The 105762-nt window shown below is 45.1% G+C and overlaps 1 protein-coding gene across 2 annotated transcripts; it reads left to right on the plus strand.

The window, feature by feature from the left end:
• Positions 1-1046: 1046 nt before the first annotated feature.
• Positions 1047-76683, plus strand: LHFPL3 (LHFPL tetraspan subfamily member 3). Of its 2 annotated transcripts, XM_040343495.1 has the most exons (4): positions 1047-1613; positions 36134-36370; positions 65680-65707; positions 76418-76683. In XM_040343495.1, the coding sequence occupies exons 1-3, from the start codon at positions 1190-1192 to the stop codon at positions 65694-65696; spliced, it is 678 nt and encodes a 225-aa protein (XP_040199429.1). In that variant the 5' UTR covers positions 1047-1189; the 3' UTR covers positions 65697-65707; positions 76418-76683. The 2 variants fall into 2 exon arrangements, with proteins under 2 accessions (XP_040199429.1, XP_040199430.1); XM_040343496.1 differs by lacking the exon at positions 65680-65707.
• Positions 76684-105762: the final 29079 nt, after the last annotated feature.

The following is a 105762-nucleotide window of genomic DNA, read 5'->3' on the forward strand; positions in this document are numbered from 1 at the left end:
GACTTTTCCAGAGCCTCTCCAAGCCTATGGAACTCCTTACCCCAAACTATCCGTCTATCTCCTTCTCTATTAGCTTTTAGAGGATCCCTGAAAACCCTCCTCTTCAGAGAAGCCTATCCTACCCACATCTAACAACTGTATTTTAATTTTGTCCATCTGATCACCCCCCACATCTACTACCCTCTGTTCCACTTGACCCTCCCTTCTAGATTGTAAGCTCTAACGAGCAGGGCCCTCTGATCCTTCCTGTATTGAATTGTATTGTAACTATAATGTCTTCCCTGATGTTGTAAAGCGCTGCGTAAACTGTTGGTGCTATATAAATCCTGTATAATAATAATAATAATAATAATAATAATAACACATTTGTTGTCGGACAATTTGAGAGCATGCACAGCAAACATTTGTTGTCGGAAATTCCGACAACTGTCCGATGGAGCATACAGACGGTCAGATTATCCGACAATACACTTCCATCGGACAATTGTTGTTGAAATATCCGATCGTGTGTATACGGGCCATGAAGGTATAGGAATGCACCCAGCGAGAGCACAAGAGGAATCTTTTTGGGTGTGGAGCATTGCATTATTTTCATTTTGGTGCTTTTGCAGTGATGCTATTTTTTGGCTGTGCAACAAATTGCATCGCAAAACATGAAATGCGTGGCACAACTCGCGTTACCTGTGTTGTGTCGCACGTTCAGAAAATGCGAGGTGTGAACGGAGCCTGACTAATTTTTGATTTTAAAGGGAATCAAACAATCCTCTGATTGGTGGAATCGTTTGATTGGCGCTGATGCTGAGGAGTGATGCCAAGTGTGGTTTGGACAGTTTATTGATGTATTTCTTTGCACAGGGTGATTTGTGATGGTTGTTGGCACATTTATGTTATATGTATAGGAGTATTTCTGTAATCGCTATGAACAGAAGGAGCTTTTTCTATATTTGATAAGAGCAATACAAGTGTATAATTGTGATGCATTGGTTTCCCGACCCCTTCTGCCCAGTAGGGACTTTCTATGTGCACACATGACTTTAATGCTAAGCGATGCATAGAGCAGCCTCAGCCGTCGAGGAGGAGCGATGAGCAGGCACGTCTACAGGGATCCGGGGATGCCAGGCTCCATCTAAGCTGGGCAGTGTTGTCGCTGTGATTTGTCCTGTCCTGTCCTGCCTCTCCGGGTGCTGGGATGCCAGACCCCGGCTTAATGATGTTATCTCCCCAGGAGGCCGCCAAGATCTACCACGCCAATTATATCCGAAATTCCAGGGCCATAGGGGTGCTGTGGGCAATCTTCACCATATGCTTCGCCATCGTCAACATTGTATGTTTCATCCAACCTTACTGGATAGGGGACGGGGTGGACACCCCCCAGGCGGGCTACTTCGGACTCTTCCATTATTGTATTGGCAGCGGCTTCTCCAAAGAGCTCACCTGTACCGGCAGCTTCACCGATTTCTCCTCCATCCCCTCCGGAGCCTTCAAAGCCGCCTCGTTCTTCATTGGCCTGTCCATGACACTCATCATCTCCTGCATCGTGTCCTTCGTTCTCTTCTTCTTCTGTAACACGGCCACTGTGTACAAGATCTGTGCCTGGATGCAGCTCTCCTCCGGTGAGTCCATCAGCCCTGCCATCACCAGCATTGCCAGTTTGCCATTATCAGCCCTGCCATCACCAGCATTGCCAATTTGCTATTATCAGCCCTGCCATCATTAGCCCTGCCATCACCAGCCCTGCCATCACCAGCCCTTCCATCATCACCACCGCTGCCATCATCAGCACCATACCAATGGACAGCTCCTAACTCTACACTGAGGTCTACATGTCCTCTGATAGGCCAGACAGTGACAGCTCCTGACATCACACTGGGGTCTTCATGTCCTCTGATAGGCCAGACAGTGACAGATCCTGACATCACACTGGGGTCTACATGTCCTCTGATAGGCCAGACATTGACAGCTCCTTAATCCACAGTGGGGTCTACATGTCCTCTGATCGGCCAGATAGTGACAACTCCTGACTCTACACTGGGGTCTGCATGTCCTCTGATAGGCCAGACAGTGACAACTCCTGACATCACACTGGGGTCTACATGTCCTCTGATAGGCCAGACAGTGACAACTCCTGACATCACACTGGGGTCTACATGTCCTCTGATAGGCCAGACAGTGACAACTCCTGACATCACACTGGGGTCTACATGTCCTCTGACAGGCCAGACATTGACAACTCCTTAATCCACACTGGGGTCTACATGTCCTCTGATAGGCCAGACATTGACAACGCCTGACTACACTGGGGGTCTACATGTCCTCTGATAGGCCAGACATTGACAACTCCTTAATCCACACTGGGGTCTACATGTCCTCTGATAGGCCAGACATTGACAACGCCTGACTACACTGGGGGTCTACATGTCCTCTGATAGGCCAGACATTGACAACTCCTGACTACACTGGGGGTCTACATGTCCTCTGATAGGCTAGACAGTAACAGCTCCTGACATCACACTGGGGGTCTACATGTCCTCTGATAGGCCAGACAGTGACAACTCCTGACATCACACTGAGGTCTACATGTCCTCTGACAGGCCAGACATTGACAGTTCCTTAATCCACACTGAGGTCTACATGTCCTCTGATAGGCCAGACACTGACAGCTCCAGACATCACACTGAGGGTCTACATGTCCTCTCATAGGCCATAGATTAACAGCTCCAGACACTACATATCCTCTGATAGGCTAGACAGTGACAGCTCCTGACTCTACACAGGGGTCTACATGTCCTCTCATAGGCCAGACAGTGATAGCTTCTGACTCCACACTGGGGGTTTACATGTCCTCTCATAGGCCACACATTGACAGCTCTGGGATTTACATGTCTTCTGATAGGCCAGACACTGACAGCTCCTGACTTTACACTGGGGGTCTACATGTCCTCTGATTGGCCAGACACTGACAGCTCCTGACTGTACAATGGGGGTCTACATGTCCCCTCATAAGCCAGACAGTGACAGCTCCTGACTCGACACTGGGGGTCTACATGTTCTCTCATAGACCAGACAGTGACAGCTTTTGACTCTACACGTCCTCTGATATGCCAGACAGTGACAGCGCCTGACTCTACACTGGGGTCTACATGTCCTCTCATAGGCCAGCTATTGACAGCTCCTTACGCCACACTGGGGGTCCACATGTCCTCTGATAGGCCAGACAGTGACAGTTACTGACTTTACACTGGTGGTCTACATGTACTCTTATAGGCCACACATTTACAGCTCCTGACACCACACTGGCGTTGTTTACATGTCCTCTCATAGGCCACACGTTGACAGCTCTGGGGTCTACATGTCCTCTGATAGGCCAGACAGTGACAACTCCTGACATCACACTGGGGTCTACATGTCCTCTGATAGGCCAGACAGTGACAACTCCTGACATCACACTGGGGTCTGCATGTCCTCTGATAGGCCAGACAGTGACAACTCCTGACATCACACTGGGGTCTACATGTCCTCTGACAGGCCAGACATCGACAACTCCTTAATCCACACTGGGGTCTACATGTCCTCTGATAGGCCAGACATTGACAACGCCTGACTACACTGGGGGTCTACATGTCCTCTGATAGGCCAGACATTGACAACTCCTTAATCCACACTGGGGTCTACATGTCCTCTGATAGGCCAGACATTGTCAACGCCTGACTACACTGGGGGTCTACATGTCCTCTGATAGGCCAGACATTGACAACTCCTGACTACACTGGGGGTCTACATGTCCTCTGATAGGCTAGACAGTAACAGCTCCTGACATCACACTGGGGGTCTACATGTCCTCTGATAGGCCAGACAGTGACAACTCCTGACATCACACTGGGGTCTACATGTCCTCTGACAGGCCAGACATTGACAGTTCCTTAATCCACACTGAGGTCTACATGTCCTCTGATAGGCCAGACACTGACAGCTCCAGACATCACACTGAGGGTCTACATGTCCTCTCATAGGCCATAGATTAACAGCTCCAGACACTACATATCCTCTGATAGGCTAGACAGTGACAGCTCCTGACTCTACACAGGGGTCTACATGTCCTCTCATAGGCCAGACAGTGATAGCTTCTGACTCCACACTGGGGGTCTACATGTCCTCTCATAGGCCAGACAGTGATAGCTTCTGACTCCACACTGGGGGTTTACATGTCCTCTCATAGGCCACACATTGACAGCTCTGGGATTTACATGTCTTCTGATAGGCCAGACACTGACAGCTCCTGACTTTACACTGGGGGTCTACATGTCCTCTGATTGGCCAGACACTGACAGCTCCTGACTGTACAATGGGGGTCTACATGTCCCCTCATAAGCCAGACAGTGACAGCTCCTGACTCGACACTGGGGGTCTACATGTTCTCTCATAGACCAGACAGTGACAGCTTTTGACTCTACACGTCCTCTGATATGCCAGACAGTGACAGCGCCTGACTCTACACTGGGGTCTACATGTCCTCTCATAGGCCAGCTATTGACAGCTCCTTACGCCACACTGGGGGTCCACATGTCCTCTGATAGGCCAGACAGTGACAGTTACTGACTTTACACTGGTGGTCTACATGTACTCTTATAGGCCACACATTTACAGCTCCTGACACCACACTGGCGTTGTTTACATGTCCTCTCATAGGCCACACGTTGACAGCTCTGGGGTCTACACATCCTCTCATAGGCCAGACACTGACAGCTCCTGACTCTACACTAGGATCTACATTTCCTCTGATAGGCCAGACACTGACAGCTCCTGACATCACACTGGGGTCTACATGTCCTTTGACAGGCCAGACAGTGACAACTTCTGATCTACACTGGGGTGTACATGTCCTCTGATAGGCCAGACAGTGACAACTCCTGACTCTACACTGGGGTGTACATGTCCTCGCTTAGGCCAGACGACATTGACCGCTCTTGACTCCACACTGGGGTCTACATGTCCTCTCATAGGCCAGACATTTAAAGCTCTTGACTACACATTGGGGGTCTACATGTCCCCCCGATAGGCCACACATTGACAGCTTCTGACACTGCACTGGGGGTCTACATGTTCTATGATAGGCCACATGTTGACAGCTCCTGACAGACATTGACAACTGCTGATACTGCACTGGGGGTCTATATGTCTTGTGATAGGCCACATATTGACAGCTCCTGACACCACACTGGGGGGTCTACAAGACTTCTGATAGGCCAGACATTGACAGCTCCTGACTTCACAATGGGGGTCTACATGTCCTCTGATAGGCCATACATTGACAGCTCCTGACTCCACACTGGGGGTCTACATGTCCTCTGATAGGCCAGACATTGACAGCTCCTCACTCTGCACTGGGGATCTACATGTCCTCTGATAGGCCACACATTGACAGCTCCTGACTCTGCACTGGGGGTCTACATGTCCTCTGATAGGCCACACATTGACAGCTCCTGACTCTACACTGGGCTCTACATGTCCTCTCATAGGCCAGACATTGACAGCTCCTGACGCCACACTGGGGGATCCACATGTCCTCTAAAAGGCCAGAAAGTGACAGTTTCTGACTTTACACTGGGGTCTACATGTTTAGTTCACTACATGTTAGTTCACTACCATGCATATGCACGAGAGTCACAGCCGCGGCACAGCTCTATCTTTGAACGCCATGCCATCCATTGAAAGTGGAGTGACGCCATCGGCGGCCAGTTATTGAAATATCACCTAAATGGTGCACATTTAGGAGATTTTAATTTTACATACAGGTAAGCTTTATTATTAACTACCACTTTAAACCAAGTATGGCTTTTTTGCATAGTTGCATCGGTCAATCTTGGACGAAGGTCGAAGGTAACATCACAATCTTCACCTAATCAAATCAGAGAGTGTATTGTATTCATGAAAAAAATTGCAGGTCATTCTGTCAATGGCACAGGACTTTAACCACTTGCTTAATGGGCACATATGCCCCCTTCCTGCCCAGGCAAAATTTCAGCTTTCGGCACTGTGACGCTTTGAATAACAATTGCGCGGTCGTGCAACTTGGTTCCCAAACAAAATTTACGTCCTTTTTTCCCCACAAATAGAGCTTTCTTTTGGTGGTAGTTGATCACCTGTGCGGTTTTTATTTTTTGCGCTATAAACAAAAATAGAGCGACAATTTTGAAAAAAAAAAAATATATGTTTTACTTTTTGCTATAATAAATATCCCATTTAAAAAAAATGGTAAAAAAATCGCAATAAGCGTATAGTAATTGGTTTGCGCAAACTTTATAACGCCTACAAAATAGGGGATAGAATTATTACTTTTTTTTAAATTATTTTTTATTTTTACCAGTAATGGCGGTGATCTGCGATTTTTGCCACGACTGCGATATTATGGCGGACACATCGCACACTTTTGACACATTTTTGGGACCATTCCCCTTTTTTTTACAGCAAACAGTGCTATAAATATGCACTGATTACTGTATAAATGTGACTGTCAGGGAAGGGGTTAACACTAGGGGGCGGGGAAGGGGTTCAATGTGTACTCTGGGAGTGATTCTTACTGTGGGGGGAGGATACTGACTGGGGGAGGTGACCGATGGTTGTCCCTATGTACAAGGGACACACCATCTGTCTCCTCTCCCTAACAGGACGTGGATCTCTGTGTTTACACACAGAGATCCACGTCCCTGGCTCTGTGACTGCCGATCGCTGGTGCTTGGCGGACATCGTGGCCACCAGGCACGCGCATCGGCACCTGTGTGACGCAGTGGCGCTCGACTGGAGGCCGTATATAGACGGCCTCCCGGCAGATTAGAACCACCTTGCGGCCATAAATAGACAGCCGCCGGGTGGCTAGTGGTTAAAGATAGCAGCTAACACTTTAGTAGCAATGACTACTACAGTGATTTATAGCTTCCATAGAGATCCCAAAGGTATGACACATACATACATATGTGGGGTTTGCAGGCAGTACGGCCGCGCTGCCCCATTGATTTCAATGGGCAGGGGCGCTATAGGAGAGGTATTTTCACCGCTCCTACCGCGCCCCAAAGATTCGGCTGGCAGGACTTTTTTTACCGTCCTGCCAGTGCAACGCTCCAGTGTGAAAGCCCTCGGGCTTTCACACTGAATAGAAAGGAGCGGCTCTTTCAGGGCGCTGTACAAGCACTATTTTTAGCGCAATAGCACCTGCAAAGCGCCTCAGTGTGAAAGCAGCCTAACACCTGTAGTGGGGTATAGTATGAATAGTAATGATAACAAATACTTTGAGCCCCCATTCACACCTGAGCATTTTGAAGTGCGTTTTTCTATGCCTGGCTGCCCTGTGCCTGTTTACAATTTAATGCTCAGTAGCTTGTAGCGCGACACTCCAAGCTCAAAGAAGAACTCCCGCCTCAGGTGTGAATACAGGCTAAAAGTTCGTAATTAGGCATTTATGGCAACAATAAGGCTTTTTTGGAACTTCGAAACAATGTAATAGATTTTTCCAGGTCTTGGTACATAAATAGTTAAATTAGTATCAAAGGTTGCAAGTTTAAACTAGTACATTGACATGAACCAGGGAATCATTACCCAGTACATTTTTAGACCATATTTGTTCCCAAGCACATACATTTTTAAATCTGCAATGCTGCTGGCTCCAGGTTCTGAAGTGAAGATTCTTTGAACATCTTTTTGGGGAGTGCACGCCCAGAGAACCAGGTCACAGAGGAGGACAGCATGGTCTTTGAAAGCTGTCTGGAGAAAGAAGTAGGATGGAGTAGGGGAGTGGTCTGCTATGGGGCTTTGTGTTTGTGTTGAGGGACACACTGTAGTAGCACACAGTGCACATTCAGCTCTAGTCCCAACCAGGAACACACACACAAGGGTGGCCCCATAGGACCCTGCAAAGATAAGGTGGCCCCTGCAAAACCAAAAAGCAGGGACAATGCTCAGACCACCAGCTGATTCTGCAGTAAACTAAAACCTCGAGGGCCTTTTCACATGATATGCGTTGGACCCGCACATAGACAGGACAACCTGCCTTAAGTCTTATTAGTACATTTCAAACTACCTTAGTGTCTGCTAACAAAAATTAGAACATGCTGCATTATTACACAGTGCGGCGAGTTGCAACACACAACCTCGCATTGCAACATGAAATGTCGACACAACACACCACACCTATACAATCACCTCATAAAAAGCATAACAGCCACCTGCTGGTGTGAATAGATGCTTAAAGCGTAATTAAATACAAAACCAAAAATTCTAAATATTGCAGCTTATTAGTCTTTAGTCTTTAGTGGTAGCTGATTTTTTTGTTCCTGTCTTTTTCTGTTTTATTTTCACCTGGCGACCCTGCCACACAATTCCCATCCTAGGGTGACAACACTCATATATGCCACTGTATCTTCACAGGAGAAGTGTTTTGCTACCCTAGACTGCTTACCTGGTGTAGACTATAAACTAAGGTGACCAGATTTTTTAAATGAAATCCGGGGACATATTTTTTCTTTACTAGTATTGGCGGCAATCAGCGACTCTCTGCCTGCCGCCTCACAGCCTCTCAAGTCTTACTCTTCGGGCCCCGGCTACTACTGGATGGGGAGCGGAGGAAGGTCACTCCACCAGGGAAGGCAAGGAGATAGGCAGGTAGGTGGCCAGGATTTGAGCCAAGGCAGAAGAACATGCGAGAGAAGCTGAATGGGCATGCGCCCGAAACTGAAGAAATATTCCCTCCGCTCCGACCAGCACATGATCATCAGAAAGGGGCACAGATAATGGGAAAAATACAACCCCCCTATGCTAGTAGGAGCGGGGGGTGTAATTCGATTTTTTTTTTTTTTTAATTCTGCACTGACTGTCTTTGAAATTGCCCCTGCCCCCTATTAAATCCAATCTGGGGACAAAACCAGGGACAGACTTGGTCCGGGGACAGTGTCCTCAATCAGGGGACTGTCCCCTGAAACTGGGGATGTCTGGTCCCTCTACTATAAACGCCACATAGGGAGAAATTGACACGCACTTCATATTTATATAGTAAAGCCATACACACTATCAGTTTTCCTGCAGGTTTTTCTCTTCGGGTTTACCAAAACCATGTAGTGCAAGGGCCTGCCTGATTGCATACAAATTGAAACTCTAAGACCCCTTTCACACTGAGGAGTTTTTCAGGCGTTCCAGCGCTAAAAATAGCGCTGCTATACCACCTGAAAAACTCCTGCTCAGCCTTCTCAATGTAAAAGCCCGAGGGCTTTGACACTGAGGCGATGCGCTGGCAGGAGAGAAAAAAAATCTCCTGCAAGCAGCATCTTTGGAGCGTTGAGAGGAGCGGTATGTATACCGCTCCTTTACCGCTCCTTCCCATTTAAAACAATGGCAAAACTGCAGAAATACCGCCCCCAATGCGCCTCTGCAGAGGCGCATTGCGGGCGGTATTAACCCTTTATCGGCCGCTAGCGGGGGTTAAAACCGCACCGCTAGCGGGCGAATCCCACGGCAAATCTGACGGTATAGCGCCGCTATTTTGAGCAGCGCTATACCACCACCGCGCCTCCCACCCCAGTGTGAAAGGGGCCTTAAAGGGGTTGTAAAGGTTCGTCTTTTATTCTCTAAATATGTTCCTTTAAGCTAGTGCATAGTTGGTTCATTCGATTTCCCTTCTAAATGTTTTTTTTCTTTATTTGAATTTCTCACTTCCTATTTCTCCTCAGTAAGCTTTCCACAATCATCCGAGCGGTGGAAAGTCATTTAGAACAGCTTACTGAACACCTTACTGAGGAGGATCAGGAAGTGATAAATTCAGACAAAGAAAACAAAGAAAAATTTTTTTAGAAGGGAAATTGAAGGAAAAGGTAAGTGAACCAACAATGCACTAGCTTAAAGGAACCTATTTAGAGAATAAAAAACGAACCTTTTACAACCCCTTTAAGGTTTGACCTCATATTAGATGGTTTTGGTAAACCCGAAGAGGAAAACCTGCAAGAAAACTGATAGGCCCGGATTTAGATAGGAGATACGACGGCGTATCTCCAGATACGCTGTCCTATCTCTGAGTGCCGGCCGTCGTATCTATGCGCCTGATTCAGAGAATCAGTTACGCATTGATTTCCCTAAGATCCGACCGGCGTAAGTGTCTTACACCGTCGTATCTTAGGCTGCATATTTACACTGGCCGCTAGGTGGCGCTTCCGTATAGTTACGCAAGGAATATGCTAATTAGGTATTTACGCCGATTCAGAAACGTACGTCCCGCCGACGCATTTTTTTACGTTGTTTACGTTAGGCTTTTTTCGGCGTATAGTTACCCCTGCTATATGAGGCGTAGCTAATGTTAAAGGGTCACTAAAGGAAATTTTTTTTTTAGCTAAATAGCTTCCTTTACCTTACTGCAGTACTGGTTTCAAGTCCTCGTTGCTCGTTTTTGCTTTGAAGTAGCTGTAATTCTGCTGTGATCTCCACACTTCCTGGTTGCCTGTTTCCTTATAACCATGGTACTGGGAGATTTTCACGGTGGTCTAAGCTATCATTACTGTGTGTCTAAAACTCCTCAGAACCAATCAGATTAATTTTAAAAACAAAACACTGCCCTGGATTTGTTGTTTTTGTTCTGTGAGTCTTCCCGACTCACCTCTCACCCGGAACTTCATGTATGTACCTTTAAAACCGAACGTGAAACTAGAGGCACATTATATGATAGATTAAATTCAATTTTTAATCATTTTTATAAGGAATCAGTTAACTTGTATGTCTCTATACCCTGTAAAAAGTCATTTCAGCAAAAAAATTTTTTTCCTTTAGTGACCCTTTAAGTATGGATGTCGTTCCCACGCCGAGTTTTGAAAATTTTACGTCGTTTGCGTAAGTCATTCGCGAATAGGGCTGGACGTCATTTACGTTCACATCGAATCCAATACGTCCTTGCGGCGTACTTTGGAGCAATGCACACTGGGAAATTTCACGGACGGCGCATGCGCCGTTCACAAAAAACGTAAAAAACGCGGGGTCATCTTAAATTTAGATAAAACACGCCCACAACATCCCCATTTGAATTAGGCAGGCTTACGCCGCCACACATACGTTACGCCGCCGTAACTAAGGGCACAAGTTCTTTCTGCATATGGAACTTGCGCCCAAAGTTACAGCGGCGTAACGTATGTGAGATACGTTACGCCCGCAGATAGATAGACGAATCTATCTGAATCCGGGCCATAGTGTGTATGGGGCTTAAGACTAATTTATTCATTGCTTTACATATTGTACATTAACGTGTGTCCCTGCCTTAAGGAGTTTGCAATCTAAGGTCCCTGTCTCACATGCATACATACACCCACTAGGGCCAATTTAGACAGGAGCCAATTAATCTACCAGCATGTTTTTGGAGTATTGCCTCGTACACATGACCGGTTTTCCAGGCAGCAAAACTGCCACGAGAGCTTTTGGCCGGGAAAAAAGAAAACATGCCGTGCCGTGTGTATGCTCCATCGCAGTTTTCCCAACAGGAAAACAGCAGGGAAAAAAAAAGAACATGTTTTCTTTTTTCCCGGTCGTGTTACTTCTTTTCCGAGGAGAAAAAACGTGCATGCTCAGAATCAAGAATGAGATGGGAGCGCTTGTTCTGGTAAAACTAGTGCTCGTAATCAAGATAGCACATTCGTCATGATGTAACGGACTGAAAAGCAGGAGCACTGAAAAGCGTGAATCGTCTCTCACCAAACTTTTACTAACACGAGGATCAGCAAAAGCAGCCATTTGAATGGATCTTCCCCTTTATAGTCCCGTCATACGTGGTGTACGTCACTGCGCTTTGGACGGGCGGTATTTGGCCTGAACGTGTGTATGCAAGGCAGGCTTGAGTGGAATCCCTTTGGGAAAAACGTTTTTTTTTTCCTGCCGAGAAAAACGGTCGTGTGTACAGGGCATATGGGAGGAAACCAAAATACCCTCAGGAAACTCACACAAGCACATGGAGAGCATGCAAACTCCATGCAGGTAGTGTCATGACCACTATTCAAACGGAGGACTACTGCAGGGCAGACGTGTTGGAAGGATGGATACTGCTGTTGTTGACATGAAGTGATTTTTTTTTTAGAGGGACATATGCAATTCCCAGTGCACTTCATACCACGAATGTGTTGGGAAACGTAAACTTATTCCATTGTCTATCTCCAGGGTCTCACTGGTTCCTCCTGCCAACCTCCAAGTCTCTGTAGAAAGCGGAAATGAGGTTAGCAAAAGGAACCAGAGAGGGCTGTGGAGGACACAAGATATTGTCAGTCACAAAATGTTGTTTTTCCAGTGGACTTCAGGTGCAAATTTTTAGCAATTGAGCGCTAAAGGGTAGTACTGGTAATATGTAAATATTACGTTTCTTTTTTACAGGTACTTGCTTGATTAATGCTTTTTTGGCCTAATTTACACTTGTGGTTGGGGACAGTAAAAACTGCATAGGCAGTCATACTGGGGTGTACACAAACCCAAGTAGCCCCCCACCCCCCTTCACACTTGGTGGGCAGTACAAGCGAATGGGACTGTTGAGCAGTGGTAAGGACTTTTAGGGGTTAAAACAGGCATGGGACAGAACGCCTCCTCACACCCTGTCATAACCGTCTGAAGAGCAATATATAGCAGAGGGCCACTACAAGTGTAAAGGAGCCCTAAATTATATGAATGGGTTGCTTTAACTAATTGCAGGATAAATTATGATTTTTTTAATCTGCTGAACAAAATGATGACGTTCCACAATGACATGACCAAATGTTATTCCAATTTAAATTATGGTATGTGACTTTGTGTTACCGTATATAATTGTTAAACCAAGATTAGAACATGTATTTAACCTGCCTTGAGAGAAATATGGGGAGTTGTTGGATGTTGTGCTAAAATGCTGCCATCAATACTTTATAAATCAATGACTTGGAAAAAGTATGAAATCAGAAAGGCCAGAGAAAAGTCAAAAGTTTATCTGAATTCTTGTTCTGGATCAGTGATTGAAATTTTTGAAGAGAGTTGGCGTGGCAGCCAGGTAGTTTTCATGTTCCTCTCATGACAGGTTTCCTCAGAAACCTCATGCCTCGTACACACGACCAGTTTTCCTGTCAGGAAAAAAAACAAAGTTTTTCCAGACGTGATTTCTCTCCAGCCTGTCTTGCATACAGACGTTCATGCCAAATCCCGCCCGACCAAAGCGCGGTGACGTACAACACGTACAACGGGACTATAAAGGGGAAGTTTCATTCAAATGGTGCCACCCTTTGGGCTGCTTTTGCTGATCCTCGTGTTAGTAAAAGTTTGGTGAGAGACAACTCGCGCTTTTCAGTCTTCGTGCCTTTCAGTCCGTTACAGCATGGCGAATGTGCTATCTCCTTTACGAACGATAGTTTTACCAGAAAGAGCGCTCCTGTCTCATACTTAATTCTGAGCATGCGCTTTTTTTTACCCCTCGGAAAAGCATACACACGAGTGGTTTTCGCAATGGGACTGCCGGGAATCATGACGGGAAAAAAGAGAGCTGGTTCTAATTTTTTTGCGGGCAGTTTTGGAGCTATGGAGCATACACGGCCGGTTTTCCCGACAAATATGGCAGTTTTCCCTTTGGGAAAACCGGTCCTGTGTACAAGGCATCAGACTCATTCATACAACAAGGTGCATCATAACAATCGTTATAATGCAGGCTAAATTAGCACATAGAAAACTCTCCGAGGCTGCATTCTCACCTGGGCATTTTGAATCATGGGCAGAATCGCCACAATTCTGCCTGCGATTTAAAAATGCTCTGCTAACATGACAAATCACACAATGCAAATTTCAGATGCTGTTAATTTTAATGGCACCTAAAAATGCAGTGCAGTTCTGCCGCAACTGTCATGTGATAAATTGCGCTGTAGTCACCGCAAACCGGATCGCATGAAGCTTGTTGCCTCAAAAAAGCTCCTGATTCTTTTTTTGTGCATCAAGCTGCACGTGACGCGGTTTGCTGTGACTGCAGCATGATTTATTGCGTGACAATTAAGGCAGAGCCGCACTGCATTTTTAGTTGCCATTAAAATGAATGGCATCTGAAATTCGTGTTGTGCGATTTGTCATTTTAGCAGAGCCCGTGAAATTGCGGGCAGAATTGCATACGATTTAAAATGCCCAAGTGTAAATGCAGCATGACTGTGTGTGTTGTGGTGCATTGTCCCACATTGTTAGTTGTGCCACAATTCACATATACATACTTGTGCTGAGGATCCCAAATCTCTCAAAGATGCTCCTACACCAGCCACAGAATCACACTGCTGGTTCACTCTTATGCCCCATACAGACGGTCGTTTTTTGTGATGAAAAAAAATGACGTTTTTGAAAACGTCATTTAAAATGATAGTGTGTGGGGAAAATGTCGTTTTATGTCTTCAGAAAAACGACCAAAAAAAAATTCGAACATGCTCGAATTTTTTGTGTCGTTTTTCAAAATGTCATTTTTTGTGTCAATGAAAATGATAGTGTGTGGGCAAAACGACGTTTTTGAACCCGCACATGCCCAGAAGCAAGTTTTGAGACGGGAGGTAAAACTACCATTCATAATGGAGTAAGCACATTCATCACGCTTTAACAGACAAAAAAGCACGAATCATCTTTTACTAACAAGTAACCAGCTAAAAGCAGCCTCAAGGCGAATAGAACTTCCCCTTTAGAGTGCCGTCACTTTGTTCATCATTTTTCAAAATGATGGTGTGTATGCTCCATCGTTTTTGAAAATGAAGTTTCAAAAATGTCGTTTTTTTTCATCACTTCAAACGTCATTTTTTTTCATCACATAAAGTGATGGTGTGTACGCGGCATTAGGCCTCCTTCACACGGGCATAATTAAGCATACACCAGTGTGAGGGTTATGCTTTGCCTGCATTTGTTATACAGGTGTTCCGCGCTCTTGCGGTCCTATTCATGTAAAATGGAATGTTGCGGCTATGTCCATAGCCGCTGCTCCCAGTTAACATCCGTGTGGGTGCAGGTGCGCGTCCCCAAATGCAGACAGTGTGAGTTCATGTTGATGTCATTGTAGTCAAACACAGAGATAAAAGGCTGTATTTGACATGTTTTGTCTGCTGTTTAAAACGCACAGTAATAGGACAAGCTGCATCCAAAATATGTAGTGCAACATAAAGCAGGTTAAACGTAGCCTCTGCACGACTTTGTATACTCTGCAATGAAAGTCAATTGGATTTTGCTGGTCTGCGCTTGAGGCACGTTCTAGATCCACGTCAAATGCGGGAAAACACATTCTCAACAAAAGCCTTGACATGCTTTTTTAAAGCAAATCTTCAAAGAAAATGGAAGGTCAGCTTTACTGCCTGTCCCTGATGCCGCGTACACACGATAATTTTTCGGCATGAAAAAAACGTTGTTTTTCAAAAATGTAATTTAAAATGATCGTGTGTGGGCTTCACATCATTTTTCAGGTTCTGAAAAACGACAAAAAAAAATTGAACATGCTGCATTTTTTAAAGTCGTTTTAAACAATGTCGTTTTTCGGGTTGTAAACAATGATCGTGTGTGGGCTAAAACGACGTAAAAAACCTGCGCATGCTCAGAAGCAAGTTATGAGACGGGAGCGCTCGTTCTGGTAAAACTACCGTTCATAATGGAGTAAGCACATTCATCACGCTGTAACAGACAAAAAAGCGCAAATCGTCTTTTACTAACACGGAATCAGCTAAAGCAGCCCAAAGGCGAATGGAACTTCCCCTTTATAGTTCCGTTGTACGTGTTGTACGTCACCGCGCTTTGCTAGATCATTTTTTAAAAACGATGGTGTGTAGGCAACATCGTTTTCATGATGAAGTTGGGAAAACTTTTTTTTTTCGACATGCTAAATAAACAATGTTTTTCTTTTCATGCTGAAAAATGATCGTGTGTACGCGGCATTACACTCCAAACAGAATTAGCTTTAAAGTAAACCCCCTAAACTTTGACAAAAAAGAAGATAAAATAGTTTTTACCACAAACCAAAAATGCTATTTAAAGTGATAAAGTATTTTTTTTCTTTAAAAATCACAAACATGGTATACTTACCTGCTCTGTGTAGTGGTTTTGCACAGAGCAGCCTCTTCTCGGGGTCCCTCGCCGGAGCTCTAGGCCCCTCCCTCCTGTTGAGTGACCCCACAAGCAGCTTGCTATGGGGGCACCCGAGCCCTGGCTCTGTGTGTCCATTCTGTCACAGAGCCGCGGCGCCCCCTCTCTCGTTGGCTAACTAACTTTGATTAACAGCATAAGGAGCCAATGGTGCCGCTGCTGTGTCTCAGCCAATCAGGAGGTAGAATCCCGGGTGACCGAGATACTCGTGCACATTGCTGGATCGAAATGGGGCTCAGGTAAGTATTAGGAGGGCTGAGGGGGGCTGCTGCACACTGAAGATTTTTTAACTTAATACATTCACTTTAATTCACTTTTAATATTCAAAGCAAACTCACCCATCCATACATGTCTCCACGTTTATTTTGTTCAGAGATCAACACACCCCTAGCATTTCTGGCTGTGGCCATCTTGAGTAAGGGCAGATGATTTATGTAGAATTTTTTTTTTTTAAATCAGATCATTTTTATTGATCACAAACACAAAAAACACACATACAATTTTTTCAATGCGCTACAAAAAAACAAGACCAATATAGTTACATAGTTAGTCAGGTTGAAAAAAGACACAAGTCCATCCAGTCCAACCACAAAAAAAATAAACAAACAAAATAAAAAACCCAGTACAATCCCATACACCCAACTCCATACCCACAGTTGATCCAGAGGAAGGCAAAAAAAAAACAGCAGAGCATGATCCAATTTGCTACAGCAGGGGAAAAAAATCCTTCCTGATCCCCCGAGAGGCAACTTTACCTAAAAATCTTAGGCCCAGATTCTCAAAGACTTACGACGGCGTATCTCCAGATACGCCGTCGTAAGTCCGAATGAGCGCCGTCGTATGTATGCGCCTGATTCATAGAATCAGTTACGCATACATTCTGCCAAGATACGAGCGGCGTAAGTCTCCTACATCGTCGTTTCTTGGGTGCATATTTACGCTGGCCGCTAGGTGTCGCTTCCGTTGATTTCCGCGTTGAATATGCAAATGAGCTAGATACGCCGATTCACGAACGTACGTGCGCCCGTCGCCTGTCGCACGTTACGCCGTTTACGTAAGACATACGCCGGCGTAAAGATAAAGCAGGTCTCTAGATGCCGCAGCCCATGCAAAGTATGGACGTCGGAACAAGCGTATCTTTTTACGTCGTTTGCGTAAGTCTTACGTGAATAGGGCTGTGCGTAAGTTGCGTTCACGTCGTAGGCAGTGTTCGACGTATCTTAGGCATTCTATCCGACGCATGCGCACTGGGAGACGTCCATGGACGGCGCATGCGCCGTTCGTTCAAAACTTAATTTACGTGGGGTCATGCTTTATTTACATAAAACACGCCCACCTCTTCACAATTTGAATTAGGCATGCTTACGCCGGCACATTTACGCTACGCCGCCGTAACTTAGGACGGCGGCGTAGCGTAAATACCATACACTACGCCCGCCCACACCTACGCCGCCCTACGTAAATCTAGGCCTTAGTACTCAGTTATATTCTGTACATTTAGGAAAGTAGCCAAGCCTTTCTTAAAGCAATCTACTGAGCTGGCCAGAACCACCTCTGGAGGGAGTCTGTTCCACATTTTCACAGCTCTTACTGTGAAGAAACCTTTCCGTATTTGGAGATGAAATCTCTTTTCCTCGAGACATAAAGAGTGCCCCATTGTCCTCAGTGTTGACCGTAAAGTGAATAACTCAACCCCAAGTTCACTATATGGACCCATTATATATTTGTACATGTGGATCATATCCCCCTAATTCTCCTCTTCTCAAGAGTGAATACATTTAGTTCATCTAATCTTTCCTCATAGCTGAGCTCCTCCATGCCTCTTATCAGTTTGGTTGCCCTTCACTGCACTTTCTCCAGTTCCCCGATATCCTTTTTGAGAACTGGTGCCCAAAATTGGACTGCATATTCCAGATGAGGTCTTACTAATGATTTGTACAGGGGAAAAATTATATCTCTCTCTCTGGAGTCCATACCTCTCTTAATACAAGAAAGGATTTGCTCGCTTTGGAAACCGCAGCTTGGCATTGCATGCCATTATTAAGCTTATGATCAACTAAAACCCCCAGATCCTTCTCCACTACGGATCCCCCCCAGTTGTACTCCCCCTAGCATGTATGATGCATGCATATTCTTAGCCCCCAAGTGCATAACTTTACATTTATCAACATTAAACCTCATCTGCCACTTAGTCGCCCATTAGACAGAGCATTGAGGTTGGCTTGTAAATTGGCAACATCCTGTAAAGACGTTATTCCACTGCATAGCTTGGTGTCATCTACAAAGACAGAAATTTTACTTTTGATCTCAGACCCAATATCATTTATAAAGATATTAAAAAGTAAGGGTCCCAGCACTGAATCTTGGGGTACACCACTGATAACCTTTGACCATTCAGAGTATGAATCATTAACACGACTCTCTGAATTCTGTCTTTCAGCCAGTTTTCTATCCATTTACAAACTGATATATCCAATCCTGTAGACTTTATCTTACACATGAGCCGTGTGTGTATCGAACACTTTTGCAAAATCCAAGTATACCACGTCCACAGCCACGCCTCTGTCCAGGGTTGTACTTACCTCTTTATAAAAGGAAATCAGGTCTGTCTGACAAATTCTGTCTTTCATGAATCCATGCTGTCTGTTGCTTAAATAGTTTTTTCCCAGCAATAGATTGGTGAGGACACATAGATATCAATGCAACGTGATCGTACGATACAACATATAATTTGTTCAATCAACTACATCCAAAGACATTTATACAATGGTACATTGAAGCAATTTTGTACGTAGTTCCCTATGCAGATCATGTGTGTCCTCCGCACGTCACTCTTTCCCCCTCTGCTCCCGACCCTATCAGGGCCATTGAGCAGAACAGGGTGCCAACCTCCCCTAAACAGCGGGGAGCGGCATAAATTAGTTACAAACATTTAACTGTTGGGTAAAACATAAAAAACATTCAGCCTCCGCAGGACCCTGTAACCACATGTTAGCCTCCCCCGGAGAAACTGTATGAGAGCAGTGGTAGTTCCTCTCCTTCTCTCTAACTCAATAGATTACTACCTAATATAACCAATTTGGACAATGTAGTTGCTGGTGTGGATCTGCCACCGAGAATTCTATTGTGGACCAGTCGCAGTGGTGCCAAGCCGGGAATGTCCAGCCAGGGATCCCATATGATCTCAAATTTCCTCAGACTACCTTGGTGTTTGTACGTGAGTTGCTCCCTAATAAGAGAATCATTTACGGATGCAATCCATTCTGTGTGTGTGGGGGCTATTGTAGACAGCCATTTTCTGGCAATAAGCTTCCTAGCCAAGAACAAAACCCTAAGAATGGCAATAAACGTGTGTGGCGTGTATAGTTCATCATCTAGCCAGCCTAATAGACAGAGTTTAGGATCAGTCTTAAGTTTAAGGTTCCATATGCTATTGATTGTGGCTATCACAGCAGCATAGTATCGTTGCAATTTCGGACATTTCCATAGCATATGTACAAGTGTCCCGTTGTCAAAAAGACAATGGGGACAGAGTGGGTCATCTCTTCTGTGCCATTTATGTAGCTTCTCAGGTGTGTGGTATGTACGGTGAATAATGAAAAGTTGGGTAAGCTTCTGAGATGAGGAAAGTGACACTTTAAGAACATTGTCCAATATTGTGTTCCACTCCTAGTCAGAAATATGCCCTATGTCGTCTCCCCAGCCAGCTCTACAATTAAAAGTCATCGCCTTAGAGACATGACAAAGAAGAGAGCTATACAAAGATGAAATTTGTCCTTTCCTGGATGACGATATAGTCAATTGTGTAAGCACCACAGGTCTAGTGAGCTCCCATGTGGAAGTCGTGGCCTGCGGCGCGATAGCGTGCCAAAGTTGTAAATATTGGAAAAACGACGTGTTAGGCAGTTCAAATTCCGCGCGCAAAGGACTGGAAGTCCCGGAGTATGCCTCCACAATATAGTTGTGGGATATAGTTTACTCCGTGCCTTGAACAATTGGAAAAGTTTTGTAATTTGTTGAGTTCTGGATAGTTACGGTTGTTCCAAATACGCAACCAGTTTGTGTACCCCGTGTATTGCAGGTGCTGTTTAGTTTTGTTCCATATCTTATCTATAAATATGAGCGTGGGGTATTGAATCCCGGTACTTAGTTCACCCCGCCTCTATACATTCCACCAGGCTATCCCCAGACAACTGCATACGTACTATGTTTCGAATAGGATCCGAGGTCTCCGGACATAGCCACCCCGTTAAGTGTTGTAGCTGATAAAATAATAAAATGGGTTCGGTATTGCTAGACCCCCCAAGTCCTTTGTCTCCTGTAAGGTTTCCAATTTAATTCTTGGGACCTGTTTCCTCCATATCAGTGCACGATAGATGGTATTGCATCTCTTAAACACATGGATAGGGATCCAGATAGGGGCATTGTGGAGCGCATATAGTATCTGAGGGTTCCAGATCATCTTGATCAAGTTGCAGCGGCCAACAACGGATAGCGGCAACTTGATCCAATTAGTTGTTTTTTCCTGAAATTTCTTAAGAATTGGTTTTATATTCAGCTTAATATTTTGGTCTAGATTAGGATGGACCATAATGCCTAGATACTTGAATTTATCTACTACTTTAATCTGATCAGCAGTCTGCGGTAGGGGTCCCAACAGTGGGTCAAGGGGTAGCAGTGTGGACTTGTCCCAGTTTATTTTAAAACCGGAGAGAGTTCCAAAAGTGTGAATCAGCCCCATGAGACTAATCAGGAAAGCAGACGTGTCGCCCAGAAACAGAAGCGCATCGTCAGCATACAGTGCCAATTTATCCTCGAGTTCTCCTCGTTTGAATCTAATTATGTCTGGGTTCCCCCTTATGGCAGCCGCCAAGGGTTCTATGGTCAGGGAAAAAAGTAGGGGAGATAGGGGACAACCTTGAATAGTTCCCCTGTGTAAATCAAAGGAAGACGAGAGGGTATTATTTATTCTAATGCAGGCTTTTGGTGCTTTATACAATAATTGAATTCAAGAAATGATACTCCCTTTCAAGTTAAACTTTTCTAGTACTCTCCATAATTATTCCCACTCCATACTATCAAATGCCTTAGCGGCATCTAAGGAAAGGATAGCTCTTTGTCCCTGGTTATCAGTGGGGATCTGCATGTTAAGATAAAGGCACGCCGTAAGTTGTTTGCAGTAGACCTGTTTGGTATGAAACGGGACTGGTCCGGGTGTACCAGTCTAGTCACCACCGCCGAGAGTCTCATGGCGATTACCTTAGTATTTAACAGTGAGATAGGGCTATATGAGTCAGGGTTGTCAGGTTCCTTCCCTGGTTTTAATATGACTACCACTACAGCCTAATACATAGATCTTGGCAGGGAATCTGAATCGAGTGCCTCTGTGAGCGTATGGAGTAGCTCCGGTAGGATCACGCCACCAAACATTTTGTACAGTTCAATTGGCCTTTCCGTCATTGCCCGGGGCCTTTGAGTTTGGGAAAGTGGCTAGTGCGACTTGTAATTCCTCAAGGGTGAGAGAAGCGTTTAAGAGTTTCCTATCTGTTTCTTGGAGTTGGGGCAGGGTGATAGAGTCCAGGAAGCGCGTCAAGTCATCTACTGGATTGGACACCTTAGAGGAGTATAAGCCCTGGTAGAAGGAGCAGAACTCCTTCAAAATAGAAGGCGTATCTGTGACAGTCAGTGTTGATGATGTTGTAATGCTGTGTATCACCTGAGGTGGCTGTTGTGATCTGGCTATTATGGCTAGCATGTGACCAGTTTTTTCCCCCTCCTCAAAATACGTCTGGGAGGTGAAACATCTCTTGTTGTCAGCTTGCTGTAAATGTATAGTGCGGTAGAGCTTTTGTGCGTCCGTCCACTGCCTCCCATGGTCGGGCGTGGGAGCCTGCAGATACAACTCCACCGCCCGTTCAGCATCCCTGGCCCACTGCCTGCTCCTAGTTTTAATAGTATTGATTTATTTTATACACATCCCCCTAATGAAGGCTTTTAGCGTGTCCCACGCCACCCCAGGCGCAGCCGATGGTTTGTTAGTGTCAAAAAAATATTGGATTTGCATCCGTATACTCTCCGTGTCAGTAAACAGCTGGAGCCAAAAGAGGTTCATTTTCCAGTGTATAGATAAGTATGTTTTATGGAAATTTAGGGAGAGCTGCACCGGGGAGTGGACGGACAGACCCCTAGCCAGGTATGTTACCACCGGATCACAGGAGAATGTTAGATCATTACCCAAAGCAAGGTCTATACGAGACAGTGTAGAGTGCGACAGTGAGTGACAGGAGAACTGGGCCTAAAGAGGAGATTTACATCTCCAAAGGTCCACCAGTCCCAGCTCAGCCACAAACCTGGCAAGAGGGGTGTACACCCTAGGGCCCTGTGGACAGAATGTTTTATGTATATCAAGGGAGGTGTCCATTGCACTGTTAAAGTCCCCCAGGACATATACTGGGAGCTGAGGGTGTTTAGCCAAGAATCTAGTTAGACATTGTAATACCGTCAGTGTAAAAGGCGGAGGTACATAAACATTAGCAATAACACAGAGCTGTGATTCCCACACCCCCACCAGAAAAATAAACCTGACCTCAGGGTCTATTAGCAAATCCTGTTTAGTGAAGGCAGCGGTTCTGGAAAACAAAATAGTGACACCCCTGGAGTATCTTAGACATAAGAAATAACTGGGTAGTATCGCTAGTAAGTTGGGATTCCTGCAGGCATATAATAGTGGGATTTTGTTGTGAAAAAAAAGTAAATAAGGCAGTCCTTTTTGTGAGGCGTGCAGTCCCCTGACATTCCAGGATAAGATTGTGTCCATCTGCTTACCCATTAAGATGAGAGGGGTGTAATGTCAGGGTTCCCTTCCACTGGGGAACTAGGCCCAACAAAGTGTACCAATGCGCCCATACCCAAAGGTTACCTGTATAATCACCGTAGTCACAAACAAGTTAGTCCAGTAAAGAGACATGCAGAGCGGAACCACATAGCACTGGTACCTGCGGATAGACAGCCCAACCAGAACTGGAAAAAAAAAATACAAAAAAGGTAAAAAAAAAAAAAACAGTCTGCAAAAAACAAACGTAGGCAAAATAGACATAACCTGAGGTAATCCCATCAGCAAACTGCCGTGGGTGCCCCGCAGGGCTATTCAAGGGGTAATAATGAGGGCTGGAACCCTGTGTCTTTAAAGTAAAAGCACAAAGGTTGCTGGTATCAAGTGAAGGGTAGCAAAGGGTGTCATCAGTGTCTCCCTTTAAAGTCCTTTAAAGGGGGTGAGCGGTAGGATTAGCGATATGCAGGGTGTCCGGCATTCTTAATCTGGTGCATGACCTCTGGCAGCTCCACGCAGTTGTCTCTCATGGCGGTCGAGCCAGTTAGCAGCCATGTTTGGGTTTTAAAAAAAATGCACTGAGCTGTCTGTCACCACGCGCAGTTTAGCTGGGTATAGCATAGAGTAGATTAAAGGGATTGCACGCATCCTTTTTTTCACGTCTGTGAATTTGGCTCTTTGTTTTTGGTATATGGATACTTTGGATCCCTGAATTGCAATGTCAGCTTTCTGTCTATCCAGACGGAGTGCAGGAGTTTCATTAGGAATGGTCTATCATGGCCCCCCCCGGTGGCGGTGGTCGGGATGGCACCTGTGAGCCCTTTCCACTGAGAAAAATGGAGCAAGGTTATTCTTTCCAAATGTCTCTGCTAGCCATGCTTCAATAAATTCAGCAGGATGTTTCCCTTCTGATTTTTCAGGCATTCCTTCTATGTGTATGTTAGACCTTCTGAGCCTGTTCTCCATATCCTCGACTCTATCCGCTGTTTCATCAGCTCTGGCGGATGTGGTGTGCAATTCTTGGGCCAGGGGGGAGGTCTCATATGCCTCAGCGGCGGCCAAACTCGGCCAATATGCTCACACCCCGGCCAGCCCCAAGATCGGGCAGCAGAATCAGCCATGGAGCTCATTCGACTCTCCAAAGCAGTGGGCCTCTCCCTGATTTTCTGCATGACCTGTCTAATATGTAATAAACCCTCCTTCATGTTCCTAATCTCAGTAGACAGTTCAGTGATATGAGAGCCATATGAGTGGACTGCATTAAGGACATCTTGCAATGAGGGCTCATCTCTTCCCACAGCAGAGGGATCAGCTATGTCAGGGGGAGGGAGAGGGGAGGAAGAAGTACTCACTGCGTTCCCTGAGGCCTCGGACGCCATTTGCGGCACATGTGCAGCCTGTGAAGTCATTGCAGGGGATTCGCTTTTTGGTGCTTTAGTGGGGCAGGATGGCTGATTCTGCTGCCCGATCTTGGGGCTGGCCGGGGTGTGAGCATATTGGCCAAGTTTGGCCGCCGCTGAGGCATATGAGACCTTCCCTGCACGTTGCTGGAGCGGGGAGCCGCCATTTCTGGCCTGCCTGTGTCTTGTTCCTCCTGCTTCTTCTTGGACATCCCTGCGGTGTAGTTGGGGCGACCGGGTGTCGCTTTAGGGGTGGCTCCACATTGGGAGCGAAGTGTCCGGTCTATGACGGCGGTATAGCGGGCTCACAGCAGGATTTAGTATAGCATGATGCAGGAGCTAGTGTGAGACACGTCCTCTCACATGAACGTCCAAGCCACGCCCCTCGATTTATGAAGAATTTACTTCTGGAATCTGTCTGCCCTTAGCGCAGGCATTCAGGAACGAGGGTGTGCTTAGCTAAGAAAACCCCTCCTCCCCTCCTAAAGACTCCTAGGATGTATAACATAATTTGCCTAGCCATAGGCATAAAAAGTAGAATGGAAAAAAATGTTTAGAACACATAAATAATATATTATACTTTTCTATCTCTTTACTATAGCAGCATAAGGATTACAAATGGCCAATGCTGTTTGTTCCACTTTAGGAACATACTAGAAGCCATTGACTTTATACTAGAAGGGTTTGCCTTTATACATTGATTAACAACCTGAAGAAGATGGAAATGTGTTAGAAAAAGATCAGTGCTGATATTCTACAAGCGTCACATTCTTCATATATCAGTTCCAGTAACAACTAATCATTTCATGTTGCTTTTTCTTGGCACTGGTTACCATCATGAACAGATTGCCATTGTCTTAGAATTCCGTTCTTACATCCATGGCTGCTAGCCTTTGCTAGTAGGCTTGTGTTTGAAATTGTATTCTGTTACAAAAGTTTGAAGATAGCTAATTAGGAGAAATGTAATATGGTAAAATGGCAGATCACTAAACCCAAAGAAGATCCTTTCTCAAAATATAATTAACCACTTGCTTACTGAGCACTTAAACCCCCCTCCTCCCCAGACCAATTTTCAGCTTTCAGCGCTGTCGCACTTTGAATGTCAAGTTCGCAGTCATGTAACACTATACCCAGATAAAATTTGTATCATTTTTTTCACACAGATAGAGCTTTCATTTGGTGGTATTTAACTGGTTGCCGACCATCCGCCGCCGTTTAACGGCGGCAGGTCGGCTCCCCTGCGCGAGAGCCTGTAGCTATACGTCGGCTCTCGCGCAGGCCACTAGGGGCGCCCCAACTCCCATGCGCGTGCCCGGCGGGCGCGATCGCCGCCGGGCACACGCGATCGCTCGTTATAGAGCTCCCACTCCTGTCAGGGAGAGAAATGCTGATCTTCTGTTCATACAATGTATGAACAGAAGATCAGTCATTTCCCCATGTCAGTCCACCCCCCCTACAGTTAGAACACACCCAGGGAACATATTTAACCCCTTCCCCGCCCCCTAGTGTTAACCCCTTCACTGCCAGTGGAATTTTTATATTAATCCAATCCATTTTTATAGCACTGATCGCTATAAAAATGCCAATGGTCCCAAAAATGTGTCAAAAGTGTCCGAAGTGTCCGCCATAATGTCGCAGTACCGGAAAAAAATCGCTGATCGCCGCCATTAGTAGTAAAAAAAAAATATTAAGAAAAATGCCATAAAAATACCCCCTATTTTGTAAACGCTATAACTTTTGCGCAAACCAATCAATAAACGCTTGTTGCGATTTTTTTTTTACGAAAAATATGTAGAAGAATACGTATCGGCCTAAACTGAGGAAAAAAAAAGTTTTTTTATATATTTTGGGGGGATATTTATTATAGCAAAAAGTAAAAACTATAAAAAAAATTCAAAATTGTCGCTCTAACCGCAGGAGTGATCAAATACCACCAAAAGAAATCTCTATTTGTGGGGAAAAAAGGACGCCAATTTTGTTTGGGAGCCACGTTGCACGACCGCGCAATTGTCAGTTAAAGCGACGCAGTGCCGAATCGCAAAAAGTGCTCTGGCCTTTGACCAGCAATATGGTCCGGGGGTTAAGTGGTTAATTACTGCTGAACAACCAAAAAAGATGGAAAATTTTGTTATAAAATTTTGCAAGCCAGTAATTTTTCTCCTTCATTGATATGCGCTGATGAGGCTGCACTGATGGGCACTTTGGGCAACTTCTGCTTTTGTTGGCTGATGTTTAGCATTGGTTTGAAGCATGCATGTTTGTACTTTGGATTTTAGTCCGATGGATTTGTGTACACATGATGATCCGAAATTTGAAAGCATGCACAGCCAACATTTGTTGTCGGAAATTCCGACAACAATTATCCGGTGGAGCATACAGACGGTCGGATTGTCCGATAAAACACATCCATCTGACCCTTGTTGTCGGAAAATCCGATCGTGTGTATGGGCCTTAACACTAACCTATCTAGCCCTGTAAAGAAGAAATTGCTATACATATTGCTTTTGAAGCCGCTCCAGTCCGGTCCCCTGCTGAGCTGTCAGCGGCAGCTTCTCTGTGGAGGCTGGTGCAGAGGACACATCCGACAATAGAAGCCCCATAGTAAGTCTATGGATGGTGTCACTTCCCATTTATCCTCTGCAGAGCTTCCGCCGCTGATAACTGGACCGGATTGGCTTGAAAAAGGGTATGTATAGCGATTTCTTCATTACAGGGCAAGGTATGTTAATCTTGGATTGTGGATGTCTGTAGATTTTTAATGATTCTAGTGTTAGGGTGGACTTCCACTTTAACCTGCCTAGCGGTATTCCCGAGTATGGCTCGGGGTGAATTTTACATATCAAAAGCGGTAACCCCGAGCCAGACTCGGGATCGCATTGCAGGATACAGGGGAAGTTACTTACTGTACCTTGTCCCTGGATCCTGCGATGTGTCATCTCGCTCGATTCACACACTGGTGACTGCCGAGTGCCACCGAGCTCCATTCCCGAATGGTGTGTTTGCACGGGGGCGGAGTTCGGTGCCAAATTCAAAAAAGTAAAAACACAGACAGTATAGATACACTATACTGTAATCTTACAGATTACAGTACAGTATCAAATAATTACACATCCCCTTTGTCCCTAGTGGTCTGCCCAGTGTCCTGCATGCCGTTATATTATAAATACTGTTCTTTCTGCCTGGAAACTGGAGAATGTCCATAGCAACCAAAAAGTGTCCGTTTATGTCAAAAGTGGTTTTAGACCAGCTATAAAACAGCGATAATAAAATTAGAATCACTTTCAGAATTGAGCGATACCGATTTGTGGGGAAACTCATTATCAAACACTGAAAGTAATGACGGCGACAATTCTGCAACTGAGCAAATTTCAGTGTTTTTGATTTGATTACATTATTGAAGAATTTTTTATATAATTACATTATTATTTGTTATAATTATTTATAGTTATTTATTGTATTATAATTTATGATTTTGTGTTTCAAACTTTATCATACCCGGGATGTCTACTTGACTCTTGTTTGGACAGATTTAAGTGAGTTATTCTTTAGGCCCCGTACAGACGAGCGGACAGTCCGATGAAAACGGTCCGCCAGACCGTTTTCATCGGACATGTCCGCTCGGAGATTTCTGTCTGATGGTTGTACACACCATCAAACAGAAATCCGCACGGACAGGATACGCTGTGACGTGGCCGCGCCATCACCGCGGCGATGACGCGGCGACGTGCGTGACCCTGGAAGGTCAATGCTTCCATGCATGCGTCTAATCACTTTGACGCATGCGAGGGCTTTCGGCCGAGCGGACATGTCCGGTAAGTCGTACAGATGACCGAACATGTCCGACGGACAGGCTTCCAGCGGACATGTTTCTTAGCATGCTAAGAAACATTTGTCCGCTGGAAACCTGTCCGATCCGCCGGAAAATTGTCCGGTCCGCGGACCAGTTTCAGCAGACATGTTCGGTCGTGTGTACGAGGCCTCAGAATTACAGGCCTACAACATAAAACGCCAAATTTCCATGCAAAATAATTGTACCGCTTTCAGCATCAAAAATCTGAAAGAATCATACCGCCAGGGAGGTTAAGGTTTACATATGCCTCTTAATACTTTAATATACGTAACACTTTAAAGGACTTAGACGTAACCCTTGATGTTAACTCCCAGGCCGTCACATGTACTTGTGCTATTTGACTTCTAAATAAAGAATTGGGTAACCGAGCACAAACACATAGCTTGTGATCCTCTGCTCAAGTTCAGGCATTTACTCCTTTAATACTTTCTTGAGGTATGAGTAACGATATAAAAGGTGGCCAAACAATTTTACTTTGGATCAAACATGATGATTATATAAATAACTCCTAATGAGCAATATATGCTGTACCTATTACTTACTGTATTTATCCTAGCTTGCCTTGAAATGCCTGTGGCTTGTAAAGAGAATAAAATGCATATTTTGAATGCATGAGATACAATTGAATCTGACACTACCATATGTGTGTTTGTGAGTAAAATAATGATGTACCATAAACCCAGGGAATGACTCCAGTTGTGACCTATTGACTTTGAAATTCCATTTAAATAATAATGTACTGCAAATTGAAATCTTGTTTTCTTGTGATTGCAAAACAGCCACTTAAAGCTCATGTACGTTTTTGCACAACAAACTACAAGCAACCCAATAAACAGATGTAAATGGGAACCATTAAAAACCATAGGATTCTTTATGTTGAGTGTTTTTTGTATGTAGGGAAATGCATGACCAAACACTTGTGAATGGGCCTAAATCATATTAATATTTTACATTTTTATATGTATCTTCCTATATTTTGGTATATACTATTATTTGTACTGACTGAACCAGTATCCATGCTTGAATGGGGAAAAGCTCATTTTTTTTGGCCCATAAAGCAAAAAGTGAAACAAGCCTTTTTCAACCAGGGTGCCTTGAGGTTTCTTCAGGGATTCCTTGGCAAAATGCCTTAAAATTGATCAAAAATGGTATACAAGCCAGCAGGTGGATCAAGCCTGTCTTTTAATTAAACAAAGCCACAGGTTTTCATTATGCACCATTACAACTTTCTAAACACTGGCCTCCTAACAACAATTGGCTTCATCAGTTTATAAGGAGGATGTCTGATGCCTCCACAGCATCCTTGTGTGACCCTCCTCTGCCCCTCTCCTCAGTACTGGGGTGACATTAGCTGACTGATGGAAGAGAATTGAGGGAGAAGAGAAACCTAGGAATACTAGTCAGTACCAGTGTGCAAAAGTGTATTTGCTTTGGAAGAACAAATCACCTCTAACATTGGGTGTCCTATGTGTCGGAGTTGATGTATTATGTAAAACTATTAGAATAGTTTTTACATTTTAAGCCTCGTACACAAGAACGATTTTCTCTGCAAGAAACAGCAAGAAAACTGCTGGCAGAGCTTTCTTGCCGAGTAAACCATGCGTTTGTACGAGGCTTTGAGGTTTCTCATCAAGAAAACTGCCCAGAATCTCGACGAGAACTTGCTCTCTATTTTCTCATCGTGAGATTCTCGACAGGGTTTTCGGCGAGTGTATACTTACCTCTCCGTGGAAACCCGCGCATGCTCGAAATGACTTTGACGCATGCGCGGTAGCTTCCAAGGCATAGTTAACGTGAATCCGGGCCATGTGTACAGGGCTTAAAGCGGTTGTAAACCCGCATATACATTTTTTTTTTTACACCTGCAAGGCAAAAGCCATAATGAGCTAGTATGCACCGCATATTAGCTCATTATGAAATACTTACCTCGGAACGAGGTGTAGGGAACTTACACATCTTGACTCGGCGTGTCTTCCGGGTATCGCCGCTCCAGCGCTGTGATTGGCTGGAGCGGCGATGTCGTCACTCCCGCGCATGCGCGCGGGTGATTTCATTCCGGCAAGGGCCGTCAAGGGCGGCCCTTCAGCCGAGGTTCCCTCCTGCGCATGCGCCGCTGCAATCAGTGGCGCATTGCAAGGGGAATATCTCCTAAACCGTACAGGTTTAGGAGATATTCTTTATACCTACAGGTAAGCCTTATTATATTCTTACCTGTAGGTAAAAGTGAAAAAGTGGGGTTTACAACCACTTTAAGAATGGGGTGCCTAAAGACTGTCCATAATTTTAAAGGGTGTCTTGACTGAAAAAAGGTTGAGAAACACTGCCCTGGTATATCTCTTTATGAACATAAAAATATTGTGAGAGTGATAAACACACGCTGATGACTCTGCTTGTGAAATACAGTAAATAGGCAGACTTTGGTCAGTATAGCAGAGTCCCTCGCTTTAGCCAATAGGGAAAAACAGCTAATGGACAGTAGCAAGCTTTTTCACTTTTCTTCCCTGCTTCTTTAATTGGAACCTAAACCTGGAAGGCTTTTCTAAGTCATAAGCTGAGTATACATGACCCGAAAGCAGGAACTGGCCGAATTTCGATATGTGTGTGCTCCACTCTGTTCAACAGAAGCCAGTCTAACGACTGACTTCTGTTGAGCCGTTCATGTTGGAAAACCAGCATTATTAGATCAGCGATTGCAGGCAGTGGCTGCAGTGCTGATTTGTGTATTCTGGAAGGGGGAAGCCCCCACTGTCAGAATACAAGACCCCTGTACCCCACAGTAGTATGGATGTGGGGATCTTGAGATTTATACATTTTTAATTTTTTTTAATTTTAATTTATAAATTTTTTGTTCAATCTGTTGATTGAACCAAAAGAAAAAACTGTGTGTGCTTTGGCCTGTTGTAATAAGCATTTCTAGTTACTATAGTACTCATTATTGCCCCCTCGGTAGGATTCTTGACCAATCCTTCCAGGCAATGCTCAGATGTGTTCTTTCATTAGCTTAACCCTTTCACGCCGAGCGTACGCATATATGCGTCCTCAGCTTCCGGGGGTTATACCGGATGATGCCCGCAGCTGCAGGCATCATCCCGGTACCGTTGTTTAGAGCCGGTGATTGGCTAAAAGCCGCTTGGTTGTTATGCGGGAGGGGACATCCCCCCTCCCGCCTCTCTGACCGGGCCTCCCGTCCCAACGGGAGACCCGATCCTCGATCCTGCAGCTCCAGTGTTCAGTCGCAGACTGAAACGAAGCCGTAAACGGCTTTGATTCAGTCTCCGCAATGTAAACACGGAGCAACGTCATGACGTCACTTCCGGGTTTCTCGGCTGCCAATGGCGCCAGATTTAAAATAAAACACAGTTTTCGGTGATCTGAATACTTTGAAGTATATAAAGAGTACCTGTCACCACCTATTACTGTCACAAGGGATGTTTACATTCCTTGTGACAGCAATAAAAGGGATCAAAATGTAAAAAAAAAAAAACAAACTCAATTTTACTATTATAAAAATAAATAAGATTTTATTTTATTTTTTTAAAGCGCTTACCTCCCCGCGAGCTCGCGCAACAAAGAAAACGCATACGGAAGTCGCGCCCACATATGAAAACGGTGTTCAAATTACACATGTGAGGTATCGCCGCGATCGTCAGAGCAAGAGCAATAATTCTAGCACTCTTCTGTAACTCTAACCTGGTAACCATAAAAAAAGTTTAAAGCGTCGCCTATGAAGATTTTTAGGTAGTGCAGTGTAAGTGTAAGTGCAGTGTACAAGAGCAGCAGCTCTCTCCACTCTGTCCCTCCTCATAGGCTCAAAAACGGTGCTCCCGCTGATGTCAAGCACAGCCAGTGAGTAGGAAACGGGGATGGGGCCAAGCCATACTCTGTGTGTCAATGAAGACATAGAGCGCGGCTCGTGAATAAGTGCCCCGTGGCCATTCGGCAGGGGGGAGGAGCAAGGAGCACCAGTGGGGGACACAAGAAGAGGAGGACTGGGGCTGCTCTGTGCAAAACAATTGCACAGAGCTGGCAAGTATAATGTATTGTTATTTTAAAAAAATGGGTTTGCAATCACTTTAAAATAAAAAATGTACTGGGAGAAAAAGGAATGCTGCTGTTGCTGACAGTTTTTAAAAATGTTATTTCTGTCTTTGGCTTACTTGTAAATCGCTAACCCAGAACAAGAATGTAGCAGGTTAGTTCATTCCACCTGATCCAAATACTGGTTTTAGGTTAGTGAGTCAGAAAATATTAAAGCCTGACAATTGTCATTTTCCAAAGGAGAGTTCAAGAATGAGCGTCTGCATTCTATCTAACAGACAAATACATCTTTTTATTTTGGTGAATGAGGCGCAATAAATTGCAGGTTGCACTAATCTCACTGTTACAAGTCGGACTATGGGGTTTATTTACTAAAGGCAAATCCACTCTGTACTACAAGTGCACTTAGAAGTGCAGTCGCTGAAAATCTGAGGGGAAGCTCTGCTGATTTTATCATCCAATCATGTGCAAGCTAAAATGTTTTTTTATTTTTATTTCCTTGCATGTCCCCCTTGGATCTACAGCGACTGCACTTCCAAGTGCACTTATAGTGCAAAGTGGATTTGCCCTTAGTAAATAACCCCCTGGTCTGTTTTTACATCACTACAATATTGTTTTCTATGTACTGTGCATTTTTCCAGACAGATAGATTGACAATTAGTATTTATTCACAAGCTGCAAAAAAAAAAAATGGTATTCCTGGAAAACTGCATACTCCATCATATATTAAAGTATCTATTTAGACTGAAGTCCTATGAGCTGCAGATGTTCAGATATGCATATATAAAGGGAAAATATTAACATTTAGACTTTCATGTATTTTCATGCGATAGCTTGCTTGTATTTTTTGCTTGCTCTTCATTTCCTCTGATCATCATTCCAATCAAGTTTGCTGTAAAACGCTGATAATACACATATTCCATGAGGCGGTAAATCTCAATCTTTCAGTGGCTTGCCGAATGAATCCAATTACCTATTTAACGTTAAGCTGTTGGTAAAGGATGCAATCAAATGCAAGCCTTGAATGACAATTTGAGAGCAAGGACCGTATTAGGTTAGGGTAGGCACTTCAAAAGATTTTCTAACTACATATATTATTTTGCAGAAATATACTTATTAGTTTTGTCCAAAAATATCAAAAATATACGTAAAACAAGATAAAGATACAGATTAAATTAAAGTGTTTTCTAGCCTAAACTTTTAGATAGGTTATAATACTTCTCTATTTTTCTCTATGCTTTTTGTGTCCCATTGAGATTTTCCCCTGCTTCCTGTACCAGAGACACAACAGGAAGTGAGTAGAAAGCTCTTCAAAGTCAAGGAATTTTTTATTTATTTTTTTACTGTTGTTACCGTGTCCCCTTTGGAAAATTTCTCCTCACCTCCTGTTTTAGAAACAACCATAATATTTAGTACTTTAGTACACTTCCTGTCCTTGTAAAGTGAGGTACCCAAGGAGACATCTTTTCTGGTGACAACTGTCTCTGAGGAGATTTTCCCAAACATTGTAAAACTTTACATCAATTCCCTATACACAATTTTTTTTTTTGGGGGGGGGGGTTATTTTCTATACGTAAAACCTTTTTTTTTTTTAATTTTCGATGCAAGGGAGGGTAAAAACTGTTTGTTTGTTTTGTTTTTTTAACATCTTTGTTCCATTACAGAGATTTCCCTTTACTTCCTGTCCCATAGCCACACAGTTAGACCCCTTTCACACTGAGGAGTTTTTCAGGTGGTTTAGCGCTAAAAATAGCGCCTAAATAGTGCCTGAAAAACTCCTGCCCTGCAGTCTCAGTGTGAAAGCCCGATGCGCTGGCCGGACCGCTCCAAAAGTCCTGCCAGCAGCATCTTTGGAGCGGTGAGAGGAGCGGTGTGTTTACCGCTCCTTCCCATTGAAAACAATAATAAAATGAAGGGTCTGCATGTATGAAAGGGGCGTTAAACTCACAAGGATAGTGTCTTATCTTATCTCCCTAACATTCTATTCTTTTCTCCCTCAGCAGTGGCAGCTCTATGAGAGTGTGCACTGCAAACTTCTGTCAGCCTTCCTCTGTAGCTGAGACAAGACATGATCAAAGCTGGAAATGTACACGCAGGACCGATCCGCCCTATAGGCTCACTATGCAAGCCGCTAAGGGCCCCGCAAAGCTCCGGAGGGCCTCCCAAATCACTAGAGGCCCTGCCTGGTGAGAAGTAATTTTTGGCCCCTCACCCCGCTTCTTAACTCGCTGGCTGCATGGGAGAAGAGGTAAAGAAGCCAGCACCCCCCGCTTCTCACTTTAATGTAAGATGTCATTTCCGACAGCAGAACATCCCCCTCCCCCTGTGGCCCCCCCCCCCATGCTTCTCAACTTTAATGTGAGATGTCATTTTCGGCAGCCCCCCGCTTCTCAACTTTAATGTGACATGTAATTTTGCTTAGGGCCCCAGGGAGGTCAGGATCTGCACTGTGTACACGTTTTAATTACAGAAAGTGACATAGTTTTAATTGTTTTTATTCATTGTCAAGAGTAGGAAAATGATTACATGGATCATGACCAGATGTAACAATATAACAAAGGTTTGTCATAGTACAGGGAGGTAGCCATGATAAAGGATACCCAAGAGACCTTGGGGTGCAGCTCACAAAATAATTGCATAGTTTATGACAGGGCTCGACAAAATCCGGGCGCCCGGTCGCAATTGCGACAATAAATAGTGACCTGGCGCCCGGGGAAACTGTTGATAACAACCTGTGCATAGGATAACATGATGGGGAGTTTATTGACTGTAGAAAAAAACGTCTGAAGCCAAAAACAGCAGCTGTAAAAATGTCCAAAAACTTTCAGTGTGTATGAGGCCTAACTGTTACTGCAACTGACAACAATACTGGGAGTTACTGGCTGGCCAATTACACCAATGCTGGGGCTTCTTTTACTTCCACTTTCAATTCCATGTGTGTTGTGGTATTCTGCAAAAAAATTAGCATGACTAAACTTTTCAGCCATTACAGCCAATCAAACACATGAAAAGTGGTGCCATTGTGCAACCCTCTGGAAGAGTCAGGAGCCGCACTTAAAGCGGTGGTTCACCCTAAAAAACAAGTCTTTACCATGAAATCCAGCATACTAGCGTGAGCTACAGTATGCCTTTATTTTTTATTTTTGCGCCGTACTCACAGTTTAATCCCGTAGTTAAGTTTCAGACTCCCCGCGGGGAGTAGGCGTTCCTATGCAGAGGGGAACATGATTGACGGCCGGCTATGGCGCGTCACGCTTCCCGAAAATAGCCGGAGTAGGACTCGGCTCTTCACGGCGCTATACGGCGCCTGCGCAGGCGCCGTGAAGAGCCAAGTTCTATTTCGGCTATTTTCAGGAAGCCTGACGCGCTATAGCCGGCCGTCAATCAGGTTTCCCTCTGCATAGGAACGCCTACTCCCCGCAGGGAGTCTGAAACGTAACTACGGGATTAAACTGCGAGTACGGCGCAAAAAAATAAAATAAAGGCATACTGTAGCTCGCGCTAGTATGCTGGATGGCATGGTAGAAATTATATTTTTTTTTTTAGGGTGAACCCCCGCTTTAAGGCCCTCTATCATTTTTAAGTTAGCCACCACTGCAATAAATTAATGTTAGAAACAGTTAAAAAAAAAGCCTGCAGGTTTACAAGCCATCAGCTTCTTAGTAATAACAGACTTTTTTGGGGGATAACATGATAATTAAGTTAAGACAAGCTGCATTTATCTTAAGTTGTCAGCTTTAACATCCATCAATCACCCATTGTGCCATTTTAGGTTAAAACGAAAACAACAAACAATGCGTTTAGAAAGGTACTAATTCTGGGAAAGAATAACATATTCAGTCTCGTTTTACATGTTTTTTTGGATATAGTATGTTAATATCGTATTATTTTTTTCCTTCCCAGCTGCCTGTCTTGTACTGGGTTGTATGATTTTTCCTGATGGCTGGGACGCAGACGAGGTTCGGAGAATGTGCGGAGAAAAGACAGACAAATACTCACTTGGTGCGTGTTCAGTGCGCTGGGCATATATTTTGGCCATCATTGGAATTTTGGACGCTCTCATCCTATCTTTCCTGGCCTTTGTACTTGGTAACAGATTAGACACATTGATGGCTGAACAACTAAAACTGGAAAGTAAAGGTAAGTTTTTTTTCCTTTACATTAAATGTCTTCAACACTTCAAATGTTACTATTATTTAACTACCATGACAAAAAAGTACATATAATCTTTAATGATTACCAATAGTATATTGGTATAGTAAACTATAGTAAACTTTATGGTTTGCCTAAACTTAGTTTAACCATTTCAGCCCGGAAATATTTGGCTGCTCAATGACCAGGCCATTTTTTGTGATTTTTCCCCCACAAATAGAGCTTTCTTTTGGTGGTATTTGATCACCTCTGCGTTTTTTTTTTTGCGCTATAAACAAAAAAAGTGCGTACATTTTGAAAAAAGCTAAATTTTTTACTTTTTGCTATAATAAATATCCCCAAAAAATAAATACAATTTTTTTTTCCTTATTTTCGGGCGATTTGTATTCTTCTACATATTTTTGGTAAAAAAAGACGCAATAAACGTATATTGATTGGTTTGCGCAAAAGTTATAGCGTCTCCAAAATAGGGGATCGTTTTATGGCATTTTTATTAATATTTTTTTTTTATTAGAAATGGCGGCAATCTGAGATTTTTATCGTAACTGCGACATTATGGCGGACACATCGGACACTTTTGACGCTATTTTGGGGCCATTGTTATTGTAATTTATACAGCTATCAGTACTATAAAAATGCACTGATTACTGTGTAAATGACACGGGCAGGGAAGGGGTTAACCACTAGGGGGCAAGGAAGGGGTTAAGTGTGTCCTAGAGAGCGATTCTAACTGTGTGGTGGCTGGGCTACATGTGACACGACATTGATCACTGCTCCCGATCACAGGGAGCAGTAGATCAGTGTCCTGTCACAAGGCAGAACAGGGAAATGCCTTGTTTACACAGGCATCCCCCTGTTCTGCAGCTCTGTGACACGATCGCGGGACACCGGCGGACATCGAGTACGTTGCTTTTCCCACAGGAGTCATTCAGCCGACGTATATCTACTGGTGGCCGTCGGCAAGTGGTTAAAGCTGAACTCCAGGCATGAAAAACATTATTTAAATATATCCCTCAGCCAGAAACAATATTGATTCACTTCATGAGCACCACTAGTGTTGGTACCATCATAGCGCTGTATAGAGCCCACCAGGTCCACCCGCTTCAGGAAAAACTACAGGGGGTCAGATACAAGACTAATCACTCTGCACAAGTTGAGAGAGCAGCAGTGACTGGGCTTTGGTACAAAAAAAACTCCTGCCCAGTAGCAAAGTCCAGGCATTTTTCCATGCAGGTCTACTGCACAGATCTGTAGGAAAATAAACTAAAGCTGGCTATAGATGGTTCGAGCCATGTATGGGCAGGCTGAATGTACCCAAGTTCAACTTGGCTACAGCCAGCCTGTTGGATTTTACATGCGATTATTGCCAGTGACTATACCTGCTAGCATATTCACTGTGTCCTCCTGGCCAGGATGGCTCCCCCTGCCGGGAGAAGGCGATATCTCAGTGGGAGGGATTTCCAATCAACACAGTCAGTCAGGAATCGAGAGATTTTCTTGTCGCAGGAAAGAAAATCGCACCATTTATGGCCAGCTTAAAGTTCAACATGACAATTGTCTTGTATTCAGCGAATATTTGCTTTGTCTGGATTCTCCGCTGACAGCTCAATGTAAAAAAAGAAAAAAAATTGGCTGAAAAATTTAAGAAAAAATGGCGTGGGGTCCCCCACAGATCAATACCAGGCCCTTCAGGTCTGGTATGGATTGGGAGGGGAACCCCATGCCAATATAAAAATCCATACCAGACCTTTATCCAAGCATGCAGGTCAGGAAAGAGAGGGGATGAGCGAGTGCTCCCCTTCTGAACCATACCAGGCCACATTCTCTCAACATGGGGGGGGTGCTTTGGGGCAGGGGAGGCTCTGCCTTCCCCCACCCCAAAGCGCCCTGTACCCATGTTGATGGGGAAATGGGACTCTTCCCCACAACTCTGGGTTATGGTTGTGGGGGGGTCTGCAGGTGGGGGGCTTATCAGCATCTGGAAGCCCCCTTTAACGGGGGGTCTCCAGATCCTTGCACCCCCCTATGTGACGTCACAGCCCCAGGATGCACTGGGGCAGATTCTGATAAGCCCCCACCACAGGCCAGGGTTGTGGGGAAGAGGCCCTTATCCTCATCAACATGGGGACAAGGTGCCCTGGGGTGGCGGAGGAGGAGCAAAGATAAAAGTTAGATTTAGGCACCCCCCGCAATAAAATGTAAGCTTTCCCAAGGCTTTATCACTTTCATAGGGATGGCAGACACTACAGCTTTCCTCATTACAACTGAAAGGGCATCAACTGATTAATAATGAATACCCCAAGGGTTTTTTTTTTTTTCCTCAACAAAGGTGGAGCTACTCTATGAGACCAAAGAGCATTTGTTAGGTCAGGTAGTGATGTATCATTCCAATGGCATTCGATTTCAATACAGTTAAGGTCAGGTGCAGTTGAGTCCTTCCACATCAAACCTGTCAAACTATGTAATTATGGATTTAGCATTGGCACAGCCATGCCAAAACAGAAAAGGACCTTCCACAAACTGTTGCCATAAACAAAACAAACAAAAAAAACCTGCAAGACAAAGCATAGCATACTAGCTCAATATGTATTACTTACCTCAGATCGAAGCCCCCGCAGTGGTCCTCGTTCACCGCTCCGGCCGGCAACATCGCTCCCGGAGTTACGTCCGGGTATCGCAGGCTCCGGCACTGTGATTGGCCGGAGACGTGGTGACGTCACTCCCACGCATGCACACGAGAGCCGCCGGTAACAGCACAGTCTAACAGATGCAACGGCACGATGTGCCATTGCTTCAGTGTGCATCTGCCGATGACTTTGGCACATGCAGATACAGAGGGATATCTCCTAAACCGTGCAGGTTTAGGAGATATCCAGCGCTCTTGGGGCACGATCTGTCACCGGCTGTGTTTGCTGGACACAGCCAATGACTGATCACTGTACCGGCCTGCTGCATGTCCCGGCCCGCAGGCTGTGGCTGCTATCTAAAGAAACAAATTGATTCACTGCACTTAAAATGTACTTAGTTGATTTAGACCCCTTTCACATGATAAGCCCGCTCGGATCCACCTGTCATTTTTTCAGGCAGATCCGAGTGGACCATCTATTGACTCCTATGGGATGTGTCTGCTGACACCCGCCTGCCATCCGATCCGCTAAATTCAGATGTATAGCGATACGTTCAGCCACCCATCTGGTAGATTGGATCAGATGAGATCTGATGAAAACGGACATGCTGTCCATTTTTTGTCCAATCTCCCCATAGGAATCAGCAGGGCTCTGACAGGCCCCTTCCTGCTCAGTGATCTGGTTGATCGTGTCGACACACCACCGACCACGCTGACGCAGGAGATGGGACTGGGTGTGGGGTGTTAGTTCACCTTTTCAATTTTTTTGAAAAGATGAAATAACCCTTTAATTACACATTATTGGCCATTACCTAATGTATGTGCAATAAATGCTGCACTCAAACTGCCTTGCACCCAAATGTCTGTTTCCAGTTCTGATCTCCAAATCCATCACTAAGTCATAGCTTGCTCAGCTGGATCCTTATTAATAATCCACTGCTCTATTCTTGCTCTGTTAACACTTCTTTATTGCTCCCCAGATGTATACGTCCATTTCATTAGCATGTCACAATCAACTGATGAAACCTTTGATTATCTGTACTGTATAAGTAAGCACCCAAGGCGTGCTGTGCTTAAAGGGTAAGGTCATCTAGCAAAGAGATTTTGCAGTCAAGTAACATAGTCTACACTGTACCCATTTGTAAGGGTGAATTTTTTCATATACTTTACCTGGATTTGGACGTTAGGTCTAGATTTCATAAACTTTTTTTTTTATTATTGGATTTAGTATTACTTATGATTAATTTACATCCATCAACTCATTTACAAGGTGCCCTGTCCCTGCTTATTTAAGAAAGTTATAAGGTCTTTCTATTATGAATTGGTTTAAGTAAGGGTTCCCTAAGACCTAAACGTTATTTCAAGTGATCCTCTGGAATAAAATGGTTAAGAAGGGCTGCTTTAGCAGTTGAACGGATTGAACTGATTGTGGTACATTAGTTGATCTTGAACTCAGGTCACTGAGTGCTTCCAAGCATGCGTCGACTTGATTCTGAGCATGCATGGATTTTTAACCGATGGTCGTGCCTACTAATCGGTTATTTATCTATCGGTTAGGTATCCATCGGTTAAATTTAAAACAAGGGAAGGGAGTCACCGCTCCAGGTGGGTCTTGTAAGCAATTTAGGAACTTCTCAGGAAACCAAGGTGCTGGCAATGCACTAGGCAAATGTGGAATTTCAAAAGGGATGGACAGCCGCACTCCAAAGGAACTTCAAAAGTTGTCTTTGTTGGTAAAAATGGACATGCTAAGCACTGAACTAGTGTGAAACGCGTCGGCTGTCCCTTTTTTTTGGCTGTATTCTGTGATGCATGTCCATTTTTACCAATAAAGGCAACTTTTGAAGTTCCTTTGGAGTGCGGCTGTCCATTCCTTTTGAAATTCTAAATTTAAAACAGGTTGGCTTTTTTTAACCGATGGTTAAATAACCTATGGGGCCCACACACGATCGGTTTTGACCGATGAAAATGGTCCATCAGACCGTTGTCCTCTGTTTAACCTATCGTGTGTACGAGGCCTTAGTGTTTAAAAAAATCACAAGTTTGAAAGCACAGTATAAAATACTGTTGTCTACAACCCCTAACCAATGGATTGGTGCTTCCCTTTGAGTGTGGATAGCTTATACATAGGGGATGATGTGAGGAGGCCAGAATCCCTTGATTCTGAAAAAAAAGGTAAAAAGGCAGTTTTTGCACAATAGACATCTTATGTGCATTAGTACATTTATATAGAGTCACCTGGGATATTGTCGAATATCTGTTTCTGAATTTGTTTTCTCTATATAGAAAAAAATTATAATCTGTTACCCATGTACTAACACACTATTCTGTGTGCATATAGGGATTATGATAAAAAAAAAAATAGAAAATAGCCCCAATAGACACAGTGATATGGATTCATCTGTCACTTTAAAAAAATGTTTCTGATATCCTCCTATATCAAGAACATTTTTTTATTTCGATACACTGCTGATCTGTGATACCATCCTGAAATAGTGTAAGACTAGTATGATAAATATGATATATTCAAGCTTACTAATATATTTTCTGAAAGCATTCTCATGGCATCTAAAAAGAAATGCAACCAAAAGTACTTTATTTCATTTTATTGACTGCATTGCACCTATGTATAAATCTGTGCCATTCTGTGAGATTTTTGGAAGCTGTATCAACTGTGAAAAATAAATTTCTTGGGCTGCTAATCATTGTGTACTAATCCTTTTTTGCAAGTAGGAACATTTATTTGGAACACCGCCACCATAAAAGCCATTCATTTGTTTCCTGTAGATAAATATTTTTTTTATATCGTTGATTGCGGCGCGCTGCTAGTGTGCTTAGTGATAGTGTGCTTTGGCGTGTGTTACGTTAAGGCAGGCCATTCATTTTCATAGGCTACTTTAAAACAACACACATTAACTTGCTTCATTTAACATTGTGTTAACGCATGGCACAGATATACATGAGGCATGAATTGTAATTAAGTTATGGGTATGTTTACAAACATTTCTAATATAATACTATATCCACTTCAGCTCCAGAAGATTGTACCCCCTTCATGACCAGGCCATTTTTTGTTATTGTGCGGTCATACCCAAACAAAATGTATATCATTTTTTTCAGTGAAACAAAATTCTCCAGCGCTTTGGTAGTTCGCCAAACCCGGGTGATGTAGTATAGTCTTAAGGCAAGGTCTAGAGTCTTGCAGCCCTCCTCAGAACAAAGGGTGTTCATATGGCTGGAGAAAGAAAAAAAAAAGGTGGGCGCACCGATCTAGTGCATTACCACTTAAAACTTTTATTAAAAATAGAATAAAAGCAATGATCCTACTCACAAAAGAAACTTGGGTAAGCGCGTTTCAAACAGCTAAGCTGGATCTCATGGCACCTGCCAGTAGAACCCCCACATTCCCACTCCCTGAGAGGTAGCCAGTTGTCCATTAGAGGGTGCATATAGGTACACTACTGTATGGTAAGAAGTTGGCATCACGGTGTCCCCACTTTGACCACCATGCTTGTACTCACTGGCTACCTCTCAGGGAGTGGGAATGTGGGAGTTCCATCCCCATGGATGGGTGGGGCCGTGTGTGAGGGGTGGGGCTTGCTGATTGATGGTCACCAGGGCTGGGGCCTCTTTGCACGCATACACACACATATTTATTCAAGGAAACACAGGAGAGAGCAACCACGGACTACCTAGGCTCTGAAGAAACGGGGTACACCCCAGAAACAAATCAGCCATCCAGATGTTTGGGGTATTGTTTGATCCTCCTTGTCATCAGGTTCTGCTGACAGGTGCTATGAGATCCAGCTTAGCTGTGGTAATGCACTAGAACATGGGTGCTCAACCTGTGGCTCTCCAGCTGTTGCGGAACTACAATTCCCATGAGGCATTGCAAGCCGCTGACAGGTACAAGCATGTCTCCCAAAGGCTGAGGCATTATGGGAATTGTAGTTTTGCAACAGCTGGAGAGCCACAGGTTGAGCACCCATGCACTAGAAGGTCGGTGCACCCTCCTTTTTTCTTTATAATTTTTTTCACACAGATAGAGCTTTCTTTTGGTGGTATTTGATCACCACTAGGTTTTTTATTTTTGCGATTATTATTGTAAAAGAGAACGAAAATGTTGGGGAAAAAAAACAATACTTTTTACTTTCTGTTATAAAACATATCCAATAAACAAATGTGGATTCTCTGATGGATTCACCCGTCTCTCTTCTCTCTTTCCTTTTTTTCTACCATATCTTTATTTCATGCTTACCTGTGGTATCGTGTTGCTATGTTTTTATTGTTTCTCTTCTCTTTGGTTAACCCAGACACTCCTGGGTATATCATTGGGAATAGGGTCCCCTATAGGGAACAGTTATAATAAACGATTGCTGAAAGAATCTTACTTATTAAAGAACTATGCCACCTGGCATAACTTGCTGAGGTTTTACCTTAGCAATGATGTATATCAGGGATCACGATTTCTTGCATACACACAACGCACTGGGTGGCTGGTAGAACGATGTTCTGCCAATATCTTAGCACTGGTTACTGTCCTGCCTTATATTCTAGTTAAAATGTGTTGGGGGGCCACATAGCAGACCCGTGTGTTGGGTCTTCATTAATCTGTATTAAGCCCCCCATTTGTTTTTTTATCTGTTTATCTGACGCACTTGGAGCAAGCGGGGATTGTTCGCTGCTCTACCAACTGTTCTTTATTGTTTTACTAAAACAAATAATAAAAACCATTGAAACAGAAATTTTGGCCAAAATGTATTCTGCTACATGTTTTTGATTAAAACAAAATTCCCAAAAAGTGTATATTGATTGCCCGCCCCCAATTTATAGTATATATATATATATATATATATATATTTACTGGAATTTTTTAAAATAATTTTTATACTACTAATGGCAGCGATCAATGACTTATTATGGGACTGCGGCGAGCAATCTAACACTGGGAGGGAACTAACTAACTGCCACTGACATCACCAGTGACACTTTCCTTTTTGTGAGTTTGAAAGGTTTTTTTTTTTTCCTATGCATACATGCACACATGGACATTTTTAGCAGTTTATCAGCAGAAAAGTTTATAGGTTGTTTTCTGAATGTCATAAAATCGTGTTCAGGAGCAGGAATTCTGACCACAAAGAACACTGGATGCTGTTAAACACTCATAAACACGCATAAACTCTATGCACACTTCAGCATTTGTTTATTTCAAAGACCAGAGTAACTTAAAATTCTGGTCAATTAAATAAATTAACTGCCAAACTGCTTTGCATGGATGAGAAACTAACAGATTGCTCCCTGTGTACAGAGCTCTGTGTTGAATGTCAACACAGAGCTCTAGGTTGTAAATGTACACAGGTGATCAGCACGTCCCAGCCAGCAGTCATTGGCTGAACTGGCTGACAGGCTCCCGCTGTGTACAATCACAGCGGGAGCCAGCTGAGGTAGCACATGCGTACGATTTGCCTACAGTGGCCACTCATCTGCAATACGATGCGAGTGAGCGGGCGCTAAGTGGATATTAAAGCTCGAAAAGCATTTTCTAGGGAGGCATATAATGGCCAAATTCACTAAAGGGTGGTATACGTTTTTGGCATGTTTTCAGACACTACATTTGTATCATATAACCTGTTTTAAATACAATACTTTTTTTTATTGTTGTTTGCATACAAAAAGGTACAAAAGATATTACATCATCGTGCATAATATAAGAAATACACAACCATACATTTTTCCCCATTTTCCCCCTATCTTGTCCTCACCTCTTTCTTTGTAACATTTTAAATAAATGAAAGATCTCTTTATTCTAAACTGTCATACCTCGCCTCCCCCCCCCACCCCACACACCCTCACCCTCCCACCCACCCTCCCATCACACCGTGAGCCAATTTTGGAAATCAATATACTTTAAGTGAATCTTCCCCATGGAGGAATGCCCGATAGCGGGTTAAGATATTTATTGAATTTGGATGACGACAGTCCTCTTTTTATATAGAGCATCTTGTTTCATCTAGCCAGGGTTTCCACATCCTCACAAACTTACTATAATTCCCTTGTCGGGTAAGTGTCACTCTCTCACTCCAAATCATTGCGTTAATAGTTTCAACCCAAGATTTAGCAGTGGGTGGTATCTGGGCCTGCCACCTCAACGCAATTAACTTCCTTGCCTGGAAGAGGCATCTCAGTACCACTTCAAGAGAGCTGGCTGGCACTCTATTTTCCTCTATGCTGCCTAACAAGCATGTCTTAGACTTAGCTTCAAGCTTAGTTTTAAAAGTTTTATTTATTTTGGCAACCACCTCCTCCCAGTATCTAAATAGCTTAGGACATTTCCACAACATGTGGATAAGATTGCCTGTCGCTCTGCACCTTGGGCATTCGTCAGTACTTCTCCACCCAAGATTGAACATTCTCCTGGGGGTATAGTATACTCTATGCAAGAGGAACAAGTGTGATACCTTCTGAGATGGGGAGATCGAAACCAATACCCTCCTACTCAAGATCGCACTCCACTGTTCCGTGGTCATTTGACCTGAGTCTTTCTCCCACCCTGTCCTGCTCTTAGTAAGGCCTGCCCTACTTATTGTTTTAGCTCCTATTCTTGAGTACAACTCGGATATCAGTCCTTTAGTTGTTTTTGAAGAGGTTATTTTCAGGAGGGTGGGAGCTGGGGACCATACAATGGGTTGTAGCCCAAACTGAGCTTGGATGGCGTGTCGGATCTGGAGATATCTGTAAAATGTTTTATTTGTTATGTTGAATTCCTGTCGCAAGTCTGCGAAGGATTTCATCTGTTCTCCATTGTACAATTGGTTTAAACGGGTTATCCCTTGTCTCTCCCATTCTTTACATCTCTCAATGTTCTTTAATTCTTTTAAGTTTTGATTGCACCAGAGAGGGGTAAAAATTGTTATTCCCTTATAGCCCATCAATACTTTTGTTGTTTGCCACACTTTAAGGCTAAGTTTTATAGTTGGACATTTATGGACAAACGAGCCCGCCTCAAGTGCCTCCACTATTGTCCTATGTAGTGCCCCAGTTAGCATCAATCTACCGGAATTACCCCCTCCCTCCAGTCCGCAGTTCGCAAGATGTTGTAACTGCGAGGCCAGAAAGTATGTTTTCGGGTGAGGTACTGCCATTCCCCCCTCTTTAGCTGGTAACTGCATGGTCTGGAGACAAATCCTGGCTTGTCCCTTCTTCCAGATTAACTCTCTGAAGAGGGATTCTATCCTTTTGAACCATTTTTGATCTATCCAAACTGGGGAGTTCTGGAGGATATAGAGTAACTGGGGCAACCATAGCATCTTTATTAAATTACATCGCCCCGCTATGGATAATGGTAGTCTACACCAGGCGTCTCTTTTATGTTCCCATTTGGATAAAAGAGGGATTAAGTTATTTTGGACAAAGTTATTAATGTCCCTCGTGATCCAAATTCCGAGATATTTCAACATAACTACTACTTTTAACTGAGGGATTCCAGGAGGTATCTGGGCGCCAAGGGGATCAATTGGCAATAGTGCTGACTTTTCCCAGTTAATGACCAACCCGGAGCTTAGCCCAAACTCGCCCACTGTTTTGATCACATTTTTTAACAAGGTTTCAACGTCTCCCAGAAAGAAGAGGACATCGTCCGCAAACAGTGCAATCTTATCCTCTATAGTCTGTCTGCGGAACCCCTGTATATCTTTAGTATTTCTAATTTTGATAGCTAGTGGTTCCATCGCCAGAGCAAACAAAAGGGGGGAAAGGGGACAGCCCTGACGCGTTCCTCTCTCTAGTTGAAAAATTTCTGAAAATTCATTATTAATTTTAATTTTTGCTTTTGGTTGATTGTATAACAACTTCACCCAACTCATAAACCTGGGGCCAAACCCGAATTTCTCTAGAGCCTTCCATAGGTAGTCCCATTCCAGGCTGTCAAAAGTCTTGGCAGCATCCAGGGCTAAAACGGCTCTAGAGCCCTCTCCCTCTGTCATATAACCTGTTTTGCTAAAAAAAATCCCACTACAATTGTGTCATAATTGGAATTTTGATTGCTGAAAATATTTTATATTATGTCAAAACACTGGGCTATTACACTCCATTCACACCTAGGCGTTTTTACGCCCGACGCCCGAAGCTATTGCAGCCTGAAATACGCTGGAGGGGTGATTTAACATTGTTGGCTATGGAGATGGTTCACATCTCCACGCCGAACGCCGAAACGCCGTACGCCTGAAGCTCAAAACAAGTCCCTGACCTTTTTTTTCAGGCGACTTCGGCCATAGCCGACAATGTGTAAATCACCCCTCCAGCGAAAACCGCTGTAAAAAACGCTGCGTTTTGTCGCGGCAAAACGCGGGACAAAACGCTGCAATGTGTCGCGGCAAATCGCGGTACAATATGCCGTGTTCAGCTGTGAATGTAGCCTTAGTAAGTCATAGGCCCAGTAGAGGTTACAATCAAGAATGGGCTTATGTGTACCTAACTAGTATTCTTTGTGGAATAGGTGGCCAGGGGTTCTTTGGCGCTTTAGGCTGGCTCCTTGCACCAATCGGAGGGTAAAACTTTATGTTTAATGGATGGGTTTCCTTACTATGGAAGATTTGATAGGAAATTCTATATGAAGTATATATAAGAGAAACACATATTTTACACTTATACTTATAACTCCTTTTTCCTCCCTAGAATCACATCAGTTTGGTGCTTTAAAAGGAGTACCACTTGCTGAACCGGGTGTCGGTTCAAGGACCTGGCGGATCCTGACTCCATGGTCACGATGATGTGGAGCCTGGACCAACTTTAGCCTGCTCTTTGCTGAAAACGGGTCACAGGAGTGAAAAATTAATTGCACCCCTGTGATCTATAGGAGCAATTCAGCCAAATGAGCTTTGGCTGTACTTCTCCTTTAAAGTGCATGTAAACCTGATTCATGAAATATGAGCTGGGCACATCTCCAGTGTTTTCCTATCTCTCTTTAAAGTCCCGTGGCTTTCTCCTGCTCTGTTCTTCTGTTAACAGCATGATAACTTCTGACAAGTTATCCGTCAGTTGTGATAAAACCAGTCTGAAATTTGTGTTGGGGAGGTTGCTATGAATAGATTAGCAGAGAGCTTGCCATGTCACAGGACAGCTATGAGTGTGCCTTTCCTCCAATCAGCTGTCTTGGCTGTATGCCCAGACTTCACTTCAGGTGCTGAACAGGAAGAGAAAATCTCTAACACCATGTGCACTTTCTAAAGAATATATAAAACTGAAGACAGCAGATATACTGTACATGTAAAACCTATGTAGGGAGTTTTGTTTCATCCTTGTGTATCATCTTAGGCTGTTCACTTCACTGGGTATATGTGAGGGTTTACATCCACTTTAAGTTAATTGCCTTTGCTTCGATTACAGGATATCGTGTGTACAGTCAAAACTAATGTTTTGAAGGTTCTTCATGGACTGTGCAGCAGAGGGTACACAGCAGAACATGCAGGGCAACCAACATTTTAAACTGTGTTGTGTTGCCTAAAGTGTATGTGCAGTATATCCAAAACATTTTTAAAGTATAACTAAAAGCAAAACTTTTACTTTTGGATGGAGGGGAGAGGGATTAGAACACTTGTCAGTTTTATTACTGTCTCTGCCACCGTTTAGTAGATTCAGCCTCTCTATTCGCCCTGTTTACTGTTATTATTGAAAGTGAAAATAAAAGAAAATCTCAAAGTTGTGAGTTGTTCCCCAGAAAAGAAATAGAGGGGAATACTATTTGTGGTGACCTGGGGGGCCCCAAGGAATTTCCTCTCTATCAGGAATCAAGTACTCACCGAGACCGAACTGCCGAGGGTGGTTCACCTTTACGACCAAGCGCGCCCGCCCACTGAGTTTTGGAACAGGTGGCGGAAGCACGAGGCAGTACCGGTGCCAGTGGAGAAGCGTTGACCGGTGACGGTTGTAGATGACAGGTGCTTCTGGGTGACTGCAGACGGAAACAGGAACAAACGATACTGAAGCCGGATAACCGGTACTGAAAGAGTCCAAGAAACAAACTGGAAAGTCCGGGGTGCAAGCCAAGGTTCGGGGAGCAGAGAAGACAGCAGATCCGGGTCACAAGCCAAGAGGTTCAAGGGCAGGAGAAACAACAACAGAGTCCAGGTCACAAGCCGAGGTCGGGGTCAGAAGAGTTCAATAGAGTGGTGAAGCAATCCGAGGTCAGGTTCCAGGTGAGAGGTGAGTCGAACGGAATTCCAACAGGAAATGGTTTCCAGAGACACAGGTTCAGGAAGTAGCTGACGATAAACCAGCAACCTGTCTACTGACAGGAGCTGGTTTAAATAGGGCGGTCACGCTGGTGATTGGCCCCGAGAGGTCACATGCGTATGCGCACACGCCTAAAGTGCCCAGTTAGCCGCCGGGAAGCCAATCTACTACGCTGGTGTGTTAAAGGAGGAAGTACAGCGCTTTGGCCCTGACAGTGCCCCCCCCCAAGGGGCGGACTCCGGACGCCTAAACTGGCCATCAACTCCGGATGCTCCTGGTGAAAAACACGAATTAGCTGAGGGGCATGCACATTTCTTGAAGGTTCCCATGAGTTGTCTTCTGGAGGGTAGCCCCTCCATTTGATCAGGTATTGGAGTTGTCTCCCCTTTTTTCTACAGCTCAAAATGGCCTCGACCTCAAACTCCTCTTCTCCATCAATCTCCACTGGTGGTGCAGGAAGAGCTGCCCTTCCCTGAAAAGGGTCGGGGATGGTAGGTTTTAGGAGGGAGGCATGAAAAACCGGGTGGATTCTATAAGAGTTGGGTAATGAAAGTTCAAAAGCTACTTCGTTGATCTTGCGTTTGATTCTAAACGGGCCAATGAATCTCGGACCTAGCTTCCGGGCAGGAACTGGTAACTTCAAATTAGCCGCGGAGAGCCAGACCTCTTCCCCAATTTCAAAAGAGGGACAGTCCTTCCTTCCCTTATCATAGAATTTCTTATAATCCTCTTGGGCTTGCTGCATTACATCCCTGAGTTTTCGAAAGTTAGACTGTAAGGTGGTTATACGTTCCTGGGCAGCTGGGACAGGTATCTCCGGGAGAGGGTCTGGCAGGAAGGCCGGGTGAAAACCGCAATTAGCCCAAAAGGGTGTTTGGTTGGTGGTAGTGTGAACAGAATTATTGTAGGCAAACTCCGCGGTGGGCAATAGAGATGACCAATCATCTTGGGAGGCAGAACAAAAACATCTGAGGTATTGTTCAAGAGTTTGGTTCGTCCTTTCCGTTTGCCCGTTGCTTTGCGGGTGGTAGGCCGATGACAAACATGTTTTGACTTCCAGGGATCTGAAAAGCTCTCTCCAAAATTTAGAGGTAAATTGGACCCCTCTGTCTGAGACAATGGTTTTGGGGACCCCGTGAAGCCTAACGATTTCTTTGAAGAAAATTTTCGCCGTTTCGGCAGCAGAAGGGGTTCCAACCATGGGTAGAAAATGTGCCATTTTAGACAGGCGATCCACGACTACCAGGATTGTCGTGAAGCCCTCCGATGGAGGTAAATCTACGATGAAATCTAGAGCAATATCAGCCCACGGACGTTCTGGAACTGGCAGAGGCTTAAGTAACCCCCAGGTCTTGGTTTTAGGACCCTTGTTGCGTTGACAGATTGCACATGAAGAAATGTAAGTTTTACAGTCTTGTTTCCATTTTGGCCACCAAAAATAACGGGAAAGTAGTTCAGAGGTCTTCCTTGCCCCAAAATGACCGGCTAACTTACGGTCGTGGAAGGTGCTCAGAACTGATTGCCTGATCTCGGTGGGAACGTAGATCCTGTCTTGAAGCCAAAATAAGCCATCGCGCTCCTTTAGTGACGATGATACTGGGTCCGAGATTTGTCTGGATGCAATTTTGATGGAATTTAACAGATCAGTTTCAGAAACCAAGAGAAAATTCCGGGAAGGCAGGATGGTACTTGGTTCCGCTGTGCAAGGAGTCTCTGGGAACATCCTGGAAAGTGCGTCCGCCTTTCCATTTTTCGAACCAGGCCTATAAGTAATATGGAAATTAAATCGTAAAAAAAAAAGAGCCCATCGAGCTTGTCTAGGTCTCAAACGTTTTGCGGAGCGCAAGTACTCGAGATTTTTATGGTCCGTAAAAATTATAATCGGGTGAATTGCTCCTTCTAACAAGTACCTCCACTCCTCGAGGGCAAATTTGATAGCGAGGAGTTCTCTGTCCCCTACGTCATAATTCTTCTCTGGAGTTGTTAGTTTCCTGGAGGCAAAGGCCACGGGATGGAGTAGGGACTTTAACCCTTGCCTTTGTGAAAGAATGGCTCCTAGGGCTGTCTCAGAGGCATCCACTTCCAAAGTAAAGGGCAACTTTGGATCAGGGTGCCGTAAGACAGGTGCTGAAGAAAAAATCTTTTTTAGTTTCTCAAAAGCTTCCTGAGCCTCCTGCGACCAGTGAAAATGGCTGCCTTGGTGGGTAAGTTTGGTGATAGGAATCACGATGGCAGAAAACCCGACAATAAATCGCCGGTAGAAATTGGCGAAGCCAATAAACCGCTGCACTGCCTTCTTATCCACTGGTGTCGGCCAGTCTAAGATGGCTTTGATCTTCTGGGGATCCATGGCGACCCCGCCGGTGGAGATGACAAAACCTAGAAACTGTATCGTCGTTCTTTCAAATTCGCATTTTTCGGCTTTCAAAAATAAATTGAGATTTTCCTAGCTTGTGACGGAAAATATTAGTTATATGAAGACAGGAGGCGAGTATCTTATGCATTATCTTCCTTTAATAATGCGCACAGCAGAAATACAACTTTTAGTGAATTTCAATAATAAAAGAACTTTTTATAAACAAACTACAAGTCCCAGCAGTCCTCTGGGTATGCCGGCCAATCACACGGCAGATCAGGTAGTATATAAGGGACTGTCTCTTTAAACACCTCCTCTTTCTTGGAGCGAAACTGGTAAGGACTTGAAACCGAAAACTTCAACTGCAACTAGTCTTCCGTCCGTCAGGAATCGGATCCGGCGAGTCGAGCAGGTATACGTCCCAACGGGGAACAACAACGGAGAACACTCCGGAAACTTCTCAGCCCGTGGCTCGTGTGTTACGTTCATCAATAACCTGGAACAACATGAGATAAACCGTGATAGGGTTGGGTCGGGTGGGAAGATACTCGCCTCCTGTCTTCATATAACTAATATTTTCCGTCACAAGCTAGGAAAATCTCAATTTATATATCAGACAGGAGGCTCATATCTTATGCAAGTTCAAAGTCATACATGGATATACATACAGTGTTAAACCTGACTAATCAAAACAATAACATAATCACAGAACTGTCATAGATACGTGGTCCTCCGGTCTAAAGTAAAATTGGCGAAAGGTGGTCTCGGAAGACCAGTCTGCCGCCATCAGAAGATCCGAAAGTGAGCCACCCGAGGTGATTACCTTGGTAGCCATGGCACCCCTTGAAGAATGGGCACCGAACAGACTGACATCAATCCCGGCCATGTCCATGGTGAATCTCACCCACCGTGCCAGCGTGGCCGAGGAAACCGGAAGATGTGGGCGTACGTAGGAAATGAGAAGTTGTGACAATGACGGAGATCGTAGCGCCGCTGTTTGTAACTCATAAGCCTGCAAGCAGCGAACCACACATAGGCGTGGGTGTGATGGGAAAGACGGATAGAAGACCGATCGTATTCTTGTTTTTGTACGACGTACAACCGAGAACTGAACGCCCCGGGGTGAAAATTGGCGCCTAGAAATGTCTAAGGCTTTGACATCAGATACTCGTTTGATGGAGATTAAACATAAAAGAACGGTAAGTTTAAAGGACAGTAGTTTTAGCGGGAGAGCGTCATTGTCCTCCCATGTAGAAAACATGTTCAATACCAATGCCACGTCCCAAGTGTTCTGATATCTGGGATGTGGTGGACGTTGGAATCTAACACCTCGTAAGAGGCGGCACACCAAGGGATGTCTACCAACCGGAAGGGAATCTACCGGGCAATGGTAAGCCGAAATGGCTGATCGATACACGTTGATGGAGCTATATGATCTCCCGGATTCAAATGAATCCGCCAGATAATTAACTACCATTGGTACAGGTGCGTGAACGGGATCAATTTGCCGTTGATCACACCAACGTACCCAGGTTCCCCAGGCTGATCGGTACGCCGATCTAGTCCCGGGGGCCCAGGCCAGGGCGAGGAGGTCCCTAGCCGTTCGTGAAAGGTCGCCACTCGAGTCTGACACCCCGAGACCAACCAAGCGAGGAGATGGAGGTCGTGACCCACTACCAGGGGATGGGGTTCCCCTGTTGGATTGGATAAGAGATGTGGAACCCGGGGAAGCAGTCTGGGGAGATCGACAGTCATTCCCAGGAGCAGGGGAAACCACGGTTGTGCTGGCCACCAAGGAGTGATCAACACGACTGAGGCCCCCAGGTTTGCCACATGTAGGAGAACCCTGAGGATCATTGAGAAGGGTGGAAACGCATAATGCGTCCCTTGTGGCCAGATCTGGCGGAGGGCGTCTATCGCCTGGGCCTCGGGATCCGGTCTCCAGCTAAAAAAGTGCGGGAGCTGCCGGTTGAGGCGTGAGGCGAAGAGGTCCATGGAAAAGGGACCCCACAGTCGAAGCAGTGAGAGGAATACCAAACGGTCCAGTCGCCAGTCGCTGGAGTCGGTGAGGTACCGAGAATTCCAGTCCGCAACCAAATTCGAAGTGCCTGGGATGTATTCTGCCAAGGGAACGATGTTGCGTTCCAGGCAGAAGTGCCAAAACTCCTTCGCTAGAATTGCCAGGGTTCTGGATCTGGAGCCGCCTAGGCGGTTGACATATTGGACTGCGGTCACGTTGTCCATGCGTAGTAAAACACAGCAATTGGATACGTTCGGCAGAAGACTCCTGAGGGCGAAAAAGGCCGCCGTGAGTTCCAACGCATTGATGTGAAGCATAGATTCCTCTGCGGACCAGGTCCCTCCTGTGGCGGAAGGTCCGCAGCGAGCACCCCAGCCGTGTCGGCTCGCATCCGATTCTATAATGTAATCCGGATTGGAGCTGAAAATGGTTTTCCCATTCCAATCGATGGCGTGTTTTAACCACCAGCGTAACTCTACCACAGCTTCCGCATCCAGAGGAACCTCGTCTGAGTAGCGGAGGCCCTGGCGTAGGTGAAGCGCTTTGAGCCTCTGCAGGGCTCGATAATGAAGGGGTGCCGGAAAGATGGCCTGTACAGAGGCCGATAAGAGTCCTACTAGTCGTGCTAAGCCGCGTAGGGACACTCGCCGTTTGTACAATACGGAACGAATCTCCTTGCGGATAATGGCCAGTTTGGTCTTGGGCAAGCGAAGGACAGCGCGATTGGTGTCCACTAAGAATCCCAAAAATTCCATCTCTTGGGATGGAATCAGGATGGACTTTTCGTGGTTTATGACAAAGCCTAGTTCCTGGAGTAAGTTGACAGTCCAGGAGGCATGCATGTTTGCCAGGTGTCTGGAACGAGCCATAATGAGCAGGTCGTCCAAGTAGATAATTAATCGTACGCCTCTGCTCCGTAGGGCCGCCACCACTGGTTTCAGCAACTTGGTGAAGCACCATGGGGCGGAGGATAGCCCGAAGGGAAGGCAGGTGAATTGCCATATCTTGTCCCTCCAAATGAAGCGTAGAAGGTGTTGGGAGGAAGGGTGAATGGGGACTGTGAGGTAGGCGTCCTTCAAGTCCACCTTTACCAACCAGTCCCCGGGACGCAGGAGGTCCCTCAGATGATGAATCCCTTCCATCTTGAAGTGCCGATACACAACGTGTTGATGATATTATACAAATAGTAATATACTGGGAACTATAATGGGAATAAGTCCCAAATGAAGTCCCATAACAATATGAAAGAATCTTTCTCAAATCACAAGACAAATATATCTGAGAATAAAATACTCATCTGATTTCATGCTGTGAGCAGAAAGAAAGAGGAGGTGTTTAAAGAGACAGTCCCTTATATACTACCTGATCTGCCGTGTGATTGGCCGGCATACCCAGAGGACTGCTGGGACTTGTAGTTTGTTTATAAAAAGTTCTTTTATTATTGAAATTCACTAAAAGTTGTATTTCTGCTGTGCGCATTATTAAAGGAAGATAATGCATAAGATATGAGCCTCCTGTCTGATATATAATTTGTGTTTCCTGAGGATAGTAAGAACTTTCTTGACGTGGTGCCTATGAAGCTCAAGAGAAGGGGAAAAAATGAGGATGTCGTCCAGGTATACAACTAAAAAATCGTCCAAATACTCACGAAAGATATCATTGACCAGATGTTGAAAGGTGGCCGGGGCATTGCAGAGCCCGAATGGCATGACGAGATATTCAAAATGACCGAACCGTGACCTGAAGGCGGTCTTCCATTCATCCCCGACTCGGATTCTAACAAGATTGTAGGCACCCCTCAGATCCAATTTGGAAAACACCTGGGCATCTCGAAATCTCTGAAAAAGCTCTGGTATGAGAGGCAACGGGTACCTATTTTTGATGGTGATCCGGTTAAGTTCTCTGTAGTCGATACAGGGTCGTAACGAGCCGTCTTTCTTTTGAACGAAAAAGATACCTGCCCCCGCTGGAGAAGAAGAAGGTCGGATAAAGTTCTTTTGTAAGTTTTCGTCGATGTATTCCTTAAGAGCCGCAAGCTCGGTTTCAGATAACGGGAAGATGCGGCCGAAAGGTATTTCAGAGCCAGGTAAGAGATCAATCGGGCAATCATAAGGCCGATGGGGAGGGAGAGAGTCAGCCTGCTGTTTATCAAAAACGTCTTTAAATTCATGGTAAACAGAGGGGACGTGAGGTGGAAGTTCAGGTGAGGTTACCACAGTTGAACAGGTGGCTACCGTGGGTGCGCAGCAGTTTTGGGCACAAAAGGAAGATGTAAAGTTGACCTCTTTCTTCAGCCAATCGATGCAAGGTTGATGTGTTTGCAACCAGGGGAGTCCTAAAATAATAGGAAAAAGCGGTGAAGGAATGAGATCTAGTCGTAGAAATTCCTGATGACCTGAATCGGTAATGGCTAGAAGAGGCACAGTTTCCTGTGAGACTAGTCCCGATTTAGGAAGAGAGCCATCGGCCAAATGTATTTGCAGGCGTTGATCCTTATTGCGAAGGGGTATGTGGAGTTTAAGGGCTAAATTGGAGTCCAGAAAATTACTGCATGCACCTGAATCAAGGATGGCCGGGAGGCGGATGGTCTTTTCCGTTAGCTGTAAAGAGACGAAGAGTACAAGATGAGTCTGAGAACTATTTGAGACATGAAGGTTGAAAACGGGTTTAATCGGGACCTTACTCGGTCTTATGGGGCAGGTGCGAAGAAAATGACCGGTGGCACCGCAATACAGACACAAGTTATTCTGGCGTCTACGCAGTCTTTCCTCACTGGTGAGAGGGGTTCGAACCAGTCCGAGTTGCATGGGTTCCGGGTCTGGAAGACTGCCGTGTTGAGGAGCCACAGGAGGGGATGCAGCTGGAACTACCCTGGGTGGAACCCAAGCAGGGCGTGAAGTCTGGAAGCGCTCAGTGCGTCGTTCTCGTAAACGTCGGTCCAGCTGGGTGGCGGACTGGATCAAGGCCTCTAACGAAGCGGGAGCCTCGGTTCTTGCCAACTCATCCTTGAGAGTTTCTGAGAGTCCCTGGCGGAATTGGTATTTTAGTGCTGCGTCATTCCAGCCGGTGTCAGCTGACCATTTGCGGAATTCCGCGGTATAATCCTCTACCGGACGCCTCCCCTGGGTTAGATTATGGAGGACGGTCTCAGCAGAAGCCATACGCTGCGGGTCATCATATAACTGAGCCATATGATCAAAGAAAGAGTCCAGTGAATCTAGGATCGGACTTCGTTTTTCCATTAGGCTGTGCGCCCAAGCCTGGGGTTCTTCGGACAAGAGGGAAATAACAAATCCAACTTTCACAGCCTCGGAGAAAAAGGTTCTAGGCTGGAGGTCTAAGTATAAAGTACACGCGTTTTTGAACGCCCGGTATTTTCGGCATTCGCCAGAAAAACGCTCCGGAGGAGGGACCCGAGGTTCCGGGTGGATCAATCCGACAGCTGAACTGGGAATGGACTGTGATGAGGAAGTCCCGACAGCAGATGCAGCAGGTGGGGGTGCTACCCCAGGAGACCCAGTGAACTGTTGTAGACGGCCATCGACTTGGACATATCCCTCCTGAAGTTTCTGCACCGCCTCGGTAAGCGCGGACACCTGCTGGCAAAGTGTCTCGAAAGGTGAACGCACCCTGTCGGTCTCGGACATTTTTTTGTTTTCGGCTGGTTTATACTATCAGGAATCAAGTACTCACCGAGACCGAACTGCCGAGGGTGGTTCACCTTTACGACCAAGCGCGCCCGCCCACTGAGTTTTGGAACAGGTGGCGGAAGCACGAGGCAGTACCGGTGCCAGTGGAGAAGCGTTGACCGGTGACGGTTGTAGATGACAGGTGCTTCTGGGTGACTGCAGACGGAAACAGGAACAAACGATACTGAAGCCGGATAACCGGTACTGAAAGAGTCCAAGAAACAAACTGGAAAGTCCGGGGTGCAAGCCAAGGTTCGGGGAGCAGAGAAGACAGCAGATCCGGGTCACAAGCCAAGAGGTTCAAGGGCAGGAGAAACAACAACAGAGTCCAGGTCACAAGCCGAGGTCGGGGTCAGAAGAGTTCAATAGAGTGGTGAAGCAATCCGAGGTCAGGTTCCAGGTGAGAGGTGAGTCGAACGGAATTCCAACAGGAAATGGTTTCCAGAGACACAGGTTCAGGAAGTAGCTGACGATAAACCAGCAACCTGTCTACTGACAGGAGCTGGTTTAAATAGGGCGGTCACGCTGGTGATTGGCCCCGAGAGGTCACATGCGTATGCGCACACGCCTAAAGTGCCCAGTTAGCCGCCGGGAAGCCAATCTACTACGCTGGTGTGTTAAAGGAGGAAGTACAGCGCTTTGGCCCTGACACTCTCTCTTCCTTTTTGGCTATGGGACAGAAAGTGAAGGGAAGGCTACCTAATGGGACACAGATGTCGTAAAAAATAATCTGGTAGATGTTTACAGTTATAACCCTTCCTTGCTCTATCCAAAACTAAAAAAAAAAAACGCTTTGCCTGTAGTTCTATTTTAAAGTAGAACTACAGGCAAAACCTTTTTCCTGATGGCAACATACTAGTGATAAAACTCCGCCTCTTGTCCACTTCCTCAGGACCAGTGAATAGCATAAAAAAGGTGTGGTTAGCCACCCCCCCCCCCCATTCTTCTTTTTTTCCTCAACACACCAGTGATGAGGTAAGCAGTGTTATGTCCCCACCTCTGCCTCCATGCAGCATCCGGCTGGGTTGAGCCTCTCCCAGTTTGAAGACTCAGTACTTGGGCTGCTAAATGCGCTAAATAGCCTGGGAGCCTCTTCTGTGGGTCTTGATGGGGCCCTGCAGTGTTTCCTCACTAGGAACAAAATCTGCCAATTACCATGTGACTGCATTTATTTAGTTTGTTTTTCCCGCTTGCGCTATGCAGGGCTGCTGTCCCATTTGTTTACATTTGTCTTACACTTTTCTTCCTTTTTCTTTCTTTCTCAGGTCCTGGGCAGTGGCTTGACGTTTGCGCCATCCTGGGGTGTAGAGCACGTTTGATTGGCTGTTCCATCCGCCCTATAGGGCCAGCGCGGCTGCCCTGTACTCGTTTTCTTACTAGGGGACCCTGTGATGACATCAGACCGCGCCGGGCCAACCATGCTCGATGGCCGCCGGAGGCGCCGTCCGCCATTTTTGTTGTGGGCAAAAATGCTGGTATTTTGCCAGCAAGCAGGCGTGTGGGTCTGGGGGAGGTCTTTTGCCTTCCATAGGTCTATTAATAGTCTGCTTGAATGGCAGGCAGACACTTAACCTTCTCCTGCCAGGCAGACTTCCCTCTTTGGATTTTCCCCTACAGAAAAGTCCAATTTGAGCACCCTCTGCTGTTTCTACACAGGTACTACATTAAAAAACAAAAAAAAACACATATTTTATCCCAAATACTTCTCTAAATGCTGTCCTTCTCTTCCTAGCCTTCCTTTTTCAGCTGGCCTCCCACTTGTCCTCCAGCCACGAGTCAGTTACCGTTTACATAAGACCCTCAACTTTTAAGGTAGGGGACCACCGTATTGGGTAAGTTTGCAGGTTGTCGAAAAAAAAGAAAGAAAAAATATGCATTCTTATTGTGGATTGCATTGATTTGTTTCATCCCGCACGCTCACGCTCTTGAAGATCTACAGCCAGAGAAGAAAGAGACTACTCAGGAGAGCGCAGCAACAGGCAACGCTCCTATTCCAAAATGAAGTAAAGAAAAAGGCTGCATGCCTCCTCTTCTATATACCAATGCCCTAATAAAAAGTCCTGCTGGGCCTGTGCAGCAATCTTGATGCCAAACAATTTAGTGTGCAAGGGCTGCTTGGAAGAATTTGCAGTGGACAGAGAGCAGGAGACTGTCCAGGTGTCAACCTTACTGAAAAAGGTAGTGCAAGACTCCATCTTGGAGGTTACTTCTGGTATTGCAGCAAGACAGCCTGTTGGTGGCACTAGTCAGGAAGCCCCACTGGAGCATCAGCCAGGGACTTCAGCAGATAGTGCGCCTCCTTTTAGTGTTGTTTCTGCGGAATGCGCACAGCAGCCGGAGGACAACAGCTCCTCCTCTGCAGAGAGAAATCCAGAACAGCTTGGATTTAGCCTTTCCTTGGTGGATCCATATATCCAAGCGATCAAGCAGGCCATTGCATGGGAAGCAGAGGATGCTCCCAAAAAGGCAAAATCTTATTTTCCTTCCTTCAGAAGCACCAATCCATTTTCCTTTTATGGATGAAATCAAGGATGTCTTGAAACAAAAATGGCACCGAGGAGTGATTCTCGTTTAGTAGGCTGCACAAGTTATATCCCCTACAGGGGGCAGACATAGCCTCACTTGTCTCCCGTCCAGTGGTCTGGCTAGCCAAGAAGGTTACACTCACAATGGAGGATTCAGCCTCCTTCACAGACGCAATAGACAGAAGGATAGATCTGGACCTGAAGAGAGTCTATCAAGTGGCCTGTCGGCCAACCTTAACCCTCAACACAGTGGCCAGCTCCTTGAAGGTCTGGACTCGGAACATTGAGTCAGCGATAAAGGAAGGGGTACCAAGAGCAGATATTGTTCAGGCTCTAGAAGAACTCAAGGTGTCTTCAGATTTCATGGCAGACATAGACACGATTAAGTGTTCAGCCAGGACAATATTGCACTTAGTCACGGCAAAAAAAAGTCTCTATGGTTAAAGCCTTGGGTCACAGATGCATCATCAAAGCAGAACTGGTGCAAGACCCCCTTTGACGGGAAGTCCCTATTTGACAGAAAGATGGAGACAGCCATCTCAAGAGTGTCAGGGGGCAGGTCAGACCTGCTTCCACAGAACAGGAAGCAGAGACAAGCAGAATATTTCTGCAATAGATCTCATTTCTCCAGGTCCAAGGAGCTGAGATCCAGCAGACATGCGAGAGGATCAGGTGGCGAATGAAAGCGTACCCAGGCAACTGTCCTAAGGCCGCACAAGCAAAATGCCATAATTTTTATGCAGGAGCATAAACCCAGCAAGCCGTGATACAGATTGTCTTCAGAAAGCTATACCAGGGTTTTACTCTACCCTGTTCATGGTAAAAAGGATGGAGGATGTTCATTCATAGATCTAAAAAGGCTCAAAATAGAGTGTTTCCACACAGTCATCTAAGCAGTGCAGTGGAGCAACTGGGTGCTTTTCTTTGGATCTGCTAGATGCCTATCTTCATGTCCCAATCTTGCCCTCTTTTCATAGGTATATGAGGTTTGTCGGCCACACACATATGCAGTTCACCAGCCTTCCTTTCGCCCTGTGCACATCCCTGAGAACATTCACAAACATTCCTCATTGCAGTATTAGCCCCGCTCAGGACACAGGGTCTCCGGGTCTATCATTACCTGGATGATGTCCTCCTGTTGGCCAGGGGAGCTCTTGACACACACTGAGATCCTTACCCATACCTTTCAGAGATTCAGTTGGAGCATCAACTTTAGGAAGAGCCAACTTGCCGCAACCCAGCAGTTGATATACCTGGGGGCACTCTTCAACACAGATGACACTTCAGTCTCAATTCCGCCAGCAAAGGCGTTGATAGTCAGGAAGAGAGTCTTGATGGCAGCAACTTCAACTCATCTGTCAGCAGTCCATGTCTTCTTGCATTCCAATGCTCCCTTGGGCACATTGGCACATGCAGCAATTCCAGCTAGGTTTCACACGCGGTGGAGAAAGCAGTACCTAGCACAACAAATAGCAGTGTCTCTCAGTATGAGGAGGAGCCTGCAGTGGTGGCTGATGGAGACCTTGAAGAACTCTCGCCCCTTAGGGTCATTAGCCTGGACCATTGTTACAATTAATGCCAGCGAGACAGGCTGGGGGGGGGCACCCTGCGAAGGACAGTCAGTCCAGAGCAGAGGGAGATTCCCAGCAAAGGCATAGTGTCAAATGTGCTAGAGATTCGAGCTGCACTTCTGGCTTGCAAGGCTTTGCACCACAAGAGCCAGGAAAGTCAGGTCACTATGCAGATGGACAACAGGGCTGCAGTCGCTTATAAACAATACCAGGCAGGAACCCGCAGCAGCATCCTACTGAAGGAAGTGGATCCAATGTCCTGGGCAGAAAATCACGTTCAGGCCCCAAGAACAGTCTATTTCCCTTCAAGGTTGAACATGCAGGCAGACCGTCTCTCTTTTGAACATTTCCAGACCACAACGGGTTGACTCTACACGAACTGGTTCACATGCGGGGTGCACCCCAAATGGATCTCTTTGCTTCTCCCAGCAATTGCAAACGCCCAAGATTCCTGTCCAGGTTTCTGCATCCATAGGTAGAGGGGACGGATGCACTTGTTGCACCTTGCTGATCTTTGCTCTAGCCTATGCTTTCCTCCTGGTTCCTCTAATAATGAGGTTTCTTTGGAGGCTGTTAATAGAGAACATGAGGGTTATGCCGGTTTTTCCATTGTGGCCATGGAGGCCCGGGTTTCCACTGGTAATCCACTTCAGCATACAGCAACCAGTTCCCCTCCTAGTATTCGCACACCTTCTAGTTCAGGAAAACTTTCTACATCCAAGCATATGCAACCTGGAGCTACGAGCATGGCTGTTGAGAGGGGGAAGCTGGAGAGCATAGGGTTCTTATTTAGGGCAATCTCTACTCTTTTAAGATCCAGAAAACCTTCCACAATCCAAGTTTGTGCAAAAGTTTGGGACACATTTTCAAATTTCCTGGCTGGTAAGGAGTTGGATCATTCTGCGCCTCCACTTTCAGCTGTCCTGGATTTTCTGCCAGCAGAATTGGGAATGGGCCTTAACCTGAGTTTTCTGAAAGTACTGCCACCACAGCAATTACAAAAATAAAAAAATGGCGGAAGATCAGTTGGTAGTACGGTTTCCAATGGCGGTCATTAAAATCCGACCACCTAAGAAGGGAGTCTTTCCCCAATGGCATCTGTCTGTAGTGCTGGACTTCTTATCTGTTCACACTTTTGCTCCAACTGAATAGTGTTCGCTGGGGGACATTACTCAAAAAGTTGTCTTTTTGACTGCGATAACCTCAGGTAGAAGAGTTTCTGAACTTCAGGCCCGGGGGGGCCTCAGAGAAGCATATTACCTTTTTTCAGATCAAGTGGAACTACGACTAGCAGAAAATTTTGTTCCAAAAGTAGCCACTTCTTTTTACCAGAGAGGCATCTGGAGCTTTACCTAACTTCCCAGAAGAGGACTTGGGCAGGCTACATGAGCTGGATGTTTCCAGAACATTAAGAAAATACCGGTCAGCCACCGCTCCCTTCAGACACTCAGATAAACACTTTATAGTTCCAGCAGGGAAACACAAATGAAAGGAGGCTACCTCAAAGATCTTGGTCGAGCTGGATCATCAAGCGTATTCGCAGAGCATACGGCGCTGAGGGTGTGAGCTTTCCTCAACGGTGACTGCACACTCTACCAGGGTGGTAGCAGCCTTGTGGGTATTGATTGAGACCATGTACAGAGTGGCATCATGGTCTTCCCAAGATGCTTTCCTAAGACGTTATAGGGTAGATCCGCGGATGCTTAACATCTGTAGACTTTGAGAGAAGGACAATCCAATCTTCTCTTGCATTGTAATTACAACTAATTTTGTTTAAAGCAGTACCCACCCTGTCAGCTAGTTATTTATCACTAGTATGCTGCCATGTTGGCGTCGGGAAAACTGAAAATTGTATCAAATGCTTACCGTAATTTTCCTTTCCTGGTGCCAAACCATGGCATGTACATCTCAGTATGTGGCAGAGCAAAATTACAGTATGTTACAATTATCCGTTTAAAAAAATTTCCATTTTGGATAGAGCAAATTAAATCCCTGTTGATTTATTTTTTGCCATCTGTGCCCTGTTCGGGAGATTTCCTTTCACTCCCTGTCCCATAGCCAAACAGGAAGTGAGAGGAAATACCTGCAAATTAAGGAAATTTCTTGGGGACCCCCAGGTCACCAGAACTAGTGTTCCCATTGGAACATTTCCCTTCTATTACTTTTCTGGGGACAACCCAAAAATGTGGGGTTTCCTTTTACTTTCACTTTCAGTGACAAGGGTAAACCGGACAAATAGAGAGGGTTGAATCTCCTTAACGGGAGCACAGACAGCAAGAAAACATGACAGGGGTTCTATACTCTATCCAAAAAAACAACAACATTTTTTTGCTCAAATGACTGTTTACAGGGTATAGAGACATAATAGTTAACTGATTCCTTTTAAAAACGATTAAAAATAGATAAAAAAACAATCATATAATGTACCTGTAGTTTCAGTTTCGTTTTTGCATGTTATCCTGCCTCTGTGCTGTATAGAGCCATAGAGCAGTGATGGTTTGGAAAACTAAACTAGAAGCTCCCAATGCTGTGGTCATCAGGAAACAGACAACCAGGAAGTGTCCAGAACAGAGCAGAATTACAGCAACATCAAAGCAAAAACGAACAATGAGGACATGAAACCAGGACTGCAGTAAGGTAAAGGAAGCTATTTACCAAAAAAAACAATTCCTTTAGTGACCCTTTAAGTATTTGATGGAGTGGTGAAGGTTTAGAGCCTCAGAATTTTTTTTATTGCTGTCCGTGACCTTGCCTTGGTAAATTCACACTTTCTTGTGCCCAGGACAGAAAGTTATGGGAAATCCTACATGTTACAGTTGTCACTAGAACAGGAGGTATGGGAAAATCTTCTAAAGACACACACTTTGCAAATATTTCTTCTCTCTTCCTTTTGTCTCTGCTAGACAAAGGGTCCTTTCACATGAGAGGTCTGCCTGGTGGACTTCGATTCGCTCCGCGGATGGCAGGTCCATCTCCGCTAACCATGCAGAGACGGACCTGTCAGAACCCTGTTCTCCTCTATGGGAGATCGGATGAAAACTGACCACCTGTCTGTTTTCATCCGATCCGTTATGCCAGACGGATGGAAAATAGGGTCTCCATCCGTCTGGCTTTCACAGACAGGATCGGATAGCAGCAGGCGTCAGTGGGCATGTCACCGCTGACATCCACCTCTCCATAGGAATGAATGGAGAGTTTGATCAGGTTCGCCTGAAAAACTGACAGGAGGACCTGATTGGAAAGCCCATGTGAATGGGGCCAAAGAGTCAAGGGAATTCTCCTGAATGGGACACAAACATAAATAAATAAATTTACTTTGGCTTTAATCATTCCCTACTCTACCAAAACTAAAAGAACATGTTTTTGCCATAAACTCACTTACATTTCATTACCGGTTGAACAATAAAATGAATAAAACATAATTTACTTGCAGTTAACTGTTAGGGCCTATTAACATGGTTGATTAGTTCATTCTGAGAGGATTTGCCCTATGCCCATTCTGCATGTGGTAACTGTGGCCAGCAGCCACATGGCCAGATTTGGTAGTGTATACAAATCAGTGGCCAGTGCCCCCACTGTCTGTGATTAGGGATTCTAACTGAATTTGAAAGCAGACAGATTATATCCAGGAATGACGTTTGTGGCTGCGTACAAACTAGCCACAGATAATCATCTAGTTTGTATGCGGCCAAAGCACAGAGTGCCGCTGTATCTAATGCAGCATTTAGCTACATCTGAATGCAGAAGCCTATCCACTATCAAGGCTTTAGGGGACTTGGCTTAGCATTGGAACTCTGTGGTTAAAGGACCCCACCACAAAGCAGGCATCTGCAGGTGTACCCTATGTGCACACATGTTGGAAGGACATGTGGTAAACTATATACAATCAGTAATATGAGGTTTATCATTAAACAAAGCCCTGAAGTCCTATTCTACAAATACAACATATAGAACTTTTCTGGATTCAGCAGGAAGACATGCATCAGAGTATTTCTTCCATCGATCCCTCCAGTCTAGGACCTGAAACCACATTAAGCAATGCTGAGGCTAGTGGTGTAAACAGTGTCATTGACACTATTGGGTAGTATTTTTACATTTGATTCATATGTGGTGTCATAAAGAACTGTGGAAAACTTCTCAACAAGAAAGCTTATATCTGGGCATTTGCAGCTGGCTGTTTGTCAGTTTCTGCTCATATGATATATGTATAAATTCCCATTTCTTACATTTATTTGCCCAGCTAAGTTAAACCCTAACAGCATATTTTCCCTTCTCTACAGATGATGGCAATGCCTAAGGCATTAAGAGGTATGTACAGCGTAAGGCTGATTAATATACGAGCATGGCACTTAGATGGACAAATTGTGAAATGTTTATACGTGCTTCTGCCTTTATATTTGCATGGCTTCTTGTGGACAAACTGTGATTTGTAATATTAGGCATTATGTATGTTTTATGTTATGTTGCAGTTCCTTTTATCTAGTCTCAAGGAAGACTTTTTATTAGTTTGCGGATATCTAAATTGCACATATACCCAGACTAAGGACAATAAATGACCCGTATTTACATGTTCTGAACAAGCAGTAAAAGAGCTTTAAAACAGGTCCTTGCCCACCTCTCTAGCTGCTTGTATTGTAAAGCAATCTATTCTCAAGGGTCCTCAAAGATCACAATAAAAAAGACTGTCAGTTTTTAACAGGTTGGTAACACCTGTTGTGTGCTTACGTTAGAGTAGGGGTGGGCAATTCATTTTCTCATGGTGCCACATGAGAAACTGTTATGGATGGCCACCCACAAGAACTGTAAAATAACAGCCAGGAGGGGCTGTTCACATGCTGCGGTCCAGGCAATTTTATACTTTAGGTGCAGAGTTTTACACATGGCATGGCTTGTCAAGCTTATCTATTGAGTTCAATGGGGCTATGCCGCAACCCCATGCAATGCAAGTAATTTCGGCACAGTAGTGTGGCATTATAGGGTTCAATCAGGCGGTGAGGGAGCGATATAACACCTCCTTACTGCCTGTCAAATGCCCTTTGAAAAGCACTATGATTGAAAGGAGTGAAGAAACTTACATGCTCAGGCCGTGTTCACACATATGTGAATTGGGTGCAGGTTTCTCGCATCCAATTCGCATGACAGGAGAGTGTGATCGGCTTGCAATGGAGTCGTTTCACACACCTCTGGCATGGCCACGGTCTGCACTTAGAAAGGGTCCTGTGCATCTTTGGTTCTGATTCAGGTGCGAATTCTGGAGAAAATTCAGACCTGATTCGCACCTAAATCGGTGAACAAGGACGCACCAGACCCCCTGCTGTGACCCACGGTCGCAGCATGTGTGAACCCAGCATCAAAGAGGCATGCTGAGAGTGGAGGCATCGAAGGCCAAACAGAGACAGCCAAAGGGCCAGATGGGGCCATCATTTTGCCAGGTCTGCATTAGAGGGATGGAAGGCTGCTGTCATAGCAAAAAATGGGATGTTAGTGCCTCTGTTGTGAACTTTAAAATTGAAAATATATCTATAGTCAAAATTTAGAATCATATAATCTTTTTCACATTGCATTTAATTTACTTCCAGCCTACTCCTCCTAGGCTACATGTACACTAGCCTACCCTGACCGCGAACGCGGGAAAAAGCAAAATGTTCAATACACGACCCGCGTTTTTTTACAACGATTTTGCAGTGGTTTGTGCGTTCCCACGGCCGGCTGTTTAAAAGTTCCTATTGCTTAATGTGATTCTTCTGCATTCAGGAGAGGGAGATTGAAGCTTACCTAAACTCTGCTGCCCCTAAACTCTGCTAAAAGCCTATGTGTACATGGACACATAGGCTTTTATGGAGTTGAGTTTAGGAGCTTGGGCAAAAAAAAGCCAATAAACTCAAATTTAGGAGCTGCTAGTGTACATGAAGCCTTAAAGCGGAGGTACGTTCATCGCGGGAACACGCCTAATTTAAATGATCCACGCCCCTACCCGGATCATTTGAATTAGGCGGGCTTGTGCCCGGGAAATTTACGCTAGGCCGCCGCAACTTTACAAACAAGTGCTTTGTGAATCAAGCACTTGCCCGTAAAACTTGCGGCGGCGTAACGTAAATGCGATATGTTACACCGCCGCAGATCTACGTGAATCTGCTCCCTAGTCACTAAGTCTGTTATTTTTCATCTTTCTTTAACAGACCATGCTGTCCAGCAAAATTGGCATTTAGAGGAATGAGACAAAACATTTAACACTGTTAGGGGTTCTTTCATTGGGCAGCTTTTATTTATTTATGTAAAACCCTTTTCCCAGAAAAAAAAACTGTTGCTGTAGCTGTTCAAGTTAGCTAAATCTGTATCTAACACTACCCTTTTCCCAGATCTGACAAGGCTGCTGTCCAAAAGTGCCTTTTGTTGCTTCTCCAATAGAGTAGAGATGCACTATAACAGGAGAAAAAAAGAAAACAAATGTAGCCACCACATTTTAGGTTGGCTAAGCTGCAGTATATTCAATCTTTGTTTTTAGGTTTAATATTGCTTTAGTCTATACTTGCAGGCATTGCATTCTAGCCAAATTGTTTAGGCATGTTTCTCAGATTTGATCAAAACCCTTATTTTGCACTACAACTGCATTTTTGTGCTTTCTCTGTGTACCACCAATATGTGGCATTTAGAAGATCTACAATAGAATAATGTAATCTTGAATCAGTTGCCACTGTCAGCTTGTCAAGTCCTACATAGATCTTTGCTTAAAGGGAACCTGTCATAAATATGGACCCCAAAAAAACATAGGGGGCCGGATTCAGCAAGGATTTACGCCGGCGTATCTATAGATACGCAGCGTAAATTCAAAGCTGCGCCGGCGTATCTTCTTTCTGTATTCAGAAAGCAAGATACGCCGACATTAGCCTAAGATCCGACTGGCGTAAGTCTCTTACACTGTCGTATCTTAGGGTGCATATTTACGCTGGCCGCTAGGTGGCGCTTCCGTCGTTTTCGGCGTAGAATATGCAAATGACCTAGATATGCCGATTCACAAATTTACGTACGCCCGGCGCTATTTTTTTACGTTGTTTACGTTATTAATGGAGGAATATTTAGGCGAATGATTTGAGCACATTTTCACATAAATGAACAGAACACAGAAATGTGGCATTTGTCAGTGAATCTTATCAGTGAACCAAAATCCTAACACACTAAGAATTGTAATGCCCCGTACACACGATCAGATTTTCCATTGAAAAAACCTTGGATGTTTTTTCCAACGGAATTCCGCTGAAGCTTGGCTTGCATACACACGGTCACACAAAAGTTATCTGAACTTTTGACATTTAAGAACGTGGTGACGTACAACACTACGACGAGCCGAGAAAATGAAGTTCAATACTTCCAAGCATGCGTCAAATTGTTTCCGAGCATGCGTCGAAATTTTGTGCGTCGGAATTGTTACAGACAATCTGAAAAAACAAGCTCTCAATCTTTTGCTGGCGGAAATTCCGACAGCAAAGTCTGATGGAGCATACATACGGTTCAAATTTCCATTCAAAAGCTCACATCTGACTTTTGCTGTTGGAATTTCCGATTGTGTGTACAGGGCATTAGAGAAGATAATAGTTTGCAATGCCTCTTACATTACATTGTATACTACATTTTATGGTTATTGCAAAGCGCATCATATCACTAAACAACCTTGACAATTAGTTCTGGCTAAAAAGAATTTGGTACAGAGCTTTCACTGCAAATGTTGGTATGATGTGGATTATGATGTTATATTGACAGTACCATGAGTTGTCACCAGAAAAAGGGGTCTCAAAAGATTTCTACTCTGATGCTATTCTGTTGACAATTTAAAAGTTTGGATTTATCACAACTTTAAACTTTAATCATGTGACAACATGGAAGATCATTACTTCTCAGGCCTCGTACACACGACCGAACATGTCTGCTGAAACTGGTCCGCGGACCAGTTTCAGCAGAAATGTTCGGTCGTGTGTACGGCCGGGCCGGACAATTTTCCGGCGGATCGGACAGGTTTCCAGCGGACGAATGTTTCTTAGCATGCTAAGAAACATGTCCGCTGGAAGCCTGTCCGTCGGACATGTTCGGTCGTCTGTACGACTTACCGGACATGTCCGCTCAGCCGAAAGCCCTCGCATGCGTCGAAGTGATTCGACGCATGCGTGGAAGCATTGACCTTCCACGGTCGCGCACGTCGCCGCGTCAGACGGCGCGGCCACATCACCTGTCCGCGCGGATTTCGGTTTGATGGTGTGTACAACCATCAGACCAAAATCTCAGAGCGGACATGTCCGATGAAAACGGTCCGCGGACCGTTTTTCATCAAGGGCATGTCCCTCGTGTGTACGAGGCCTTAAATATTTATAAGTTGTCATTGCTTGTATATAAACACAGTCATAATGCTGACCCTAAAGCTGGCCATACACTGATTGAATTTTGGCCGGATTCTGATGAACCGGACACAATTTGAGCAGTTGGTGGCCTTGTTACCACCTTACCACCCAACATCTTTCAATGGGAAAATCCAAGGAGCCAGACAGATAATTCTTGGCAGAATAGCAACTGCACCCAATCAGCTGCAGTCACTGTTCAGCAGCGCCCCACAGTATCTGACAGCCTCTGGCACTAACTGTCGAATTAGTCCATTCACACTGTATAGCATTAATGAAGGAATATGTTAAATTCTCTTAGTATAATAGTACAGATACTCCTCGTTTAACAACTTACCTGTTTAACGACCGCTCGGACTAATGACCAGCTCTCCCCACCCGAACGATGTGCTGTACATCATTATATTGTACAGTACAGTACAGTACAGAATTTTTTTTTTTGTTCTGTACTTATGCATATTAAAACAACGTTATTTAGCTGGAGTTTTGTGTTTAGACCTTTTTTTCCACGATACATTAAAGTACAGTAGTTAAAAATGCTTAAAATATTGATCACTTGTGGCTCCTCGTTTAACGACCAATTCGTTTAACGACCTGGTCTTTGGAACGGAACCTGGTCGTTAAGCGAGGAGTACCTGTATATGGCCAGCTTTACTACAGCTTCTGACACTCTCTCTATATCTTTCTCTGTGTCAGCAGTGAGGGTCACTGTATTCCACAGGTGCATACAGTGACACAAGATGATTAGTAGTTTAGTATGTTCTGCTTATCCTTTTTTTTGCAATATGGCTGTCTCTAAACACATGACAGAATTCATGTGGCAGAAAAAAGGCTGATGTGTTTAAATCTACAGTTACTGACGTACACCCTGTGCTACCAAAAATATTGTGTATTGGTTGACCTGCCCATGCAGGAAAACAGTATGTGGGGAGGACCATCAACGTTTTTCCGTTAGAGTGAAATGAACAGCTTACAACATTAAAAGGGCCTAACCAGTCATCATGTTCCTAAACATTATTCATGTTATCACAACAGAGACCCTAAAGGCACACAATTTCTCATTATAGATAAGTATGTGCCCCCATAGAGAGGTACCTATAAAAAAAGGGGGGTCTCTGCGTTGGAAACTTTCTGGATTTATGTTGAAGTCCTACTCCCCACAGGGAATGAATGTGAAGTGGGACAATAACAACTTTATTAATACATCATTAATTGTTCTTTACTGTATCAAAATGTATATTATTGACTCTGAGGCCTCGTACACACGATAGAGTTTCTCGGCAGAATTCGGCGAGAAACTCGGTCAGAGCCGGATTCTGCCGAGAAACTCTGTCGTGTGTACACTTTCGGCAAGATGGAGCCGCCGAGGAACTCGTCGAGAAAATAGAGAACATGTTTTCTATTTTCTCGTTGTTCTATGGGAGCTCTCGGCCCGGCTTCAGGGCTGAACTCGCCGAGGAACTCGACGTGTTTGGCACGTCGAGTTCCTCGGCCGTGTGTACGAGGCCTGACTTTTGCTTGATATTTTTACTGGATATTCATGTCCTTACAAGTCTTCAGTTTTCGGGTGGGTTTATGTATTCAAATGGGAGAATGGGGGAATTTTCATATGCAATATATAATTACACAAGACATCTCCCATTTTTACCAATTTTTATTATAACCCCTTTTTTAATTATCATTATTAGTTTTCATTATCAACATTTTTATACATTTATATATATATATATATATATATATATATAAATATATATCTATATATTTAGTGTACATTTTTTCTACATATATTTTTCATGGCACTATTAAAGTGGTTGTAAAGCCTTACAGAACACTTTCACCTAGATTAAGGCTCACCTGTAGGGGCTTAAAAATATTTCCTAAACCTACATGGTTTAGGGGATATTTGCAATGTTCCCGAACAATGCCGTCTTCTGTGCATGTGCTGATGTAATCGGCGCATGCGCACTCTCGAAAGGGCATGCTGTGCCGTTATAAGCTGGGGTCATGCCGTGACTGCCGGCTCACGCGCACATGCATGGGAGTGACGTCACGTGACTCCGGCCAGTCACAGAGCCGAAGTTCGCGGGCCCTGGAAGGAAGAGGGGTGAAGAATGGACTCTTCCAGCCTGCCAAGGAAATCGGCTTCGGTTTCAGGTAAGTGACACATAATGGGTACTATGCGATGCATAGTAGCCCATTATGCTTTACCTTTGCAGGGAAACAATGGGGAAGTAAAACCCATCAGGGTTTACTTCCTCTTTAACTTTACTCCATGAGATCGGCATGCTCAAACTTTTTTTGATGGTTTATGAGCCTGATTGATTTTGTTTGAGCTTGGCTTTGCTATCCCTGACATTTACATGGAATCTGCCTGGCTTAGTTTGTGTTCCTTTGTGGAGCGAAGGGGCGTGGATTTTACTATGTAATTTCTGAGTTACGATGCGCAGTCCCCCAACACGGATTCAGGAAATGTCTTGCAAGACCGGTCACATGGTTATGTGTGTTAACGTCAGAGCAACACAATTTCTAGGAAACAGTGGGAGTCATATTAAGTGGTGCATGCGCGTTTTCGCCAATTCAAGCAAAAACGAGGCTCGAAGCGCACGCCCAACGCCATCTTAGATTGGATACTGGCCTGGCCATATGGGACACTAGGACATTAATTAATTTCCATTGCGCAATGTATCTATTTAAACGCAATGACTAGTGGGGACCAGTGGCGGCTGGTGCTCAAAATTTTTGGGGGGGCGCAAAGGAAAAAAAAAATTGCAGTCTCACTGTGCCCAAACGCAGCCACTGTTACATGCCATCAAATGCAGCCACTGTGCCATCAATTCGCACCACTGTGCTATGCCATTAAACGCAGTCACTGTGCCATGCCATCAAATGCAGTCACTGTGCCATCAATTCGCACCACTGTGCCATCAATTCGCACCACTGTGCCATGCCATTAAACGCAGTCACTGTGCCATGCCATCAAATGCAGTCACTGTGCCATCAATTCGCACCACTGTGCCATCAATTCGCACCACTGTGCCATGCCATTAAACGCAGTCACTGTGCCATCCATTGTCACCACTGTGCCATGCCATTAAACGCAGCCACTGTGCCATACATTGTCACCACTGTGCCATGCCATTAAACGCAGCCACTGTGCCATCCATTGTCACCACTGTGCCATCCATTGTCACCACTGTGCCATACATTGTCACCACTGTGCCATGCCATTAAACGCAGCCACTGTGCCATACATTGTCACCACTGTGCCATGCCATTAAACGCAGTCACTGTGCCATCCATTGTCACCACTGTGCCATGCCATTAAACGCAGCCACTGTGCCATACATTGTCACCACTGTGCCATGCCATTAAACACAGCCACTGTGCCATCCATTGTCACCACTGTGCCATACATTGTCACCACTGTGCCATGCCATTAAACGCAGCCACTGTGCCATACATTGTCACCACTGTGCCATGCCATTAAACGCAGCCTCTGTGCCATACATTGTCACCACTGTGCCATGCCATTAAACGCAGCCACTGTGCCATCCATTGTCACCACTGTGCCATCCATTGTCACCACTGTGCCATGCCATTAAACGCAGCCACTGTGCCATACATTGTCACCACTGTGCCATGCCATTAAACGCAGCCACTGTGCCATACATTGTCACCACTGTGCCATCCATTGTCACCACTGTGCCATGCCATTAAACGCAGCCACTGTGCCATCCATTGTCACCACTGTGCCATGCCATTAAACGCAGCCACTGTGCCCTTTAATGGTCGCCGCTGTGCCAATTGTCCCCACTGTGCCCTGTAAATTGCGTTCTTCCCCCCCCCCCCCCGCCCGGCACTTACCTTTACTGGAGTCAGGCATCCACGTCCCACGATGTCTTCTCCCGCCCTCGATGACTGACAGGCGTCTCAGCCAATCAGGTTACAGGTAGCCAGAACCGGCCAACGTGATTGGCTGAGACGCCTGTCATCTTATTCAAGGGGCGTACAGTCTGTGCGCTCCGAGAATAAGCTTCCGGGACCCGAGGGCTGTATTGGGAAAGCCTATCAGAGCCGTTGGCTTTGATAGACATTTCCCTACAGCCAACCAGCTGGCGTTATTCAGATGGCCGGACATTGAGCGCCGACCATCTGAATAACAGCGGCGAAAATAACATAGATTCGTGCAATGCATGAATCTATGTTATTTCACTCAGTGGCGGTGAGAGCCAGAGGGGGCGGCGCTCCAGCGCCCTCTATGGACGAACCACCACTGGTGGGGACCCTTCCAGGCCATTGCGTACCACATGTTCTCTAATGCCGCGTACACACAATCGGTTCGTCTGATGAAAACGGTCTGGTGGACCGTTTTCATCAGACGAACCGATCGTGTGTGGGCCCCATCGGTGAAAAAACTTAGAACCTGTTTTAAAATTATCTGATGGTTAAAAAAACGATAGAAAAAAACTATCGTCTGTGGGGAAATCCATCGATTAAAAATCAACGCATGCTCAGAATCAAGTCGACGCATGCTCGGAAGCATTGGACTTCATTTTTCTCAGCACGTTGTTGTGTTTTACATCACTGCGTTCTGACACGATCGTTTTTTTTAACTGATGGTGTGTAGGCCAGACTGATGAAAGTCAGCTTCATCGGATATCTGATGAAAAAATCCATCAGACCGTTTTCATCGGATGAACCGATCGTTAGACTATACTCATGCTGGACAAGTTGTTAAGCGCTGTGTGGTCATATTATTGTAAGTGTTCTGTACCTTTTAAAAATAATATTTAAGGATTCACGGATTGTGTGATGCAACAAAGAGAGTGGCGTCCCGTCCATACTGATATGGTGTGAGAATTTTGGAGCTGTCCACGTTAAGATACAGATGGATAATTTCCCTGGTAAATACATGTTCACATCAGCTCATATGACTCAGTGTCGCTGGTATTTGAAGTCCAACGTTCTGTTTACTCTTCTTTGGTTGGTGGATGCTGAAATTCATCGAATGTGAACATAAGGACACTCAGGGGTGGCTATTTAACAGTTATCTGATGAACACCACTGGGATTTGTAGAGTGGATTCCTTTTCACATTTTTTTTTACTTTATTCGTTAAATATTTTTTACACTTTTGTATCCTTTTGCACTTTGCACTTTATATATAACTTGTACCTTGAGATTGTAAGTGTCTTTTAATTTGGACATTCTGCATATAGATTCACATTGTGAATTTAGAAGGTTTATATATGCTTGTATACTTATGCAGCGCACAACATTTACTCATTTATTGGGTTTGTTACACAAAATTCCCCAGACTGAACAGGGTGCCACATACACTTTATTGACACTGGAAGAGGAATGTGAGAGCAGCAGCTTTTGCTACCACATAGAGGTATCAAGACTCTCGGATGTGTTGACCCCTAGGAAACCTTGATCTGTTATAGAAAAAAAGAGAAGAATTTGAAAGAACAGATGCTAAAGCTATACAGACACATCAAACACTGCAACTTTTTGAAGGAATTGTTATGTCTGGTGACAGGTTTCTCTTCAAGTTAAAGTTATGTCTGGAGACTTTGGGTCTCCTTAAGAGTATCGGTAGTCCTGAAGGCATTATTACATTTGCCATCCAGTTTGTCCATTTGAGAACCAATATCAATGATACAGTATAGACCACAATGCCGCGTACACACGATCGTAATTTCCAACAGAAAAAGTTTGACGTGAGCTTTTGGTCGGAAATTCCGTGTGTGGAATTTCCGACAGGAAAAATTTGAAAGCTTGCTTCTCAAAATTTCCGACAGGAAAAGTTCTTGTCGAAATTCCGATCATCTGTCTGGAATTCCGACACACAAAAAAACACGCATTCTCGGAATGAATTAGAACGCATGCTCGGAATCATGAACTTCATTTTTCACAGCTCGTTGTAGTTTTGTCAGTCACCGCATTCTTGACAGTCAGAATTTAGTGTGACCGTGTGTATGCAACACAAGTTTGAGACAAAATTCCATCCAAAATCTATGGTTTTCTTGTCGGAATTTTCGATCGTGTGTACGCGGCATACGACTTTGCAGTTTCAAAAACTTTACGTGATGTATTGTCTATATAATGCAATGAGAAGCGTCCTTGTAGGGAGCATAGCTGTGGTTCGCTAGTCTATTGAATGAAATGGTACTTAGAAAATCTAAACCAACAAGTTCTAGAGTTACCAACCTAACAACAAAAATAACGACACAAATCAGGAAGAGCTTTTCTTTAGGTTAGTTACTAGACTCCTCACCCACATCTCTAGGGAGATGAAGTTAAAATGTATAGTCAAAACGTTTTAATTGTCTTTATATAGAAGTGGGGACGAGTTGAAAGACCTGTCAGTAATCAGGTGTAATAGCCCATTTAAAAGGATGCTAAAGCTGGGTGGAAAGGGTGTAAACAACACAGTTTGTATTGTGTAGGTTTTATTTACAAGTTGGTTGTTCTTTTGTATATTTCGGAATGGTGACATTTCAAAGTAAATATTAATGGTCAAAAATGAGGTTGCTGAGTTTACTGCACTGTTACTATTAATATTTTGTTGTTTAAGATACATTTTTATTTTCCAGTCATTTACATCTAAATGATTTGACTTTTTGCAGGTCTCTTATGTTAATATTTTTATTAGCAAGCACAAGTGGAGAAAACTATGGAAACGTTTTTATACACCATCACGCTACATGGAGAAGACTTCAATGTACGAGGACGTTTCAGAAGTAAATTTTACACAATTGGTTTAGAATAGAAGAATATTGATCTGTACCCACTTGGACTATACCCCGGCTCTATGTTTTCTACTAACTCCTCTAATGTATGGCTGGGACTGCACCACATACAGTATTTGGATAAAATGTTATTCAGTGTTTCATAAGTGGTTATGGATTATTTTCTATCATTCTACATGAGTTGTGCACATTGCTTATGATAAAATATCAAAGGTTTTTAGGTTTGAGTCGGGCATGTTTGCCACATGTTATATGTTCTTTACTGATTAATTTCTTCAATTTATAGATCACAAGAATCTGCTTATTTATTGCAATGAATGCATATATTAATCTGGCACTAAAAGTCTTAAAGATAGGTGCAGTTTTGAAACACATTAGCACTTTGGATGTCTCCCTGCAAACAAAGCAGGGTTGTAAGTAAAACATTTTGCCTTTTCTTTCTCTTATTCATCTTGTTTAAATACTAGCATCCGGGTTACAACAAGTATAAAACACTTTCAAATTACTTTAAGCTAGTGTCCCAACGTGAGGAAAATTTGGTGTAAAGTTATATCAAACAAGACAAGTCAATGGGCCATATCCACAAAAGAGATACTCCGGCGTAAGCCGTCGTATCTCTGGTTCTAACTTTGGAACTGATCCTCAGAAGCAGTTTTCCTAAGTTAGGCAGAAGATCCGACATCTGTAAGGACTTACAACTGCCGGATCTTAGGATGCAGTACCGCATCCGCCACTGGGGCATTTCGAGTCGAATGCCTCTGTTAGTATGCAAATTAGCTACTTAGGGCGATCCTCAAAGCTTTTGTACCTAGTTTTTACGCCGTAAGTGTTAGTTTTGCCGTGTGTAAAACTAGGGCTTGCTTTTACAAAGTGTAAAGTTAGTCACACCCTTGTAAAGGCCCATTCAAGCGACGGCATTTGGTATATGCATTCCCGAGGGAGAACTCCATGCCAAATTTTCAATGAAAAAAACGGCATGGGTTCCCCCTCAGGAGCATTCCAGGCCCTTTGGGTCTGGTATTGGGTTTGTAGAGAGAGACCCCCCTCCGCCGCAAAAATGTGACGTAGGGGGTCCCCCTACAATCCATACCAGAACCCGTATCCAAAGCACGCTACCCCCGGCCAGCCAGGAAGGGAGTGGGGACGAGCGAGCGCCCCCCCCCCCCCCTCCTGAGCCGGGCCAGGCCGCATCTCCTCAACATGGGGGGGTAGGGTGCTCTGGGGCAGGGGGGCGCACTGCGGGCCCCCCACCCCAGAGCACACCTGTCCCCATTTGATGAGGACAGGACCTCTTCCCGACAACCCATGCCATTGGTTGTCGGGGTCTGCGGGCGGATGCTTAATCGGAATCGTGGGAGTCCCCTTTAATAAGGGGGCCCCCAGATACCGGCCCCCCACCCTAAGTGAATGGATATGGGGTACATCGTACCCCTATCCATTCACCTGTAGGCAAAAAGTAAAAGTTAATAAACACACAACACAAGGCTTTTTAAAATATTTTATTATTCTGCTCCGGACGCCCCCCCTGTCTTCGTTATTAGCTCAATTACCAGGGGGGGCTTCTTCTTCCACTCTCCGGGGGTGTTCCGCTCTCCGGGGGTGTTCCGCTCTCCGGGGGGGCTTCTCCGGACTCCGGGGGGCTTCTTCCATCTTCTCCCCTCTTCCGCTCTTGACTCGGCGAACCCCGGTTCTTCTGCAGCTCTCCGGTGCCTTCTTCTTCAGCGCTGGCTGCCTGCTATGTTTGTGTGTTAGCTCGATTTCAAACAGGCAGCCAGCGCGGTCTTCTGTGACGTCAGGGTCTTCTGGTCTTCTGTTCTTCCGATGTTGCCTCGTCGCCTGTTGTCGCTGTAATGATGGAAGCGCGCCTTGCATCACATTTATATAGGCATCGCCGTCCCATCATGCTCCGGTAGGTACCCACGTGGTGGGTGCCTACCCACGTGCACCCACCACGTGGGTACCTACCGGAGCATGATGGGACGGCGATGCCTATATAAATGTGATGCAAGGCGCGCTTCCATCATTACAGCGACAAGAGGCGACGAGGCAACATAGGAAGAACAGAAGACCCTGACATCACAGAAGACCGCGCCGGCTGCCTGTTTGAAATCGAGCTAACACACAAACATAGCAGGCAGCCAGCGCTGAAGAAGAAGGCACCGGAGAGCTGCAGAAGAACCGGGGTTCGCCGAGTCAAGAGCGGAAGAGGGGAGAAGATGGAAGAAGCCCCCCGGAGTCCGGAGAAGCCCCCCCGGAGTCCGGAGAAGCCCCCCCGGAGAGCGGAACACCCCCGGAGAGCGGAACACCCCCGGAGAGTGGAAGAAGAAGCCCCCCCTGGTAATTGAGCTAATAACGAAGACAGGGGGGGCGTCCGGAGCAGAATAATAAAATATTTTAAAAAGCCTTGTGTTGTGTGTTTATTAACTTTTACTTTTTGCCTACAGGTGAATGGATAGGGGTACGATGTACCCCATATCCATTCACTTAGGGTGGGGGGCCGGTATCTGGGGGCCCCCTTATTAAAGGGGACTCCCAGATTCCGATAAGCCTCCGCCCGCAGACCCCGACAACCAATGGCAAGGGTTGTCGGGAAGAGGTCCTGTCCTCATCAACATGGGGACAGGGTGCTCTGGGGTGGGGGGGCCCGCAGTGCGCCCCCCTGCCCCAGAGCACCCAACCCCCCCATGTTGAGGGCATGCGGCCTGGCACGGCTCAGGAGGGGGGGGGGCGCTCGCTCGTCCCCACTCCCTTCCTGGCTGGCCGGGTAGCGTGCTTTGGATACGGGTCTGGTATGGATTGTAGGGGGACCCCCTACGTCAATTTTGCGGCGGAGGGGGGTCTCCTTACAACCCATACCAGACCTAAGGGCCTGGTATGCTCCTGAGGGGGAACCCATGCCGTTTTTTTCATTGAAAATTGGCATGGAGTTCTCCCTCTCAGGAATGCATGCCGAGCGACGCTGTCATTTTTTTTTAAAATTATTTGTTTTCCCGGCGCGTCTTTTTTTCACCCGTCGTAACTTTAGTGTCCCGTCGCAATCCACAAAGCCGCCCGGCGTCAATTACGTTCGCGCGATGCACGTCGGGAAAATGACGTCACGCGCATGCGCAGTACGGCCGGCGCGGGAGCGCGCCTCATTTAAATTGTAAACGCCCCCCGGAGAGGAGGAACGCCTTACGACGGCGGCACTTAACTTACACTGCTTGAAATTTTTACGTAAGTGCTTTGAGGATCAGGCACTTAGGTAAAAACTTTAAGTCAGTGTAACTTAACTGCTGAAAGTTAAGTTACGCCGCCTGGCTGAGGATTTGGCCCAATATCTCTTTGGATATGCATGCATCTTAAAGTTTGCTCATAATTACTGGCCAAGGGCACGTAGGATGGGCCCATTGTCTGATTGCTGCATCTTTTACCTTCTATGTTTGGTGAACACATCTGGTTTATACTCAACAGAAAGCTGTTGCTTCATAGAAATCTTTGTTTTTGGCCCCTGGCACCAAAGTAAGGAAGCAGAATAGTATTTAATTTTAAAGTTTAATAAAGCACATTCACTTTTTTTAGAACATAATATACGTGAAAAACAGGCTGCTTCTTTTATAAATTTATTAATTAAATATCATTTTGACATAATTGTTTTTTGCACAGTAGAGTATAAACGCATTTGTACAGGTTACATCAGCATGAGATAAATGAATCTCAGTCTTTTTTGCAGTGTCAGTGGAAGATTGTATTTGCTATAACCAATTAACCTCATTTCAGGTCATAAATGAAAAACATGGGAGTCTAGATAGCATTAAAAAAAGGTGCCAAATCATAAATATCTTTATGAAGAGATGTGCTTTATAGTAGATTCCTACTTCATCAATATTAATAAAGATGTTTACATGAGATAATATGAAATATAATATTTATTTAAATTAAGGAGACATTATTGAAGTTGCCTGCTTACGCTTTCATACACAGTATTTCCTTTTCCTTACAAATTCTAAGAAAAATGATGCAAAGCACTTTTTATTCCCCAGTGCTAAAGTCCAGAAGTGATGGTATATCTGATAGATATTGCCAGATATGTAGAACCATATTAACATGTTAACCATTTGACATGCATATACCTCTTTCAGGTTAATAAATGCGTATTTGTTCAAAACGTGAAACATTGGTTTCCATTGTTAAAATAAATAGGCTGTCAAAAGAGAAGTCAAAAAGGCTAGTCCATATTTAAATCAAATGTTTTGTGATGGTGCTTTTCCAAACCTGCATTATACAAGTGGAAATATGGACAAGTGGTTAGCTCTTCACAGTATGGAAGTTGTATTTGTTACAGTAATAATAGTGATGCAGCATATATTTAAGATTTTACGGCAGACGGAGACTTGCCCTTTTCTCCATCAACAAACATATTAGTTTGTTGTATTACAGTAGTTTTCAGGCTCTTTGAATGTTCCTCTGGTATTAATGTGAAGCAACAGGAATGTCTAGACTAGCCATGGTATTTATGTCTTTAACCTGTTTCCACACATCTTACATGTACGTAATAGTCAGTATGGTGCAGTTCTGATCATTACATTACAAATATGACTAATGTATTTGTGGTTTAGATCAAAGAAACATTACAGTGTTTTCCATTGGGAATCAATAATGTGTATCATGTGTATAAGCAAATATACTTTTTACATTTACAGAGAAAGACATTCCCAAACGTAAGGTTTTAGAAGCCTTGATTGTATATAACTCCATTCTGTGGGTCTTAGAAAGATATATTAGTACTGTAAATAGTTTATTTATAATAAAGTAACATTTGTACTGTTAAATTCTACTATAAATGATATTGTCATAAATTGTCATAAATGTCAACTATTGAGGGTATAATTTCCTACATACTGTAGGCACTATGGATATTTAAGTCCACGGAGGTCATTGCTCCTGAAAAAATATTAAACTAGTTAAAACTTGCTTTTTTTGCTTATCTGTGAAAACAAGGATACAGCTGCAAGGTGGTATTACCAGCATTTCTACACAAATGTTTCTAAAAAGTCTGATCTTCAACTAAGTCACAATCTTAGACAAAACCAATCTAATTTTTCAATCAATTTAAGTAATATTTCTTGGACATCTTCCTTGAACAGAGCTTTAGGCCATGCCACATAATCTCAGTTTGGTTGACATTGGGTAAAAGGACTCTGATTTGGCCATTTTAGATGCCTCTTTAACCAAACTCGATGTGCCTTTTTATAGGACAGAGCACCTTCAAACCACATATTTAATCTCTTTGCCTGCAATACCTGAATACAATTATACCTTTTCAAGATTTCATATCCTTAAGGTCCATATACTGTACCATTAAGGAGCTTGATTTTTAAGCCATGTGTTCAATTGATAAAAAACAATTAAAATGTTGTATACATTGTTTTGTTGAACACGACTCTCTTTATTAAGATTATTATTATTTCTTAGATGAAGATCAGACCATATCAATAGGAGCTATTCATGTAGAAATCCAAGTAATCTTTAAAATGTGAACATTTTCTTGTAACGATACAAAGGTTATATTACACATTTATGTTAAACAACTACTGTGCATAAAATGACTGGTAAGAAGTGGTATGTTAGTGCTATTATGTTGATTCTGTGTTGTTATAGGATTGACACTTAATTTGCACATTTTCTGTTTTGCTGTTATTTACACTTAAAATACCCCTTGCACTGCTGACAGCAGCCTGTCAATATGTTAACACTGTAGATAAGACTGCTTCGATGCAGATGCAAAGCTCTTTATTATCCCCTTTGTTCTTCTGGAACATGGTCACAACACTAAGGAGCAACGACAGACCATGCAGCAATACCGTAATACCTTTTTTTTATTATTATTGTGCCAGAGAAAAGCTAATGTGATCTTAACACCTAAATTTAATTTTTGTTTATAAAATTTTAAATCATAAGGGAAGAATTCCAAGTGTTGATAAAGCTTGATATATTTCCTTCTTTGAAGAAATGTTATCATGTGTGATAATACATCTTGCTTGGTATGCCATTATTTTATAATGTGAATGGTCATATCATAGCTTTATGACTTAGCCCCGTAGCGTGTACTCACCAGCCTATGTTAGTCTTGTGTGCCCCCTGTTTCCTGCAAGCTAGTGTGTGGAAAAGCAAGATGTGACAGGGTCTATAATAATCTACCTTTCAAACATCACTATAAGTGGCTCCAAACTTTTTCATGACCTTAAGTAGGTAGGCAGGGCTTTAATAATATGTGGACTAGCCTTATATGGTATAGAAGGTAAGACTTGGTACAACACATCCAGGTTACTCTAAAGCAGTGGTCTCCAAACTGCGGCCTCCTGCTTATATCCAGCCCTTGGGGTACTACTATTTCTCCCACTGACAATAACCATGGGGCACAATTCCTTCCACTAAAAACCAATGACAAGGCATTATTCCTTCCACTGATACCATCATTGAAGCACTATTCCTAATGCTTAGCTACAGTACACAGTGGATGATAGCAACAGTAAGTACCTGCACCTGGCGTTCTCAGTGTACTGTAGCTCAGTTATTGGAGGATTAAGGGATAGGCAAAGCAGAAGTGGCCAAATTTCCTTTACAATAAAACTTCTAACACATATTTTTGCATGTTTTTCTCTGTGAAATGTCAAAGAAGGATTTACTGTTTCACTGCTAAAATATAAGCACCAAATAACAGTCAAACCAGCTCACCAAGCATAGATTTCTGGTTTGCCTTTTATAAAACATAGATACTAATAAAAAAAAAAATGCTCATCTGCGTTTCTTACTCTGCATCGTAGCCTAGCAACTGGATTGTAAATGAGTGGTCAAAGCAGGATGCACACACATTTCCTCTTTGGACGACACTTCCATGCTTTTACTGCCCTGACCACAACTGTACATCTTCAGATCTGCTCTCCACTGCCTAAATCACCCCTCCTGTCTAAACCCTGTTTTCTCCTTTCTTCCTATTTTTAGTAGACCTGTTTTAATGTTATCTACAATGAAATATAAAATCCTTGTTTTATGTTTCATTTAGCAATTCAACAGCAAAATAAAACCTTTTTTATTTTTACTATGTAGCATGGGAAGTGCTTTCATTCCTTTTTTTAATGAATTGGTGCTTACCCAGCTCTCATCACAGGCAGATGTTTATGGCACATCTCCAGTTCTGCTCCCTACTGCCTGACTCCATTCCCCTTCTACAAAGGCTTGTTCAACTGCTTCAACACTGTACTCAGAACTTAAGTGACCACTTACAAAAAGGTTGGACAACAATGCTTTAGAGCAGGGACTCCAAACTTTCTAAACAAATGGCCAGTTTACTGTTCTTCACTTTAGGGGGGGGGGGACAGGCTGTCCCTGAGTAGAAAATGCCCTGGTGTCAATGGGAGCAAACAATGTCCCATCATTGGTATCAGTGGAAGGAATAGGTGGGCCACCTGTGCAATGATCTAGGGAACGTAGGTTAGATAGCTCAGCACTAAACCTTCCAACAAGAACCTACTTTCCTTGATCACATTACAAGACTGTGGAGGAGGTTTAAGATTTGCACAGGATTTACATGTAAGAAGTGCACATAGAATTAAAAGAAATAAATAATCTTTTTTTTTTAAACTCTGGAATACATTGTTAAGTTTACTTTGCAGATCCTATTCAGTCAGAATGAATTCTCAAAGTATAGTATTAACGTTTCAAAATAATTTTCAGTATTGGTACTAGTGTAGAATATTAAGACTAGATTGATAAACCAAGTGGAGGACCTAATCTTACTTAGCATACTAATGACTAATAATGACTATACTTTCTAATTTGCAAACTGTACCAGCAATTCAAATGAAGTATGTATGTATGTATATATATATATATATATATATATATATATATATATATATATATATATATATATATATATATATATGTGTGTGTGTGTGTGTGTGTTAAACATGAGAATTTATACAAATATATTCATATTTGAAGGCAATGTGCCAAAACACAGATGTTCAAAATCTTTACACCCACTGTCAGCTTGAAAATAAAGGTAAGATTACTTCCGAAGCTGTTTTCTTTTAATAAAATCAGTTCTGTCCTCAGGCCTCATCTCTGTTCTTTGATAATGAAAAATGAACTGTGGAGTTGATTTCAAGTGAAATTATGATGGTTGGGTCACATTATATTGTATTTTTTGTGTGTGTGTGTGTGTAGGGCTTTATGAAGAGAAAATACAGCAGGCTGAAACATCTGTTGAGCAGGCAAGGAAGGAAGGAATGAGAAGACAGAGGGATGAGTTTGAATCTAGCAGTGGTTGATCTAAAAAAGTGAAGATTTTCTATCTTTTAGGTAAAGAACTAGAAATTTTAATGTGGCAAAGTAGTACCCTTAAATCTTGCTATTTTTCTAAGAAGTACCCTGAAAAGATTGCCCTTTTCTTCAATTCCTCCTGAAAATAAACTGTGGAGACACTGGCACGATGAGATGTTCAGCGGAAGAAGCTGCAGGCACTGGACACACCACGCGTGAGACTATTGCTGGGGTGGCTGAGCAGGAGGAGTGGAGTGGCCACCTAATAGACACAAACCGTTGGCTGTGTTTGATTCAGAAGCAGCTTGAGAGCTGAGGCTCAGTGAGAGGACGCCTGTGAGTGATTGGGAGCAGTGTGTGTACTAATGACAGGGAGTATTGGGGGTGCTAGGAGTAACTGGGAGTATTCTGAGTACTGGGAGTAACTGAGTGTATTACCAGTACTGAGGGTTGTGAGTACTTGGAAGTATTGTGAGTACTGAAGACTTGGAGTATTCATGAGTATTGTGAGTACTGAGAATAACTGGGAGTACCGAGAGTAACTGGGAGCAGTAACTGAGTACTGAGGACTGTGAGTACTGAGAGTAACAAGGAGAACTGTTTGAGAGTAACTGGGTGAATTTGAAGTTCTAAAAGTAAATCTGTGTTTTGTGAGTACTGAGGGCTGTGTGTAGTTGAATGCATAGGAACAAATCTGAGTACTGAGTGTTGAGAGTAACAGGAAGTACTGGGAGTACTTAAGAGTTACAAGGATTAGTGCAAGTACTGAGAGTAATTAGGAGTATTGTGAATACTAAAGGCTGTGAAAAATCATACCAAGAGCTGTGAGCAGTAGGAGAGAACACCAGGAGCTGCGTGAACAGGGAGCAGGAGGAGAGAACAACATGGGCTGTGTGATTAGGGAGCAGAAGGAGAGGACGCCGGGGGGGGTTTGTGATCAGGAAGCAGTAGAAGAGGACACCTGGGGCCGTGTGATCAGGAAGCAGGCAAGAGAGCACTGTGGGTCGCGTGAACAGGGAGTAAGAAGAGAGGCTGCTGGGGGCCGTGTGATCAGGGAGCATGACAGAGCACCATGGGCCAGGTGATCAGGGAGCAGGAGGAGAGGACACTGGGGGCTGTGTGATCAGGGAGCAGGAGAGTGCCGCAGGCCGTGGGATAAGGGAGCAAGAGAAGAGGGGACCGGGGGCAGTGTGATCAGGGAGCTGTGTGAACAGGGAGCGGTAAGAGAGGACACCGGGGGCTGTGTGATCAAGGAGCAGGAGAGATAGCGCCATGGAGCGTGGGATCAGAGAGCAGGAGGAGAGGACGCAGAGGGCCGTGTGAACAGGAAGCAGAAGGAGAGGATGCCAGGGGCCGTTTGATCAGGGAGCATGACAGAGCACCATGGACCAGGTGATCAGGGAGCAGGAGGAGAGGACACTGGGGGCTGTGTGATCAGGGAGCAGGAGAGTGCCGCAGGCCGTGGGATAAGGGAGCAAGAGAAGAGGGGACCGGGGGCAGTGTGATCAGGGAGCTGTGTGAACAGGGAGCGGGAAGAGAGGACACCGGGGGCTGTGTGATCAAGGAGCAGGAGAGATAGCGCCATGGAGCGTGGGATCAGAGAGCAGGAGGAGAGGACGCAGAGGGCCGTGTGAACAGGAAGTAGAAGGAGAGGATGCCAGGGGCCGTGTGATCAGGGAGCATGACAGAGCACCATGGACCAGGTGATCAGGGAGCAGGAGGAGAGGACACTGGGGGCTGTGTGATCAGGGAGCAGGAGAGTGCCGCAGGCCGTGGGATAAGGGAGCAAGAGAAGAGGGGACCGGGGGCAGTGTGATCAGGGAGCTGTGTGAACAGGGAGCGGGAAGAGAGGACACCGGGGCTGTGTGATCAAGGAGCAGGAGAGATAGCGCCATGGAGCGTGGGATCAGAGAGCAGGAGGAGAGGACGCAGAGGGCCATGTGAACAGGAAGCAGAAGGAGAGGATGCCAGGGGCTGTGTGATCAGGGAGCAGGAGGAGAGGATGATGGGGGCTGTGTGATCAGGGAGCAGAAGGAAAAAACACCAGGGGCCATGTGATAATGAAGCTGGAGGAGAGGACGCTGAGGGCCGTGAAATCAAGGAGCAGGAGGAGAGAGGGGCCATTTAAATCAGAAATAGAAGAAATTAGAGTCAGGAAGTGATATTACAAACAGCCGTTCAGCCGTTTGGGTTACCGTCCGATCCTCTTTACATCAAGTCCTGCTTACAGGTGCCAAGAGATCCAGCTTGACTGTCAGAAAAGCTTTTACCTAAGCTTGTTTGTGAGTAGGACCATTGCTTTTATTCTATTTTTAATAAAACTTTTATATTGGTAATGCACTAGGTCGGTGCGCCCTCTTTCTTTTCTTTTTCTTTTTAGCTATATGAACACCTATTGTTCTGAGGAGGGCTGCAAGAGTCTAGACTTGCCTTAATCTAAAGACTGGATTACACCACCCGTGTCTAGCGAAACATTGGCGTGCAGGAGATTTTTTGTTCTAAGGGTAAGGATAGACAGATACTGGTGATAGGGGATTCAAATATTAGGACAGATAGGGCAATCTGCCATAAAGAACTGTGATTGTCGAACATTATGTTGTTTACTGGGTGCTTGGGTTCACCACATCGCAAATTGGATGGACAGATTGTTAGCTGGGGCTGGGGTGGACCGAGTTGTGATGGTTTATATTGGTACCAACGACAAAGAATGTTGAGCATCCGAAAAAATTATTTCAGGGACTTAGATGCTATATTGAAGAAAAGGACCTCCAAGGTAGTATTCTTTGAAATACTGCCTGTATCTTGAGCCATACCAGAGAGGCAGCAGGAGATTAGGGAAATCAAGTGCCTGAGGAACTGATGCAGGAAGGAGGGATTTGGGTTCATGGAGAACTGAGCTGAATTTTCAGGCACTGACCAGCTCTTTAGCAGGGACAGACTGCATCTAAATACTGAGGCCCGGGGGCGTGTCCGGATGGCAATGGGAGCAGACGTCTAGTGTCTGAGCTCCTGCAGATCGGCTCTAAATCCGGCCTTTATAGGGTGCAGAGCCGCCTAAAAAGACCCCCTTGTGTTCCCCCAGCCTTCGGTGGTACTCCTGGCCCTGGGGTATGAGAAAAGGCTACCAGAATCGGGGCAAAAATGCTGCGAAAACGGGAACCGCGGACAAGGCCGCAGCCGGGGCCTCGCCTAAACATCCTGCCCAGATGGAGAACCAGGCCGACGATCCGGAGCGGCTGCCAGCTACGGCGGCCGATTTTAAGGCTGTGATGCTGGCGATCACTACCCTGACAGGCAAGGTAGACCACATTCAGACCCATGTGGAGTTTATCAGGAAGGACTTTGATATACTCCGGGGTCGCATGGCTGAAGTGGAGCGGAGGGTCTCTCAGACTGAAGACATGGTACATGACCAGGGAAGTGATATGCATGTGTTAAAAACTAAAGTTAAGGCACTGGAGGCCTGAGCCGAGGACGCCGAGAACCGTAACAAGCGAAATAACTTGCGGATGCTGGGTCTTCTGGAGGGGGCTGAGGGTACGGATCCCACCGCCTTTGCTGAGCGTTTGCTGCAACTTATCCTCCCCATTTTTTACAGTGGAACGAGCCCATCGTATACCATCCACTAGGGGGCCACAGGGAGCGCCACCCCTTTTATTTTCAAGTTGCTTCACTTCCGTGATCGCGGTAATGAAGGAGGCGAGATCCCAAGGTGAACTGCGATTTGAGAACGCCAAACTCCTGATCTTCCCGGACTACTCGGTGGGAATGTTTTGGTATACCTTGTTTTTGTACTGTTTTTTTCACAAGCGATGTTTTTATGAATGTCATAGACTACCTGAGATGCTCTGTCCTGACCTGTGCAGTGGCCCGGACTCTGCATCCAACTCTGGAGAATGTATCCGGGTCTGAAAATGTGGCACTAAGTGATTATGGCTGAATGCAATATAATATCATGGAACACCAGGGGGCTAAATTCCTCTGTGAAGAGATCATTGGTGTTTCAATTTCTTAAAACGTATCGCCCCCAAATCTGCATATTGCAGGAGACTCACTTGACGGGCGGTAAACTCTTGAGTCTTCGGAAACCTTGGGTGGACATCTATACCACTCCACGCATACCAATTACTCCAGAGGGGTCAGCATTCTGTGCATAAATCCTTGCCGTTCCGACTGCTAGCACTGGAGATTGATCCGGACTGCCGTTTTGTTATGTTACATGCCATTGTGGATAGGTTGGAGCTGGTGGTGGTGGGACTGTACCTGCCTCCCCCCCCCCCGGCCTCCATGCGCTTACTTAACCAGTTGATTTCTAAGATTGCTGCCTATGCCACAGACAATGTGGTGATACTGGGGGACTTTAATCTGGTTCCGGACTCTGGGATGGACAGACTTTCACCGTAGCGGGCTCATCTTCAGAGCTGCTCTCTTGGGCGGAGGCTTCCAACCTGACTGATGTGTGGAGGTGGCGCAACCCTTCCCAGCGAGCCTACACTTGTCACTCGGCCTCGCATAAGACCCTTTCACGCATAGACCTTGCCTATGCTGGGGGGTCTGTTCTTTCCAGAGCTCGGGACGTCTCTATTCTCCCCCGTGGCATATCTGACCACACGCCACTTGCGTTGAAACTATGTGTTTCCAATGCACGGGGGAGAGCTTGTGGAGGTTGTCCAGGTTCTGGCTGTCGGATTCGAGGATCTCAGAGCCGTATAGATCGGAGGCAATACGTTATTGGCAGGATCTGGACCACTCTATAGCCCTGACCACGTCTTGGGATGCATTTAAGGCTTTTACCAGAGGCAGTTTGCAGTCCCACATTCGTGGGGTCCGGAGAGACCTGAGGGAGGACACCCTGAGAGCTGAGGGGAGGGTGGCAGCACTCGAACTTGAATACTCCACTACTGGGTCCCCCGGGGTCTATTCAGATTTTCAGGCAGCGTTGAGGGATGTTCTCTTGCTCCGCACAGCGGCCACAAAAACTCAGTTCCTACACCAGTCCCAAAGAATATTTGAACATGGGGAGAAGACAGGTAGTATGTTGGCATGGCTGGAGTGGGAAAGCTCCTCTCCAGTGACTATTTCTGCTATATGCGACTGATGGGACGGCCTTGACCGACCCCACCGATATCAATGCCAGATTTGCATCTTTCTATCAGGAGCTCTACAGCTCTCGGATGGTATGTATGGATGCAGAGCTTGCGGCCTACCTCAATGGGACGGAGCTCCCGTGCCTGACCTCCACGTATAGGGAGGCGCTGGATGGCCCTATCACATTGAAGGAGCTTCAGCGGGCAGTAGCATCCTTGCAGAATGGCAAAAGCCCCGGGCCCGGATGGCATCCCTGACGAATTCTTTAAAACATATGCAGAGGAAATTCTCCCATCATTTAAACTTGTGCTCCAAAAAGCCACAGAGGGGACTCTCTTCCCCGACGATGGCTGAGGCGGTAATTGTTGTCATTCTTAAACCGGGTAAGCCCCCTGAACAGTGTTCCTCGTACCGACCAATATCTCTCCTTAATGTGGATGCCAAACTCTTGGCCAAAGTGCTGGCTGGACGACTGAAACACTGTGATCACCGCATTGGTCCATGCAGATCAGTCTGGCTTTATGCCGGCAGGGAAACCGATATTAATATCCGTCACCTCCTCACCCATCTCTCTAGGGCAGGTGGGACGGTACGGGGGTTGTGGCCTCCTTAGACGCCGAGAAGGCTTTCGACTCGGTCGAGTGGCGCTACCTCTGGGCCGTCCTCCGTAAATTTGGGTTTGGCCCCCGTTTTATTGGGTGGGTTCAGATGCTATACCGCAATCCTACAGCCCGGATACGCACCAATAACTCGCTGTCATCATCTTTCCTCTGTCTAGGGGCACCAGACAGGGCTGCCCGCTTTCCCCTGGTCTGTTTGCGCTAGCCATGGAGCCCATGGCGGCTCGCATCAGATCTGACCCCTCGGTGGAGGGGATTAGGATAGGTGTGGTCGTGGATAAAATATCCCTTTATGCCGATGACACCCTCCTTTTCCTCAAGGATACTTCCTCCCTCCCACCCGCGCTCCAGATAGTGGATGTCTTCGGCTCCTTTTCGGGCATTAAGGTTAATTGGGGGAAATCACTCCTCTTCTCACTACACGCGTCAGGCCCTCACCCGCCGACGGGCACCCCCCTAAACTGGACACCTGAATTTAAATATCTGGGAGTAAGGATCGGGACTCCGCTGTCCTCATACTGAACCTCCAACCACTGCTGAAAAACTTTTCGCAGAAATGTACAACCTGGAGGACTCTCCCCCTTTCACCGGTGGGTGGAGTAAATCTGATTAAGATGGTATATTTGCCTAAATTTTTTTTCTTCTTTCGAAATTCCCCTCTGATTCCCCTCTGATTCCCCCCACCGCGTTTTTTGCCAAGATTAAAAGCATAATATCATCCTTTATCTGGAATGGGGGGCCCCCGCGGCTGGCTGTCTCCACCCTTCAGCTTCCCATAGATCGGGGGGGATTGTCCCTACCGGACTTCCAGGTCTACTTCTGGGCGGCTGTCCTGGTGAAGGTCAGGTGGTGGTTCTCCCAACCCCGCGATAACCCGGCAGTGACTCTGGAAGCAGCTATAATGGGGTCGTATGCCTCCCTTAGTAATGTGGTGTTCAGGGGGGCGAGGTCCCACCCTGGCATCACAGACTTGATGCGTACAACCATTACGGTATGGCACAGGGCTAGGACCCGTTTTGGCTCCCCCGAGAAGTTCTCACATCCCCCTGTGGGGTAATCCTAATCTGCCGCACATGAATTTGGTTCCGGATCCACAGTCTGGGCGGAAAGGGTATAGTGAAACTGAGGCACATTGTTAGGGGGGTAGGTTTCGCTCTTTCTCCGATCTCCGAGACACCTACTCATTACAGGGATGGATGCTGTTCCGATATTATCAGCTACGGCATGCCTATGGGAAACAGTTCCCACCACTTCTCACGCTGGAATCAGACTCTGTGGAGGGGTTTCTTAACGCTAAGGTCATAGACAAGCCCCTGTCCTCCTTGTATCTCCGCTTGTCCATAGCTCCCACAAAGAAACTTGAAAAAACTTTGGAAAAATGGAAGATGGACATTCCTGATCTGTCAGAGGACGAATGGAGACATGTGTCTCTTCCTTCGTTACAACTATGATTTCGGCTAGAGACCGATTTATGCAGGTTAAATTCCTCCACAGGGCCTACTTCACCCCGAAACGGTTGACAATTATGAATCCTAACGTCCCGGTAGCCTGCCCCAGATGTAATCTAGGGGCTGCCTCCTTCTTTCACATGGTCTGGTCCTGCCCCCGCCTTGGAGGTTATTGGTCGGGAGTGGCTGACGCCCTTGACCAAATTACCGCTCTGGACCTGGGAGCTAGCCCTAAATCAATGCTGCTGAATGTCTTCGGCCCTGGGTGTGGGGTAAATACACTAAATTATTCCTCGGGTATGCTACTTTTTATGCCCATAGGGAGATATTCCTCCACTGGAAGAGTGCTGCACCTCCCACGGTGTCCTCATGGTGCTCGGTATTGAACTCCGTGCTGCCACTGTACAAGATCACCTTTTCTAATCGAAACTGTCCTACTAAATTTGATAAGATATGGTCGGAGTGGATAGATGCCTGGGGCACAGAGTTTACTGGTGACAATGATGGAAATGGCCCTCTGTTATGATTTCCTAGAAGCTATATGCTGTATGTTCAAGGTGTGTTTGACTGCTCGGATGAGGTCCTCCCCCCCCCTTTCCCTCCCCCCTTCTCCTCACCCCCCCTTTCCCTCCCCCCCTTCTCCTCACCCCCCTGTTATACACTCCTCCTGCTTCCCCCCCCCCCGGAACCTCCTTTAAGTAACCTTGCTGTGATTTCTTGTTCCAAAATTGGTATCTCATTGTATGGGTGTATGCTAGCCTGTCACCGCCTCTTGTTTATACCAGCAACACATCTAACTGGTGAAATTCTGAGTAATGCTTTCTCTGTGACTAACTGTGCTTATGCATCGCTTGTATTGTAAAAATTTGAATAAACATTTTTCTTGTGAAAAAAAAAAAATACTGAGGCCCAGATTCTCAAAGGCTTACGACGGCGCAACACCATGTACGCCGTCGTAAGTCCTAATCTGGGCCGTCGTATCTATGCGACTGATTCTTAGAATCAGTTACGCATTGATATCCATTAGATCCGACAGGCGTAAGGCTCTTACGCTGTCGGATCTTAAATGCATTTTTTTTTTGCCGCTAGGTGTCGCCTCCGTCGTTTTCCCCGTCGAGTATGCAAATTAGCTAGATACGGAATTCCTGAACCTACGCGCGGTCGACGCAGTGAAGTTACGACGTTTATGTTAGGTTTGCGCGGCGTAAAGTTGCCCCTGCTATATGAGGGGCAACCAATGTTAAGTATGGTCGTCGTTCCCACGTCGAAATTTAAAAATTAACGTAGTTTGCGTAAGTCGTCCGTGAATGGGGCTGGACGCCATTTACGTTCACGTCGAAACCAATGACGTCCTTGAGACGTCATTTGGAGCAATGCACCCTGGGATATTTTCCGGACGGCGCATGCGCAGTACGTTCGGCGTGGGAACACGCTTAATTTAAATGCTCCACGCCCCCTACCCGGCTAATTTGAATTAGGCGGGCTTGTGCCGGGTGATTTACGCTACGCCGCCGCAAGTTTTACAGGCAAGTGCTTTATTCACAAAGAACTTGCCTGTAAAACTTGCGGCGGCATAACGTAAATGACATACATTACGCCACCGCAGAATACGCCGGATCTACGAGAATCTGGCCCTGAGGGTGCAGCTCTGTTGGGAGAAAAGTTGGCCAAAAAGTGAGAGGGACTTTTAAACTAGGTGGGTGGGATCAGAGGAAGCAATAGCCAGCAATAAGCAAGTGTCAGCGGGTACTTTTGCGGAAATTAGTGGTAGATTGTCTAGAATACCTAAACCCAAGGTAAGTAGGTTTAATAGCAGCCTTATAACAAGGAAATAATATGCCAATCAAAATAAAGAGACATGTACACAAATACTATAAGTCTAGAAAATAAAATGGAAGACCTGGAGCTGCTAAAATATGAGGAGAATTTTGACTTTGTGGGAATATAAAAAACTTGGTTTGACAGCTCACATGACTGGCAACCAGGGTAGAGGTTTTCCTGTATATCCAGAATGATATAAAGTGACCGTGAGACACCATATTGCTTATGGACCTAAAAAGGAGGTGAAATGCTTGCAGCTGGAGCTCTATAGGAGGAAACTACAGGCAGTCCCTCGAGTTACGAACACCCGAGTTACGAACGACTTACAATCGGCCCTCAAATGCCGGCCACTGGCGCAAGGTAGAGCAATGTTATTATAATGGGGGATTTCAATTATCCAGATATCAACTGGACAGAAGGGACTGCTCACTCGTCTAAGGCTCGCTGTTTTTAAATGTCTTGCAGACAATTTCACGGTCATTTGGTGGTGCAACAAGAGATAATGCATTATTAAATCAATTGATTACAAATAACACAGACCTGATAGCAGATGGAGAAATATGGGGCAACTTAGGAAACAGCAATCACAAGGTAATTACATTTAGTATAAATCATAAGAAAAGGAAGCACAAGGGTAGTACAAGAACGCTGAATTTAAAAAGAGCCAACTTCTCTGCGCTCTACACTACACAAGTGCTTTAACCACTTCAAAACCGCATGACGTCCAAAAAGGGGATCTCTTATCCCGGGTGGACGTCATATGATGTCATTTACTTTTTGCGGGGATATCTGAATGATGCCTTCACCTAGAGGCATCAATCAGATATAATTTTGTTCCGGTGGCGATCCTGCGCACCATAAGAATGATCATTGCGACGGTTTTGCCGCTTGATCGTTCTTATAGGCGGCGGGAGGGGACATCCCCCCCTCCCACCGCCATGCGGTGCTTCACCGGGCTCTCCCGTGCCATCGGGGCCCAGGAGAGATGATCGCCGTCCGCCGGATGGGAGGCATAGAGATGACTGGTGACCATATGGTCACCAGTCATCTCTATGACCGTCGGAGGCCCGGGCGCGATGTGATGACATCACGCCCAGGTACCCGTAAGTAAACAAACCACAATTGCGGCTAGTAAGAATGAGATCTGTAAAAAAAAAAAATTACGATCTCATTCTTTCCAGCCTGGAGGAGAGATGTGGGGTCTTATTTAGGACCTGTCACACACTATTCCTATTACAAGGGATGTTTACATTCCTTGTGATAGGAATGAAAGCGATCACATATATATATTTTTTTTTAAAGTGTAAAAAATAAATAAATAAGTAAACAAAAAAATTAAAACGCCCCTGTCCCTGATAGCTCGCACCCATAAGCGAAAGCACACAAAAGTCCCGCCCACGTATGTAAACGTTCAAACCACACACGTGAGGTGTCGCAGCGTGTGTTAGAGCGTGTGCAACAATTCTAGCACTAGACCTCCTCTGTAACTCTAAATTGGTAACCTGTAAAAAATTTAAAGCGTCGCCTATGGAGTAACGAAGTTTGGCGCCATTCCATCCATGAGTGTACGCAATTTTAAAGCATGACATGTTAGGTATCTCTTTACTCGGCGTAACATCATCTTTCATATTTTACAAAAAAAATTGGGCTAACTTTACTGTTTTGTCATTTTTTAATTCATGAAACCAGTTTTTTTACAAAAAAAAGGTGTTTGAAAAATTATTGCGCAAATACCGTGCAAGATAAAAAATTGAAATTACCGCCATTTTATTCCCTAGGTCTGCTAAAAAAACATATAATGTTTGGGGGTTCTGAGTAATTTTCTAGCAAAAGAATGATGATTTGTACATGTAGGGCCTCGTACACACGACAGAGATTCTCGGCAGAATTCGCAGAGAAACTCGGTCAAAACCCGGATTCTGCCGAGAATCTCTGTCGTCTGTACAGTTTTGGCTCGATGGAGCCGCCGAGGAGCTCGACGAGAAAATAGAGAACATGTTCTCTATTTTCTCGTTGGCCGCGTTGTTCTATAGAGAAGGCGGCCCGCCGAGCTCCTCGGCGGCTTCATCCCAAAACGAGACGAGGAACTCGACGTGCCAAGCACGTCGAGTTCCTCTGTCGTGTGTACGGGGCCTTGGAGGTGGGTTTTAAAGCCCTGTATTGAAGTGGTTAAGAACATAGGGCCAGATCCACAAAAGAGATACGACGGAGTAACTGCTGTTACTCCATCGTATCCCTTGTCCTAACTTTGGAACTGATCCACAGAAGCAGTTTTCCAAAGTTAGGCAGAAGATCCGGCATGTGTAATTGAATTACACTGCCGAATCTTAGGATGCAGTACCGCATCCGCCGCTGGGGGCATTTCGAGTCGAAATGCCGCTTCTAGTATGCAAATTAGCACTTAGGGCGATTAAACAAAGCTTTTCAGCTTCGTTTTTTCGCCGTAAGTTTTAGTTTGCAAGTGTAAAACTAGGGCTGGTTTTACAAAGTGGAAAGTTAGTCACACCATGTAAAAGCCCATTCAAGCGACGGCATTTGGTATGCATTCCTGAGGGAGAACTCCACGGCAATTTGTAAAATCAAAACTGGCATGGGTTCCCCCCCCAGGAGCATACCAGGCCCTTAGGTCTGTTATGGGTTGTAAGGAGACCCCCCCTACGTCGATTTTTGGACCCCCCCTTCATCATGCTCCGGTAGGTACCCACGTGGGTGCACGTGGGTAGGCACCCACCACGTGGGTACCTACCGGAGCATGATGGGACGGTGAGGCCTATATAAATGGGATGCAAGGCGCGCTTCCATCATTGCAGTGAGAAGAGGCGTCGAGTCAACATCGGAAGAGGGAGAAGAACAGAAGAGAAGAACATGACGTCACAGAAGACCGCACTGGCTGCCTGCTAGTAATTGAGCTAACACACGAAGATAGCAGGCAGCCAGCGCTGAAGAAGAAGGCACCGGACAGCTGCAGAAGAACCGGGGTGCGCCGAGTCAACAGCGGAGAGCGGCGAAGATAGAAGAAGACCCCCGGAGAGCGGAGAAGACCCCCCCTGGAGAGCGGAAGAAGAAACCCCCCCCCCGGAGAGCGGAGAAGACCCCCGGAGAGCGGAGAAGACCCCCGGAGAGCGGAAGAAGAAGCCCCCCCTGGTATTGGAGCTAAAGAAGACAGGGGGGGCCTCCGGAGCAGACTAATAAATGATTTTAAAAACCCTTGTGTTGTGTGTTTACTAACTATCACTTTGCCTCCAGGTGAATGGGTAGGGGTACGATGTACCCCATATCCATTCACTTAGGGTGGGGGGCCGGTATCTGGGGGCCCCCTTATTTGAGGGGACTCCCAGATTCCGATAAGCCTCCCGCCCGCAGACCCCGACAACCAACGGCCAGGGTTTGGGAAGAGGTCCTGTCCTCATCAACATGGGGACAGGGTGCTCTGGGGTGGGGGGGCCCGCAGTGCGCCCCCCTGCCCCAGAGCACCCAACCCCCCCATGTTGAGGGCATGCGGCCTGGTACGGCTCAGGAGGGGGGGGGGCGCTCGCTCGTCCCCATTCCTGGCTGGCCGGGTAGTGTGCTTTGGATACGGGTCTGGTATGGATTGTTCGGCGTAGGGGGGGTCTCCTTACAACCCATAACAGACCTAAGGGCCTGGTATGCTCCTGGGGGGGGAACCCATGCCGGTTTTTTATTTGAAAATTGGCATGGAGTTCTCCCTCAGGAATGCATGCCGAGCGACGCTGTCAAATGTTTTTTTTTTTTCCCGACGCAACTTTTTTAAGCCGGCGCGATCCACAAAACTCGGCGTAATGTAACTTCGCGCATGCGCAGTACGGCCAGCGCGGGAGCGCGCCTCATTTAAATGGGACTCGCCCCATTTGAATAGGAACGCCTTGCGCCGGCCGGATTTAAGTTACACAGCCTGAAATTTCTAGGTAAGTGCTTTGTGGATCGGGCACTTAGGTAGAAATTTTAAGGCAGTGTAACTTAAATGGGATTTTTTAAGTTGCGCCAGGTTTTTGTGGATCTGGCCCATATTGAATAAAGGTATTGGCCAGTGCATTTAAATGGACAACGAATATAAAAGTGCTAAGGTTAAACCTGGGTGGCTAAACTGTAACCCCCCTGCCCCAGAGCACCCAACCCCCCCCATGTTGAGGGCATGCGGCCTGGTACGGCTCAGGAGGGGGGGGCGCTCGCTCGTCCCCATTCCTGGCTGGCCGGGTAGCGTGCTTTGGATACGGGTCTGGTATGGATTGTTCGGCGTAGGGGGGGTCTCCTTACAACCCATAACAGACCTAAGGGCCTGGTATGCTCCTGGGGGGGGAACCCATGCCGGTTTTTTATTTGAAAATTGGCATGGAGTTCTCCCTCAGGAATGCATGCCGAGCGACGCTGTCAAATGTTTTTTTTTTTTCCCGACGCAACTTTTTTAAGCCGGCGCGATCCACAAAACTCGGCGTAATGTAACTTCGCGCATGCGCAGTACGGCCGGCGCGGGAGCGCGCCTCATTTAAATGGGACTCGCCCCATTTGAATAGGAACGCCTTGCGCCGGCCGGATTTAAGTTACACAGCCTGAAATTTCTAGGTAAGTGCTTTGTGGATCGAGCACTTAGGTAGAAATTTTAAGGCAGTGTAACTTAAATGGGATTTTTTAAGTTGCGCCAGGTTTTTGTGGATCTGGCCCATATTGAATAAAGGTATTGGCCAGTGCATTTAAATGGACAACGAATATAAAAGTGCTAAGGTTAAACCTGGGTGGCTAAACTGTAACATAAAAATGCATCTAAAAGAGAAAAACATTCTCTTAAAAAAATATAAGGCAGAGGGATCATCATCAGCATTTCAACACTACAGGGATTGCAACAAGAAGTGTAATGCCGCGTACACACGATCGGAATTTCCGATGAAAAAGTCTGATGGACTTTTTTCATCGGAAATTCCGATCGTGTGTGGGCCCCATCGGACTTTTTTTTAAGTCGGAGTTTAGAAATAGAACATGTTTTATTTTTTTCCGATAGGAAATTCCTATGGTCTGTGTGCAACTCCGACGAGAAAAAAACCCACGCATGCTCAGAATCAAGTCGACATGCTCGGAAGCATTGATCTTAATTTTTCTCGCTGTCGTACTGATTACTAACCACTATGGTCACTACTGGATTCTATGTGAAAACTGTGAACTGGCAGTTTTATACAGTGCCTTGAAAAGTATCATACCCCTTGAAATTTTCCACATTTTGTCATGTTACAACCAAAAATGTAAATGTATTTTGTCGGGATTTTATGTGATAGACAACACAAAGTGGCACATCATTGTGAAGTGGAAGGAAAATTATAAAAGGTTTCCTAATTTTTTACAAATTAAATATGTGGAAAAAAGTGTGCATGCATTTGTATTCAGCCTCCTTTACTCGGATACCCCTAACTAAAATCCAGTGGAACCAATTGCCTTCAGAAGTCACCTAATTCCTAATTTATTCACATAAATCTGTGTGTAATTTAGGTCTCAGTATAAAAACAGCTGTTATGTGAAGCCCTCAGAGGTTTGTTAGAGAACCTTAGTGAACAAACAGCATAATAAAGGCCAAGAAACACACTAGGTCAGGGATAAATTTGTGGGGAAGTTTAAAGCAGGGTTAGGTTATTAAAAAATATCCCAAGTTTTGAACATCTCACGGAGCACTGTTCAATCCATCATGAGAATTCATCCTGGAGGAGGGGCAAAATGCATCAACGCACTTCCGGTTCACGTTAACCATTGACTCAATTTCCACCTCGATGGAATGCAAGCCATACAGCGGCGAACTCGGATGTTTTTACTGATGTCTGTTTTTTTGCCAGATATCTGGTAAGTGGTGCCTTTAATGTGCTTGATAACTTATTTAGCGATGTGTTTTAATTTGCTGTTTTTGATAAATCTGTATATGAGCATCTTGTTTATGGACATCATTTTTTGAAACAGGATTGATTTGTTTTGAGGTCTATCTGTTGCTCTTCCACCTCTTGACGGAACCAGTTTTTGTTTGGTTAACTGTTTTCTTCTAAGTGATCGATAGGGTACTACCACTAGTCGGCTCCTGACCTGGGGGTTACCCTATAGGCGTGGGGCAGGACCACATTACTGGGCATACACTTTGCTCCCATATGGACGTCCAGGGCACTTTAGTGACTCCCATCCCAACTGTTGCCCAATTCCGTGTCTTTGCTCATTCCCGATTCCCCGATCTTTCCCTTTGGGATGACCATCCAGCCCTAGGGGCTCTTTAGCCTCCCTACATTACAATGGCTATTCCATCGCCGGAGCTGTGGGCTCCACTCACTGCCTAGGAACGCCCGTAGTCGCTCCCCCCTTCCATCAAGCAGTGTTGAGCCACACCTCCTGGCCTTTTTACCACGCGGCCTTATGGTCCTTGTAGTTTGGGCTGTTCTCCGGGGATCGGGCTCATGCACACTGACATCGTCATGTCCGCACTTGGCTGGTGACGTCAGACGCCGGCTGAGTGGTGACTGTTTAAAAACTGGCAGCTCTGGCATTTAGATCTGCCAGAGCATCGGGGGTGACCTAAAGCTATTTACACGCTTGTTAAAGGTATGATTTTGTGGGCTTTTGTGCCTACACTTGCAGTCTATAAAGCTACATTCAACTTTTTTACCTTTTGCTTTTCATGCTTATTCAATTAGTTGCTTCTTTGAATACATGTGTTTATCCCATATTCTTTTAAGTGTCTTTAAAGGGTCACTAAAGGAAAAACATTTTTTGCTTAAAATTAATGTCTGCAAGGTAGACAGACAGAATAGTGTAATGATTCTGTTAAAAAACAAGTAAATACCTATTAAATTCCTTCATCTATATCACCTCCGGCGTTCTAGTTTCTGTTCTCTCATTCACTTCCTGGTTTGCATCGTTTGTTCATGTAAGAACTACATTTCCCAGTATGCATTGCGGCACGCCCAATAATTCACACCTCCTTGAAGTCTAACACGTAGAGAGCGTCCTGCCGCACAGATGTAGTTCCCAAGAGGGGGTGAACACGTTACTGACCACCGCAGTAAAGCCTCCCTTCACGGTGGTCAGTAAAATCAGACAAGCAGGAAGTGAACAGAACAGAGAAGAAATAGAGCAACTTCTGAGCAGAAACGAACAATGAGGAAGTGAAAAGAGGAATGTCTGCAGGTAAAGGATGCTTATTATGAAAAAATAATTTTTCCTTTACAACCCCTTTAACACCCCAAATTCCCTTGTCAATATAGTATAAACTTATTGCAATCCTTTATTGGTCTATTTGCGATTAATTAGCTCCATTACTCTGCAGCATTTGCTTACATCTTTCTAACACTAGGGTGTGCTGATGCACAATGCTTATATAGGGGTAGATTCAGATAGAAGATACGACGCGTATCTCAGATACGCCGTCGATCTCTGAGTCCGCCGGTCGTATCTATGCCGCTGATTCATAGAATCAGTTACGCATAGATTTCCCTAAGATCCGACCGGCGTATGTGTTTTACACACCGTTGTATCTTAGGCTGCATATTTACACTGGCCGCTAGGTTGACGCTTCCATAGATTTACGCAAGGAATATGAAAAATGAGCTAGATACGCCGATTCAGAACGTACGTCCGGCCGGCACATTTTTTTTACCATCGTTACGTTAGAGCTTTTTTCGGTGTATAGTTACCCCTGCTATATGAGGCGTAGCTAATGTTAAGTATGGGCCGTCGTTCCTGCGCCGAGTTTTGAAATTTTTACGTCGTTTGCGTAAGTCGTTCGCGAATACGGCTGTACGTCATTTACGTTCACGTCGAATCCAATACGTCCTTGCGGCGTAATTTGGAGCAATGCACACTGGGATATTTTACGGACGGCGCATGTGCCGTTCAAAAAACCGTCACAAACTGGGGTCAAGTAAAATTTTTAATAAAACACGCTCCAACATCCCCATTTGAATTAGCGGGCTTACGCCGCCACACATACGTACGCCGCCGTAACTAAGGGCGCAAGTTGTTTCTGAATACAGAACTTGCGCCCAAAGTTACAGCGGCGTAACGTATCGGAGATACGTTACACACCGCAGAAAGATGCGCGCATCTTTCTGAATCTAGCCATAGTGTTTATATTTATTTCACTTATGATTATGGTTAGTAATAACACTTACCTTCCCCCATTACACATCATCGTTCTTGTATATCTCTTACTCCATCTATATTTTATTTATTATTATGTTTTTTCTCTTCTGAATCATGAAATTCATTATACTATTCCTTGCCCTGTTTCAGAGCATTGAGGATTTTTTGAATATTTTGACAATTACATGAGCAACCTTTTTATGGTTGCTTTTTGATGTTACAATACTAGATATATTTCTATATATATTACCTATGAGGGCCTTTCATTAGTAACTTATTTTGATTGGATTTTTGGTATTTTTTCTTTTGACTAGGTCTTTTGAGCACTCACTGTGGGTGGCTAGTTGCTCGAATCTGGTCTGTTTGCTGCCGTGAGGGTGATTTTCCACCCCTATACCTGTGGAGTTTCTCTCCCTCCCCCTCTTTTCATCTAGGGATATCAGGGCCCCTGGTGGTAAGTTGCCTTTTTCTTTTACTTGTGGACCTGTTTACAGGTGGGACCCAGTGGCGTATCCAGGGTATGGCACCTATGGCAAGTGCCATGGGCGCCATATAAAGGGGGTGCTCCTGAGTAGCTGTGCAGCAAGGCTTTTCCTGCATAATTGTGGCTGAATAGGTCCTGCAGCAGTGTGAACATCAGCACATCCAGGGATTGGAGAGCAAGCCGCTGGATGTGCAGTGCACTGTGCAGCTCCGATTAAATACTTCACCAGTCAGATCAAAATTGTGATGTTGGGTATGGGCGGGACTGCTACTCAGACCCACCCCCTCTGTCAAACAACCAGTGTAATGAAAGAGCCGGCTCACGTGCACTCTTATCACATCCCATAACACTTCCCCCAGTCCTCCCTTACACAGAGCACAGCGGCCCCTCCCATCTAGCACGTTGTATCTAAGCCCCGCCCTCCCCCTACGTTCTTTCTGGCATAGGCATCAGGTGAATGTGAGGTGAGAGGAGGCTCCCTCACAGGAGGAACTACAAGTCTCAGCATGTCAGCTGCTTTCTGACAAGGTTTGGTGTGTCTGCAGCCCTGATGTTAGTGATGGCACAATAACAATGTACAGTGCTGAGGAGATCACTTCCTGTGTTCTACATGCTGTGCTGGTGGGGGGAATGATGTGTCAGGCTGGCTTCCCCCTCAGCTCTCTGTATGCATTTGCAAAAAGAAGGGCCTATTTTAATGTGCATATTTCGCGGGTGATACCGCGAATGCACCTGTAAAAGATGTGCCAACGCCCCGATATACCGAGAATTTAAATGGAAACTATTGAATTGGGCTTTTAAGGGCACACAGTACAAATTGTATAGAAAACTAGAAATTTATTAATATGAAATATCATAAAATCAGACAGACGTAAAATCAAAATTTAGAAATTAAGTCAGTAACTGGTACTACAAGGGTAGTGACAACAATATACAATCTTATTATACACAAGCTTCGTTTGAAAAGCACAGTTACAGGTACAATGTTGAGTTGTATATCCCATGTAGTATTCCGGAGGTTTAATGGAGGGCTTGCTCTACATGTTACGCGCTTAGCGCTTCCTCAGGAGCATAAGATATTGCATCTAGTGAAACATATATACAAGAAAACAGTTAAGTTCACAAGTATACATATATAAAAAAAGGTATACATATATAAAAAAAGCCCTCCATTATCCTCCGAATACTACATGGGATATACAACTTCAACATTGTACCTGTAACTGTGCTTTTCAAACGAAGCTTGTGTATAATAAGATTGTATATTGTTGTCACTACCCTGTAGTACCAGTTACTGACTAAATTTCTAAATTTTGGTTTTATGTCTGTCTGATTTTATGATATTTCATATTAATACATTTCTAGTTTTCTATACCAATTTTGTACTGTGTGCCTTAAAGCCCAATTCAATAGTTTCCCATTTAAATTCTCTGTATGCATTAGTGGAATCTCTCATTGCAGATATTCTATCTATCTGAAGATCTGTCCAGTGTGTGGGCTCCAGGGCCCCCTACAGGAGATCTTAGGGGATCAGGCACCTAGGGGTATGTCAGTAAGAGAACCTGTCATCGTCCAGATCAAAGTAAAAAGGTAAGTACTACAGCTGAACTAGGGTGCCCACGTGTCCCGGATTGCCCGGGACAGTCCTGCAATTAGCAGGTCTGTCCTGGGTCCCGGGCACCTTCATTCCGGGACAATAGAGAGTCCGAATGGAATTGACAGAGTGAGCAAACCCTGCAGTAGCGCTGGCGCTCGTTCTGTCTCTGCTCCACCTGAGACTCTGGTCACTTGTTGCTAGGGCCGCCTGGCATCTAACAACCAGTGACCTCATCACAGCCGACTCTTCCAGCATGCAAAGCGGAGGAGGAGTTTGTTTACTTTCCTCCTCCGCGCTGAACGCTCTCCAGACTCTGCCATGCTGGATGAGGCTGTCTGTCAGGACTCTGCAGGGGAAGCCCCACAGACAATAATCCACTGGCTCAGACACACTGGATTACTGTCTGCGGAGGAGTGGATGTGGCAACTCCAGTGGAGAGCGGGGGCAGGGCTGTGTCTCTGACAGGATGGACAGTGCCTGGGCTTTGCAGTGAGGATCGGGGCCTCATAGGTTGCCCTTCCTCCTCTGTGACTGCTGTCCCTGGCCTGGAAGTGCCTTGGAGTGCAGCGATGCAGTGCAGGAGGACACTGCATCACTTACTTGGCTAAGTTGGCTGGCAGCTCACACTGTGCCTGTGTAGAGGAGTCGGGAGTGACTGATAGAACAGCACAAGAGGGAGATCTCCTGTCACAGCTTCTTCTGCTTGAGCCCTTCATCCAGATTACAATGCTGTATGAAGTTTCCCAGGTGAGTGTCTCTGTTATAGACTGTACACATCTGATATACAAGGTCCAGAGGATTGCACATTTAAGCCATACAGTACACTTGTATTAGATTGCTTTGTGAGTGTCAGGATTTTTTACTTAGTAAAGTAGCCATGTGCCAACTAGTGTTGTTACTTGTTATCCATAGCAGCCAATCAAACTGTGCCTTACATTGTCATCAACTACATCTGATGTGCTTTGTGCATATAATCATTGCTTATTACTGTATATTCTGCATTGCTGTTTATTAAATGAGGCCTTTTGGTGTTTGTAACTTTGCCAGGTTATGTAACTGAATACATTCTAAATGCCTACAATTGTTGTAATATCTTGCTGCTAAGCAGAATGATGGGGAGTCGCTGTGTAAAGTACCCAGTCAGCTTCTAGCCTCAGCTTGTTTGGTTAAGCTTTGGAAATGAAAGCTAGAAGCTATTTGGTTGCCATGCACAGCTGCTCCAGTCTTAGTAAACTCCCTTTAATGTATGTAATCAGTGGCGGTGCGTCATAAGAGCGCACAGGTGCCGCCCCCTCTCTCCTGCCATCCCTCTATCACCAATAGATAGATTCATGCATTGCATGAATCTAGCTATTGTCACCACTGCCACCCCCTATTCAGGCGCCTGGCCCCTTTCGGGCACCGGGAGCCAGAATTACAGTGGCAGGGTATTTTTTGAAGCACCTGATTAGAGCCATAGGCTCTAATAGGCATAAAAAAGTGACATGCGAGCGCCATGCGTTTGATGGGCACAGTGGCTGGCAATTGATGGGCACAGTGGCTGGCAATTGATGGGCACAGTGGCTGACGTTTGATGGGCACAGTGGCTGACAATTGATGGGCACAGTGGCTGACGTTTGATGGGCACAGTGGCTGACGTTTGATGGGCACAGTGGCTGCAGTTTGATGGGCACAGTGGCGGCAATTGATGCTTTTTTTTAGTTTTCTGAAGGGGGAAGTCTGTACTGAGGGAGGGG

This window comes from Rana temporaria, chromosome 3 (genome assembly GCF_905171775.1).
Source record: "Rana temporaria chromosome 3, aRanTem1.1, whole genome shotgun sequence".
NCBI classification, from domain to species: Eukaryota; Metazoa; Chordata; class Amphibia; order Anura; family Ranidae; genus Rana; species Rana temporaria.

Excerpts from the sequence above, each read along its gene's own strand:
- LHFPL3 (XM_040343495.1), top strand. The coding sequence starts at position 1,190 with ATGCCAGACCCCGGCTTAATGATGTTATCTCCCCAGGAGGCCGCCAAG. Across the intron at positions 1,614-36,133 it reads CTGGATGCAGCTCTCCTCCG|CTGCCTGTCTTGTACTGGGT; the intron begins GTGAGTCCATCA and ends TTTCCTTCCCAG.